At 31.9% G+C, this 117799-nt stretch overlaps 10 protein-coding genes across 20 annotated transcripts; 3 read left to right on the forward strand and 7 right to left on the reverse strand.

Annotated features, from left to right (window-relative positions):
* The first annotated feature begins 5500 nt into the window (after nucleotides 1–5500).
* Nucleotides 5501–12091, forward strand: LOC103498813 (nitrate regulatory gene2 protein). Its single transcript, XM_008461560.3, has 4 exons — nucleotides 5501–6990; nucleotides 7297–7481; nucleotides 8885–9108; nucleotides 10954–12091. The coding sequence occupies exons 1-4, from the start codon at nucleotides 5742–5744 to the stop codon at nucleotides 11735–11737; spliced, it is 2442 nt and encodes an 813-aa protein (XP_008459782.2). The 5' UTR covers nucleotides 5501–5741; the 3' UTR covers nucleotides 11738–12091.
* A 1711-nt stretch (nucleotides 12092–13802) lies between these two features.
* On the forward strand, nucleotides 13803–23841 carry LOC103498814 (probable helicase CHR10). 5 transcript variants are annotated; one of them, XM_051092019.1, is made up of 17 exons: nucleotides 13874–14233; nucleotides 15177–15403; nucleotides 16104–16182; nucleotides 16295–16452; nucleotides 16551–16679; nucleotides 18126–18306; nucleotides 18690–18825; nucleotides 18896–19013; nucleotides 19347–19436; nucleotides 20029–20136; nucleotides 20258–20455; nucleotides 21167–21292; nucleotides 21367–22037; nucleotides 22387–22529; nucleotides 23170–23328; nucleotides 23512–23626; nucleotides 23699–23841. In XM_051092019.1, the coding sequence occupies exons 2-17, from the start codon at nucleotides 15401–15403 to the stop codon at nucleotides 23721–23723; spliced, it is 2439 nt and encodes an 812-aa protein (XP_050947976.1). In that variant the 5' UTR covers nucleotides 13874–14233; nucleotides 15177–15400; the 3' UTR covers nucleotides 23724–23841. The 5 variants fall into 5 exon arrangements, with proteins under 5 accessions (XP_050947973.1, XP_050947976.1, XP_050947975.1 ...); XM_051092018.1 differs by having other exon boundaries at nucleotides 15177–15355; nucleotides 16085–16182; XM_051092017.1 differs by having other exon boundaries at nucleotides 14084–14233; nucleotides 15177–15337.
* A 465-nt stretch (nucleotides 23842–24306) lies between these two features.
* LOC103498815 (autophagy-related protein 3) lies at nucleotides 24307–30883 on the reverse strand. Of its 3 annotated transcripts, none has more exons than XM_008461567.2 (10): nucleotides 30495–30883; nucleotides 29609–29679; nucleotides 29318–29434; nucleotides 29083–29249; nucleotides 28616–28701; nucleotides 27497–27548; nucleotides 26762–26827; nucleotides 25737–25864; nucleotides 25264–25381; nucleotides 24307–24663 (listed from the first exon to the last, which is right to left on the reverse strand). In XM_008461567.2, the coding sequence occupies exons 1-9, from the start codon at nucleotides 30653–30655 to the stop codon at nucleotides 25282–25284; spliced, it is 948 nt and encodes a 315-aa protein (XP_008459789.1). In that variant the 5' UTR covers nucleotides 30656–30883; the 3' UTR covers nucleotides 24307–24663; nucleotides 25264–25281. The 3 variants fall into 3 exon arrangements, with proteins under 3 accessions (XP_008459789.1, XP_050947978.1, XP_008459790.1); XM_051092021.1 differs by having other exon boundaries at nucleotides 29083–29246; nucleotides 30495–30834; XM_008461568.3 differs by having other exon boundaries at nucleotides 24307–24736; nucleotides 30495–30832.
* Nucleotides 30884–40346: 9463 nt separating this feature from the next.
* Nucleotides 40347–41390, reverse strand: LOC103499073 (ethylene-responsive transcription factor ERF039-like). Its single transcript, XM_008461966.3, has one exon. It carries the CDS (start codon nucleotides 41114–41116, stop codon nucleotides 40508–40510), a length of 609 nt encoding a protein of 202 aa, XP_008460188.1. The 5' UTR covers nucleotides 41117–41390; the 3' UTR covers nucleotides 40347–40507.
* Nucleotides 41391–48180: 6790 nt separating this feature from the next.
* LOC103498816 (transcription factor DUO1-like) lies at nucleotides 48181–50167 on the forward strand. The gene is made up of 3 exons (XM_008461570.3): nucleotides 48181–48590; nucleotides 49007–49247; nucleotides 49566–50167. The coding sequence occupies exons 1-3, from the start codon at nucleotides 48391–48393 to the stop codon at nucleotides 50043–50045; spliced, it is 921 nt and encodes a 306-aa protein (XP_008459792.2). The 5' UTR covers nucleotides 48181–48390; the 3' UTR covers nucleotides 50046–50167.
* Nucleotides 50168–51255: 1088 nt separating this feature from the next.
* Nucleotides 51256–58086, reverse strand: LOC103498817 (uncharacterized). Of its 2 annotated transcripts, XM_008461571.3 has the most exons (10): nucleotides 57811–58086; nucleotides 57297–57477; nucleotides 55689–55798; nucleotides 53689–53757; nucleotides 53431–53546; nucleotides 53271–53325; nucleotides 52976–53096; nucleotides 52503–52550; nucleotides 52183–52277; nucleotides 51256–51835 (listed from the first exon to the last, which is right to left on the reverse strand). In XM_008461571.3, exons 2-10 carry the CDS (start codon nucleotides 57382–57384, stop codon nucleotides 51734–51736), a joined length of 804 nt encoding a protein of 267 aa, XP_008459793.2. In that variant the 5' UTR covers nucleotides 57385–57477; nucleotides 57811–58086; the 3' UTR covers nucleotides 51256–51733. The 2 variants fall into 2 exon arrangements, with proteins under 2 accessions (XP_008459793.2, XP_008459794.2); XM_008461572.3 differs by lacking the exons at nucleotides 57297–57477; nucleotides 57811–58086 and adding an exon at nucleotides 56994–57206.
* A 9570-nt stretch (nucleotides 58087–67656) lies between these two features.
* LOC103498819 (uncharacterized) lies at nucleotides 67657–74934 on the reverse strand. 2 transcript variants are annotated; one of them, XM_008461573.3, is made up of 15 exons: nucleotides 74237–74932; nucleotides 74065–74117; nucleotides 72505–73437; nucleotides 72285–72345; nucleotides 72132–72194; nucleotides 71259–71322; nucleotides 71068–71161; nucleotides 70771–70854; nucleotides 70591–70680; nucleotides 70445–70472; nucleotides 69774–70229; nucleotides 69639–69700; nucleotides 69393–69502; nucleotides 69218–69305; nucleotides 67657–68160 (listed from the first exon to the last, which is right to left on the reverse strand). In XM_008461573.3, the coding sequence occupies exons 1-15, from the start codon at nucleotides 74673–74675 to the stop codon at nucleotides 67855–67857; spliced, it is 2931 nt and encodes a 976-aa protein (XP_008459795.2). In that variant the 5' UTR covers nucleotides 74676–74932; the 3' UTR covers nucleotides 67657–67854. The 2 variants fall into 2 exon arrangements, with proteins under 2 accessions (XP_008459795.2, XP_008459796.2); XM_008461574.3 differs by having other exon boundaries at nucleotides 67681–68160; nucleotides 69774–70220; nucleotides 74237–74934.
* Nucleotides 74935–76444: 1510 nt separating this feature from the next.
* On the reverse strand, nucleotides 76445–80345 carry LOC103498822 (RGG repeats nuclear RNA binding protein A-like). The gene is made up of 7 exons (XM_008461578.3): nucleotides 79860–80345; nucleotides 78194–78491; nucleotides 78039–78104; nucleotides 77740–77866; nucleotides 77341–77496; nucleotides 77156–77212; nucleotides 76445–76891 (listed from the first exon to the last, which is right to left on the reverse strand). The coding sequence occupies exons 1-7, from the start codon at nucleotides 80062–80064 to the stop codon at nucleotides 76706–76708; spliced, it is 1095 nt and encodes a 364-aa protein (XP_008459800.1). The 5' UTR covers nucleotides 80065–80345; the 3' UTR covers nucleotides 76445–76705.
* A 1065-nt stretch (nucleotides 80346–81410) lies between these two features.
* Nucleotides 81411–85933, reverse strand: LOC103498821 (RGG repeats nuclear RNA binding protein A-like). The gene is made up of 7 exons (XM_008461577.3): nucleotides 85496–85933; nucleotides 84475–84766; nucleotides 84312–84377; nucleotides 83853–83985; nucleotides 83420–83575; nucleotides 83246–83302; nucleotides 81411–81825 (listed from the first exon to the last, which is right to left on the reverse strand). The coding sequence occupies exons 1-7, from the start codon at nucleotides 85695–85697 to the stop codon at nucleotides 81646–81648; spliced, it is 1086 nt and encodes a 361-aa protein (XP_008459799.2). The 5' UTR covers nucleotides 85698–85933; the 3' UTR covers nucleotides 81411–81645.
* A 1166-nt stretch (nucleotides 85934–87099) lies between these two features.
* LOC103498820 (glycine--tRNA ligase, chloroplastic/mitochondrial 2) lies at nucleotides 87100–114411 on the reverse strand. Of its 3 annotated transcripts, XM_008461575.3 has the most exons (36): nucleotides 114091–114411; nucleotides 112966–113016; nucleotides 112768–112835; nucleotides 111054–111135; nucleotides 110071–110134; nucleotides 109685–109740; nucleotides 107616–107693; nucleotides 107233–107307; nucleotides 106322–106392; nucleotides 105412–105528; nucleotides 105193–105294; nucleotides 104150–104276; nucleotides 102722–102805; nucleotides 102063–102149; nucleotides 100010–100111; nucleotides 98855–98918; nucleotides 97889–97944; nucleotides 97313–97384; nucleotides 97119–97201; nucleotides 96512–96560; nucleotides 95370–95432; nucleotides 94904–94993; nucleotides 94747–94833; nucleotides 93723–93794; nucleotides 93578–93636; nucleotides 92835–92928; nucleotides 92191–92409; nucleotides 91406–91500; nucleotides 90637–90727; nucleotides 90459–90563; nucleotides 90204–90242; nucleotides 89467–89556; nucleotides 88895–88996; nucleotides 88391–88472; nucleotides 88196–88281; nucleotides 87100–87466 (listed from the first exon to the last, which is right to left on the reverse strand). In XM_008461575.3, the coding sequence occupies exons 1-36, from the start codon at nucleotides 114334–114336 to the stop codon at nucleotides 87368–87370; spliced, it is 3207 nt and encodes a 1068-aa protein (XP_008459797.2). In that variant the 5' UTR covers nucleotides 114337–114411; the 3' UTR covers nucleotides 87100–87367. The 3 variants fall into 3 exon arrangements, with proteins under 3 accessions (XP_008459797.2, XP_050947979.1, XP_050947980.1); XM_051092022.1 differs by lacking the exon at nucleotides 112768–112835 and having other exon boundaries at nucleotides 114091–114189; XM_051092023.1 differs by lacking the exons at nucleotides 109685–109740; nucleotides 112768–112835 and having other exon boundaries at nucleotides 114091–114189.
* Nucleotides 114412–117799: the final 3388 nt, after the last annotated feature.

Genomic DNA, 117799 nt, shown 5'->3' on the forward strand with positions numbered 1-117799 from the left:
ATACATACATACATACATACATACATATATATATATTTATGTCACTCCATATTCTTGTAAATAAGTTTAAACTATAACGATGTTATTGGGGAAGATTTGGATAAGAATGTTTGAGTTAACTCACTAGCTTTGGGCTTGAATTAGACAAAAAGCAGAGCTTGAGATTGAAATATATAATGGACCCAAGGCTCAAATGAGTTTTGAACCAAATGAGCCATGAGTCGTGGCTCATGAGAGTTATTTCATGTCCTCGATAAGAGATTAGGTCAAGGGTGATCCACTTAACTCGAATGTCTCTAATTCACATACCTATAACTCATAACTAAAGATTGAGAAGAGAGATTTAATAATTGAGAGTCAATATTAAAAAAAAAACTTAAGTCAGCCTACCTATATTATAGGTTTATCAAAACTCTTACTACTACAAAAACTCTCTTTGTGACTTAATCATCGGAGACCTAATTTTGACAAATGTCACAATAACATCTAAAATCTTTCTTGCTTTGAAGGTCATGTTTATTCTAAATTACTTTAACAAGCATGTGAAGGTAAGATACGTTTTTGGTTTGAATTTTGACATCAACAAATATGATAGGTAAGACTCAACAACTATATTATGAACGTTTTTTTTTAAGAAACCCTAGACATGAAGACTAATTATTTATATATATATATATAAATAGTCAAAGAAGAAATAGAGGGAAAAGAGAAAAAGTTAGTTAAAATAGGTTTGAATTTTTGATATATGTGCAATAGAATCAAACATTTTTAGAGACATAGAAAGAGAGGATTTTGAAATGTTGCTTTAATATATATTCTTCATTATTTTTCCCTCCCAATCTTTTATATATATATATATATATACACATATATGCTTTGCAGCTTTGCTTTTACCATTTTTTTTTTCTCAACCAAAAGGTTCCACTTATTGGAAGAATATCCTCTCTCTCTATAAATCATTTTTTGCTTTTGATTTTGGTTTTTAGGGTTTTTTTTTTTATTTCCAAAAGAAAAAGGAAAAAAAAAGATTCATAAATACATAAGAGAAAGAGAAGTTGGATCCAATCCAAACCCCACTTCTATGTGTTTTATAAAAGAAAAATAAAAAGTGGTTCCTAAAACGACGGCGTTTTGTTGTTGAACTACTTGATTCCAGTTCAAAAATAACATTAATCAATAAAAAAAGGTGTGGAAAATGATGTTGGGTTATTTCTTTCTTTCTTTTTACAATCAAATAATGATTTTGATTTCATAGAATGATTTAATTTGTGACAAAAAATAATTATCTTTTTTGGTTATTCAAATTAAATTCTCGAATGATAAATTTCCAAATCATATCGTATATTTTTAGTTTTTGAATTTTGAGAAATGAGTTTAAAAATGTATTAGTTTTACGTCTTTTGTTTTATGAATAATTGATTAATTAGATAATCGAATCAAATTGCATCTACGTTATAATGTAAATTGGTCCAAGGTTTGCTTAGACGATGACATAAATTAATATAACTAAATAATTACATAAGAAACTTACATGATGATCATTTGAGCTAATCCATGTTGTGACAATTGAACCCTAACTAACATTGGTACAATATTAAATTTAGTATGAAGAATTAAATCTTATATTAGTATATAAATTTTAAAATTTGTTACATATATTTTGATTTTTGGACCATCCATTTTGATAACAAATGTGAATATTATAAAAGTTATAACCATTTTCTTTTTTTAATAATCTTTTATACTCATAATTATTTTCTAACAAATTGATAAAGTGACTTGTATGTATGTGTGTGTGTGTGTATATATATATATATATATATATATAATTATTTTCTAACAAATTGATAAAGTGACTTGTATGTATATATATATATTCAAATGTGAACCCTTGCAATAATAATGGAAAGAAATTAAAAGCACTGGACAAGAGTTTGAAAATGACAAAAATATTTATGAAATATTGGGGACGAAATTCAAATATACATACATAAATATATATATGAATGTATGTATATATTAAATACAACTTTCAAATTAATTAAACAAATGTTTTTTAGGGACAAACAATTCTCAATCTAATCATAACTCAACAAGTAAAAATTAAATATATTTTTAGAAATTTTAGTCTAAGAGATGGACGTTCAAATCATATTGTTTTGTTATTCAACAAAGAGTATATAATAACAATAATAATTAGTACTAAGAAAATTTTCATAGATATAACAAACCGATAAAATATTTACGGCTCGTGTAACAAAATCCATGAAGTTAATCACTTCAATTTTATCACTTCCTCTGCGATTTAATTTTTTTTATCGTCTTTTTTCTTTAAGCTGTTATTCAGTTCTATCAAATATAAAAAACTATTTTTTTTAAACTGTTATTGAGTTGTTTGAGATCGTGTAAAATTGTATAGTTTTCTCTCAAACTAACTTAGAAAACAAAAAAAAATTATAATAATATATTTGTAACATAGTGAACATTGTTACAAAAGCATGCAAAAGTTATTAATTAAAAAGAAAAAAAGAAAAGAAGCACAAGAGGTTGAATTGGACACCAAGAAAAGCAACTTTAAATTTTATAGCCTTAAAAGTTACAAAAAGTGCTAAAATTATGTAAACTAGAAATTTATTTAATTTTTAAAATGATGAGAGAAACTATTTATTATAAATAAGAGAAATTAAATTATCTTTTGAAAACATTTTTAAATAATATTTGTTTGAGGATTAACTAAAAACATTTTTTTTTAATTTCGTCCATTAATAAAAAAAAAGTAAAAAATAAAATTATCTATTAGTTGAATTTAACAACTTTATAACTTAAAAGAAACTATAAAATAAGGTTAAAACGTTATACTTTGAAAGTTGTAAATTTTAATCATTGTATTTATTTTAATTCTACTATTTTCAATAAACCTTAAATTTAGTATAATATTAATTTATTATTTTTCAAAAAAATAATGTTATCGATAGCATTTTTAGTATATTTTAAATTCTTATTTACATATTTTGTTTTCTTACGTAGAGGTTATTATTAAATATTTAATCAATTTTAGAAAAAAAGGGTTAATATTGAGATACTAAATTTAACATTTTCTTACGACTATACAATTAAAATTAAACAATTAAAAATATAAAAACTAAAACTAAATAAACTTAGGAAACCAAATTTATATTTTAAAAATAAATAAACCAATTTCCTTATGATAAAATAGTTCAATATTAAATATGGGATGTAAATTAAACATCAATAAAACTCAAATATTCTTAAAAAAAAAAAAACAAAACTCAAATGATTTCCAATATATATATATAGAGAGAGAATGGTTTTTCTTTCCCTCTTTAAGGAGAGAGAGAGAGAAAGAGAGATTGGAGATTGAAGATTCCCTTTCCAAATATTATCAAAAAAACAAAAAAAGAATCACAAAAATAAAAACAAAAAATCTTTTTTCTTTTTATTTTTTTAAATGAAGAAGAATAAAACTAAAAAGAAATATTCCATAAGCAAGCTCAAAAAAGGAGAAAGAAAGAAAAAAAAAAGGGCAACAAGGTCACAACCAACAAGGGTCATTTTAATAGTTAAAGGCCCCTAAAAATAATCAAAAAGGCCATGGGCCCCATTTAACTTGCTAACACATCTCTTATCCCATCTTCCATACCTTCTATACTACTTGAGGTTGTATTTATCTTTACATGATTCATTGATTATCTAATCATAATTTGTTACGGGTCAAATTTCTTTTATTTTTATAAAAACGAATCAGTTTGATATTTTCCTATTTGTAATTGAGGAGAAAACACCATCGATGTAATATAGGATGTTTAATTTTAATTGTCGAAAATGGAAAACTTGACAGACTATTTATAAAATATAACAAAATTTCATATTCTATTAATGGATACTGATATGCTTCTATCAGTCATATTGATAGACAGTGATCTATAAGTACTATCTATCATTGATAGAATCCAAAATTTTAGTATGCTTGATAATATAATAAATCACAATGACATTATTATGGTTAATTTGACTTTTGTGTATTGGTAGATTACAATGGCCTAAGAGGAGAACTTTTTTAACTTTCTTCTTTGCCTTTTGACTTACTCCTTAAGTACTCCATGATCAACAATGCAAGGGTATTGAGTCTCTATTGCATCCATTAAGCTTTACGTCTAGGACTACTTGTTGATTGGGTTGGCTACACAAAAGTGCTTTTTTTCTTTTTTTTTTCCTTTTTCCAAATTACTTTCATTTAAATACTTTTGGTAAAAATCGTTTAAAGTAAAAACGCTCGTGTGTTTTCTTACAATTTTCTTTCAAGTATTTTTATATATTGATGTCAAATTAATATAAACGATGATGGTAAAGTAGTAATTTGAAAACTGAAGCTAAGTTTTTCTTTTGCAATATGCGGATTGATCGAGTTAATTGGCTATGAGATTTAGTTATGAGGGGTTTGCTTGTTTGAGGTAATTGACATAGAATTGGTTCCTAGAGTTGGATGTTGGAGGGGTGTTGGAGTTCACTACTAGAGTTGATCGGTGGCGATAGTCATTGGTGGTGGTGGTCGTTGGAAGCTTCATGGGAGTAGGTTGTTGGCGCGTGGTGGAAGAGAGGTGGAGAACTTGTGGGGGTGTTATGTTTAATTTTATGCATTGTTTAGGAGAGTTAATAACCATAAAACACCAAAATTTATTTTTTTTAAAAGTTGATTTGGAGTGTTTCTCTCAAACCAAAATATACATACATATATTTAAATCTTTTTTTAAGTGGTTATTAAATACTATAATTATTTTTATCAAAATTAAAGATTTTAAAAAGTTAAACCAGACACCCTTGTGATGTTTTTTAAAATTTTCTCTTCATCTTTAATCCTTACAATCCACGAACTAAATGGTGCTACTCCAATCGATATAACCCTTGCAACAATTATTACCTCTATAATAGAATTTAAAGGCAACTACTAGACCGATTTTCTTTCCAATCCCAAAGCCAATGATCGTGCCATTGGTTCGATATTCTTACCTCAACAGTAGCTTCTTCACGACTATTGTTAAATGATCTTCGTGAGCTCATTCCATATTACTTTATAATCTTTCAACTTCAATCATTGCAATGAAATCTAAAATCCTAAATTTTGTCAATTGAATCATTATTTTTTAAATAATAGCAAAATACTTAATATCCTAAATATCCCTCAATGCACGACGTTCATTAAATTCTATCATTAGACAATGTTTAGTTAAATTAGAGGTATACATACAAAAAATTAAAGTACTTTAAGTTTTTTACGATAATATATAGAAGTAGTAATCCAATATTAGATCTCGAAATAGATAGTATAAGTCTATAGTAGTTGAATTATGTTTATGTCGACCAACAATTCATATTTGTCGAAAAATAATAACTATGAGATAAAATTTTAGGTAGTTTAGAAATTTAAAAGGGGAAATATATATTAAGTAAGATATTCCCCCGCAAGTTGCAAAACAAAATGGTCCAAATTTGATGATCTCTTTTTAAGAGGAAAAAAAGAAAGGAAAGAAAAAAGGGAGAGACCCAAAATGGCCGCTGGAACAGCGAAAGAATCGCTTACAAAATTAGTCCCATAGATATATTCATTCACTTCCCACTCCCCACTCTCCACTCTCCAACAAAGCAACACTCAACTCTGAACTCTCCTCCCCCACCGCCCTCCGCCCACCACCACCCTCCGCCGTCGGCCCGTTGAGTCGACAATGGGCTGTACAGCTTCAAAGCTCGACCAAGAAGACACTGTACGGCGCTGCAAGGAGCGCCGCCGTCTCATGAAAGAGGCCGTCTATTCTCGCCATCATTTGGCCGCCGCACATGCCGACTACTGTCGTTCTCTTCGCCTCACCGGCTCCGCTCTCTGTGCCTTCGCCGCCGGCGAACCCCTCTCTGTCTCCGACCAAACCCCCGCCGTCTTCCTTCACAACGCCCAAAACCCTCCCCAGTCACATACGCCACCACCACCGCCTCTGAGGCGAGGAGTTTCCGGTACGAATTCTGTTCGGCCTAGTGTTCCGTCGCCGTCGCCTTCTCTCCATCCTCCTCCGGCGCCGCCGTCGTTTTCTACTTCTCCGTCGCGTACTATAGCGAGTTCCAAGCTTCCGCATATTCTGTCTGCGTCCAGTATTTCGTCTTCCGTTTCGCACCGGCAACATCGCCGCCGTAAACAGATGCCGAAGCTCCCTCATATTCTCTCGGAATCGGATCCTTCTTCTTCTCCGAGGAGTGAGAAATCTAGCTTTTCTGCTTCTTTTCCAACTGCTTATCCTAATTCCACTTACTCCAGTACTCCTTCTCAAGCTTCCTCTGTCTGGAACTGGGAGAGTTTTTATCCTCCATCACCTCCTTCATCCGAATTCTTCCAGAGTCGGTCTCAAACTCAGATACAACCGAAGCTTCATCCAAACAACGATTATCATGATTACGATGACGAAACTGAGCAATCGGAGTATACCTTCTTCCACAGGAAATCAGAGAGCAAAAAAGACGATGGTCATCAATTCCAGCAACAGAAGCACCATCTCGACGACACGGAGACAGAGAGAGAAGAAGTTCAATGCAGCGATTGGGGAGATCACTACAGCACCACGAGCTCATCAGACATTGATGAAATTGACGGTACAGATGCCGATTTGAGATCAGAGGCTGACACTCGCTCAAATTTCGAATCCTCGATCCGAACAGAGTCGGTAGCGCCCGAACCAGTGACTCCTCCTCCACCTGCCAAATACGCAACGCAGATGGAGAAGTTCGACGACGCAGGTTCCTCCGCAGGAAGCTTCCGAACCGGTGAGATCTCCGACCTCAGAATGGTTGTGAGGCATAAAGATTTGAAGGAAATTGTTGATGCTCTCAAAGAAAACTTCGAGAAGGCGGCTGTTGCAGGAGATTCAGTTTCGAAGATGCTAGAGATTGGTAAAGCAGAATTGGATAAAAGCTTTCGACATCTAAAAAGTAAGTTCAAAGTTATCTTCATTTTCCATCTCTTAACTGCTTAGAAATTTCGGTTTCAACGATCAAAATACTGAAATTCTGAATCAAATTCTTATAGTCCAAAGACTTCTCATAGATCAATTCAGCGATTTCAGATCATATTAACGAAAATTATCATATGAATTGGAAACTCTCCCAAATTTTCTCTCAATTTCTCAGGAACCAAACAAGAAACCTAATTTCTTTATTTTCAACTGAAATTCTTAATTCTTAACTGATCTTCTCTTCCATCATTCCAAATTGAAATTTGATTGGTTCAATTTGCAGAGACGGTATACCATTCGAGCAGCGTGTTGAGCACCTTGAGCTCGACCTGGACCTCCAAGCCGCCATTGTCGGTCAAGTACCGGCTCGACACCGGTTCGCTCGACCAACCTGGCGGTTCGAAAAGCCTCTGTTCGACATTGGACCGGCTTTTGGCTTGGGAGAAGAAACTCTACCAAGAAGTGAAGGTAAAAAAGAAAAAAAAGAAAAAAGAAAAAGGAAAAAAGCGATAGAGAGACCTTTTCTTAATTTCTAACTTTCCTTTTTCTTTTTATTATTAATTATTATTTAATGTGGAAAGAAGTATTTTATTTTGTCAAAAAGGTGTTTTTAGAAATATGACTCAGCAATGTCTCTGCTACATGTTAGCGTGAGTCCACAGCAGAGATTGCAAATTGACGTAAATGCCACTGGGTTTTTACTTTTTATGACGATAATACCCTCCTTGGCGACGCAATTTGACTATAGGGGTGTGGTATTTTCGTGATTTGAGACGTCGTCTTGTCTGAATAACAAACATCTTTCGGTGAAATTATTTTAATGACCATATTACCCTTTAATATTTGTCTTATTGACAAATGGGTCGGCCTAATTCACTGTTTTTAAGCTTTATCCTTCTTGGCGGCTGGCTGAGTGAAATAAATTATCGATATCGACACGTTGTTATAGACAACAGTTTTTTTTACTTTAATATATTTGTTTTGTGATTATACGTGCGGGTTTGAATATTTAGAAGTTGTTATAGGCTTATAGCTAACCATTTTTTTAGAAGCTTTCTTTAAACTATTGTATTTCGTAGTCATTTGTAATTGTCTTACGCCAAGTTACCAACTGCACTTTGTTAACTAAAATGAGTTTGTTTGTGAAGTTTTTTAGAAGCTTTCTTTAAACTATACTTTATTATTTCAGTCATTTGTAATTTGTGTCTTACGCCAAGTTAGCCAACTGCACTTTATTAAATAAAATGAGTTTGTTTGTGAAGTAATCTAAAAAAAGTTACATTTTATTATCACATGGCAAACTTTCTTCTATTTTTATTTTGCTCCGTTCTTATTTGTATGTCGACTCTTGTAATGTAAGGAATTTCTAACTGTTTAAAAATACTTTTGTTGCCCTTGAAAGCACTTTTCAAAACATTTAGAAAGTCTTCCAAAACAGGCCTTTAAGTACTAATCAGAGTGTAGATTGTTATTTTCCGTTATAACATATGTTTGGGTTGAATTTGTAATGGGTGCGTTGATGTTCTTGTATTTAATTCATTGTGGAAGGTATGGTATAATATGTTAATGTTTCCATAACTTCAAAAATTCCGAACACAAAGATAGAATGGAAGAATAAGTGTGTGCTTTTTTTTTTGGTGACTATGAATGTGCCTCCTAGACTATTCATTATCTCTAAATCTCTCTCTCTCTTTCTCTCTCAAAGTGTGATAGAAAATGATAGATGTCATTACTTTTTATTCATTCAAAGCCCCCCTTGTATATTACAGGCCTCTTATCCTTGCTTGGTTTCACATTTTGGTTATGTATAGAAACTATATAAGTGTTCGGTGTTTTTGTTGGTTAACGTGTTCTATAAAAATTCTTTTCAGGCTAGAGAAGGTGTGAAGATTGAACATGAAAAGAAATTGTCATCGTTGCAGAGTCAGGAATACAAGGGGGAGGATGAAAGCAAGCTAGATAAGACGAAAGCTGCTATAACTAGACTGCAGTCACTAATTATTGTCACATCCCAAGCTGTCAATACAACTTCTACTGCCATAGTTGGACTAAGAAATTCGGATCTCATTCCTCAGCTTGTTGAACTTTGCCATGGGTAATTACACTCTCTTTAGCTTGTTTTTGTGAAAATTGTTTTTGGTGCAAAATTATGTGATGAAAACCGTGAAGCAGTAATATTGGCAAGATTTTGCAATTCACACATCCCTCCATTCTCTGAATTTCCAATTTGATGGCATCAGCCACATTCGAGACTAGGATAAACTATGTCTTTTGGAAAATAGGCTAGTCTTACAATGATGAAGCTTCAATAGGGTAGTTTCACTCCATCGATGAAATTATTTCTTATAATTTTGAAAAAAAGAAAAAAAGGACGTTTACTAGCTTACTAGTTCTATTAGCTTGAATTTTTCATTAGAAGAAACCTTTTCCTTGCATATGCCAAGGATTGTCACTCGTGTATCCTTGCACTATTTTGCATGTGTTGATTGTGTCATAATAATTGTTTACTTGATGTTAACCTAATAATGTGTGAGAGTACCGTAAAAGGGATATATTGAAAATATTAGTAGGATTATAGCGAAGGAATTTTAGTAATTAGCTCAGTGGAACTTGGTTATAATTTTATAAATAGTGGGAGATGAGGTTCCTGGGTAGGTCATATTTTGGGATTATCCATTATGGGTACTTTGTGGGAGAGAGATAATCCTCTTGAAAGAATATTGTTCTATTGTGATTTCTTTTTAATATTGCAATTTGTTTGTATCAATAATTGCGTGTGTGTTTGGGATCCTAACATAATATCAGTGGCCCCTATCCCGGTACTGGCCTACTGTATAGATATTATCATATTTCATTTGAGCTATTGACGTCATTGACAGTGTGATATGTTTCAAGCTGTGCAATGGGATCAACTGTTCCAAGAATCGAATGTTTTTTTTTATTTTGTGGTGATCTCTGTCTAACAATGTCAAGGAATGGCAATGCTTGCTTGTCTAGTGACTGAATTTTGTCATTTGGCTCTATGGAAATAAAGGAAAATAGCCAATTTATAGTAAAGCCTCTAGCCTAAGCGTACATTATATGCAGCGACTGGAGTAATCCCGGAATGTCAAGTCTCGGTTTTGCATTGTGAGTTGTTTCTCTGGAGTTGAGTCCTAATATGGCCCCAAATCTCTGATGGATACTCATCTGAAGAGAGCGTTTATTAGATGTCAACTCTTATCATCTGAATGGTGCGATATTTCCATACTACAGTGTCCATGAAGTGATTGATTGATTGGTGGCTTCCTTTTCTTCACAGTTCAAAGATAACAAAGAATAATGTTAGTGTTGCATTGTGTAGCCACCTCAAAATGGACTTTGATTTTGGCTATAGATACAAACTACCTCATGGTAAGGGAATCTGTTACAATTTTGAAACCTAGAAATATGCACTGAATGTTTGTGTGTTTGTGTGTGAGGTATTGAGGATTGAAGAACATTTGTCTTCATTTATTATCCTTATTATGAAATTGAGAAATAAAGATAAACAGAAAAGTATAAGAATTGACACGGAGTGATTCACTAATAGAGTGTTAGCTCCGTTCGTAAAGATAGAGAGAAAACAATTTTTATTTGAGAGAATTATTCAAAATATAGAATAGAGGTGCCTCTGGGGTTAAAGAGTATATACAAGGCACTTCTCTAAAGTCAAAGGTCAGCCTCATGTTCTTCGAAGCTCCAAATAACAAATTTTAGACATTCCAACCCTCATTCTAATATTTGACGAGATATACAACTTTCTATTATTTATTATTATACTTTTCACTTGAAATCCAAGGACTGTATTTGATTTTCTGCAAAAACATGAATCCTGCCATTCGATGCCGTCAAGTATCTGTGTGGGCTGTTTTAACAAGACACTATAATTGTACTTAATCTTCTTATTTATATGATGCAGGCTAATGTACATGTGGAGATCAATGCACCAATACCATGACATCCAGAATAACATTGTGCAACAGGTTCGAGGTCTTGTTAACCAAACAAGTCACGGTGACTCAACTTCTGAATTGCACCGTCAGGCAACCCGTGATCTCGAATCCATGGTCACAGCTTGGCACTCCAGTTTTTGTCGCTTGATTAAGTTCCATCGTGACTTTATCCGATCCCTCCACGGTTGGCTTAAACTCTCCTATATTCCAGTCAACAACGACGGCTTACCTGACAACAAGGAACCTGCTGAGATATTTCTTGATCAGTGGAAGCTTGCTCTGGATCGTGTCCCTGACACGGTTGCTTCCGTGGCGATCAAAAGTTTCATCAATGTTGTTAATGTGATATCTGCAAAACAAACTGAAGAGATTAAGATTAAAAAACGAACCGAATCAGCATCAAAGGAGTTTGAGAAAAAATCTGCATCAATCATGAACTTAGAGAAAAAGTTTTACAACTCTTACTCCATGGTTGGCATAGGACTTCCAGACACTGGACCGGCCGACAATGGCCATATATTAGATGCTCGGGATCCTCTAGCCGAGAAAAAAATCGAGCTCGTCGCTTGCCAAAGACGAGTCGAAGAGGAGAAGATAAAGCATTCCAAAGCAGTAGAAGTTACAAGAGCAATGACACTTAACAATCTTCAAACTGGATTGCCTGGGGTTTTCCAGGCCTTGACTAGCTTCTCGGCCTTGTTCACGGAGGCGCTCGAGTCGGTTTGTACTCACTCTTATTCTATCAAATAGACACTATGTTCCCCCCCATGTGGTCTTTCCTTTTTTCTTTTTTGGTTGCAGAAAGAATGGAGTTGGGTTGGGACAAGGCTGGAGGAATTTTCTTTAGATGAGGGGAGGAGGATATTATCCTTATTGGTAAGTAATTATAGTAATACATTTTGGGGAATTTTATTAATCTGTAAATATTTGGAATTTTTGCACTCTGATCCTTTTAAATTTTTTATTTTCTTTTTCCTTTTCCCCATTGTTTGTTGGGGGTTAAACAAAAAATATTTGCCTGTATAGGAAATTGCTTGGATTGTTGTATCAAATTCACATTTTCAGCCATATTAATAAATACAAAGCATCTTGCTTTTCTTACCATTCTCCATTCTCCTCCTCTCCTCTTAAGAAGCTACTATTTTAATAATTTTGCTTCTATTTATTATGCTATGCCAGACTTTGGACATACCATTTAGGTTTATAATAATATAATACTTATAGGTTAACTTTTTTTCTGGTAAGAATATACTTATTGGTTAATGTTTAAATATAATTATGGTACTTTCAATGGTGTGAATTCACTTTATTTTAGGTATTCTCAACTAAAAAATTGACATTAAATTAACAATAAATCGATCTTAAAGATTTAAAGTAGAAACTAAACAGAAAAATGTCTAAACGAATCTTTAATCTAATTGTCTCGTCTCTGCATGTATGGTTTCCTGCATGTTGAATTAAAGAGTTGTTTTTTTAAGTAATTCTAAACTATAGTAAATAAATTAAGAAGTCAATTTTTCTAAGGTGAAATTATTAATTTAGTTGATACATTTTGAGGTCTCGTGAGACCCAAAATTAAAAAAGTAACATTTATATCACAACTTTTAACCTACTAATCACACCAATGAAAGCTCAATAAGAGATTGGTTAATCCTCAAATCTTAAAAATATATGTATTTTGTCCTTGAGTTTTGAAAACTCGGAGATTAACTTTCTAAAGGTTTTAAAAAGTGTTTACAAACACTTACAAATCAATTTAAACGTATTCGATAACGGTAAAATACATCTGTTCTTCAAAATTTGTAAAATTCACATGAAACATGGGTGGGTGGGGTCTTAAGAGACTCTTAAGACAAGAAGCAGGGAAATAGGATCACAAGACAGAAAAGAAAAACATTTATGCTTAAAAAAAATGAAACAAGAGACAATGAAGCAGATACTGTTTTCTCACTGTTCAATGTTCATTAAATTAATAACAATCTTTTTTAGTTATAAATAATAAAACCTGAAACTCAGCATAGGGTTCTTTCCTTATATTTATATATATATATATATATTTGGAATATGTTTGGAAACATTTGTTTAAAACGTTTTTAGTTAGTTACTAAAACTTATTAGAAAAAAGGAGAAATAGTAAAAAGAAAAATAAAAAACTTCTAGCTTAGAGATGAAATAAATTAAGCCATGGTTATGAGCATTTTTTAACATTCAATTGTATTATTAATTATGTGAAATAAATTGTTTACGAGTTATAATTATTTCTACGTTCTTTCGTTTCAAATATTTTTTTTCTAAACATTTACGTAATCGATATGATTTTTTTTATGGAGACTGAGATCGAAGTTTCAATTTCTCATTCTTAAACTTTTTTAAATTATTAATTTGTTTTTTTTCCTTTACTCTAAAATTGGTTCAAATTTTGTCGAAATTATTTTGGATAGTTCAATTTTAACTAAATATTTTTTAAGAAATGGCAAATTTAGTGGTTACATAATTACAATAATTATTCTATAAAAAATGCATATTTAGGTATGTTTTAAAAATCATATTTAAATATGTTTTCAAAATCTATTAAGAAAAATGCTATGGATTAACATTTATTTAAAATTTTAAAAATCAAACATGAAAATTAATTTTATAAATTAAAATTGTATAATAAAAACAACGTTATATTATATTAGTAAAAGAGAAATTTAAAAAAAAAAAAATAAAATATTTGACAAAATAATTACCCAATTGATATAATAAATTTTGTCTTTCCGTTGTTTTCCGTAAAGCTTAAATCGTTTGTTAACTCTTTTCTTTCTCTAAAAAAAAAATCCTTACTAAAATGAATCCAAAATCAGAAAAAACGACTTTTTGCGAAGAAATATTTTTACAACTTTGGCGCGCAACGTGTTGGATGAAATTTGATCTCCGTACACACTGACACACACGTGTCCATCTCTATTCCTTCCTCGATCGCCACCTTTGATCGGAGAAAACTCCGGGTGCCGTCATACGGCGGTTAAATTCACAGTCCATTCTTCATCGGCACGTTTCCTTTTAGTGAGGACTTGAGGGAGATGAATTACGAGAGAAGGCTAAAAGCGGCGGCGAAGCTCATACTTCTCCACGATTCTGGCTCCGACAACTCATCGGTATCCTCTTCAGATTTCGGAGTTACGGCGACTCTGAAACCCTACCAAATCGATGGAGTTCAATGGCTAATTCGGCGATATCATCTTGGGGTCAACGTCATTCTCGGTTACACTTCCATCTCATTTTTAGGATTTATTGTTGTTAAATGAGCTGATGATCCCCGATTTTCTTATCGTATAATTTGAACTAGTTTCTTCTATACTCTTTTATTATCTCTTCATTTTGTACTAGTCGCGGAAGGTTGACCAAATTTTTGTTTAGAAGTCGTTGATTTGAGTAGACTCTACTGTGAGTTCACTAGCCAACTAACAATCTCAGAATTTTGAATGTGCTTCTTTAGTCTGTAATTCACTATTTCTCCCATTTGCATTAATTTTATAACCACTGAAAATTTACTCTTTATTCGTTACTGAATCTTGAATGTAACTAAAAATAAAATTTACGAAAGCCCTATTGTGGTTTCTGCGTTCTAGAAATTTACTCTTTTGTGTTTCTTCGACTCAAATGTGCTCTGTTTAAGGCTTTAGACGCTAAAGTTTCTGCACACTTTACGCTTAATCCACGCTTTTCTATCTGTTTGTAATTATACTATCTGATTCTTGCAACTTTGCGACACAAATAACCTGTTTGAATTTGGAGTCTTTTTGGCTCATTGAATTTTGCCCTTATTTTAAGTATTGGTGCCCAGTAAAGGTTAACCATATCATATAAACTATGTATGGATAATTTTGTTGACAGGTTCTTTTCTTTGCTAATGCTTGCATCTTCCCACTTTTCGGATTCAAACTGTTTTGGGTCGTGCTGACTTTTTAGGAAGTACTTAACTTTCCAAGTCAATATAGAGTGGGTTAACTTGTTAAAGGAAACTGCATTTTGCACGAACCCGAGATTTTGAGTGATTTTTTTGGACGTATTCTATATTTTTCCAACACTCTCATACGTTATTCCCTTCCCTTTTCATGGTTGACCTCGCACTCATCTATATGCAGTTTATGAATTATTTCTTGGTTGGAAACTGGATTTTAATAGTGAATTTTTCCCCCTCCAGGTGATGAGGTATGGCTTCTTTACCATCATGACGTTGGAGTGCAGTTGCATTAAACTCAAAGTACTTTATGCTTAAAAATAATCCTTAAAGTTTAGGATTGTGTTTGGGGACTTTTGATGCGCATTGTTGATTCACGGCTAGCAAACTTTTTTTTTTTGGTGGTGAGGAATGCACAAACTATATCCTTAAAGTGAAGTGAGGCGATGTTTTAAAATGGGAAAATTATGGTAATTAGATGATATACCGTACTATAACATTATATGAAATTTATGATGTTGCATAAATACACTCCTTGGTGACAACAAGACAATCTGAGAGGATATTTGAATCTTCCTCAATTATGTGATTAAGCATTGATTTATACTTATCATCAATTTTATATTTTGGTACCCATTCGTGGGAAGAAAAATTAGAAAGGTTGAGCAAAAGGAGGGCTCGTTAAATGCGTGCACCGAACTTTGTTGGCAACCCAGACAGAACTCTCTTTCACTGTTTGTCACGTTTCCTCTCATTTCTCTCCCTCTTGACTGCGACAATGCTAAAGGATGATGGTTAGCAGTAGTAGTGCAGAAAATTTATTTTTATTCTTTTCTAGTACTCTAGTCTTTTGGTCTTGTGGTGTTGAGTTGAAACTAGAGTTGAAGAGAGTTCACATTTTTACATTTAACTACTTTAGTAGCAAGTACATTGGCTGGAATGGTCTCTAGTTGAGCTTCTTCAATGTCCTTCTGAGGTTAGGTTAGTTGAGTCTTAGTTAGCTCAGATTAATCGGTCTTAACTCTGTTTTTCTTCTTAAATCATACTCTCTTTTATCATTTTGGTTAATCTGTTAAAATTTTAAAACAAAATAGTTAATTTTTCTTTTAAGTCTTATTCATATTGTTCTTTCCTATTTCTATTCTATATACCTCTATGAATTATGAACAGATGGGGTTGGGCAAAACCTTGCAAGCCATTTCTTTTCTTAGTTATTTGAAGGTCCATCAGATATCACCTACACCATTTTGTGAGTTGAATACATTTTTCTATTATTGTATTATTGATTTTAAAAACTGTGGATCAGTTTCTCTTGCACAAGTTTGGATTGATATGTTTTTTGGTTTTCATGTTTTTCATAGTGGTATTATGCCCTCTCAGCGTGACAGATGGTTGGGTATCAGAAATTGTCAAATTTGCTCCATGCTTAAAAGTTCTTCAATATGTTGGAGATAAAGAAACCAGAAGAAATGCACGCAGGCGTATGTTTGAGCATGCAACTGAGCAACCAGTATCTGATGTGAGTTTAATGACATTGTATGTGTTATCTCCACGTTGAGAAGTTTTTGTTTTTTGAAGAGGTTCTGTTTTTGATGTGTAAATTGGAAATTTTGACAGGTGCTGTTTCCTTTCGACATTTTGTTGACAACATATGACATAGCATTGATGGACCAGGATTTCCTTTCTCAGATACCTTGGCAATATGCTGTCATTGATGAAGCACAGAGACTTAAAAACCCTTCAAGTGTATGTCAAGGCATCATATGCTACCTCTTTTACTCGTGAACATATACTATTCCTAATTTGCAAAAGGTTTTATGTTAAAGAACCAAGGAGAAGTCATTGTGAAGGGAACTCATTTTGAAAAAGTAGGCTGGTATCCCTCGATTGCTTCTCTATTCATTAATTGTACTGTGAGCAACGGGCATAAAACTTACTCTTGGAAGACAAGTGGCTAGGGGACTGCCCTCTCTATGTGGCGTTCTCTTATCTTTATCAGTTTGCTAGGTCTCTTTGGTGTAGATTCTTCGAGGCATTTTCTGTTAGTTTGCAAGGCCAAGGATTCTTAGTTTCACATTGGAGTTTCTTACCCATTCCCCCTTCCAGTAACAGGGCCGACTCTAGTTTGGTGTTCTTTGTGTGGCTATGTTAGATCTTTGGGGGAAGGAACGATAAAATTTTCAGAGGTATTGAAAAACCATTGGGGAAGTTTTTCTATGAGTAAAAAGCCATTGGTGGAGTTGTGGTTCCTTTCTAGATTTCACGTGCCTTTATGTTTCTGTGTGGAATTTTTTTGTAGTCACCCTCTAGATCTTATTTTGCTTGATTGGAGCCCGTTCCTAAGACTATTTGGGCTATTTATGTTATTTATTTTTTTTGCTTTTTGTGTAATCCTATGTATTGAACTGTTTCATTTTTTTCCTCAAGGAAAGCTTGCCCATGCAATGTAAAATCTAGGCCCAAAAGAATATCTGGGGACAAGAAAAGTAGCTACATAGTAAATCATACTGTATATCAAAAGAACAAATAAAATCACCAATTTCTAGAACTCCAATTCTTAAGGAATGGAAAGATATAATGGAGCTAATTCTCCTATAATTCAGACCTAGAAGGAAGTGTTGAAGAAAATTAGTCCAGCACTCTCCAAATATTCTTGCCCTTCTGTTTAAAAGGTGTTCATTTTTTGCTCAAATTTCCAATTGTGTAGTTATGTAAATTTCAAACTCGTGAAGTGAAACTTGTTCTTTGTATAATTTTACATTTTATTCAATATGTTTCCCATGTGTATGTTAGAACTCAAGGACACAGACATACAAACTAGAGAACAGATCTTGTTCAAGTAAGGTCGTGTTTCCCATGTGTACGTTGAGTTAATGAAACACCGTCAAGGGTTTTTTTCTCTAACTTCTCACTTATGTAAGATTGTAAACCAAACTTAAATATTAATTCCTTCAATTCATATGATGTTAGTTGATCTGCTTACAAATGGCTACTGAATTGGGTTCTACTATGCATGAAATGTGATCTTGCCATGGTAATCTGTCTAACATTTTTTTCATTTCGAGTAGACAAGTTCAACAATCTTTTGAGTAGGTAATTTCCGGGTGTTTAAAATTACTTGCTGATTGGAAATAAAGTGTTTCCTCTTTTGCAGTTCCAATTGCATAAGTGTATAATGTTATGTGGAAACAGGTTCTGTACAATGTACTTCTAGAGCGTTTTCTTATCCCAAGGCGGTTATTGATGACTGGAACTCCTATTCAGAACAATCTCAGCGAACTTTGGGCTTTATTGCATTTTTGCATGCCTTCAGTCTTTGGTACACTTGATCAATTTATTTCTACGTTCAAGGACTCTGGAGATCTTACTTTAGGTGATCTATCTTACCTTCTGTTGGAACTCTTTTCTTTTTTCTTTTTTCTTTTTGCCTCTTCTTGCAAGCCCTCTGATAATTATATAAGTATGACAAAAGTATAAATGAATATTTTAGAACTTTTCTTGGTATTTTTTTTCTATTTGTGCACTGATTGACAAGAATTTGGAACTTAAGAATGACAAACACTTACCTAAGTTTACATATCTAGTTTCCTGTTGCTTGAAGTATTGGAAATTCTAATTCTAACTGAGGCCTCTTATATTTGTTTGAGCTTTATTTGTAATATGTCCAAGATTTCAATTTGGATCACAAAGTTGTAGGAGGTAAAAGGAAACAACGCTCTTTATCAATTCCTTAGTGTTTTGTATTGTTACTTACAGGTCATGGAAAAATAAATGGACATGAACATTTTAAGAGTTTAAAGTATGTACTATCAGTCTTCCTTCTAAGAAGAACAAAAGCCAAGCTTAGTGAATCTGGAGTTCTGTTGCTACCACCTCTTACTGAGACAACGGTGTAAGCTGTCCTAACCACTTCTATCAATACTCATATAACTAGTTTAATGTCTGATTATTTTTCCACACAGGATGGTACCTTTGGTTAACCTTCAAAGGAAGGTCTACATGTCATTATTGAGGAAGGAGCTGCCTAAACTACTTGCCGTTTCGGCTGGATCCTCAAACCAGCAATCTTTGCAGAATATTGTATGTCATTTTTCTTGAACTTCCATGCTTCACTTTGGGTCTATATTAGTTATTGTAGGTGAATAGCTGTTTTTGGTGACTGATTTCTTGCCCCATTTTTAGGCGTTTTCAGTTGATCAAATTATCTAAGGCAACAAGTTTTACATGACTGACCTACTTTACATTTAACAAACCACCTTTTAATTTGCTATTTATTTACAAATTTTTTCATAGTTTTTGATTTGCATTTTCTAATCTGTGGGAATACTTTTACCAACGACATTGGCAGACTCTATTGCTGGGACCGTCTGCTACTGCATATATTGGTTGAATATTTTAGCTCTTGCTTGGCAGGTGATTCAACTTCGAAAAGCTTGTAGCCATCCTTATCTGTTTCCTGGTATTGAGCCCGAACCTTATGAGGAAGGAGAGCACCTGGTTCAGGTATCCTGACCTTTCTTTTGTTAGTATGTGTTTTCTCTGTCGCTTCTTGGTGTACCTGCTCTTCCATTCCAAATAGCTTGGCCTCTGAATGATCGAATTGGAGATGCTTTTTAAAACCCCCTTTGATTGGGGTTCTCCCCCTTAATGTTTTGTCATTCTATCAAGAAGATTGTCTTCTATAAAAATAAATAAATAAATGTTTTTTTAATGTCATCTCAGCATTATTCATATTATAAAAGTAAAAAAATGTTTGGTAGGCTTTTCGCTCTTGTAGCTAAGTGTAGTGACAATAAGACAAGTATGAAAGTTTAGAACTAAAGGTGTAAGTTACCATTTTATTTTATAATCTCATCAATGTGAGTGATTGATCTTGATAAAGTTTTAGTTGCCAATTTCTGCATACCGTTTGTACTTTGGAATTTATTATATCTACAAATGCAAAAGGAAATGGGTGTATTCTTATTGTCAAAATACATTTACCTGATTGTGAAGGAAGCAGTCTTTGAGCTGTATATCTCTTACGATCCAAATATTTGATAATTTCCATCTTTGGTTCCTGCCTTTTCTGACTTTCCGATTGCTTCTGGTTCAGGCTAGTGGCAAGCTTGTGGTTCTCGATCAACTACTTCAAAAACTGCATGAATCTCGACACCGTGTCCTCTTATTTGCTCAAATGACTCATACGCTTGATATATTACAGGTTTGAGGTTCCTCTGAACATCTTCACATACTAATGTACATTTTTATTTAGCAAAAGAAGAAAGTAAGAAAATATCTCATGCTTAAAGTTAAACCATCTATCATTGTTTCTGACATGTTAGGACTTCCTGGAGTTGCGGAGCTTTTCCTATGAGCGTCTTGACGGATCAATTCGAGCTGAGGAGCGTTTTGCTGCTATCAGGAGCTTCAGCTCGAACAATGCTGGGGGAAGTTCTCAAAATACCTGTAATGATGCTTTTGTTTTTTTGATCTCCACAAGAGCCGGGGGAGTTGGTTTGAATCTAGTGTCGGCTGATACTGTGAGCTTCAACTTTGTATTTGTTTTATATGAACTTAGAAGTAGTAATTTTTATGAAGTCAAATTTCTATAATAAGCAGAAATTCTGGTTTAAGTAAGTTACTCAGTGCTAGTCCATATGAAATGAGCAAGTTTTTTAAAATTTCTAGGCCCCATTTGATAACCATGTGGTCTTTTGTGTTTGGTTTTCCTTTCTTTAAAATTATGCTAAACTTCTTTGCCATACTTTTCATTTTCCTAACTGACACTTGAATTCTAGTCATATCGAAAAGAATACCATGTTTTTAGAAGCTAGGCCCTCTAACCATTTTGATTTTGTTTTTCAAAATTAAGCCTACTTCCACTTAAAACTTTATTACTTTGTTTTCTACATTCTACCAATGGTTTAAAAAACCAAGCCAAAATTTGAAAACTTAAAAGAGTAGCTTTCAAAATGTTTTTTCAAAATTTTCAAAATTTAAACTGTGATTAGTTTATTGGCACTTGGCAGTATTCTACCTTAAATTTTCAAATAATACAGCACTTGTTAGGTAAATTAGAAGCCTCACATTTTATAATGACGATATCATCCAACCATGCACTTCTACAATTCTTATTACCTGAATTTGTTTTATCATCAATGTGCATCATGTAATAGGTCATCTTCGATGAACACAAGATTTGTTGTCTATAACTCAAGTTTGTTTATTCATTAATGTTCATCGTGTTGCAGGTTATATTCTATGAACAAGATTGGAATCCACAGGTGGACAAGCAAGCTTTACAAAGGGCACATCGAATTGGTCAAATAAATCATGTGTTGTCTATAAACCTAGTTACATCCCAAACTGTCGAAGAAGTAAGATTTGCCACTTACTGTATAAAACAAGCTGAGGTCACCTTTGCATTTGTGAATTTAGTTTCTTTATGCAGGTTATTATGCGAAGGGCAGAAAGGAAGTTGCAACTTAGCCAAAAGGTTGTAGGTGAAGATTATATTGATCAGGATGCAGAAGATATTGTAGTGAATGAAACTAGTGACTTGCGATCTATCATATTTGGGTTACATGTTTTTGATCAGGGCCAAGTAGACAATGAAAAATCAGGAGAGTTTGAGGTGTCAAATGTCAGTGCCATGGCTGAAAAAGTCATTGCTCTGCGCCATAAAAAACTATCAAACAAGGATGATACAAGATTTTTTATTAATCCAACGACTTTTTCAAATGGTTGTGATATTTCTATCTACGAAGGTACTACCTCTCTCAATTTTGACCCAGGCCTTGATGAGGTGTCATATCGCTCTTGGATAGAGAAGTTCAAGGAAGCAACTCCTTCTGGTGCTAACCAAATCATGGAGTTGGAAGACCGGAAAACTTTATCTAGAGATAAGAGTCTAAAACTTCAGGCGGCAAAGAAGAAAGCAGAGGAAAAGAAGCTATCTAAATGGGAAGCCCTTGGATACCATTCATTATCTGTTGAAGATCCAATCCTACCTAATGACGGTGATCTAATTTCAGATGCTGGCTCTGTTTACTTTGTCTATGGAGATTGCACACATCCATCAGCGACAGTGAATTGTATATCTGAGCCTACCATCATATTCAGGTTTGATATTTATGCCTTTGTAGCGAAGGCAAAATTATTTGTGATGCCCCTTATCCTTGTTTCCTTTGTCACGTACAAGGTGATCTTGTTGCCTTTTTGCTTTCTTATCTTGTATTGTCCGTAAAGTGAAATTTTCCAAACTAGCTGTTACTTGCAATGTCTTAGCAGATGTACATCAGTTAGAATCTCACTACTTCCATCGTTGCCCAAGTGCTAAGCTATTTTTTAATCATTACTTTATTTATTAACTGATTTGTTATTATTATTATTATTGTTATTGCTTTGATTTTGTGGGGAGGCAAGAAGGGGGAATGATCTCATATGTTCCACTCGATGTACCTATTTACAGTTGTGTTGATGATTCCGGAAGCTGGGGGCATGGTGGAATGTTTGACGCGCTAGCAAAACTTTCTGAAAGCGTCCCTTCTGCATATGAACGAGCTTCTGAATTTGGGGATCTACACCTTGGTGATCTTCATCTCATAAAACTTGGTTAGTGTTTCCTTTTGCTCTCTCAGTACTAAGATTTGTGATGAATAAAGAAACCGTACGGGGTATTTATTTACTGAAACTAAGCTTTTCTTAAAAGGAATTATGTCTAGGGAGCAATCCTGTGTTTACAAGTAAAATAATTATACTCTGAAAGTTATATCCACATTAGTTGAATACATTGGGAATGTTGGTAGTGGCATTATATTAAAACTTGGTTAGTGTTTCCTCAGGGCATGTGGATGGTTTTTTTTTTTGGATCATAGTATCAGAGTAATCCAGTGTTTGGCTAGTGAGCGTCCCTTTTCAGTCGGTGATTTAGTAGTTTTCAGGGATCAGTTCATGGAGCATGGGTTGTGGGAGAGAAAATAGCCTTCTAAAGAGTCTATCTTGATATTGATTGTTTTCTTGATTTAGAGTATAAACTGAGCGGGAATTATGTCCTGGATTATGCGTATTGTGGACTTGATGCAAGTGACGTAGGAGCTTTTCAATTACCGTTCATGTTTTCACATTTTTACATTGAGAAGCTCGTAGAAGGAAGCTCAACCGAATATAACTTTAAATAGGGTGGAAGGAAGGACTATACTCCAAAAATTGTCCTCTTATTCCCGTTTGTTTCCCTTCTTATGGCTTAATGCAGATGATAACAAACAACAGAGTGATAATGCTCCTCAATGGGTTGCTTTGGCTGTTGTACAATCTTATAATCCAAGGCGAAAAGTCCCAAGAAGCAAGATTTCTCTTCCAGATTTGGAGAACTGCATATCAAAGGCATCATCCTCAGCAGCACAACATTCTGGTATTCATCGCTACAAAGTGTGGCTCTTATTCGATTCCTTGCCACTGATAATGTAGCTTTCAAGCTTTACTCTCATGTTTTCTTCTGTTTTGTTCATTTCATCTGATGGAAATGAAAAACCTGTCAACTATTGTTTTTCTGTTGTCGTACTATTGAAGTGGTTATTCATTTCTTTTCTAAAAGCTTCAATCCACATGCCACGGATTGGTTACCAAGACGGATCAGATCGCTCCGAGTGGTACACCGTGGAACGTCTACTCCGAAAATATGCTTCCATCTACAACGTTAAAGTCTATGTGTATGTTTTCTCTTTGCTTCGCTTTTCACACAACGTAGTTGTTAGTGCTGATGTAATTTGAATTTCTTGCAGGTACTACTACCGAAGGACATCTTAGGATTGGCCATTCTCGGCAACTGTTATGTACATGATTTTGCCGAGTATCTAACAAAAGGTTTTCTAGATTTGAATGTATTAAAACTATCTTTTCTTATATTATGAACTAACCTTTCCCATTTGGTGTATGAAATGTTTTGGATGTGTGGTTTGGACCAAAGAAAAAAAAATTATTTAGGGTTTTTCGAAAATAAGGAAAATAGATAAATTATTTAACTTCATAGACAAAAATGAATATAAATTTGTTTATACTAGATTTTTCTATAAAGTGTTCGGACAAACCTTTAAAATTTATTTATTTATAATTAATTAATTTCAAATGTATTAAGGAATTTAGTTTTACACTTCTACACTTCTAGAATCTCATCAAATTGTGTCCTCTCCATTTAAGAATATTTTACAATGGTATGTTTTTAAATCCTATCCTGTAATAGTATAATAGAACATTTTAAAATATAACGGTATGTTTTTTAAATCCTAGAGAATGATGCATAACGAATGCAAAAGCATTAACAAACACAAGAGTGTTCTGAAAAAAGAAACTAAATTTGAAGGTTGAGATTTAATTTGCAAACTAGCCAAAATAGAAATCGAGATTGTTGATATTGCAATAATTGTATTCAATCAATTTTTTTCAAATAAAATGAAAATGAGTTTTTGCTGCAATAGTTCAATAGCAAACAAATTCCCATTAAACTGTAAGTTGTTAAGAGCAGCAACTTTCTGCTCCATGTTATGTTACAGAGAACCACAAATGACCTTTATGCCCAAACTAAGATCGACAGAAAGCAATGGCAAGATTAGACTTCCAAAACACAAAATATGCCCAAATGAGGGGTAACATTTAGACCCCATGTTGTGTATATACAAAGAGCGAGGGGTCGGCCTGTACTTGCATTAACATCAGATGTGAAATGTCCCGCACGTATGTATAACTGGATCTGTATCGCTCAAACATATTCAAACAGTCAGGCTGGATTCGAGCAACGAACAACAAAAGCAATAAACAAATGCCTGCCCATTACAAGGTGCACTATATCTGAGTCATGTATCAATGAATCTTATACCAAGTGTTCCTACTGGCAGCAATGCTACGAATGATTAAATAAAGAGAGAATTGACACTTCATGATCTCGGTTTTAAGAGCTTTTCAAAACGACTAAAGTTCACCTAAGCTGAAGAAAAATTTTGAAGTGCATGTATGACTGATTGGAAAGTACATGAATTTTCTAAAGAAATAGACTTCTTTCAACATGTGAAAGCAGCTGGAAGATCAACAAAATTACAGTTACAACTAGTTTCAGAATGACGATGAAGATGAAAATATTATTTAAAAGGTACCGAGTGAAGTCTAAGAAGAACGTGGAAGGCAACTACTATTACTGAAAAAAGAGACCTAAATAATTTGTAAAGAATCTGTCAATTCGAGCAATATCTCCAATAAACAAATGCTAAAAAGTAATAATAAGCAGCAATTTTGATATAGACAAGCGCGAATTTAAGATGCTGGAAGCTGGAAAGGAACTAAGAGCTGTTCTCACAGTGCTTATCAATCCCAGTTATTGACTGCTAGGGCCGCCAAGATCAAAGTCCATAGTATAATCATATTCGATAGTCGGAATAACAGATGCAACAAATTTTAAGAACAAGAAAAGATACCTACAAAAAATACAAGGAGAAATATTAACAAGTAGAGAAGATTGAGATACTTAGGAACAAGCATATATATAATTTGATCGTTATGAGGAAATTGAAAATCTTTGTAGAAAGAACCAATCATTAGTTCCCAACCATGGGCTGAATGGAGTCCTATATATAATTCAGTTAATAAAAGAATAGAAAAAGCTTTTATTGTGTCGCTTGAGTTATATAGGAACTCTTGAACCCAAAAGTTAAGAATAACAAGTTCTCCATCACCAAGAATAGAATAACCACTTAGAATAACGAAACAGATTATATTTGTCGAGAACTGCAACGGAGATCTGTTGTTTTAAATAGAGACTGAAATAATTACTTGTGAACTTCAGGTTCTACGCCTCGGGACATTAACACATCAATGATCTTTTTCATCACAGCCCCATGTCTGCAGGGATGAACAGACGCATGCTTTCCAGGTAGATGGGGATGGTCCTCAATGGTCACCTGTATCCCAAAGTTGAATTTAGAATATAATTGGAAAATCATGTTCCACATGACACTGGGAAGGACAAATTTATAGACAATGAAACAAATGTACGGGTCCTCCAGACTCCCCCATACTAGTTCAGCATACAAAACCAAAAACAGATTCTTGTTGGTAATCTTGGTTTTGGTAGGAATGTTTAATTTAAAAAATAAGTCATTTTCTACTCGAAATAGCTTTCAAAGTGTATTTTAAACAATTTTTATCAAAAAGTTTAAATAAAAATGAGTTTCTCCAAAAATATTTTTTTCTTAACCTAATCCAAATAGGTCTCCTTATCTATGTGTAAAATTATGTATTGTCGCATCCACAAGAATCAAAGTCCATAATCCATAATATCTGAGAACTTGAACTTAAAACAACTATTTAGTTGATGGACATAACCAAACCCAATCACATGTTTGGTTCCAGGTTGTGCATTTGGGTGTCAATATTCTTTCAAACTGTCGCTCCACCTGAGAAGTTTAATAAAAATATTATGTTTTCATTGCTGAGCCTTCATTTCCGGATATGATATTAGTTACTGTCATTGTAAATCTGGTTCTTTAGCTGCGGAATAAAGGAGGCAAAGGCAAAGGTTACTAGCTAACTAAGAAGTTTTTACTTCTTTCTTTCTTTCATCTTTGTGTGTCTGTTGTGTTCAAGATCTCAGATTTTATAAAGTCTCGAAGTTGGATGTAGGAGCTAATTTTTGATTATTAATATTCTTTTTCCTCTTTTCTTTGAGTAGTGTGGCATAGCAAAAGGTACAAGAAGAAGTCAATCGTAAGCATGCAGATCAACTGACAATAATATAGAACAAATAATTGAGCCTCATATAGATGGCAGAACTACATTATTACATATTCACAACTTACTGTTTTTCGAGCATGATCTTGACTAACATCTTCAAGAACAAGTTCTGGCTGTAAGAGCATCCTTGACTGTCATAGTTCACAATGATTTAAATATGTATGTGCTAAAAGATATTGGGTAAGAAAGCGTTAAAAGAACTTGCAAAACATCAGATCACAAATTGCTGTCCATGTAAAAAAATTGTATTCTATTGTGGAAAAAAAATAGAACTTATATCACAATAGAAAGCAGTGTTGGTGTCAGTGTGAGCATGCAGAGTTAGTGCAGTGTAGTAGATCAACACGTCAATAAATTTTTCTCCAAAGTACAGAAAATACTGTAGCTTTCAGAAAAGATAATTTATGAAAAGACATTATTAAGCAGTAATCATGCATAAACCATAGAACTATCGAAGGATAACTAATCAAGAAATAAGAAGAAATTTCACTGAGCAATATGCATTTAAACTAGAAAGACATAAATATATAACAGATAAATACAAAAAAAAAAAAAGTGATGATGAGCAACTGCCACTCGTTGAATCCACTTTATATTCTACACCAATTACCATTCACCTATGAAGAACTAAAAAATCAATTTCACTCCATTGCATTAGATCTTCTTCAAAGTTATAATATCACACAATTTTACCTATACAACCCATTAACATGATGTGTAGGTGAAAATTAAATTGCTATAGTTAATATTTTGTCATCAGTTAATCACATTTCAATACATATACACATACACATACAAACCTCATCATATCCCGTAAGCCAAACACGTGGTGTCTGATAATATTTATCATACCTGATATTCGAAAAGAGTAGCATCATTGTCAAAGTTATAGTCAACTATCTGCTTTTGAAATCCGGAAAAGCATAATTATAAAACATAAACAAACCTCCTTATTTTAGGTCAAACGTGACATGATACAATTTCTTCACAAAGATACATGGTGTATCATAGAATTAACTATTGCAAATATATTTTTGGCATATTCTTTTTCTGTGGCTACTCCCTTGTTTAATAGAGTTGATCCATGTACATATACCATTGATAAAAACTTAATGACCTACAATAATCAACAGGAAAATGTCTACCTAAAACTTCTTTAATAACAATATTTCCCAGCGTCCTTGATATCAAGTAGGTTTTAAATGAGATTCACCAAAAGGACTTAAGAGTCGGGAACACTGGTTGAAGCGAAGATCACTACCACTACCAGTATGCCTAATTTTGAAGATTTAATACACGACCACAAAGTTTAAAACCACAAACATTTACCTACACGCCTAAACCCTTAAAAGTTGTAACAAATGACCTGTTATAAGATAACCACAAAATTGACAAGGAAGAACACAAAACAATGGAATAGGCTGCACATAAATCCACAATTCCTCATCCTTAAGAGTTCAGATGGAGTGATGATAATTTTCTACTCAAGAAAAATGGCAAGGGCTTGATTCCCTAAGTAATGCACCACTGCTCAAAATAATGAACCTAATAATAATTACCAAAAGTTCTTAATGATAACTATCTTTTATCCAGAAAAACTACGAAAAATAACTAGAAAGTAACCTGCATTTGGGCTATCTGATGCAAATATTTTTCGACTTTACCCCTAAATCCAGTCTTTGCAGTACTTGGAGATTTGGAGTAGAAAAAAGTGGAGGATTTCATAGATGGGAAAATTTGTATGGGAGATCTCGAATTGCATTACAAGTGATATTTATCCAATTGCATCTAGTTTTTGTTTAGCTAAATGGAAGGATTCTTTCCTCTAACTCATGAATTTCGATCTCAACGCATTGCATACGATTCTTTATAAGAACAAAGTAAACAGCAAAATTGAACAACGAAAGAAATCTCCTTACGTGATGCTGACATCATAAGTTCGTGTTCGTAGGATATTATCGTCATCAGGTTCGTGGGCAATTTGATAGGTCAATGGCAGAGTGGCCTACAATGAAAGAGTAAATGTGAACATGAATCTCTCATCAAAATAGAACTGCGCAGGATGTGAGAATAAATATTTTTCTAATTCCAAATGGTTATTAGTGTATTTGATTAAAAAAAAAATGAGGAACCAAGAGCTTTCTTTATGGGAACCAATAAAGTTTTTCAAGATGAGATACCACAGAAAATATCCAGATTATTCTCCACATTCTATGCCTAGCAAATTAGGAGAGCACGGATTAAAGCTCAAACTTGCAACACATAGATCTAGCTGGAACTCTTGTTAATTATGGGGCGGAGGAGGGTGGGTAGTGATTATACAGGCCCTTTTGTAAAACTGAGTACTGTTAAGCCACATTTTGCTCATAAAATTTAATTTACATACTGCATCAGTTCCAACAACATTGTCAGTTTCTTCGATATCATCCAGGTCAGGAACATCGTCTTCATCTTCACCACCAAAATAGTTTGGAATTGACTTAACAACCTTGGTCCTGCTGATTTCAAGAGCTTCTAAGGAAGGCAAGTTTTCCTCTTCATCACTTTTTTCTTCTGCATGAAAGAGCACATGTTATTTACAAAATGTAAATCCCTAGCTTCAAACTCATAGATAAACGCACCCTTTGGTTTCCCATGGGTCGCCAGCCAGCCATCACCATCTTCATTATCAAGAAGAACTTCACCACCTGCAGCTTCATACTCCTCTTCTATAGAGGCAGCCCGGCGCAGGCAAGGAACTGGAAAGAAAGTGAACTATCACCTTAATTTTTATAATGGCTCAACAAAGTTGAAGTTTGAAGATTATTATGCAAAAAATTCTGAAAGGGAATCGAGACATTTTATTAAGGCAATGAAATGAGACTAATGCTTAGAGATACAAAACAATGAAGTTAAGGGTTGTGCTGTTATACCATTTCTGGTAATCAAGAATTGCTTATCTGGGGGCAGATATGATTTCCTCTTGTTCAGATCACCTGACTCCCTAAAATCATGAACAAGGAAAAGATATTTTAACACATAATAGATAAATTTAAAACACTTCCAGAACTTGAGGAGTTAAATGAATAGAGGAGGTGAGAACATAAAAAGTATAACTGAACAAGTGAGCCACCAATAACGTCATTTTTCATGGGATTGTGGAAAGACCCACATTGTCCTTTGCCTGAAAAGAAATAGGATGGAAAGTAGTAATATATTGGATAACCAACATATGGGTTATGACTTACGACTGTCTGTCCAACCACGAAGAACCTAAAACTAAGTTGGCAAACACAAGCTATGATTTCTACTCTAATTTCGTTCCACTAAATTTTATTCTTCGAAAACAAATAACCAACTTGCTTCTCAAAGAAGGCTATAAACATAGTTTCAGAAGAATAAGAAAAACCAATGGGATATCACTATTCAACCACTCTTCATTTAAGTTTATGAAGAACTCCTACCTCAAATGGCATTAAGAATTTTTCCAAACCACTCCAAAGCTCTACCATCCACTAAAAGGAAGTTAACTATATTCCTTCAACAAAGTCTACATTGAAATTTGAAAGGCTTACAGTTCGACACAGACCAACTGACCATAATGTCCTTTAAACAACCATAAACAACCTCCATCCACTATCATGAAAACAGAATTAACAAAAATGACATGATTCAGGAAAGAAAATTGATATACTGAATATTATAATAAAGACAATCGTTCAATTCAGCAGTTCAATAATACAAAATTAGAATATCGAAGAATTATAACGAATAAAGAAAATTAGACGATGGAAATTGAGAGAATTAAGAAGAAAATACCAAGACCAGGTGGGACACTTGGAGACAAGATTATCACCGGCGATGATGAACTCAGAAACACTGAGAACGCCTTTCTCTTTGAAAGCGGAGACGGTTCGAGGTCCGGTGATCCTCTCAACAGTTCCTTTGAAGGCCTCGTGAAGCTTCTGGGATAAAACCATGATCTCAAATCTGGGTTGAATTGGACAAGTCCAGATGGAAAAAATTGAGAAATTGGAAATTGGAAATTGGAAGAGAAGATTGAAATCCCCCGGCAGAAGCTTGACTCTGATCGACCACCGAAATTGGGCTATGGGGGAGATGACCCAAATTTGGGCTTCAACGGAGAAACGTAAGGTTTCTTTTCTCTAAACAGAATGTTTTAATGTTACCTATAGTATCTAACGGACCGTTTGGTGTGCATGCTGAGTGGTACTAAATTTGGAGTTATTTTAGTCTTTGAGTCATCATAAACTTTGTGCTATCATAGTCTTTCTTAGGGTTTACATAACATAATTTTACCTTCAATATATATATATATATATAGAACAATTTTAAAAACGGAAAAACTATAGGCCATGAAAAATACAAAATTTTATTTGGTACACGATCATTCATATTTGCAATTGTTTGGTTCAGATTTGATAGTTTAGATTTGACTCACGATCGTTCATATTTGACTCTAATCATTTTAATTTGGTTACATAGATTTAGTTACAGATGGTTTAGATTTATTTTGTTTGTAGTTTAGATTGTCTAAACGATTTGTTTTTATTCTTTTACTATACGATTTGTCTATACATGTTATTTTTTTAGGGTTCAATCTAAATTTTTTTGTACACTATTGTTTAGATTTGACTAATTTTTTTTAGTCTATACATTTGACTACCCAAATCTAAACAAAGTTTTCGGAGCTTTATATTCAATACATGATCTTGAACAACGAAATAAAAATTTGAAACCATATTAGATCTTGAATAAAAAAAACAAAAAGAATGAAAGATGGAACAGGCGAAGACAGGAAGAAAGAAAGAAAAAGAAAAGAAGAAAGATGATAAACATCCGAGAAAGGAAAGAAAGACGAAAGGACAGATGTGAAATATTTAAATAATGGTTGACTTTTGTTAGACGAGCCCGTAAATATATTTATGAAAATTTTCTTTATTCAACTTGGGGTTTTTTAGTTTAAAAAAAATTTACATCTTCATTTTGCCTTTTTTTTTTCTTTTTTTATTAACCTTTGTTTATTATATTATAAAACTTGTTTGTTAGTTACTAAAAAGTTTTATTTAAATTATAATCCATTTGTATAAAAGAACTACAAGTTTTTCAAAGCTGAGAGTTAAGATATACACTATACTATATTTGTGTCTCTATCATATTTATATAATATATTTGTGTCTCTATATCATATTGTTAAACCCTTATTGTTTCAATGTTAATATCTCAATTTAATTTCTTTCTAATTTTCTCTTTATGTATTGTAATTTGTTGGGATATATATACACACAATTCCAACATAAAATGAAATCAAAGAGAAAGATGGGAGACCGAAATAATATTATCCACAAACCCTAAACCCTAATAATATCATTCACAAAGAGATGTGAGAGGACAAATTAAAGATGAAGTGAAGTTATGGGAGAGGGCAAGCTGTGAATGAATAATAATGATTTCACAAAGCTTAGCTTTTTGCATAATAACTTCCATAAATGATTTAACAAAATGTGTGGGAGAGGAAAAGAAAGACCTTAGCTTTTTGTCCATTAGAGAAGGTTAGAGGTTGACCAATAGCAATCCCTAGATGTACTAGCAATCCCTAGATGTACTAGCAATCGAAGGTTGATAGCAGCAATCCTCGTAAGTGGTAGCTAGAGTTGGCCAATAACGATTGTTAGAAGTTGTGAAAGTCGATAGAAGTTTACCATTCAAATTAGGAAGAGATTGATCATTAAATACTCAAAAGTTGGTTTTGAGTGTATTCTAAACCAACTAATTTTCTAAACTCATTTGTTTCAAAATCGTAGTTGTCATTATTTATTTTCAAAATCACTTATTTTTTTAAATTAGTCATTTGAAATGACATGCATTCTCAACATCGGTTAGAATTAAACAATAATTTTTAGTACTAATTTTTTATATGCTTTTCGGAGAAAACCCATAATTATATTTTAAGTGATTTTGGGCTAATTTTAAATAAGAACCAATTATCTAAATTTATTTAAAAATTTATTAGAAAACTAATTAACTTTAGGGTTTAAATTAATGGTCATTATTTGTTTTGGTGTTATTTTAACATATACAATCTAAATCTAAAGTTTAGGACCATAAATTAATGTTTGATTTAAGTATTAAATTATAAAGTTTAAAGCAAAAAACAAATAAATTAAAGTTAACAAAACTATATTTCACTAATTTTGCAAATACTTTTTGCCAGCACATTTAATTAATTAATTAAACAGAAACACACACACACACAAGGGTTGATTTGTCATATGACCAATTGCCAGAAAGCCAAAGAAAGCATTTCAATATGCATTATTGTGCCCTATGTTTTAATTATTGAGATTATGATTTTAAATTTTCATGTAATTATATGTATAATATATAGTTCAATAATAACATAGATCTTAAAAACTAAGCTATAAACAGTAAGATTTGGCACTAAGATATCTTAGACCAAATTGTTCTTATTAATTAACTAATCAAATGTATAATAATAGTAATTTTAAATAATTAGTGCACAAATCTGATCTGACAGTATCAACAAGTATCACAAGCTCTATAATTATATATGTTTGTGAGACAATCTTAATTTTTAATGAAGTTTCAAATTGTCAGTTCTTTAAAAAATTTGTCAATCATTACAATACATTGTATAAATTATGTTCTATATTACAAAAATTTGGCTATTGTTCAGAAAATAGTTTCAAAAATATTTACGAAAATTGTAAAATTTTACTTAGATTACAATATATAGTCTCAAACAATAGTTACTAAAATGAAAGATGTCTATATGGATCCGTTATCGATATAAATTAGTAAAATTTTACTACACTTGAAAATAAATTGGTTTATTTTGTTATATTTGGAAACGTACCTATTAACCCATCTTAAATAATTTATATACGGAAAGATTTATTTATGAGACATTTATTGAACTATAGGATCTAAAGTCTAACTTTTAGAACTATAAGGACCAACTCGTAACTTATTTTTCCAAATCATAGGATGAAGTTTATAATTTAAACTATAAATTATATACTTTATTGTTTATAGAGGAAACTATATAAAAATGACACAGAAAGAAAAGGAATATACATAAAGAAAACAATAATTGACATGGTGATGGAGTTTCTCTCGAAAAATTGAAAGTTGATCTTTATAATCTTCACAAATGTATTAGGAAAAGGAAAAAAAATTATATACACATACTAAATTAAAGTATCTCATTATTTGAGATACTAAAGTGCTCTATGTCAATACCCTTCTTTTGATTTCTTTATTTTCTTTTAAATAGTTAATAAATTTTAGGTTTGTATATATATATATATATATATATATATATTTGGCTCTCCCCATTTTAAATTAAAAATTAAATCCTATATTTTATAGAAAGTAAATCATGATTTAATGTTTTTTATAATCTTTGATAAGGGCAAGTACATGTCATGTCACACTATATGATTCTTCTTGAGTTAATCAAATAATTAATAATAGATGAAAAAAATCATTAACATTGTACTTATTCCAGTTAGGTGATTTTAACTTTAGTTTTTTTTTGTTTAATTAAAATACTTAAATAAGAAGTGCAATTTAATACTTTAAACCTCAATTAGCATCTTGATTCTTGAGTTTAATTTGTTTATAGGATAAATGTTGGTTATCAATTAATCTTTTTAAATTAAAGTGAATCGGCACCTTTTATATATGAAATTATGACAAATAATTAAGAGACATTTTTCAAAAAAAATTGTTTTAAATGATGCTAGAAATACTTACAAAAGTATATAAAATTTTCATTATTTATCATCAATATTTTTAAAATTGAGAAAAGGAAAGGAAAAAAAAATTGAAGAGAATATTATTCAATAAAGAAACTAAAAAGTAGGGAAAAAGCCTAAAATTGAGTGAAAATGAAATATAAACAAAATGCCCAAGAAATGTAAAATAAAAATAAAAACAAAAACTATAGAATTATTTGGCCTATGAGTTAGAGACTTGCAATCAATCAAATATGTCATCCCACAAAAACAATATTGAATGAACATATTATCTTTCATTTCTGTTAAAACATTGTATCAACTCAATGAAAACAAAAATAAATATGTCTTGGGCTTAGACCTATGGCTAATTTGCTTTTTAGTCACAATAATTGATTAATTTTATCAACCTACACCACTTTTTGATTATTTTTTAACATTGTTCATGCATGAAGTCATACACACGTATACAAATTACCTTTCTCTAGATTCGAGTTTAACGAACTATTAGATTAGAATTGGTGTGCTAAAAGAAAACCCTAACGAGAGAGTCTAAATTGATAGTCGCTAAATCATGAAAGTTCTAGAGATTTAATTGATCAAATCGGTTATTATCTAAACAAAACATAATAAAGAGTATAAATTGATATATATATATATATATATATACTTACAAAATTATTAAATTTAAATTATATAATTAAAATTTTAGTTAGATGGTTTAAATTAATACAACTCTGAGTTGATATACATGACCTGAATAAAACTATTTTGAAAATTGTCAAAATATGAAGAATTCGTACGAGAATGTTTTTTTCCTTTTGGAAGAAATGGTCTAGGTGAATATTTATAAGTGTCAAACGTAACTAAAAAAGTTAATGGGTAGGGACTCAAATTGATGTTAATGTAACATTATATTATGCATGAACAAACACACATATATAAACTATTGAATCACATGTGCATATGTAATATATTTATATATGTATATATAATGCATAGATTGTCGAAGGAATGCTGGATTTGATTTGTATGGAGGAAAGTGGACAAAAGATATTTGAGAGAGCAATATAAATATATCTACACACACCATAAATGCTAGTTGACACATACTCTTGAATTATAAGTCCAAGAAATTATGTATAGTAATAATGAGATGATCAATATATAATGGCTGAGGTCACTTACCACTAATTTATTTTGTGGAAATAAAAAAAAGTTTGTTTTGTGATCTGTAAATTGATTGGGTTACATTTTAATATATATTGAAAATAATTGTCATTGTATGATCTTTGATAATTTCTAAATACTATAAGAAAATCAAGCACATCCTCATGGCAATAATTAACAAAATTATTACTTATTATGTACTTCCACCTATGCTAATAAGGATTAATTCGAACATCTATGCTTCGATTCATTGGTAACCTCGTTTAGCTAGTAACGGGTGATGATCTTGACATTTCTTTGCAACTCGAGAATGTCATCCTTAGGGTTTCTATGAAGTAAAAACTAATTACGTAGATCTTTGTAACATGTGATTCGTTTTTTTCATTCTCACGTATTTTTTAGGGAAACATTTTAGGCCACCTAATACATGATTGTTCTAAATTAAGCGTGTGTATAACTTTGAAGTTCCTTGATGGAGATCAGTATGCACACTTTGTTGGTATAAATAATAAATTTCAATTTTTTAAAGTCTATCGTATATTTTATGTTCTTATAATGATTCCTCTTATATTTAGATATGAATAACAGTTCATTTACATCTTTCATTTCAATTCGGGGAGGTTACAAATACCTTTTAAATTTCTTGATTTCTTTTTCTCCTCTCCTGAAGAACATTTTCAAATGTGAGGCAACGTTTTATTGTGCGTAGAGATCACTCTCATTTGGCCAAAGTATATATGTATTATATTAAAACCCACTTGCCAATAGCTTCTTTTCTTCTACTCTATTTTGTCACATTTTATTTCTCTACAATTTTTCTTTTTCTTAAGAAAAATATATATATGATGGTAACCTTTACTTTACTCCTTTAATTAATTTAATTTTTTAAAAATATTTTTTCTCCAAAATTGGAACCACATCTTTTAAAAATTCACAGCAAACAATTAGAGGATAGAGATCTTAACTATCTTAGTAAGTGGGGGACAAAAGATAAAGTTGGGGTTACAAAAGAAAAACAATATTCCACAATACCTTTCTTCCCCCTTTGTATATATTAATTAAATATTAATCAATAGTGAATTCCTAAAACATTTTTACCATCTTTTTTTTTTTTTAATTTAGACTAAACCTATCATTATTTGATGAACCTTTTTAACTATTTTCAAATTTGTTCCAAATAATCTTTTGAAAATTCAATTTGATAAAAAAAAAATGTAAGCATTCAAGTGACCTAAACAAAACAACATATATTAACATTTTATGATTTTTATAAAACTCCAATATTGTATGATAGACTTATTATAGTAAAGATTTGATGGAAGAAATAAATTTGTGTATAAAAGAAGAAATTAATTAAAATTTTAAAAGGTGACTTGATTAATATATGAAGACTTCTAATGAAAGAAAAGGAAGGAAGAATGGATTGGAAAGATTTGGTCAAGGAATTATTATTATTATATATATATATATATGATAATTAATATGGTGTATTATTTAATGAGCATTTGTTCTTGGGGAATCTTTTTGGGAAAAAGAAAAGAAAAGGAAAAAAGAAAGGAAAAGAAAAGAAAGTAGAGAGAAAATAAAGAAAAAGTAAAAAGAATATCTTCATATGAATTGAAATAAAGAAAGTATAAGGTTAATGTAATAATAATGTGTAATGGTTTGGCTTTATAGAGTCAATTTCTCTTCAAAGTTTCTCCAAAATGCAAGGCATCTCCACACAAACCTATGTCACACATTCTAATGTGGATTTCTCTTTCAAAATTAAATCTCTACAAATATATTTTCCATCCATCTAAATTAAGTTGGTTTTAATAATATATATCATATGCCTAGTTTACACCATTTAGCTATGAAATTTCAAAAAAATATTAGTTTATCCACCTTCTACATAAAATTTATTTATAGGCGAGTCATGTTGTTTCATATTGCCTCGTGACAAATATTCTATATACGACGTTAAAGTTTAAGTTTTTACTGCTTTTTTATTTTTCAAATGGGTCTTTATTAGCGATTAAAATATCCATCGATATGTTCCTCTATTTTCGGTACATCTGAAAATGATATGACATTAAAATTCTAATCCTCTATTGTTATCTTGTTTTAGATGGGAAGCAAAGCCTCTTGTTTCAAAGATGAGGATGGGTTATTCACATTTTATTTGATGGTCAAAGGCAAATTGAAAGCTAAACAGTGGTAATTCTAAGGATTTCCGAGGAGAAAAATAGAGAGATGTCTCCTACGTTACTCATAGTACGTGGAAGTATCGACGTAATTTCTTCATTTAAATAATAAAACACGAATTAAATTAGTATACTATTATTATTATTTTTTCATAATTCAAAATAATATTTACATAAAAAAAATTTATTTAAATGACTTACCCTTATATAATAAAATATCATAATCTACAAAATTAATTTACTTTATTTGATTAAAAAGATGATGGTAATTATTATCTTTTTGTAATAAACATGTGAAGAGTATGGTAAATTAAAAAGTTATATATACATTTATCATAGAATCACACACACACATATGTATAGGACTAACTCTCTCTTTATTTTAGACATGCACAACCACTATAAAAAAGTTGTTTTTTTTTTCCTCTTTTCAATTTAATGTAAGACAAACTAATTAAGAGATTAATTACTAAATTGTCCCCTTATGTCATCCTTAAATAATATTGCATTGGAGCCAAATATAGGATTAAAAACTTTATATGAATATATGTTGGAGAAAGAAACAACATATATAGTTTAGATATCAAATTTGGAAATGTAATTGAATACTGCATGCATACAAATATATATAATAAGAATAAATGAAGTAGGTATATACATAGCAGCGCCACGAAAGATCAATTTCCTCTTAAATTCAAATTCCAAATCTTATCATATTTATCATAGACTATATTCTAACAGTAGTAGATTGACATGCTCGTGTAATATTAATTCATAAATGATAATCCTTAAATAGATATTAATCCATGATACATTTTCTTACCAAATCAAATATGCGCACAAGGTATATTTTATTAGTGATGTGTGTGATCAATTATACGTACGTGTTGTTTTCATGTCAATAGAAGCACATCGGATCTACAAATGTGTAGACTTATGATTTTAAGTTGGGGGCAATATAGTAACTTTATAGAGCTAATTTTGCTAATTTACAAGTAGGTTTAATTTTTTTTGTAAAATTAAATTTGCTAGATCTGCCATATTTTTATATTAGGGGAAATGGGTATAATAATAATCCAATGTCACTTTTGTCTACAACTTTAAGCATCATGATTATGTAACATTTAGAAAACTATCGTCATTAATGATTGGAGAGCCATTGAGCCACTCTTTTTTTTTTTTTTTTTTTCTCTAGGTGTTTAGTTAATAATCAATATCAAGTTTACTATCTTTTAATTATATATATAGTTTAAATTTGGTGCAAATAAACTTTTACACTTTCGTATATGTATCAATTTAAACCCTCAACTTTTATAAATATATTCGAATAAAATATAATGGATGGTTTAAATTGATAAATTTATATAAGTATAGGATCTAAACTAATGTATTTATAAAAGTTTAGAGTCTAAATTGATACAATTACAAGTTCGGGGTGTAAATTGATACAACTTTGAAAGTTTAAGATACATGCAATTATTAGTTTAGAGTTTAAATTGAAACAAAATCTAAAGTTTAGGGATATAAATTGAAAATTTTCTTTAAATTTTTAATTAACTCGATCACAAATTGTTTTAAATAAAAAACTACTAAAATATTTTCAATTATAAGAAAATTTCACGTAGTGTTAGTGACAAAGTGTTGACGACTAATATAATCTATTAGTGATAGGCAATATAAATGTTTATTAGAATCTATCATTAATATTTGATAAACAATGACAATTTGTTTTGTTTATATATTGAAAACAACTTTTTATCTCTTCGATTTTTTTTATTTTCTTTATGTTAATTTTATTTTTCAATAAATCTCGATAATTTGTTGGAATGAGGGCTTGAAAGGTTGAAGAAATCGTAATTATTTTACTTATTCATTTACCAACTTAATTAAACTACACTATGCCCAAAAGATATTATTAATCTAAGCATAATTTAATTAACATAAACTATGAACTATGACTTAAGAGCTACATATCATATCATGTTGAATAGAAAAAAATGCGCCATTGGTTTGTAATTAATTAGTTTCCACAAGCTTTTTACAAACACACAAAGATAATAATCCTCTCTCACCACTTTGACCAAAATTAATAATGACCATCACCTTTGCATAAATCTAATCTAAACCAATCATAATAATAATAAAAACATCAAAGTGAAAGATTTTGTAAAAGAAAACAAAAAAAATCTAATTTTATAAGGGGTTAAAACCGTACCCTATAGTTTATCTAGTAGCCTTCAATTCCCATTCTATTTTAATCCATGCATTCACTTTAATCTTAATATTAGTTTATACATTAGAAAATAAAACAAGTTTTCAAAAAGCAAAATTTGTAGAAGAAAGTAATTATATAAATGGATTTAATTTTGACCAACTTTTTTAAAAGTAAAAATCAACCCATAAACTAAACACATTATAAGAAGAGTAATTTAAAATCTTTAATTGAAACTTAATCCCATAGACTAAAATATTACAAATGTAAAAAAATATATATTAAAAGAAAATAACTTACCAAAAGAAGAAGAAAAAGTATATATAAATAAATAAACATATATATATATAAGTTGTCCAAGCAAACAAGCAAACTCAACCATCCTTCTTCCCTCTTTCTTTTTTTTTTTTTTCTTTTTTTCTCTTTTGGTAATAGAGAATATTACAAAAAGCTGAATTTAATTAATTCAAAAAGAAAAAAAACTCAAACAGGAAAAATAGTATGAGAAAAATCAGAGTGCCATTGAAAATGGTTGTCCTCATGATCATCTACAAGAAATTGCCACGACGTGGACGACGAGGACGACGAACATGACGAAGAATAATTCTCATCAAGACCCAACAAGAACCCATTGCTAACTATTAGATCCGGCAAATCAAACCATGTACTTTCTTCTTCTTCTCCACGACACGATGTGGCCGTTTCGGGTTCGTGTTTGAGCGCAGCAGCTTGTGCGGCGGCGGCTTGAATATCTTTGGCGGAGAGGGAGGCGGGGCGAGGGAGTTGGTGTTTGAGTTGAGGGAAGTTGAGGAAAGCGCGGTGGCCTTTGATGGCGAGTGCAGCTACGTCATGAGCACGCGCCGCCATCTCAGCGGTTGGATAAGTACCAAGCCATATTCTTGATTTCTTTCTTGGTTCTCGGATTTCCGACACCCATTTCCCCCATGTTCTTAGCCTTACTCCTCTGAATTTAGGGGTCGATATTTCTTGATCCGATTCGCTTTCCGTGGCTGAACTCGTGCTACTCCTTTGCCTTTTCCGGCTGGTGGTGGCGGAGGAACTGGTGGTGGAATGGTGGGAGTTTGTCGTCATTTCTTTGTGTTTGTTGTTTAGGAAGAGAAGAGACAGTGTGTTTTGTTGTTGTGTAGGCCTTTTATGCTTTTATTTTTTATCATTATTTTTCCTTTTTTTTTTTTTTTAATTTTGATTTAATTAGGTAAAAATATGACGTGGAATATTTTAATTTGATGTATTTCTATGGTGGGGTATATATGATATAAGAGGTAGATTACAGTTCAGCAAGGTAGCTAGGGTTATTTGTATCCCATGTGGTACTACTTGTCATAATATAATCAAGAATATTTCGGTGCAATCCCGAGTTGGCATTTATTTCTGTGCAACTTATTTAAGTATTTAATTAAAAGTTCACACGTGATAAATCTTTTTTTCAAAAAAGAAAATTGATTCTTTTTGTTCTTTGTAAATGGAAGATATATATAAATGTAGAGATGAGTATAGTCTAGACTGCACTAAAATATTAGTTCGGTATATAATACATACGATCTAATTTAATTATATTATTTAGACATAACTAATTTCCTTTTATTGTTTAGAAATGATATATGAGAAGTGTGGTTTAAAAAAAGTAGATGTTAAAGTGAAAATGTCATTATTTTCAATCAATTTATATTAAAATGATATTTGTTCAAAAAATTATAAAAATTTAAAGCTAAGAAAACATTTGAATAAAAAAAATAAACATTAGTTTTAGGCTTTTTAAACCAATTACATTATTTATATCATATTCGTACTAATCACACCTTATTTTGTTTCCTTTTAAATAATTTTATTTTCTTTTTAAAAACAAAATTAGAAACAACTTGGGACGATTGGGACGAAGAGTTATAACTATAAAGAGAGAGGTGAGTTATATATAATCTTAGATTATTATAGTTAGATTCACAATAATTTGTGTTTAGGGTGTAGATTATTTTAATTTGGGTTATAATAGGATGTATTTATGGTGTAAATTATTTTAGTTTAAGATAAAAATAGTAAATATCGTTGAAAAAAAATTGATGAATGTAAAATAGTAAAAATTATAATAAATAAGAATTTTAAAATAACGTTGACTCTATAGCAAGAAGTAATTATTATATTCTTGGATAAGACTTGTCCCTAACATCACTTAATTTCTTAGGAGACGCAAGTTAAAGAGGAAAGTAAAATGTAAAAAGAATTTTTTTTTTCTAGCTATGGAAATTAAAGAAAATAGGGAGTAGAACATTTAAATTTTTGGAGTCTTGTCAATAAGCTAGGGAATTCTTTTTAAAAATAATTTGAGAAAGTGTATGTTTTATAGTAAAGAATGTTTTCCCTAACCATTAATTAATTTATGTATATTAAATTGTAGTTATATTAATAATTGATAATTTACAAATTGTTTTAATTGTAACATTCCACCAAATTCCTTTACTATTATGTATGTATGTATGTATGTATGTATGTATGTATATTACAATTTTCTCCTCCTCAAAAAAGAGAAAATAAAGCTACAATCTTCTAAGAACGTAAGCCATATTAGTTTTGTTGCATTGTTAAAAAGTCTACTAGAAAATAATAATTAATGAAATGGTTTATCCACGTGGAACCAATGGATGCTATTTATTAATATTATTGTTCTAATTTTGACTACGATGCTATTTAAATTATACTCATCTTGACAATAATCACATTTGTAAAACTCGAATTCGATAGAAATACGTGAATGAATCGAAAAATCACATCCAAATGAGAGAAAATTTTGAGCATATATACAAAACTAAAATTCAAAACAACAACACACATACTTTTTCTTTTAGTGACTCAATCATAGAACTCCAATGTTGCATTAATGTTTAACTTAGAGTAGTTCCATGTTAAACAACGACCTTGCTGTGATTTTATTTCTTTGTAAAAAACATGCGAGTGAGGCAAATAAAGCATATCAAAAACTTGTATTGGTTTGTGGAGGTCAAATAGTCTTTTTAGGATTAAACGGCCTCTAGATTTCCAATCTCTAGCCTGACCATACCAGAATGTAATAATATTTGAAACTTCACACCAACTAAATAAAGAAGAAAAAAGGGGCAACATGACTGCTTCTTTGAAATAATAACCTTTTTTTTTTCTTTACTAACAATAATTTTGGATTAATTACTTAAAAATAGAGGATGGTGTGTTTCCCTTTATATAGTGTTAGTATAAAAGTATAAAAAACTAGCCAATAGGAGAAGGCTACTAAGGTCTTTTTAAAATTTCATTTTTCTATATTATGATAAATGAATTAAATTAAGATCATGAAGAAATGCATATATATATATATATATATATATAATATAAATAAAACCATATGGAATCATATAAAAAATAAGAGAGAGTATCCAAAGCTTTGTTGATATGTCTTCTTCCACTTGACTATTTATGTCCCAACCTGTCTCTGCCACATCTCTGTCCTTCATGTTTTTCTTTTTTCTTCTCTTTTAATTTTTTTTAAATCCTTAATTACTATCAAAATCATTTCTAAATAAATATAAATGGTAACCAATTTATTTAAAATATATAACTTCACACCATAAGATTTTAAAATATTATTTTACTTCTTCAACTTTTAAATCGAGTTGGTTCGAATACATGTGTTACTACAAATATTTGAAAAGATTATTGAAATGATATAGTAAAATCCAAAATAATTAATTTAAAAAATAAATTAGGAATAGAATGAAAATAACCTAAAAGTTTGGAGATTAAAATGTAATATAATATTAGTTTTACATTTTTAATTAAAACAATATATATTTCACCATATTTTTGTTTAACCATTTATTTTATTTCATTTCATTTTTATTTAACCATATTGATATAAATTTAATTACTCATCACATATTTAACACATTTTAATGTTAAATTTTTCACACTATATCATAAGTTGGACGTAATCATGTAATCATATAAAGAGAAAAAAACTAAAATTATTTATCCTTTTTTAGGAAAAATCATTAACACGTCGACATTTTGTCATTATTTTCCTCAAATATTTTTCAATAACGAATCTAACCTCAAAAGAAAGAAAAAATTGAGATAAAAAGAAAGAAAGAAAGAATGGAAACATAATTGAAAGAGGAAGACGTGACAGAGGCGAATCCGGCGGGGAACAAGTTTTGGCTAAGCCCAACCTCCCCAATTATTATTGTGTATTTTTTTGAAGAAGACAACTTCAAACAACCAAGCACACTAAACTACTTTTCATTAACCCTACATTACAATTCCATATTTCAATTTTATATATATATATATATATATATATATATATATATTTCTTTTATGGGTGTAACACTCTATAATTATAAAATTATTTCATAAATAATGTGTCAATAATTGATCACTGCTATTTAAGTAATGAATTTTTAAATATAAAAAATAAAAAGGGTTTCCACATATGTTTTATTTTGTGAATAAAATCTACAAGTAATTATTAAATTATCTTTTTGAGTACTAATAATTAAATTGATGTGATGAAAAAGTTATTTGGCTTATTTGATTTATAACATATGTTTTATTAGTTATTATTAGGTTGTGTAAATAAACTTTAATGAATTGTAACAATATATAAATCTATATAAATTTAGATTTTTTTTTAAAAAAATCATGAATCCAAATTTTATAGGAAATAAAAATGAAAAAAAAACAAAATAAACTATGTGTAATTATTATATATGGAAGGTAGACAAAGTAAATAAAAATCAACTAAATTTTAAAAGGTTGTTTAATTTTGAGGAACGTAAACTATCAAACAATGAACTCAAAAAAGTTGATGGAGAATTTGAACTCCTAAGATCGATAATATAAGAGGTTAATAAGATATAAATTTTATGTTTTTTTGGTCGTACGGAGACCACAAATTCTTTGAGCCAAAATTCATATGACTTCATACCTCCAAACTCTTCGACTATACCAACTTCTTTGTGCACTTAAATTATTCAAGTAATGTGTTTTAGTATCGTTAAGATAAATTTTTATTTAATTATAGTTTGATCCTTGTGTAGTAAAGTAAACAAATCTCTAGATCTTTTAATTTATTAGTGACAATATTATTCATAATAATATAGTTATAATTAGGTTTTCTGGATATGTAGTCTGACGTGTAGCTAGGTTAACCACTTATCAAATGTCTTTTTTGTTTTGGTTTATTCTTTTAGGAGGCGTTTGACACTCAATGAACCGAAGTTATGAGACACTAAATGGACTATATAGATAAAGTTAATTAAAGAAAAATATCAATAAAAATTGAAGCTATATATAGTTGAAAATATTAGGAAAAGAGAAACAAACCGATCAAATGGATATAAAAACCATATAAATGGTTGATCAACTCTCCCTTTTTATTTTGTGATTTTCCAATGTCTTGGGTTGTAGTGTTTCTTTCACATGTGATGTGGTTAAGGTACATAACATTCATGTTACTTTGTCTATATTAATAAGGTTCTTTTAATTAGTCCTTTACAAATTGTTACAAAGTAAGTCCATGTGATATATTATTATGATCAGTAAAGAGGAGCATTGTTTTTGAACAAGAATATATATATATAGTCATTGCTACTTGTTAAACTTTAATATATAATTAATCAAACTTTAATTTAGAAAATCTTTTCATGAGAGTTAAAAGGTAAGGAAGAAATCGTCACTTTTGGTTACATTTTAGATATATTTGCTAGTTCGATTCGAGCGGAGGATGTTTGAAAGAGAAAGGTAGTTGAATAGTCATTTGACGACTAGCTAATATGTATGTGTTTTTGTTAGTCATTTAATTTTTAATTCTTCACTTTCGATGAGAAGGAGAAGAGTGAGGTTTAAAGCACGTATTTAATCCCGATTATTTCAAGTGAGTAATTAGTGATAAATAAAATGTGTATGTGTTAAATTGATTCATATAAACTGCTAAAAAAAGATGATTAAGTTCAGGTAGAGAACTTTTAAGTAAACATTAAAATGGAAATAGTTATGTATTATTGCCTATAATACCATAGGGCACTGTATAGGTCACTATCCAATGCATTTCACTATTTTTTAGTATTCAATTTTTTAATCCTTTCAACGCCTCCGATGCTTTTTTTTTTAAAGGTATTGTAATTAAATTAAAACATAGGATGAGAGGACCGAACTATAGTACAAATACCAATTGAGCTATACGCTCATGTCCAAAACTGCAATATTGCAAGATATATTATTATGATATTTTCATTATTTACTCTTTTAATTAGTCAATCTATCGTTCTATAAACTATAAAATGGAATAGATGATAGTTAATTGATTGATTTCATTTTTTTTTCTATATTAATTGTTCTATCTTTTGAAATTCACTTGAATTTGATACGAAACTGAATATGAATTTTACAAAATTAATTAATTTGAAATAGACACTTGATTCTTTGAATTTGAACATATTAGAAGGTGGAGAGAGAAAAAAGGGTGAAAGATGAAATTCTTCGATAAATATGCAAAGTTCAATAATTAATACTTATTAAAGTCGACAAAGTAGAATTATTTAATACCCAGTTGTGATGTAGGTGGATCAAATAGTAAACTCAACCGAATTGATTGTCACCATTCCAAATATTATTTTTCCAACTAATACAATATTGGGCAGGGAAAAGAGACACAAGAGTAGAAAATATCTTGAAAATCTACCAAAAAAACATAAACTTTGGTAGATATTTGTCCAAGACATACTGATATTGCTGATAAACTTTATCTGTGATAGATTAATATTTGCAATATGATCTATCAATGATATGATTCTATCAATAATTAGTGACAAACTTCTATCATTGATATATTTCGATAGATTTTGCTATATTTATAATTTTTTTAAAACGTTCTTATATGTATGTTAATATTCTAAATCTAATTACTATATTTGCAACTATTTTGTATCTACCACGATTTTGCCATGTTCGTTTCTTAAATGTTGCAGAAATTCGTTTTCAAAATCTCAATATGTAAAAACTAGGGTAAATTAGGAAATATGTTTCCTGACCTCTTCTTCTTTATAATTTTAAATTTATGTACTTTAATTCTATGAAATAAGTGAATTAAAGTTGGGATTCAACGTATGGATTTAGTATCATGAACGTTTGAATTGTATTAATTTAAACTACAAACTAATGATTGTATCTATTTAAATTCTAAATTTTTTTTTTAAGTATCAATTTGACCCTTCAATTTTTGTTTGACTAATATCAAGTGAAACTTCTATTTTGAGTCGATTAAAGTACTTTATACGTAAGTTATTTACTACAATTACCTTTGAAAATCACTCATGCATTAATTCTCAAATTTGTATAAATTTTTCCAAATCCCTATTTTAGAAAATGGACAATTAGAACTAAAATGCATGGTCAATTCTTAAATAAAATTGAATTTTCCAACCAAAACGTAATGAAGGGTTTAAATTGTGATATACTTACAAAAGCTGAAAGTTTAAGAATTGATACAATTACTAGTTCATGTTTAAATTGATACATCCCTTAAAGCTTGTAGTTATAAATTTGCTCTCCAATGTACGTATCTTGACATGTTGTGCCAAAAGATTCACCGCTGAGTTGAGTTTTAAAGTTAAAAGTCAATATATGTTAGAATTAGAACGTTAGTGTTTAGAATGCAAAACATGTAAGACAAACTTTCTGGATAAATGTACAAAAGAGAGAGAAAAAAAAGTAAATAGAGTTTCTCAATAAATATACAAAGTTTAATAATAAACGCCTTTGAAAAAAAGTGAGAAGTGAATGAGCAAACACCCTCTAAATGTGTGAGAATAAAATTGATCCACGAATGAAATAGTTATTACAAATTGGTTTTTCGTTTTTAAAATTTGACCGAGATTCAACTATTTTACCCAACAAAAATAAATATTACGCTCTATAAAAAATCTATTAAAAGATAAAATTCATTACCTTTGATTTTTTTAACGAAGTGATAAATATTTTATCAATTTTTTATTTTTGATAATTTCTTGAAAATAACGTAATGTGAGAAAAAAAAACAAAAATGTTAAAAGTTTAGATTGAAAATAAGAATTAAATAAAAAAAATTAACAAAAAGGAAAAAAGGAAGGAAAGGAAAAATGAAGAGAACGTGGGGAGGAAAATGCTTCGAGGAGGGAAGTGGGGAATAACCGTCTCAACCGCCACATCGTTTCAAACAAAATAAAATTTTAAAAAGAAAAATGAATCCAAAATCATCTTCTTGAAGCATAAATCCGCAAGAACAAAAGATTTGAATATGGATTTCAAGAAACTCAGTGTTCTGTGAAGGGAAACCAACAATAATGGAAGACAGAAGATCACAATCACATGAAGTTTTAAGGAAAGGACCATGGAAACTCGAAGAAGATGAAGTACTTTTGAACCATGTTAACCGTTTCGGCCCCAGAGACTGGAGCTCCATTCGATCCAAAGGCCTTCTTCAGCGGACTGGCAAGTCCTGCCGTCTTCGTTGGGTTAATAAACTCAGACCCAACTTGAAAAAGTAACTCATTTTTACTTAACCGCCGTTAATTGCCTTCATTTAGATTTTCTTGATGAATTCGGACGTGTTTTGACGTGGGTTTTTTTCGTGTTTAGTTTTTGTTGTTTGTTCTTCTGCTTGCAAACTGTTTGAGAAAATGACTGATAGAGTGATTTTAGATTATGATTCCTGCGCTATGGATTTTTCTTCCTTGAGATTCCGATTCATTGCCTTAGAATAAGAATTTATTTGTTTTTTTTTTTTCTGTGTTCCCCTAAATCCGGCAAGTGGGTTGTTTTTGTTTCGCCAACTGTTTGCGAAAATGTCTAGATTTCTTGACCATGCTGCTGCTATTCATGGTTTTTTTTTTTTTTTTCAATTTCTTGGAATATGTGTTTATCTGTTGGGTTTTCTTGTGCTTCCTCATTTCCGGCAAGTGGGTGCAAATTCACAGCAGAGGAGGAAAAAATGGTGATAGAATTGCAAGCGCAGTTTGGGAACAAATGGGCGAAGATAGCGACTTACTTGCCGGGCCGGACCGATAATGATGTAAAGAATTTTTGGAGTAGTAGGCAAAAGAGATTGGCTAGGCTTCTGCAGACATCACCTGCTCCATCCAAATTGCAAAGAAGTGCTAAAAAGGAAACGCCAGTCGATTTTGATATTCCCACCATGGAGGTATTTTCTTTGCTAATATCTAGTGATATCTTAGATCTTAGATTCCTTGCAGTTTTGTAGTTTTTTAGTTTTCTAAGAGTTTTAGAACTTTTAGTTTCGACTAAGATGCAAAAGTTATCCAAATTAGGATGTGTAATGGTCATTTCGAAGACGATATACAGGCACTTTATGGTGACTAATGTTGTTGGTTTGATATTTTATCAGTTTGATGACGAGATTTTATGATCAATGGGGCATTATGACGCTTCTTTTTGTTGAAGTTTCTATAGATTTTGATGTATAGTTCAATTTCCATAACTTTCTTTTCGAACTTTCAAGGCACCAAAGCTGAGCTCTGCATCAGAGGGAGAGTCATCCTCAAGGCCAATGTTGTGTTTGTCGTCTTGCCGTGCCGATTATGTTGAACCTGTTAATATGTTCTGCTCGTTGCCAGATTCGTACTGGCCCAAATTACTCGGTTTTGGCCAAGACTTTCTTCAACCTGAATTCAACTCGTTTCAGACCTCAATCAAATTCGAACAACAAAGCAATTTCCACACTCAGTCACTAAGTTCAACATTTTCATCTCAAGGACTCCATGATCCCAACTTTGATGTTTTTCTTGAAACATTGGATGTTTCTCAATTAACTAACGAAGTTCAATTTCCATCTGGGCTGCAATTCTACGAACCGATAGGATGTTGCTCAAGTCATGATGATGTAAGGGAGAACGTCGACAACCCGGAAAGCTTCTTCAGTGAGTTTCCTGCTGACATATTTGAACATATAGAGCCGCCTCCGAGCTCACCGGAAAACTGATACTTTGCCTCTTTCATTTTGTAAAATTGTTTGGACTTTGATTTTGCATCTGTATCTGTGAAATTGATGTGTAATGTTTTGCCTACTCAATTGGTATACTACACAATATGTTTGTTTTCTCATTTGAACTTAGAAGGGTGAAAAAGTATTCAGATTTTAGCTGTTTCTTCGGGTTGCAACAGAATTTAAGCCCTTAAATCTAACCATTAATACTCTCAACTTTGAAATTTGTACAAATTTAAACCTAAGTAATTATCGAATCAATTTAAACCTTAAACTTGAAGTTGTATCAATTTAAATATGCCTCTTTAAATTTTGTTTTAATATTATTTTAGACCCATTTTGTTTTTTATTTTTATTTTTTAAAATTAAACTTATAAATACAATTTTCAACTTCAACGTTCTTCCTCCATTGTTATATACTTTCTAATGATGGTTCTGAAAACTAAACCAAATTTTTAATTTTCAAAACTAAAAGAAAAGTAGTTTATAAAAAGCTGGTTTTTGTTATTGAAATTTGACAAATAATACCACCATATTTTACTTAGAAAGGATGGTTAAAATTAGGGAGAAGTAGTCTTAATTTAAAGAACAATTTAAAGAACAAAAAACAAAATGAGAGGTCTTAATTTTCCAATTAAGTTTATAAATTGTCATAAGTAAATCGATTTAAAATCTTTATTAACATTATTTGAAAATTCTCGACCTTCTAAAATTTTGATTAAACAAAACTAAGAAGCTATAGTTTGAATAAATAAATCTTAATTAAGAGTCTAGATTGATTCATGAAATATTAATTAAAAAAACTTTAAAAATTTGAAGTATAATCGAACAGAATCTCAGAAGCCTATTGGTCAAGAAATTGGAGTTTTGAATAATCTATGAGACTTTTTTAAAGATTTAAGATTAGACAAAACTGAAAGTACAACAAGACATGTGATATGAGGATCAAAGTCCAATTTTAGGATGACTTTTAACAATGAAATCAATGTCTTTTCATCCTTCCCTAATTAAGGTAGAACCAACGTGCAAAAATAAACTTTTCATCTTTATATTAACCGCTCAAGCGTAGTATAGAGATATAGAACGAACATGATAAAACTCTATCGAAAGTTCTTGAAATTCGATTGGTGCAAAGTAATCGAAGAATGGTACATTTTTCTCATGCATTAAATCTCATATCTCATAGTTTAGATCAAAAACCAAAACAAAACAAACAAAAAAATCATTATCATGTTTCACATTCACAAGTCATGAGAGGAAGTCTTGTATGCAGAGCAAGAAATTAAAAGCTCATCCATCAAACTTAATTGCAAACAAGTCTCAACCTCAAATTCCAAGAAGAAGAAAAAAGTGGAAGAGAAAAAGAAAAAAGGAAACCCACAATAAAGAAGAAGAAGAAGAAGAAGAAGAAGAAGAAAGTGGAAGGAATAAAGGAAAGGGCTTTCTCTTTGAAGAATTGAAGTGGGGAATGGATGATGGATATTATACTACTTATAGCCATAGGAGCAAAAGAGAAAGCCACTTGGAAATTGAAAATGTGGAAGATCAGAATAATCATGTACAAAAAAAGAAAAACACTAACTAGTTAAAAGCTATGGAAGGGCGGGCGATGATTGCCGTAACTTTGCTTTCTCTTTCTCACGAGCTGTTTCCATTAGAAAATGAGAGGTTTGATCGTAAACGAATTATCGATTGAGAAGGCCATATGAGGGCAGTTCTTCTAGTCTTGAAATGTCCTCAATTAGAAGCTCTTTTTCCAGCTGTCGTCGTGTTGCTTTCATTACCGTCTGTAAAGAGGCAACAAAAAACGAAACACGGGTCATTATATTGTCGACTTCAAACTCGTATTTAATGACTTAACGATTTAAGGTATGCTCAATTTTAAACATCTAATTCATGCTTATCCGGGCGAATCCTTGCGATGGATGTGAATTCACTCCTAAGGAAGGTTATAAGGATCAATAATTTCCAACAATTGTGTTGAGTAGCAGCAGAAGTTGAATGTTTTAAGTCTTAACCTAAAGTTTGAGGGGATATTGATAGAATGCAATACATAAAAAACAGAAAACGAGTGAATGTATCGAGCAGTATTAAGACGATAAATTTGACGATTTCAAGGTTCAAGATGACATACATTAAAGTCCATATATGATGCATGCATGGCTAGCCATTCATGATCCATTAGTTTGAATGTGATACAATAGAGTAGGTCGAATGCCAAATCGTTTTCTGTCAGGAAAAAGGAAATACCGGGATTAGTAAATTTAAGAAAGAGATTCGCATGTATCAATCATCCATATATCATAAAATCATCTAATAAGAAGATTTTGCATAATCAATAACTACACATATTATATTGTGATAAAGAAATTACGAGCAGAAAATAATTTCAATTGGTATATATGGCTTTCCAAATGCTATTCGTACAAATTCAACAAATTAGTTCCACATTACCTGCAAGAAACTTCAAGAAAGTTGCTCCCACAAGAGTCCGTGGCTTGACTGGAAATATCATTTCATCCCATTAGTGAATAAAAGTTGTCACATTTCCGTAAGCTAGAATAATATCAACCCTAGATTTAGACATAAGAAAACGCTAATTTCTAAAATCATGACTTAGAGTACAGTTAGATCCTCGAATCACAACGAATCATCCAAGAAGTGATTTTTAGAGTGGAATAAGGGCAAGTAAATTTGGAAAATCTAAATACAAAACAATTGTCAACCACGTCAGTAATATCATGTAATACTATTAAGTCATGCATTTGTCTCCCCCACACCCAAAAAATCACATGTGAAAGCATACAAACAAGGAATTAAATTTGGTACATTCTAAAGTGCAACAAAATTAGGCAGTTGTTGAACTAAATATGGGAATTGTGCATTAAATTTCAGTTGAATAATATTGATTCATAGAGACAGTAAACCTGCTTCAAGATCAAGCATTTGAATAAGCATGAATGTGATGTTCACCCCAGCTACGGCAAATGGGTATTCCCATAGAGACCGATCTCCTTCCTGCTTTCGAAGGAGATCCTGGAATGACTTCTGTAATGAATATCCAGAAACTTTAGGGTTAAAAGACAATCACTGGAAGCATGTATGTATTTTCCAAGCTAAAAGTTCCTGATCAGTATGTTCAACTTTTTTTTTACTTTTTCCAAAAGGAAAATAAATCAAGACTCCAGGGGGTTAAAAGCAAGGTGAGAAAAAGTTGCATACCGGGAAATTTTTGGCAAAGAACAACAAGTTCTCCAATGAAATAAAACCACCACCCCTAGAGTAAAGCACAAGAAATAAGAATAATGCAGGAATAACTTCAATACGGCAATATAAGAGCAATTCATGTTAAGTATGAAGCAACAACGTCAATCTTAATTACCTAAAATCTGTTGATGGATCCTTTCCTTGCCAGCCCATTTCCTTCCACTGTTCAGATATCAAACCACGAAGTTCTTCCTCTGGGAAGGCCACGTTCCATAGAGTCCTTAGAGCCTCCTATCAAGAGTTCAAATCTCTTAAGTCATATAAAGGAGAAAAACTAAACAAAAATAGTCTCAGGTTCTCAACTTCACCAGACCCAGAATCTCAAAATTTTACATCATATAGAAGGACAAAAACGTTGTGCAAGAAAACAAACCTGGTGCTCAGTGATTGAACTATCATAAGCAATATCTATGCGGTTCTGCAGTCTCTGCAAGCATTCCTCCTATTAAAAGAACCAAAATGAGCTGTTATAATGAGATGTTAATTCGAGCATAAAACAGTTTTTTAATTTAATTTTTTAAATAAAAAAAAGTTTCTCCAACCAATGGTGCTTTGGAGACTTGCAGCTAGGAGTGCTAAATAGGAGAAATTCTTTGATGAGTTCACCACATAGTGACTGATAGTTTCTCGACGTTGATTTATGAGAGAGAAGCACTTTGATTTAAATCTAGTGGTTCTAGGGGTATGCAACATCGTGACTTGAATAATTTGTCACTAAATAGCGGTGTTCCAATTAACCAATAAAACTGAAAACTCAATCCAAACCGTTGGGTTGGGATGGGTTGGTTCAAATTTTGGGGTAGTTCCGTATCAATTCACGAATGAGAAAACCAAGGGTCGGTTCAATCCATACTATTTTGCAATTAAAAGTTCATCAGTTACCCAATCCTACAACTTAGCCTATCTCTTCAATACTAGCATTTCATTGTGATTTTACTTTTCCTTGTTTCAGTTGAAGCCAACCTTTAGGCCTCATGCTCATCTCCAAAACTCCACTCTCCCAACCAAATCCCTCTCACTATTTAAGCCACTCGTCATTTGCCACTTCCAGTATCCATATCTCCCTCTCACCGAGTCACCATCCAAATTTTCCCTAATATCTATAAGAAATAGTGGAATGCAAGCTCAACAAAGAATAAAAAATGAGGGCATTGAAATTAATTAGTTAATCACAAATCTCTTCTATTTAAGAAAAATGAAACCATAGAAAACTTCACTATAGGCATACACATGGTGGACAAGATGTTTAATGTGGCAAAAACCAATATTAGCAATAAGCAAAGCCTAAGATTGAAGTCAAAGATTGAACTTTGAAATCGAGGCATCATTCAATGCCCTTTTTCTGTTAAGATTCTAACATTGATAACTTAATGAATAGAGAAGAAGCCAATTCAAAAGAACTCCACGAAGGTAACTAGAACTTGTTTCCTATTTTTGTTTCCCTATGCACACACGTGACAAAAAGAGTAGATAAAATTAGGCCAAGTGCAACACGTGATCATCATCATGCACATTCCAGTGCCGGTAATAAATCTACTTTTATACAAGAAAACTCCCTGCATGTTTCTTTTGTGGAAAGATTGAACAAGTTCAGTACAAATGCACTAAAATGTGATAAATATACACAAAATTGAAAGAAAAATGGTTGGAATGAAAAATCAGAAAAAGAATACCACAAAACCAAACAATGAAAGATTCCTACAAGTTCAATCAAGCCCCAAAATGAAAACAAGTGTGATATGGGAGAAACTACTCAATGACCATAATGTTCAAGAGTAAGAAAAAAAGCATTGGAAAAGAAAGAAGAAACAACCTAATGGTCAGGGGTAAGAAAGCCAACCAACCTCATCATTCCATATCTAAAGTTAAACTAAAACTTCAAATTCCATTCAAATACGCATATGCCCACATGCTCTAAAGAATATAATCAGACCTCCATCCCCATCTTTGAAGACAAAGAAAGAATGGCCCATTAGCGTGTACCTTATACACAGTTTTTTCAGACACTGAGACCCTCTTGTTACTTCACAAACTACTCACAAATGAATATGCAGCAGCACAAAGAACAAGCACATAAAAAAACTTCATTTGAATTCTTAACAAAGGATGACAAATATGACCATATGTTTTAATTTTTTTCTAAAACAAGGATACCCAAGAAAAGGATTTCTTTTTGTTTCCTTTCAACAGCATATGTTGCTAGACAGCTCCTTTCAGAGTTCATCTAAGGGGTATGAGCTTTGAAAAAGTAAACAGCAGAATAAGCCACTACCTCTCAGGCCTCCAAACACTTCAAATCAATATAATAGTTAAAATAAGGCTCCTTTCCATTCAGCAAAACGGAAGTTAACAGTCACCAATTCATAGAGTTACCTGTGCAGGGGTTAGATCAAATGATGGGCGTGCATCACTTTCTCTTCTCTGTGCACAAACACAAGAAAGACCCCGGCCAAGCCATGCAGCTGATCCTGCCACAACCTCAGCTGAAATAACACAAAAGCACATCAGCAATGAAAACTGAAGTTTTCGGTCAATCAATTTCGATGTCCCCTAATCCTGTAGATGGCTATTTTAGTGTATATGGTAAGAATGCAACATATGCAAGAGTTCATGTATACGCTATTAAACTTAATTCCTAGCAAGTTGCTATTCAACTTATTCATGGTTTACCGAGTTTGAATATATTGTAAAAATATTTAGATGTCCCATGAAAAGTCATAATTCATGAGGGCCATCCAGTACAAGTTTCTGGCAACTGCCTATAGGGGTCCTAAAATCACAGAGATTATAGATAAGGATAAGGAAATATCACTAGTACAGCAAAGCAAAATTGCAAATGGAAACAAAAGAAAGTGAAGAATATTGTTCTATTAAAACTAGATGAAGCAGAATCATGGAAGAAGCTGTTAATACAAGAAAGAACACGAGTTTGTGAAACAAGTTACAGATAAATAACACACATTAAATGCATTACAAAGGAGATTCGATCCTCACACTTCATATTCCTTACTCATGATTTGAACATTATAATTACTTTACTTGGGAATAACCTCTCTTTAGATCACTGATCATTCAAGTAAAAAAACAGGGGTAAATGTTGAGTAAAAACGGGGAGAGGTCTTAACTCACTCCAAACCACTAATTGTAATTGCATAATACTTCTCCCAGCAGCAAATTTTTTTTTTTTAAAAAAAGGTAATAATTAATGGCACAGTAAAAAAAAATTAGAATGAATAGTATATTTGCTAAATTGCAAACTAATCATTAGAATAGGCAGTAGAGATGACGCTATCCACGAAGGAAAAATACACACACCACAAAAGGTGTTTGTGTTATGTCAAGCAACTAAGGCAAGCTTGAGTCCTGCCATCACGTTCATCCAACAATCAACGGTACATAAGGAGAGAATAATAATATAATCAGACTGAAACGTGGTTAATTAACGAGTTTCATGATTTCTGCCGGAAAGATCTATAACTTCCACAAACTTCAATGGACAACGTACAATTTAATAAATTTTAAAATATATAAAAAGAAAATAAAATCCGTAACCAACGTAAATATCAGAATCACAAACTTCCGGTACTTGATCACAAATTCAACATAAACGATGAAGGAAAAGTTGAGAAGGAGCTAAAAATAAAAATAAAAATAGAAAATCCCACTGTGTAGACACACCAAAACAGATTTGAATCTCAGCAAGCATGAAGGCAGTAAGAGCCTCAGCATAAGCAGAGCTTAGCGCACATTACTCAACTTCAAGTCACAGATCTAAACTTCTAAACCAAAAAGTAAACCATAAATCAAGAATTAAGATGAAGAAACGGAAACAAAAGAGCGAGAGAGCGAGAGAGAGAGAGATAGAGAAAACTTTTCAGCGAAGGAAAAGCAAGGACGAAAATTCTAATTTTAATCTAAAGTAAATGTAGTGAGAGAGAGAGAGAGAGAGAGAAGCGGACGGAAATTAAAGATAATATTCACCTGAAGTTGAATGGCAAGTATTTCCTCGCTCCAGACCTTGAGAAATCCTCCTCACAGCAACAAACGATCCACCACCTCTATCGTCCATCTCCCTTCTCCTCTCCTCTCCTCTCCTCTCCTCACCGTTCTCTACGTTAATCCGCCATAATCCCTCACCAGCAGCAAGTTCCCACTCCTTATCCTGAAAATCATCCACCACAATCCATAAACACAAAAAGCGATAAGAATTCCAGCATTAGACAAAGCTAAATCCAAAATCAGCAAACACTTGAAAGCAGAGATGAAATGCAGAACAAAAGAAACAACAAAAAGGAATCCGAAAATAGTAAATCAACAGAACACAATTAAGGCAATCAGAAACAACAAACGATAGAATCAAAGCAAGTAAAACGGCGGCGAGAATGGAAGAAAGATGATATTATCAAAGTGAAGAAAGAAAAACGACAAAGAGAGAGAGAGAGAGAGAGAGAGATGAATCAAGAAGAATGAAAGTAGATGGAATTTTGATTGAAACCTGGAAAAACAGCTAGGGTTGGAGCAAGATCTGAGAGTGAGAGTCCATGGAAGTTGTTTGCTATGTGAGAATGTGTATGGATTTGCAATCGTAATGTATTGTCTTCTTCTTCTTCTTCTTCTTCTTCTTCTTCTTCTTCTTCTTCTTCTTTTGGAAAAAGCGTTTTTGTTTTGGTGGAACTGAAAGACTAAGGAAGCGTTTTTGTTTTTGTTTTTTGGTTTTTTGGTTTTTGGTTTTTGGGTTTTGGGGAAGAATATTATTTTAAAATGGGAAGGAACTCTCCAAGATTATAGAAATGTAAAGGCAATTTCCCTTTTTGCTTGCTTTAATTATAAAATTAAAAAAGTTACTTTTTTTATTTTTTTATTTCTTAATTATATCATTAAATATAATTTTAAGTTTTTTTTAGATATAAATGTTGATTAACGGCTAAATTAAAAGTTTTGTGCCAAAAACTTTTAAGATTGTACATAATAATAATAATAATAATTAGTCTTAAACAAATTTAATAAGGAAAATATGTTTAAGTTTATACGTTACACCAAAGCTCGGAAGTATTTGGCTAACATAATTTATTAAGTTTAAACTATCGATTTCGAAGTAAGAGATATTATGTTGCTTTAGTTAGAACCTTTAATTTTGTCTATATCATTTGCTTACTGTATCAAATATTTAAATATTTCAATCCACACGCAACATATTAGCTATTCAGAAATTCAAAAACTTGTTATAAATTTTACAAGTCAAAGAAAGAAAAAAAAAAAAAAAGACAACCTTTAAAATGCAGGTCGTACTAACATATGTATTCTAATAGGATTGGTAACGAACTCTTACGGTTGGTTTGAAACTTTATTTTCGAATGGGTTTAGTATGTTATATAATAACTCGTTGCTCACCCATTGTTTGAGGCGGCTGTTAAGAAAATTAGGACCACTTTCAATGGTGATCAACTTCGGCATTCATCACTTTAGTTGCTAAGTCAAGGAAAACCACCTTCGACAACCACCGCATATGCGTACAACTGTGATGATATTTATATATATACATTTTTGTCGGGGTGAGAAGAAATTGTTTCTTCTCTTTGTAGTGCGATCTCAACTATCATTATATTTGTAAAGTTACTTGATGTTGGGATTTGAAACACTAACCATTAACTTTTTATACATCTTTTAATCAATTGTTAGTAATTAACCATTATATTATTTGTGGGTGAAAAGTATTAAACACTATGATCACCTATTTGATTTTTTCCTAAGCTTTTTTAGATATGATGGAAGAACTTAATATTAAAAACGTAGTGTGTGAGATCAAACTTAAACATGTGATACTTTGAGTCATAAATGAGTAGTGATAGTTGAAGACTCTAAATTCTTAGCTAGATTGAAAATGATATTGTTCCTTGTACCATTTCGCTTGCCGAGTAATATAATTATCTATGAACAATATTAGGAACAATATTCGTAGTTTAAAACAAAACAAATGACTTTAATTGTTGAACTAATAGTCGTCTTATTGGAAAATAGTTGTTTTCATTAATTGTTAGGAAAATGGTAGGAATAAATTTGAAGTTTGGAGTGCAAGGAAACACTAGAATTCAATGTGTTGTACTTGGATTTCTTTGAATTCACATTTTATACGACGTGTTTGTTTATTCGAGTACATCTTTACGATCAAATCTATTTTAAATAACTTTAACGTTTTGTCATAGTTTATAAAAATTGTTGCAATCAATATGTCGTTGATAATTAAATTCCTACTTATCTTATAATGCTTTTAATTAAAGTAGCTAATGTCTAATCAAAATTGGATTATTGAATGCTAAAATGTCAAACGAAAACTAATTAGATTAGCAAAGTTAAAAATGAAATGGGAAAAATTAACATTAAATTAAGAAGAAAATATTAGGTGTACTAAAGCAAATTAAAATTAAAAAAAAAAAAAAAAAACAATTAGATGCCCAATTCAAGTCTTGATATTTGAGTCACGTTTACATTATTTTAGATTTTTAAATCTTCAGTTGACTCAAAAATTTAAGTCGATGGATAAAGGTAAATTTAATATATTAATCTAATATTGATCGTAATTTTTATCTAACTGTAATAGATTTCAATTCAAAATGAGTGTTTAAAAGAAGTTGGAAAGAAACAAACACAACTTTAAAAATACAAAACTAAAAAGTGAACGTTAATTTTGATATATTTTTAGATGTTGGAGTCAAAGTATATATAGCTCAATCGATGACATGTTAAAACTTACGAGGGCTATGATTCAAATCTATTTACTTCAGTTATAATCACCTTACCTTTAGAACTAGGTAAATCATAGGTGATTTTTTTTGGTAATTTTAAGCTTAGAATCATTATTTAAGATATTTTCTTAGGAAAACTTTCATAAATGTAACAAAACACCAAATTATTTACAGCCCGTATAACAAAACCCATGAAATTAGCCATTTTTTAAATATTCCAAGTTTTTTCTTCCGTCTTTCTTCTTTTCATGGTTGTCATTCTTTCATCGTCTTCCTCCTCGCTACGATTCATCGTTTTTCTTCTTTTCTTCTTTTTCCCGCTACGATTTCATCTTTCTTCTTTTCTGATTATTTATTTACGCCGTTTAATATTTCCATCGTCTTTCTTCTTTTCTGATTCTTTTTTTACGTTGTTTAATTTTGGGTAAGATAGTGTACAAAAAAATAGCAATTAAAAGATAGTGTATAAAGAATCTTTGGAGTAGCCAAATGTAAACGATCGTGTAAAAAAAATAAATCAGACAAATCTAAACCATCGTGCACCAAAAGAATTAAAAAAAACCGTTTAGCCAAAACTAAACGATCGTGTAGCAAAAAAATTAAAAAAATCGTTTAGCCAAACCTAAACAATTATGTAACCAAATTTTGAAAAAAAAAATCGTTTAGATTTGGACAAATCTAAATGATCCTGGAATCAATTTTAAACGTAACCAAATTAAATGATCGTGTGCCAAACCATAGTTAAATCTAAACGATCGTGTAGCAAATATGTTACGTGGACGTTGTTGACATTATAGTTGACGGGACATTTTTTGTATTTTACACGATGGACCTTGGCTTTTTTCGTTTTCGAACTTGTTCTACGTTATAAATACTTTGTCTTTTTTATATTTTTTAAAAGATCCCTTTTTCTTAATCATTTTTAATCACTTTCTTAATTCATATATTTTATACAAAATTACTTTTATGACATCAATTTCTTTCTGAAATCAATCATTTGTTTTATTCTACTTAGACAATTTAATAGGTGATTTGAGTTATTTAATTACAAGTAATTTTGTGAAAATATGCCCCTAAGGCTATGTCTATGATTTTTTTTTTTCTAATATAATATATATAATATCATGCATGCTATAAAAGAAAAACTTTATGAATATTATTTATTTATTTATTTACTCTTATATTGTCATTATTTGTTCCTATATTTTGTCTTTATTTTTTTAAGATGGAAAGAGCATCTTTATTTTTTAATGATAAATTATTTAATTATTTCAATAACCTTTTTTCTTTTAAATGCCACTAATTTATTTTTGTTTTAATATAAATTTTCAATTATCTAATGATTGTTATAATTATTTTCATTTTTGTTCAATATTTAGTTAATATATTTTACAATCGTTGGTTGTAATTAATTTCAAATAAGAGAAAATAAATAATGTTAGCCAAAGTTAATTAAAAGATAAGTAGATCATGAAAGTGGCAAAATAGGCCTAAGCTACACTATTAGAATAAAATCAAACCTCCAAGAATACTTGGCTCGAACTCAATTTTAGTAAATGATAAAAGGATTATGCATGCTTGACCTAGTCAACTCGAGAATTGATTCAATATTCCGAAACTCTAATCTAGATATCTTAGGTCAAACTTTCCATATAATACATTATTATGATTCTAATGAAAGTACGTCAATTCTCGATCTCATATTTTAATCTTCTATACTATTTCACTCTTTAAAAGCATGGCAGTGTGCGAATACTACCACCCTGACCTGTATGTTTATTGTTTTATTATTCTTATAAATTAGGTTGTTTCTTTCTTTAAACAAATTCATTGCTATCATTAAACAAAAGTTCTTTTTTCTCTTGTTTGAATTTTTGTATCAACTCTTATAATAGTGTAACTTTTTTTCCTAAAAAGTATATTTTAATTCTAAATATACTTTACTCAAAGATTAATTTTCGATAAAATGTCAAAATTATATATCTACTTTTCATTTTTAAAATTTCAAATATATAAATATATATAAGATTATCGTTAATAAGCTTTTTAATGATTATATATTTGAAAGTCACTTTTTACATACATACATACATACATACATACATACATACATACATACATACATACATATATATATATATATATATATATATATATATATATATATATATAATTGTTTTATAAATGTAATTTATTACAGAAAATTCTAAATTTATATATCATGATTTATTACGAAAAGATCGTAATATTTTATTATGTTTGTAGATATATTGATAAGTTTTATAATTGAAAATAATTTTGAAAGACAATGGTATTTTTTAAAGAAAAAATCTAAGAACTTTTGCATCTTAGTTTCTACGATAAGCATATTTGTCAATAGCAATATATTAGTAAAAAAAAACTAAACTATATACGATAAACTCAATAGAATAATAAATAAAGAAAGAAAGTTGAAATTCAAACTAAGAGGTGCAATATAAAGAGTTGAGTTAAGGAAGAGTACACTACATTAGAGAGAATAATTGAAGGGATCAGAAATATAATGTGAAGACCAAAGTCATAGTAGCACATGGGATGTTGGTAAACAACAAGTTAACAAAAATGAATGTATTTGAGAGTTTCGTTTTTTTTTCATTTATTTAAAATATTGTAAATTAAAAAAGGGAAAGAAAAAGAAAATAAAAAAGAGAGACCTAACCAATATTATTATTATTTATTTAAATAAAACATTTTGAAAATATTTTTATAAATATAACCAAATATCATAGTTTATTTGTGATTGATCACATAAATCAAAATAAACTACTATGTGTGTTTATAGTAGTTCATCTCTCAGTCTATCACAATTTATATATATATATATATATATATATATATATATATATATATATATAATAACATCGAATTATAAAACGTTTCATTCAAAAAATTATGAATCAACTTGTGATTATATAAATAGAAGATGATATTTTAATATATTTGAAAATAAAACTAATAATAACAAATAATTTTGTATAGTTTGGTCCTTTAGAGCAAATAAAAGGTCCTTTCTCTCTTGAAAAAATGAATGGTCACACTCAACACACACCCAATTAGACATTCCCAATAAAGTTGTTTTCTTGTTCTTTGCTTGCCTTCCAATATATATATATATATATATATATATATATATATATATATATATATATATATATATATATATATATTATATATTTATATATATATTTGAATTTCCTTATAATATAAACTTTATAGTTATAAAGTTACACACTTGCATGTGCTTCTGCCCTCACCCATAATTTTCCCTCTTACAAAGTTATATTATATGGTCCCTATTCTCAATTACACATTTTATTTTGTCACACAAAGTGATGTAAATTTGAATGAGTGGCTTTCATTTCTTTTAACTATTTAATGCATCATCAATTAACTTTAACTTAAATATATATTATATGGTTTATAGTACATCGTTTTTAATACAATATTTAATAAGCTAATTTGCACCATGTAACTTAGAGTTGGGTAATAAGATTGATCATGCGTCGTTCTACGGTCTTAGACAAAGTTATATATAAACTCAATAGTTTTAAATTAGGTTTTTTTTTCGTTGAAAATTGAATGAACGACTAGTCGTTTTGATCAATTGATTTCATTATTTTTCAAATAACATTGACGTATATATGAATCATTTATCAATCGTCTTTTATGTAATCTACTAAACTAGATCATACAAAGTGATTGAAAAAAATACTGTACTTCTTTTTCTCTTCCTGACATGGAGACCTCTTGATCCTTAACGTTTAGTATGTCAAGTGAAATATGCTAGGTTTGTAGTTCAATTAAATATACATATTTCCCTTTTTTTTTTTTTTGTCGATTTCATAACATATCAGAACCAAATCTCCAATCTAACCCTAGAACGAGAGTGGTAAAAGTTAAAAAATAAAACTTAAAAAAGTCTTTTTTTCTTTGGTCGGTGGGTCTACAACGTCTTCAAGTAATATGGAGTAATAAAAATATATAATGTCATGGGAATGATGGTTGTTCGAACCATAAATATTAAAAGTGCTTTTTTTTTCCTTTCTTAAAGATTTTTCTTGAAAAGCAATCAATATGATCGATGATGGGATATTGAAAGTGCTTATATTCAATTATTAATCCGACAATGGTCTTGATTAACCAAAATCTAAAGAATTAATTAATAAGTCATTTGAAATTAATATTAAATCTCGTAATTAGTCCAATGGTTTGACACTAAACTTATTATATAAAGATAAAATCAATATATATATATATATATAAAATAATTATCCAATTCCTAAAAGCAATGCAAAAGTTTACGAGATCCAATGATCTTTAATATTTGTTATTAGAATCTTTTTTTGGTCTTTTTATTGTATAAAAGGATGGTGTCCCTTTTTAAATTATAGATGGAATTAATTGATTTAATATTTTAGTTTATTTGTTAGGGTCGAAAATCGAACATTTATACGATTTTTTTTTGGAAAAAAGGTTTTGTTAATCACCGTCGAACTAAATTTGTTTTGGTAACTTTTGTTTAGAATGGGACGAGAAGGACTTTTTTGTTTTCGTCTCCATCCCCTATTTATTTTTTAAGGATTTCTAGTAGAAAATCTACCGTTTGTTTTTTTAGTTTATTCGTTTTTAAAACATTTTTTTTTAAAATTTTATTTTTAACTAAATAAAATTTTCAGAGCTATATTTATTTAATTGATATTTCCATTACCAAAGGATTTTACTTCAAACAATAATGTCTCAAATGTGACGAAGATATATATAATTAAAATGTTCGATTAAAATTTGAATATTACAACAACATATAGTAATATCAATTTTATACCTAACTCATAGGTGTGGGGTGGAGGATATGATTCTCATTCTTGTTTAGCCGATAACGTTGAAAATTTTCTTCCACTCACTCCTTCATTATTTTCTCTGCTTAAGATTTTTTGCTCGCTTGGAGTAGGTTCCTGCCTATAAAATAAAACATCCCTAATTTTAAACAAAATCTATCTGTAACAAAATATATTATACATAAATATCTAACAAAAGTTTTTTTTTCTTTTAAGAACATAGAGTTCAAATAACAACAAAATAAAGTTCAAATATAAATGATCTTGCAAGAATTTTTTATAACATGCAATATATATACAACTCATATAAATCAAACCATATGAAATTGCTCTATGTTGTTATTATTATTTTAGGAATTTTTTTTTCAAAAATAGAAAAATTAAACAAATTGTTTACCCTTCATAGAATAAAACCACTAAAAAACAAAAAATTTATGATTGATTTTCTACGAACGATAAATATTTTTGTTAAATTTCCTATTTTTTACAATTTTCCTCTATTTTATTATTATTAAACACTTTTTGTGAAAAATATTATATATATATGTTTGTGAGAATTTTTTGAAAAGTACAATGTTATTTATATGTGTTTCCAATGTGATGGGAAGTTGAACTTTACAAAACACAACCATTAATCTTATCAAACTTAGATATATATATATATATATATATATTTTGCTCGTATCTCACCTTATGTACATTGTTAGAGAAATTACCGTGTACAAATATAAAATTACGTACACTAATATTGAAAAACGTTTAAACAATTTCAAACTCACTTTCCATTTGAAATTTGAGAAAAGAAAATCTACTTTAACAAAAGTTTCAAACATGTTTATAAAGATTGAAGAATAGATTTATTTCATTTATAATAATTCATGCTTAAAAGTAGATTTCGAATTAGGAGCATAAAGCATAGAGCTAGAGACTTAACGATTATATTATATGTGGGCTCAATGATTCAATAGGGCTTAGTACGATCATGTATAGCAATAGTATACCAACTTTTCCAATGCCACATGGTGGCCATGTGACTACTAATATTCTATGTATTACGTTGCTCTCGGCAACCAAACAATCCAATTCGTGTTTTTATTTTACTTTAATCAACCTGAACTTTCTCCTTTAAAGTGAGTATAATTCAACTAATATAGAAATATGTCAACGATCAAAAGATCTCTGATTCAATTTTCCCAACAAATATCAATTTATATTATGAACATTTTTTTACAATTGTGTGCATTAAAAGTTTAACTTAATAGTTGTATACGTTGTAAAATCTCAAACAGGATGGATATATCCAACCTCGAAATCATCAAAATCAGTTTGAAATTGATCCGAAGAAAGTAAGTAACAGCAAGTTACAACTTAATCAAACTACAAATTCAAAGAAATTTAGCTCTGTAGTAAAAGAAAGTTCAAATGCATTTTTCACTATATCTTCAATTTTATTTTACAAATGAATTAATCTAATTAATTCAAAGAGATAGATGTAATGTAATTTCAACTAAAGGGTTATAACTTTCTAATTACATGAATGTTTCCATATACACTCCACCAACTGATCTAAAGTCCAACAGAAATACACAATAAAAGGTTTTAAATTGAAATTACCCTTAAATCAATCATAAATTCGAGATTGAATATTTGTGAGGATCAAGTTGTTTATGATGTTTGTAATCTTTCATGAACAAGTGAAGCTTCCACTTGAAGTAGTTTTCATATATAGATGATTCATGTGCATTGATCAAAGTTTGAGTTGCACTCGATTTAAATTTTAATTTCCATATTTATTTATTCACTTAATCGCATGTGTCATTTATGTTTTTGTTTATAGAGTTTAGAAAAGTACAATACATAAATTCTCTAACATAGTGGTATCATATTATATTTTAAAACATTAATTCTCTCTAATAATATTTGTTCTCTATACTTGTGGACATAACTAATACATTATTACTGAACTAAGTATTGATCTTTATATTATTTACCTTTATTTACCTTGTTTAATTGTTGTTTTCGGAACTCAGTGTGTTTTGAATTATGGCGAGAGGAAAAGGAAAATGGAGAGTGGGTTGTTTGATTAGCAAAGCACAACAAAGAATGTGGGGGCAAAGATGTTGGGTGAGTGCATGGTGTAGAAGAAAAGAAAAAGGAAAGGTATTTGGCTTTTCATTTCTACCAAACATTCTTTTTCCAATTCCAATTCCAATCTCATTCACTCTCAAAATGTCATTTTATGATCACATTACTTTCTCCCCCTTTCCACTTTTTAACCTAATTGTGCTTCTTAATGCCATTTCCACCTGTCACACCACTCTTGTGTTTTTTGCTTTTTGAAAGGTTAGAAAGAAAATTAAAATAGTTTTGCTACCTCATTTGATCGAGAGGTTCCATACTCGGTTAATATCATTAATGGTGAGTTAATAAGTATCTGTTGTCATATGATCAATCACTTCGTTAAGATTATATTTAAAATGATTAAAACAAGTACTAAAAATATATTTTATAAGTGTCACTAAAAGTTTTTGAAAGTTTATTCGATATTTTGATTATGTAATAAATAGAAATCTATGTCAAATTTATTTAATACACTAATTACATAAGCTACATTTGAAAATAACCCTAATAATAATGTATACAATGAAATGAGTAATCACACCTATTTCTCTTTTACAAAAAAAAAAAAAAAAAAAAGGTATAACCATAGAATTAGACGCTACATGTAAAGAATATAGTTAAGGAGCTTTGCTATTTCTTTAACTAATTCAAAAGTATACATATACACATTGCTTTCGGCCAATTATATCTTTTGTTACATGTTAACATAATGACATGAACATACATTCAGTATCAATATCATCTAAAGACATGTACAGTGTCAAAGGGGCATTGAATATCGAAACCTTGAAAATTTTGTACTCATCTTGAAACCTCAAATGACTGTCCAAGAACCGTTTCGCGTTCTCCCAAGACATCGGCAGAGGTCGAGCTAGAACCTCGTCGAAGCATTTTCTGCTTCCGAAGTCTCTCGAAGCATGGGATGAAGAACTCATGCTTTAGAGCTTCATCGGCCGTAATCCTTTGCCTTGGATTAACTGTGAGGCACTTATCTACTAGATCGAATAGTGATCTCGGGATGAGCTTGACAAAATCCGGTCGCTTTGTGTGAGCCTTAACCCAACTTTGCAAATCCATAGGTGGGAAGGATTTTATGTTAAACAACTCCTGAAACGTTAAGAACATCTTCACCATGAAAATAAGCTCAGAGGCAGTATGTATTTATCAAAACTTTAATCTCATCAGCATACTTCTTAAGAAAATGAACGAGGTGAATATATGAAGAATCAGACTAATGGTAAACTAGACATGGCCATGTTTACGGGGGTTGTTAGACGCTATGAACTAGTAAATCAAGTCGTCGACCCACCAAAAGATCACGGGCTTCCTAAAGCAATCATGATTATTGGTCTGTATAATCAAATCATAGGAGGAGGCCGAACATTGGGGCAAGGTGGAAGGTACGGTTTTTAAGCATATTAACACAGTTACTAAAGACAAGGAAATGACAAATACCTTAATTTTTTTCTTTGAAAAAGGAAACAAAATTTCTCAGTGATAAAGTGAAAGAAGACAAATGCTCAAGAATCAAAATCCCAAAGTACAAAAGAAAACGATTACAACTGGTGGTGAGTACAAGCTAAAAAGATGAAAAGGTTGAATCTAAAATGGTGCCAAAAAACTTGGAGAGAGCACCATAAAGAAGCCAGACGAGCCGAACTAAAACAGGCAAATCAACAGAGTGAAAGACCAAAACAAAAAAATTGACGCGAAAGAGTCCACAGCAGCAGGCCAAAAATTTCTAAAGATGACACCAGGAGAAGAAATACACCAAAAGGAAGGAGCAGAGGAAGGCCTCATTAAGGTCACCAAAAGGGTTTGTGTTGAAAGGAAAAAACATGCAGACCTCAATGAGGTACATCGGGAGTCAAAACAAGTAACTGGGAGAGGTCTTGATGCTATCAACTACAAAAGGATCCAGGATTCACCTGGACTATAGACACGCCTTTTAATGATAATCACAGCAATTATCACTATGTTTCTTCATGTTTGAGTGTTTCACAATACAAAAACAATTGGGATAGTTTCAAATTTTGAAAAGCTAAAATTTAGATATATTTATTGGTAGCAAATTAATAATTAGAACTCTTTTCAAGGAAATTAATAAAACAGTGATTTCTTGCGTAAAGATTGAATAAAGGTTGGCAGATGTTAGAAGAGATACCCCTGGAAATGCAGATTCACGATCATGTAATTTGGCCACCTCCCATAAATCTTCACTGCCCCTCAGTTTAGCAATGTCTTTTATGTTCCTACCAGGATTTATACTAGTCAGAAATGTCACTGGACAGAAACAAAATGTGAAAGAAAAAAAGCTGTGGTTCAGATTTGGAATTTACTGTTCAGGGTCTCCAGTAAAAGGACTTCTTCCAACCATTAGATAGAGAAGAGTAACGCCAGCAGACCAGACATCGACCTGAGGACCTTGATGTAGGGATCTGAGTAGGACCTACACAATTGCATGGGTTGATGGTCAATGCCCAAACATAATAGTAATTTAAGGTGTGGGACATTGACCCAAAAAACACAAAACTACACGAGAAATCTCAAATTTCAAATTTGTTTCAAGGTAGCTGTAAGGTCACCTCTGGAGCTCGAAACCCCTTTGTCCCAGCACAAGAACCCTCTCTTTTACGTTTTGCATCTCCTGAAAGTAACTCTACTTTAGAAATCGACCATAGCAACCAAATACTTCAAAAGTAGAGCATTCATCTACAAACCTTTAGTTTTTAGTAACCTGAGACCAGTTAAAGAAATGCCAGTGCAATGGACCAGCATTGGACTTGGATGTATAATGTTATTGTCTTCCTTGCTTGGAGGAGCAGCTATCCTTTTTCTTCGTAGATCGGAGCTATTTTGGCTAGCATGGTCTGCATTTCGTAATGCATTTTGCACCAAACTTAGCAGTTCCTTTCTTCCTTGAGATGGAAGAGGCTCTCTCATATTTTCTGCGGAAAACGTCCTAGCACTTGTTACATCCTTTGCAGAGGTTACACCAGATCCATCTGCACCCTGGCTTCGTACTGCACTCCCACCACGCATATCTGGATATTGTTTCAAGGGTACATAAACTCTCCTTTTCAAGTTCTTTTCGTGTTCGCCAGGTTGCTTAGATTTTCCTGTTTCTCCCCTGCTGAGAGATACAGAACCTCTGACATTCTTCTTTTCTTTAACCGCTGAACCAGACACAAAATGAGAGACAGGAACATGATCTAAAAATGCATGATCACTTGAATTTGATTTACCCAAACATCAAAAAGAGATTTACTATCGATTCATGCTACTACTGTCAAAATACAATTTCTTTTTTCGTTTTTTTTTTTAATTTTGCATCCAAGTGGACTTTGAACATAAACTAAAAAATGACGTGGAGTGTCACAAAGAAGCTTACTTGCTATAGAGTACTTCTGCTGTAAATCCTGAAAAGAAAATAGTGGACAAAAAACATCACAGAATATTAGAATTTTAATTAATGCTCAGTCAATGGAGGTGAAAGTTGAATAGATGTAAAATAGCAAATGAAACACAAGGACCAACCATGGCAAGGTTAAAATCAATGAGGTAACCTTTGTTCTGTTTTCTAGAGAACAGGAAGTTACCAGGCTTTACGTCCCTGTGCATAACCCCCTAAGAGTGTCAAAGAGACACTGGTTAGACATATACAGTACTCAATAAAATTTTCCATTTCCTTCCCATTCACGCACAGCAATACCTCACCTGCTTATGCAGATATGCCAAAGCCCTAAACAAGCAGAAACCATACCACTGTAGCCGAACTATATCAATTTCTTTCTTCAGAACCTACATATTAACATAAGATAAAAACAACATTTTGAGTAAAACTTTAGTAAAAATTTTGAGTTTAGATCATACTTCTTCCAAAACTAAAATTAATCACGTGAACTACAAAGCAGTTTTTACGTGTACTTTCCATATTACTAAGTAGCCGAAATTCAAAATAGTAACGTCAGAAGTATTTCAAAATATATTAAATTTGAATTGCAGAGAAATTACCTCAGGTCTGTCATGTTCGACATGTTCCAGAATTAAGCACTCGCTGTTGCCACTACTAATGGACCCTTCATACTTGATTATGAAGTTCCTTCCCCTGCATGAAAAGAGATGTATCAATACCACATTGCAACTAGCAAAAGCTTACGTGAATCAAAGAGAAATGTCATAATATTTCCTCCTAATATACATACCCAAACCGCTCGAGCATTTTTAGCTCATTGTTTACATTGTGTTTGTGAGCATTGACATGGGGGCCTGAAAATGTAAGTATAAAACATTCGTCATATATTTTCCACTTTTCAGTAAAGAAAGTATTTTTTTTTCCTTAGCATTTTTTTTCCTTAGCATAAGAGTTGAATTAAAATTTATCAAATAAAAATCTAACTTGAGAATAAATATAGCATTAAGAATGTGACAATAATAGATTGAAAAAACACATGAAAAAACGGTCGCATGCCCCTGTGGAAGATTGCTATTCTTAGATGAAAACCATCCACTAAAAAACTACCAAATGTAAATTAATTCCGTCAATCTCAACATTTGTTCAATCCAGTAAAAACAATAGAGGATCCAACATCTTGACTTGCATGCTTGTAAGCAACTACACTATTTGACTCGTAACTACTAATGGGACAGCACCAAATTAGAGAGTAAAATGTTACAAAACTATTAGGGTTCAAAAGACCTCAATTCTGGTGCAAACAAAATATATGTACTCGTTTTAAGTTACATCCATGTAGTTGAAATTTTTTCAAGCTTCCAATGGACTTCTTGACAAGAGAGAAACAAAAGAACATTCAATAGGCAGAAAGTACCATAATTTTTTAGTTGATTTATTTTGTACACAAGTAACCACATGTTGCAAGTGAGTGTTTTCTAACTACTTTCTCGGTAACATTCGCGCTTGTTAGAGGTGATTTGTTAACCTCCATTACCCTTTAGTACATTTCATAATACTCATGAAATATCTGTTTCCTTTCCAAAAATATGTGTGTTTGTGCCCGCACAAATTAGACGATTCCAAAACTGATTAAAAGAGTAGCATAAAAGTAAACCAGGTTTACATTTGATAGCCATCCGTTTCCCATCTTTTTTTCTCCGAGCCCTGTAAACAGTTCCATAGCCACCTGAATAAGTTTGAACATCGTTAGTACCAATTGAAATGAGAGAAAATAGGAATCTGCTACTCAGATATATGAGCAAAGGAAGTTGCTTACCAGAACCTTCTTCTTCCTCGATAATGAAAGACTCAAACTGAGGAAATGATGTTTTCTCCAACTGTTTCAAAAGATCAATAATTAGGCTATTGTTTTGCCACTTCAAACCACATATACCCCATAGCACATTTAGTTCAAGCATCCATTATCACTCAAGAAACTCCAAAATTAAAATAGATAGCTTCAAAGGTTGCAAAAAAGGAGTGTAAGATAAACTAACCTTCATAGATGAATTGGTAGGGTCCAAAGGATTTTCCTTAATGTGCACACTCCCATTTGAATTCTTCTTGAACTTCTGCACCTTAGACATCAGTTTATGAGTATTGTTATGTCGGTTTTGCTGCTTGACAGGGAGAGAAACCTTCTTATTGACAGAAGACTCCCTGAGAATTTCCTCAGGAGATGGAGTACATTTTTGTGATCCATCTACTTCCCCCAAGGTCTTGACACATGGCTCCTCATTACATGGTTGTTCAGCTATGGAACAGGGAATCTGAGTTTCTTCCTTCCTGAATATATCACCCCCAACCATGCTTGATATACTTACTTCGTTTCTCAAGTCTAGGAAGTTTTTTTCTGCTTCACAAATTCCTGTGTGCTCTTCCAAATGAACAAGATGGTTTTCTGTTGTTTTAGTGTATTCCAAGCAATTCTGCATTTCACAAATCTTATTTTTCTCATCTTCTACCTTCCATTCCGAAATATTAGAAAGATGCCTAGTGCAAATCCCTTTGTTAACCTCAAGCGGTTGAACATAAGCTTGCATATTGTAGTTCTTGTCATAGAAAAGTGCGTTTGTGGAGCTACACGATGCACCTAGAGAAAGATCAAAGTTATATGACATTCCTCTGTCCGTGTGCACTAAATTAGGCATACTTGAGCCTTTTTGGACTTCGTGCATGTGATGATCATGTCCATTCTCACTTAAAGGCACAACATCATCTTTAATCATAGTTTTACTTGCTTGAGCAGCAACATCAGCTCTCATTTCTCGAGCATGACACATCAAAAATTTTGGAGAATCGGGACAATTAAGAGAGTAGGGCACTTCATCGACTTTTACATCCAAATGTCCCATTTCAAATTTTTCAAAAGGCAAATCAACTGTCAGCGAATTTAAACTGGCGAGAGTCACATAGTCAGCAGGTCGTACCTTTATGCAGAGAAACAAAAAAAAAAAAAATGTCAGCTGTGTTCTGAATTTAACAAACTAAAAGTTACAAACTGAAATCAAGCATGTCAAAGTTATTAAGTTGTAGAACATAAAGCAACAAAAAAATAAACTAAAGACCAGATTTAATGGAAAAATATGAGATTTCTTAAACTAGTGCATTACCATGTGACCATAGAAGAATGAAAATGGAAGAAATTCCAAGATAACAAGCTCAATATAAATAAAATTTACTTTTGTTTCAAACATCAAAGTCACCAATTCAATAAAAAAAAAAACGAGCGTTCATTATCAGAAGAAAAATAAGCAATAATGATGGGAAAGACCGTCATCAACCAGATTGAACTGTTTGAATTTGTGAATGAAACTACGACAAGTACAGAACATTCCGTCCATACCTAAAGAAACAAAGAAATAACGTGCGTAGCAAAGAAGAAATTTCTTAAATCAATCATAAAAAATGTTATTGTATCATAATTACAAAAGAGAGCATCTCGATCCGTCGGACAATAATACATATAAACAATAGGAGTCATCCAAATTCTCAGAGGGTACACATCAAAAACATAACTGGAAAAAAACATTGAAAGAGCGAAGTTGAAAAAGTACCTCGGCATAATTATGAGAAATCTTCCTTGTTATTGACATACAACTTCCATTCCCTACAACAGCCATTAATCATCTTAGTCGAACTATGAATAAAGTAAATAAGATAATAAATCAGTAAAACACTGCTGGAAATATCAAATAGAGAAAACAAAAACAAACGCTAAACTCATACCAATTCCAGAAGTTGAAGTCAAAATCTTTTTCCCATGAAAAGGTCCTCCAGAATCCAATACTGATCTTCTCCGTTTCCGCGAGTACGTTTTAACATCCCTACCGCAGAACCTATTCGATTCTATAACTCCAAAACCCCGTCTAGAAAAATCCCATCCACTAGTAGCCTTCGAAAAATACCGCCCCATAGCAGAAATCGCAACAATAGAGATGTACACAAGATCATCATCCCCCAAACAGATAGGAGAATCAGGAATTTCACACAGATACCGAACAATACAAGCCGTAGCATTGAACAATTCGCATCTCACAGCAAGTTCTTCAACAGAAGCAGGACGACCAATATCCAACAATATCGTGAACAAATACCAAGCTTTCTGCAGCTCAACAGTACTATGAAGACTATACTCACTCGGATTAAAACGAAAATAATCAGCCATTGTTTGCGAAGAATCAGATCAATCACACAACAAACCGAAGTTCACAAATCTCATATCTCTGAGTTGTTGACCGAAGCACATTCCTCAACCTCAGATCTGGAAGAAGATGAAGAAAAAAGAGATTGAGATTAGGGCTAGAGAGAATGGGAAGAGAGTGAAGTGAAGCGAAGCGATGGGAGCGGGAAATGCTGAATGTGAAGAAAATTTTGAGGGATTTGGGAGTTGGAAGGGAATTCCCGCGCTTTTCGTTTGGCTAATGGAATTTACCAAAACACCCTTCCATATAATAAAAAAATAGATTAAATACTAACACGTTTGGTTAAATTTACGTTTTTAGCCTTGAAATTTTACGCCTTTATTTATCTCTTGACTTTTTTTTTTAATTTTTCTTTCTGTTGTTGAAAGTTTTTTCTTTTATTTTGAAATATATGATTTTAATATTTGAGTTTTGAATTTGATTTTCTAGATTTCAAAATATGATATAATTTTGATTTTTTTACTAACCGATAACTTTTAATTAAAATTGAATAATTATGAAGTTATATATTATTGTGTATTAATTATATAAAATTAAAATGATTACGAAGTTACAATTTTAAAGTTTAGTTTACAAGTGATGAGAAAGAAAATGTAAAACTTAATTTATTACGACTCTAGTATATTAACTATATTAAATTAATTGATAATAATTAGTAAAAAATGGGAGGTTGAATATATTTTCAAATATTTTGATGTTTCTTAAGTAAAGAAAGTGAAAATATGATTTAAAGAAAGTATTTTAAATAATGAAAATCTTTTTAAAATATTTATGAGATAGACTCCTATCTACAGTATGTACACTTGGGCAAGACACCCCAACCCCGCCCCTATCCCATCCCCACGAGAAACACCGAGAAGGTTCCTGCGAAAAATATTCCCACGTGTATAAATATATAAATATATAAATATATATATATACACATATTCCTTTTTCTTTCTTAGACAAAACTGAGAAATGTATTCCCCGTCCGAAAAAAGAATAATCCTCACTTCCTATTACATGTTTATTAGGAGATTCTTTTCCTTGTTTGAGTGAGTTTCCACGGGAATGAGCATGATGGACTGAAAAGTCGAAATGAACGACTGAAATCGAACAAACCGATATCAAACGGTTGGAATAGTATAATCGACGGATGAGTTTCGATTATAAAAACTCAAAAACCGAATTGTCATTGATTGGTTTGAGGGATATGGTCGGTCGATCTGTTTGAACCGACCCATGTATTTTTTTTAAATAATACATATATATAATTACACTTAAAAAGAGAATAAAACAATATAATGCGATACTTAATTTTTAAAATAAGGAAAAATTTGATCCAATCATAAATCACAATCCAATAATATTTGTAAAAAAAATTCAAAGATCACGAAATTGAGTATATATATTTCACATCTCAAAAAGAATAAAAAGAACCAAAACTAATTGTCATCAATTCTGTTAAATACAACAGCTAAAACTGATTTTGCAACTTATGTGCCAACTTGTGGTTGGTTCGAGGGAAGTTTGGTCGGAAAACCGATCCCAACCGCCCACTGCTCACCCCTAATTCCCACGAGCATCCCTACTCCTATCATATACTTTATAATTAATCTGATTTATTTTATAATTATTGTGATTTATTTTGAAATATTTGAAATTTGCCCTAAACAATTTACGCAATTCAAGTTGAGGCTGAAAAACATTTGCAATGAACAAATTAAAATTTTGAAAATAGAGAATGATAGTATAAGCTAAAATGCCATATATATTTTGATCTGGCAAGGCAGTTGAAAAAAACACAAAATGAAAAAGTATGACAAAGGGAAAATACATGGCTTTAACAATTTACATTCAAACAAATTAAAACCTTTTAACCTTTTTTTTTTTTTTAATACATTAGGAAAGAAAAACTCTAGTTATTCTACTCAACTTCTTGCTATTCCCCCAGATCAGAGAGACAGCCCCCAAAACCATATACACAGTTTTGAGTGCAATTTATTCAGAATATTCATTTCGCACCTAAGGTTGGGAACTGCCCCGGATCCTCAATCGACGGGGCTGCAACATTGCTGCTCATCGAGCTGCTGACATAACCTCCTCCCCTTGAACCACGGCCCCGGCCTCTACCCCGACCACCAGGAGTGTAGTGTCTCTCTCCATCGGCTGGCTTCAAGAACTCATTGATACTCACGGACTACAAAAATAGAAGAAAGAAAGCAACAGAAAGATCAGTACTTTGTTGATCATTAAATTACTTAAGTATGAGCAGAATAGGAGTGTATTCACAGAAGCAACACAAGTAAATTAGACGAAGTATACACACTTCGGTTTCGTCATTCAATTGGTGACAAATTGAAGCAGTAAAAGGCATCACAATAGAACATTTTTCTTCGTTTGAGAACTAAATTTTAAAAACCAATGCAATGGACAGGAAATCATGTAATACACGAGGAAATACCTTCTTAGTTCTTTCCTCCTTATCTGCAATTTCTTTTCGCTTATCCTTGTCAGATCCCTACAAATGGTGAAATGAAGATTCAGCGGCCATGTCCAAGACCATACCAACATATCGAGGAGCCAAGGGTCATCCATCATAGCAATATCAATATATAATTGCTCCAAAGGAAGACTAAATAGATGTACCAATTTAATAAAGACGTCCTGGTTTTCCTTTTTGCTTGATAGCTGTTGCAAGGATGCAAATTCTTTAGGATCCACCTTCCTCTCTTCAGTTTTCAGTGCCAAAAGGGACTTCCTTTTCTCTTCCAGCAATTTTTCGTACTCCTCCAGAGTCATTTCCTGTATCAGGGGAAAAGAAAAGAGTATAAAGTAGATTCAAAATCATGTTGAACATAGAGCGAAGTTCATAATCCTAACCCACCAGTGTATTCTACTACGGTTATTAATGCCCATTGAATTTGTTTGATAAGCAAGCAAAACTACAAATTAATTCAGTCAACAAGAAAAACCAATGGCAAGTGAAATGGTAGGCTGCAGGTTTAACTTTAAGTGAAGTCTACCAAAAAACCTGACAACACAAACCTTGTCTTCTGGTTCTTTTTCCTCCGATTCTTTTGCAGTGTTCTCTGTGTTGACACCTGCAGTACCATCCTCGTGAACAGGCTTCTCATCACCTAACTTCTGAGATTCATTAGCTTCCTCAGCAACCCTGTATGCAAAACAAGCTAGCCTCTTAGCATACAAGAGTTCAAACATGCATACAACTTCCAGTAACATCTGCCTCCCAGCCTTCCCCAACCCAGCCAAACATTATAGGAGAAAAAAAGGAAAAGAACCAGGCCACACATACAGAAACATCGAAAACATTGGGATGTACTTACTCAGGAAATTCGTCAGTCGACCTTCCCCAGTTCCCACGCCCAGACCCTTCACGCTTGAATTCATTTCTAGGTATAAAACAGGCTGAAGATATCAAAACAGAGTAGAAGATACAGACGCATAGCGTAAACTGATGTTTTCTTGAAAAAAAACTCACCCACGACCAGTTCCACTGTGCCGTTCAAATACACCACGAGGGCGTTCACCATCATCAGTATCTCCATTATAAAAACCACCACGACGGCCACCACGACCACGAGGTCCACCATATCCACCACGTTTTTCTGTTGTCCTTCCAGTTTCTCCATCTTCAGGGTTACTACTAAATGAGTACTCATTATTGGCAGCCTCACGATTGAAGCCACCACTGCCACGCCCTCGTCCATATCCACGTCCACCTCCACCACGCCCACTACCACGACCTCCACGACCACCTTCGTTCTTTGCTTCCCTTACTACTCAAAGTAGGAAAAAAAAAATCCTTTCAGTTACCCAATGGATAATTGATAACAACTGGGCAGGAGTCAAGACACTCATAAGAACCCAATAGGATAAGGAAGACTCTGTTGATAAATAATAGCATAATATGGGCAATATGATACAAGGCAAAGATATGTTCAAGATGGAATAAAAGATTGACTGCAGACTACCAAGTCCTGTATTAAGAACCAGGAAAATTAAAAAATGCAGTACAGAGACAAACCAGTTCTTTACAACAGCCAACGATCTGGGTAGTATACTTGCAAATATCAGTTCACACGGTCATACAATTTGTTCCTCCAAAACATGACTTCTTTAGAAAAAAAATGGAATTTTCCACCAATAAATCATACGAAGAAATCAAATACATCAATTCCTCTTCAAGGTAAATATTGAAAACAAGGACCTTTCATCAAGAAAATAATACAATTGAACACATATCAAGAGCCAACCAAAATATTTCAATTCAACTTGTGAATAAATTATACCAATCGGATATCGTCAATATATATATAGCAATTGCATAGTTCCTTTACAAATCTTAGTGGTTTCTTGTCCTTCGAAAATATCTCAAGCCTTACAATTATTAGAGTGCAAAACCTCCATCATTGGTCTAAATTGTGAACCTTTTAAGTTTCTCCTCTTTGGTCTAATTTTGCTCAGTCGTGAGGTGAGTCAGCTTCCCTGTTCCCACCTTGGACTTTCCTTGGGGGAGTGGTAATCAAAATAAATAGTTTGCCTTCTTGGCACCTAACGAAAATTCAAAAACCACAGAGAAATGCCTCTCTTAAGGAGGAAAACTGACATCGATCCAATTTAGAATTCGAGTGTCACAACAACATTGCTGACCGACACTCAAATTTCTTCAAAAAAATTAAAAAAAAAATAAAATATTGATAATTCAATTTCATTTATGTTCCAAACATACCAACCATTGAATATAATCTGAATTATAAATAAATTTGGAATGCAAAGCCTTGGATTGTAGGAATACACAATAAACCTCAGCCGGTTATTAAATATTACAACCCTATCGCAAAAAGTAATTATATAGCTTACAACATTTTGACTGAATTTAAAATCACTCACTTCTACGTGTATGTATATATCTAACATCACCAAGAAAGACTTCGCACTCTCCCATAGGCGCAAACAATGTAACCATGCAAACAAGCAGACAAAAAACTTGAACAAAACAACAACCAAAATCACGAAATGCAAAACCAATCAACCTAGACAGGAAAGCAAAAGGAACAAAACGATACATCAAAATCGAACTCTGATATATACACAATCAATAACCTCCAATTAAAAGGAAAAAAAAAAAAAACAAAGAAACTAACCAGCCTGAGCAGGCGGAAGAGGCTTGGAAGGAAGATTGGCAGGTTTATTCAATTTAGCTGCCGCAGCCGCCTGTTGTTTAGCCTGAGGATGATCAGAACCTTTCTTAGGCGCCACCGCCGCCGCCGCCTGCTTGACAGCCATTAGCTGCGATGGGTCCTCAGCATCGTCATCACCCAACAAATCAAATGGATTTGTGGTCGCCATTTCCGAACTATATTAAAACCAATACCGGAAAAGCTGAAACGAAATTGCACTCCGTGAAAGGCGACCACGAAATCCTACCTTAACATCAAAAACTCCATGATGAATCTATGAAGAAGATCTGTAAAAAGAGAAAGGAAAAAAAAAGGGATGGAATCGTAAAGCGGGAGAAAACCGGGAGAAAACCCTAGCCGCAATGGCTGAGTGAGTGTAAGTGCAAACGAAGAGCCAACTCAATAGATAAACGCATTTAGTTCTTTTGCGTTGTTCGACCGTTTCTTTATATCCTCACTCGTGTGGTGTGGCAACATTATATTATAACTTAATATGTTCCATTATTTGTTTGTTTATGTTTTAAAATATTTTTTTTAATATATCATATTCGGTTTAGATGCACTTTGGTTAATATCACTTTTTTGTTTTCAAATATAACAAAATAAATCATAATATCACTTTCTATTTGTTATAAATACTGTATAGACTATTATCATTTATCAGTTAAATTTTTAGTAGTATTATCTTTTAGGAAAATTACCTTGTTTTTAGTGTATGTTTGTTTTTAAAAACATAAAATCAAGAATGGATATGAAACTAAACGGATTAGGTAGGGCTCTTAAAGAACGACTTAATAGATTAACATTGACATTGATCGAGAATGATACTTTGGAGAGAGTTGAATATAAAGAGTAATTACCTAATTTTGATATGTTACCATTTTTTTTTTAAAGAAAAAGAAAGAAGTCCTAAGTTACTTGGTAGGTTGGTTGGAATCTCTAACAAGAGAGACGACAAATTTCCATCCTTTTTGCTCATTCCCCACATGAATGATAACTTTATAAAGGCCTCCATTAATGTCAAGTTTAACAACTTCTACACAGTATCCTTTTGACTAGTGATCTTTTCAACCCATAAATTTTATGCATTTTGATGATATTTTTGGAAAACTTTGGTTTAAAGGCATCTACCTTCCTAAGCTTTGATGATGCATAAGTCATGATCAAGCTCAACAGAGGTCTTGACGTCAATAGTCGTTGACAAGAAGTGTATGTAAAGGAATCCATAACTTACATTTAGTATATAAAAACCAAGAAATGAATCAAACAAGAGGACTAATAGGATTTAGGTAAAATATAAAAATAAAAAATAAGTTGACTTTCCTAACCTTTAAAGTTTATTTAATTTAATAAATATTATTGTTTTTGATCTACTAAATCGACAAACTTAGTTTATTTTACATCCGATTAAGGTTCTTTTGGAAGGATAATTCATTCCCATACTTCACAAATAGGAAATAGCAAATCTCAGAACCATTAAGGGCAACAACAGAAAAACAAAATGGCAAATTCAGATGGGGAAAAAGGAAGTTCATAAATAAACAGTTTGATCTGGCAAACAGTCTTGAAACAACAGTTGAAAACACACAAAGAAAAATGGAGAAGGGAAAATACAAGGACTTTGACAATTTACACCTAAACAAATTAAACTTAAAAATCATTTTGATACAGGAGAGACTATATTATTCTAGTCAATTTCCTGCCCCAGATCAAAAACACAGTTTAGTAAGGGAAAATTTATTTGCGAAATTTACTTCGCACCTAAGGTTGGGAACTGCCCAGGGTCTTCAATGGATGGGGCTGCAATATTGCTCATCGAGCTGCCACTGTATCCTCCCCTTGAACCACGTCCACGACCCCTTCCTCGGCCACCAGGGGTGTAGTGACGCTCTCCTTCCGCGGGCCTCAAGAACTCATTAATACTCAAAGACTAACAAATGAAGAAGAAAAACATCAGTCCTTTAACCTTTTTACAGGATCTAGAAGGGCCAACACAATGTTGCATGGAAAGCAAAATAAAAACTCCTGTATGCTGATATGGGCCTAATTAGAAGTTAGAACCAAAGCTTTGTATAAAAATGTATTTGGAAGCAAATTCTATCATTTGGAATAAATAGTACTTTAACGCATTAAATTCATTCTTTAGATGTCTGCGGTAATTAAATTGAAAGATGATTTCATTGCAATCATTTATGAAGATGAAGAAAATTGGAAGATACAGGCCAAATAAAATTCAACAAAGCACAATTTATAATAACCTTATTTTCCTCTAATAATGGTTCTAAATATTGAGTAATATTATCATATTCAATTTCTTCCGGTCAACCTCAGCATAGGCTCACAAAGTAAGCCGTCATCTCTAACTTTAGAAACCTCAACCACATGATATAATATTCTTAAACAAAAAGTAATTCAATTAAATAGGTATGTTCGGAATAAACCCAATAAAGAGCATCCTATGTGCTGGCAGGACATCAACATTTTCAAAATATAAGGCTCAAGCATCAAGGAAAGAAGGTTTCTAAAGTTAGACTGGTTGGAACAGAAGAAGTGGCTTTTATTTATGTTGAACAAGAGGCACGTTCCTCCATGGTTACACTATTGAAACGTAGAAAGCATCTGCCTCATACACAATTGACTTTAGAGAAAATATTAAGTAGTACTAGTGTCAGGTTGGGGTCTGTTTAATGGGATGAGTGCCGAAAAGACAAAACATTTATTTGACACATAAAACAAACAACTTGCACATTATCTGAAGTAGAAAACTCAATAATTTATGCCTGAAAAGTAACAGGACATACTAAAAGACAACCATAATTTTGTTTTCCATTGTAGGTGGGAAAGGTGGCGGTAAGAGACGAGACAAAAACCTAAAAGGTCTGTTCTTTCTCTCGATTTTTTTATTTCCTTTTCCCCGTTTACTATTTCATTTTTTCTCTTTTTCTTTGTTCATTTAATTCATCAAAACAACTTTGGAAAAAAATATAGCTCGTAGGGTCTGGAGTCGCATTTTTTCTCATCTTCTTGGGGCAAGACAAAATTTCAGTCTTTCCAGTTTTGTTTCTCCATTATGAGAATGATCTTAGATGAATAATAACTCATGAAAACTAATGTATATTGATCGGAAATTGAGATTTTTCATTTTATCTTTTACTATGTGTTATATTATGCATTAATTTAATTTTTATGTTCATAATGAGATTTATGGCTAGAGACTTGCACTTGCCTCACTATGGAAAACAAAAGCTGGTGGCAGCCCTAAGACTTCTAAAATTTTGCCAGGCGTAGTGTAACAACCGAGTAAACAATTTAAAAGGCAGAAATATTTAAAGAAGATGAGATAATAATACCTTCTTAGTTCTCTCCTCTTTATCTGCAATTTCTTTTCGCTTATCCTTTTCAGATCCCTACAAGTGAGGTAACAAATGAGATGAAACTGCCAAGTCCTCATTTAATGTAACGCCCAGGGTCATCACATCCCAAAGGGCATAGATCAACAGCAAAAGAGTGCTGAGTAGGTGTACCAATTTAATAAATATGTCGTTGTTGTCCTTCTTGCTTGAAAGTTGTTGCATGGATGCAAATTCTTTAGGATCCACCTTCCTCTCCTCAGTTTTTAGAGCTAGAAGGGACTTTCTTTTATCCTCAAGCAACTTTTCATACTCCTCCAGAGTCATTTCCTACATTGGAAGGAAAAAAGAAGACGTTAGATTCAAAATCAAGTCAAACAGTACAATAAATTTTGCAAACCAAGCCCACCAGACTGATATATGCATTCAAAATTACACCTGTTACACGTATCAAATTTATGCTAGTAGAAGTGAAGTAATAAATCCCGTTCAACTTGACATGCAAGCAAAATTACAAGTTGCTTTTTCAGCCAGAAGAATATCAAAGACAAGTGAGATAGTAGGTCCCACATTTAAGGGAAGTTTACTAAAATCTGAAGATACTAACCTTGTCTTCTGGTTCGGTTTCCTCTGGTTCTTTAGCAGGGTTATCTGTGTTCGCCCCTGATGTATCATTCTCTTGAATAGGCTTCTCGTCACCCACATTCTTTTCAGTTTCATTAACGGTTTCCTCTGCTACCCTAAATATAAAACAGAAATTTTAGGTATAACTAGTTGTCAAGGAGAAAAAAATCTTATTAGCACACAAGTGATAATAACATGAGCATAAAAATGTAACCCCCTCCCTCAAAAGAAAAATGAGGTTAGCCAAGCTCCCTGTATATGTTGTGGTTGAAAGCATCTTCCACATATTGAGAAAGGCATTCCTGACTATAGAAATTAGTCTTTCAAGCCAACCTGGCAGCTTCTATGAGAAGGATTGAGAAGAAGGCTCATGTATGCACAATTGCACAGAGTACCTCGAAAAAGACATCCATGAAGATTGAAGGTATACACATGTACTTACTCAGCAAATTCGTCAGTTGACCTTCCCCAATTTCCACGACCAGACCCTTCTCGTTTAAATTCATTTCTAGGCATAAAATCAGGAATGAAGTGTCAAAATGGCGTAGAATATGCAGCAGGAGTGTGCACAACAAAATTTAAAAGAACAGACAGCAGACACTTACCCACGGCCAGTTCCACTGTGGCGTTCAAATGCTCTACGAGGGCGTTCCCCTTCAGCATTTTCTCCATCATTGAAACCACCCCGACGGCCACCACGACCACGAGGCCCACCATATCCACGTCTTTCAGTTGTCTTACCACCCACTCCATCTTCAGGTGCATTAATGTTCTCACTGTTGGCAGAGTCTCGATTAAACCCACCACCCTCGCGACCTCGCCCATAACCATATCCCCGTCCTCCACCTCGTCCACTGCCACGACCTCCACGACTGCCTTCATTCCTTGATTCTCTTACTACTCAAAGTAAGAAAAAGATTGTCTTAATCACTTAATGAATAATTCATTCCAGTGGACACTCAAAAAAGTTTGATGGTTAAACAATAGTAGGTCCGTAAATTATAATAGGATGAAAAAATGACAAAAAAAAGAAGACTGGTATGATAATGACGAATTGTTTGCACCGTCTAAAGTTCCCAAAAAAGACCCCAAATCGCTAAACAATCATAAGTTCAACTGCTATCAATAGATGATTATTAATAATCAACGTAAAGAAAAACAACATACCATAGTAAGAAAACAAAATTTTATTTAATCCTTGAAACGTTAAAATAAAATTCATTTATTCACAACTGCATTGCAGACATCAGATTTCAGCCAAAAGAAATGGTATTGATACTTTCAATTCGTTAATCCTCCAATCACAGTACCAAAACAAACAACTCATTGGGTATTATCAGAGTTACAAACAAAATTCAACTGCCATACACACAATAAAACGAAGCCAACTATTACATCCCACAAATCTTTTGAGGAAAAAAAAAGTAATTTTCAACACTCCAACCAAATTAAAAACAGTTACCAACTTGCGTAGAATCAAATCATAAAAACAAACAGCTAAAACCGAAACAATAACCATTATCTGAAAAATGTAAAATCAATCGACCAAAGCTATATAATTTTTTTTTTAAAAAAAAACATCAATATTCAAAATGAAACCAAAAATTCAGAAATGAATAATCTTACCAGCCTGAGCAGGTGGCAGAGGTTTGGAAGGAAGACTAGCAGGCTTATTCTGTTGAGCCCCAGAAGGCAGGGGTTTGGTCTGAGCAGGGCCTTTCTTAGACAGCGGGGCCGTCGCCACCGCCGCCACCTTAGCCGCAATTAGCTGAGATGGGTCCTCAGCATCATCATCCCCCAACAAATCAAAAGGATTAAGGGTCGCCATTTGGAAACAATCTCGAAACCAAAAACCCAAAAAAGAGCTAACAAAAAAGGAGATCAACAAAACCTATCTAAACAAGAGCTCCATGAAAATATGATAAAAGAAAGAATGAAGAGATTTGTAGAAATAAAATTAAAAGAAAAAAATATAAAAATGGAAGAGGAACAAAAGGGAAAAACCCTAGCCGCAATGGGAGTGACTGATGTGAGTAAGAGCAAAAGAAGTCGACTGACCTAAATTCTTCAATTTATTTATTTGCGTTTATTTTTATCAATAGTTTTAATACAACTCCTCCTCTCTCTCCTTCTCCAAATAAATCTTTGTACTTTTTTTTTTTTTTTCTATTTTGGGTTAATATTGTTATTTTCAATTATACATATATGTTGGGGTGAATATGGTTTGAAAACTAGGAGGTTTGGATTACGGATGTTACTTAAAAAAAAGTTATTTAATATATCATTTTCGTTTGTCTAGTTTGGAGTTTGGAGTTTGTTCGATACATTCAGCTGGGTTGGATCGAACTATAGAAAATTATGGGTTAACCCAAAATATATGGGTTCTAAAAAAAAATGACTTTCAACCCAACCCAACCCAAAAGATTCGAGTTGAGTTGGTAGGTTTTCTTTTTTATTATCCCTCCTTTATTTAGACAAAATTTTCATATTCGTTTTCCAATACGTATAGGTTTTAGGTATATAACTACCAGGCTACTCGTTTAAACTTTTTTTTTCTCCTATTTTCTAGCCGAACTCTTATCGTTTGAGTTGGGTAAGCCGATTTCAGTTCAGGTACACTTTTAAGTGTCCAAAACATTTAGTCTTTTCTCTGCTATTAGTTTATTGTAAATCATTTTATTACTTTGTATTAACATTTTCTAAATAAATTTTAAAAATATATTTCCATTCTATGTTATGTTTCTTTAAATACATGCTAGTGTCATCAAATTTATTATTTATTAAAAGTATAAGGACTAATCTTCTAAATGTACGTTACCAGCAGATCTATAAGAATGATTCAATCATCTTTAGATGTGTCAAGAATAAGAACTATACAAAAAAAACAACTATTAAATACTATAAACTAATAATTTCAAATTTATATTTTAAACACTTGTATCGACTCTTTTTAGTATATGATCAATCAAATTGGTTGTTAGAGATGAACAACAAAATTATTTGTCCAACGACGTATGGGAATCGTTGAAAACATTAGAGAAATAGAGATTAAGTCGTAAAAAATAACCTAACTCATCTGTAAAAGTTTTTGCAAAAATAATAATGAACATTATTGGATTAGAGGAAAAATGAATGTTACATAAATTTGAAACAAAAATAATGAATTGAAACAACAATTCTTTGCAACATTGTTTTAGCCAAACATAACTACACCTTCCCAAGAGTGCAACTTATATGTAAAGGTCTCCAAATTTTATTGGATTATAGGAATAATGAATGTTACAAAACTTTATTGTCCTCAACATGATAAATGAAGCCAAGCCTATAATAATAATAATGTTAGAGCCACAAAAGCCTCAACATTATACAAAACCATAATCTAGAAAAATGATAAATAACTTGTTACAATGTCGTACAGCCTTCACTCAACATCTAGTTACTCCTCCAAATGATTCACTTTCCTTGGGCCTATTTTTGTTAGTTGCATTATAATGTCAATTAAAATCCTGATAGAAGTGATAGATCTACTATGCCACTTGGAAGATCAGCAATTCTTTTAAGAAGAGCGAGCCGATTTTTACGGATTTTTTCATCTTCCTGCAACGAACGAAGGAGAAAGAATTATGGACGATAATCGAAGATAGCAATTAGAGAAAACAAGGAAACATGATACTTTTTCGGACATTATTGGTTATGCGTTTATATGCTTCCAATGAACAGATTTACACATTATTTGACTACTTCTCAGACTAGAACTGATATCTAACAATGTATAAACATTTGAAGATTTCAGAATTTGAGTGTACATAGATACACACACACACACACACCAAGACATGGGATTAAAGGAACCAAAAAATGTAATAAAAATATTTTAGTTCTGAAATAGTGACAGAAGATTGCTGAGATTTGATGTTTTTCTTAATTAAATTTCACTTTGTTGTTTTCTAAGTTACTTAAATTAATTGTTAGGTTTACTTTTTAGTTAATGTTTTAACTTGATGTTAGGTCTAAGATTTCAACTTTTTGTTCCTGAGTTTTCTTTTAGTTTTAAGAGTTTCTATGTTTAATGTTGTTTTGAATTGTAAGTCCGTGGTCGTTCACTTCTATACCTATTTTGTACATCACATTTTGAGTACCATATTTTTTATTGTTATCACCATCATTTTCTACTTCGATAAGAAGTTTATTGATCCATTGGATGAGAGATTTATTGCTTCTGCAACATTATTTTTTCTATCGATTTCATTTTCTCAACAAAACTGAAAATACGAATACAAATACAAGTTGCAACTATAAGCTTGATTAGAGGCAAGGGCAACGTACCACCATTACAAAGACATGCTCAAAGAAATCTTCAAGTGGTTGAATGAGCTTTGAAGATATTTCAAAGAATTCATCAACCTCAATGCCTGGATCAAATGAGAAATAAAATCAATTTAACCACTACCTCAAACCATAGTTGTGCATAAAGAAAGATGTAGAATTGGCAAGAAATTGCAACTAATGAAGAGAATATACCAGGGTGAACTTCATTTTTAATTGACAAAAACGTATTCCATAAAGCTCTTTCTTCATTCGATTCGAAGGCAGCCTCATCAATCTTAAGAGAGAATAGCAAGTAAGAAGAGAAGTATTTGAGAAAATATAATCATTTTAAAGCAGTTATAAAAAGAGCAGAAGGAAGAAACTTGGGAGGAAGGAAAATCTCAGTTATAATCAAAAGAAAGAGAAACTAAAAATATGTTTTGTAGAAACATGAGCTACGTTAAATAATAAGTATAATAATGTTTATAAAAAACCAAAAACAGAAGGGGAAAAAAAAAAGCTTTAAAAAGTACTCCAAATGTGGCTAAAGACCTTGACGTAGTTTTAAAAAGTATTTCAAATCCGACAAAGGCACAAAATAACGTTCATTCTAAGTTCAACATATGAACCAGCCACCCAGGTTGATAAATCAGGACAAACTTAAAACTTTCAAACATAATGATTTTCCTCATCAACAAAAAATTGTAATTGGGTTACCTCAATTGCATTATCAACATCCTTCCCAGAAATGATTCTTGTTGGACGAGCATATGCCTCTATAATCTTTGGGAAGAGATCGCCTTTTGACATAGCATTCATCTAAAATCATACCATAAGAGAACAATATTTAAACAAGAAAAAATATTTATGAAGAAACAGAGAAGATTATTGAGACTATCACAGTAACCATCGAGCATTAAACAATTGTTAAATCAAATTTTCTGCTTAAAAGTGATAAAAAAGAAGGAAAAAAAAAAAAACTGTGAAAGACACTCTAGATTATGTGTCTCGCAAATGCCAAATTTTTTTGAGAAGTGTAGCTGATAGCCATGTTAACTAAATTAAAGTTGTTTATGCTCCATAAGATCCTTCAATATTGAATCGGAATCCTATCATTCAAAGAAACGGATTGTTTGTTTATATTTTGATTTGACCCTATAATTGTGTAATTAAATAAGGTAGAAAGATCAGACAACGGAATCCTTTGAGAAGGCTATTACAAGTGTAATAAAAATTCATAAAAACAATTTGCAGTATAATACCAAAGAATACAAGAACGAATATTATACTTTATGAGCAGTCTTTGCTGCCAGACAAGGAAAATTTGAACGCTCTGCAAGAACTGAACGAACTATTTCTGGATTCAAACCCTTATCAACCTGCAAACAATATCATAAAAGAAACAAGTTATTGCTTACCAGTATATGAAAATGTTCAATTAACGTGTCATCAAACTGGTAATTAGATTTAAAAGAATACAAAAGGGGATTCACAACATGCTTAACTTGTAACTAACATATAACTCGCAATAAATTAGGCTATTTAACCTGAACTTGAAATTATCACTTCCTAGAGCAAGAGCATCATTTAAGTTCAGTCAGGCGACTTGAGCAGAAAATGAAAGGAGAAATAGAATAACCAAAAGTGGGCATTTAACCCTAAGCGTAGTATCACTTGAAATAGAAACCCTAATGTCATCAAGAAACCTACTTCAATACCATTTAGTATAACAAAAAGTGAGTGAGGTTCAAAGGAAACCCTCTTGTTCCGTTTGGGAGCTCTAAAATGAATAATGTACAGTTAAAATAACAGAAAAGAAAAATGACTAATGGACGCATGCAACTAACATCATTAGATGTTGAAAGAAAAAAGAACTAAATTGAGGTCCAAAAAGACTATTGAACTGAAACCAGTATCATCAAGTATCAGTACATGAATTTTACTCTATTGACAACGATAAGTAGAGCAGGAAATCGAATTGTCTACTCATAGTCTCGAGATTCTTTCATTTGAAGATCATACATACCAGAAATTGTTCAAGCCTTCGTGTAACAAATAGATTCACCTGAGAAGGAAAAGATTTAGCAATATGATAAAGAATCATGACGCATATATAATTACAGTAAGACTAGTCATGTTTGATCTAAGCGTTTATATTATTCGTACTGCACAAACTGTAAAACTTCTACATATAGGAAAACCAGCACCAATAGGAGTATGTTAAAAGAAATTAACGTACTTTGATACAATTTTCACAGACTAAAATGTAAAACTCTCTTACATTATCAATGACGTCGGTATCAACTTTAACGGGTTGGTTATCAGCTGCAAGTCTGAGTGCTCGCCCTAGATCAAGATTTTTATCCTTCTCCACCAATATTTGGACCTACAAAGAGCGTTACCAAATAACTTAGCCCACTGCAATTGTTGGCTCTTATGAGTATTTTAAAATTACTTACAAGGCCATAAGACATTCTCCGCAAGCCAAATGGATCACTTGTAGAACTAGGCTGGCAGCCAACAGCAAATAAGCCAACAAGGCTATCTAATCTGCAGAGCTTATATAAATAGAGAACCTTCAGGTAGACCATTCTAGCAGAATAAACAATTATACGTTGTATCTCTTTTAACAAGTAATGGAACTTTCTATTGATATCATAAAAAGAGACCAATGCTCAAAGGATTTAAACTTCAAATGGAACTGAGAAATATTAAAAGAACATACATAAAAATAAATTAAAAGACAAAATAAAAGAGAAACAATAAAAGCTTTCCGATTAAAACTTGCCTTGGGAAAGGCCCAAATAAGATTAAAAAGAGAAGTTAATAATTTCAAAATTCAATAAAAAGCCTCCCCAATTCATTTAGTAAGTTAATAATTTACAAATTCAAGTAAACTATTAACTAAATTTAAAATATTGTTTCATTAAACTCTGTTGATCTAAAGATACCTCATATGAAACTGAATAATAGATAATTATGAATAGATGATCTTTTTAAAGGAAATAATAAAGTGTAAATTGAGTATTTAAAATTTCAAAGAAAAGTGGGAAAAAAAAACTAAACCCTAATTTCTATTTAATGTTGTAAATCGTTTATCATGCATAAATTTGATATGTAATCATCTACAGACATACACATATAAGATAAGTTCACAGACATTCAATGCAATAAATTACGAAGATACTAAAAAGTGAAATTTAGATGGACTTTGAGCTCTAGTTTGACCTGTCAGCAACAGCCAAAACTATCCCAACATCACTCTTTGGAAGGATATCTCCAGAAAACCTGGGAAGTGTGATCTCAAACAAGGCGTCTGCTATCTGGAAAAATCACAAAAAGAGTGAACCCAAGTCAAAATCATAATTGGAATAGAAAAAATATTTATAGCGTATTTGACAGAGTTATACTAGAAAATATCATTCTCAAAGATATAGTGGTTAATTGTTAAACTTACTAGATAATTTGGTATGCCGCTAGAGTACTTATGTATGTAAAAAACCGTATCATGATGAATAGCAAGATAATGGAAATTTTAAAAAATTAGAGCCTTCATAAGAGATTGTGTAGAGTTTTAATTTAGGAGTATTTTTCAGTTTAAAAAAGTAATGGCTTCTAGGTGCCCCAATCTTAAAAAATTTGATAGCCCTTTGTGAGAGATTGGGTAGAGAAATATCTAAGATTATTCCTCAGCTTCTCCTTAATCTTTTTATTTGAAAAAACAATAGCTTCAGGGTGCCTCACTTCAACACTATTTTTGGCAACCATGTCTAGGTATGCTTTTAATAACACTGGACAGCTAACTGTTGCAATCTGTCGGCTACCCCTATCTGCACTTTTTTTTTTTGAACAAGTCACAACTTTCCATTGAAGCTTCCCTATCTGCATTGTGCAGCAAGCAGTAGCTATCTCCTCCCACCAACTTCGATTGTCTATGTATAAACTCTTAACTATAGAAAGAACCTGCAGTATCTGACAATTTATGGGGAGATAAAATGAATAACACCAAGTACCTGCTCTGAAAAACCTTCACGCAAAGCATAATGTCGTGCCATTATTCCTGCAAGTGAAGTAAATTCTGTGACAACAGCAGTAGCAAGATCTGACATGGCAAGGGAAGCAGCTTCCAGTGTAATTTGAAGCAAATCTTGACTAATTCCCATTGCGAGGCTCAGATTCACAACCATAGCTTCCATACGTGTCATCTTGTCAAGCATTGATCCTAGCTTTTCCTGTTTGAAAAAACTTGGGCTATCAAAAGTAGCACAAGCATAAAGCTAAAAACAATCTTGAACAATTTTGTAATGGAATTTTTGGTAAGTGACCCAAAAGTGTCAACAATTATTACTAATGACAGATTCGGATGAGATTCTCAGTTTCATATCAACAGTTTCCCCACATAAAAACACCAATGACACCAATCATACATTTTTTTTAAACGGAGACAAGCTTCTTTATCGATAAAATCTCAAAATACAAGAGAATTATACAATGAGAATAATCGAGAAGCATAGAGAGAGAGAAGTAGATAGGATCACGAGGTGCACCCGGACATCTCAACTAGGTTAACACCCCATAGCAACATCATCATATCCCAAAGAAAAACCAAAGACCATATAAGACACCAATCATACATGATACTAAGTTAAGAACTCACATGAAACAGAATACCACTCAGTTGATTTCTAAACTGAGAAAACCTTTTACTCGTATCTGTCTCATAGAAGAACTTGGCATCTTCATAGCGAGCTCTGAAAAAGTAATAGATGATCATAAGTAGTAGATGATGTATAAGGGGAAAAAATGTGTTCTAGAGAACATTTTTTTATGAACACAGAAGAGAAGTAAAGGAGCCTTCGATGACAATATTTAATTTTAAGAAACATGACAATATTTAATTTTAAGAAACAATTTTTAATTGAAATAAATTCACTTTTCATCTTTAACACAATTTGTTAAATTACAGTTTGTCAGAGTATTACATCTTCTATATATGTTAAAATCAATTCAACCATAGAAACTTTAACTCCGTGAACTAGTTTCTCCAGTCATATATTGGCATATAAAATGCATAACTAATAAAAATTGTGTGGCAAAATTTGTGCTAAGTTTTAAGTAATTAGCACATTTATATAAACTTCATTCATAGTGGATAAAAATAGCTTCAGACATTTCAAAAAATTATTCTATTGTTTTTCAGTCAATAACCAAAATTAACCTTCAACTAGTAAAATGAGAGAAGAAAGAGTTTATCCTTGCCTACTTTTTGAAAATTAAAAAATTTCATGAAATTACTGATTGCATTATCATCTGATGCATTTACTGATTATTTATCAGTGATAGTTTATGTACATCTCATTACAACTTGAAGTAATCAGGACTTTATGCATAAAAAATTACCGAAGGACTGCTTCATTTCCTTTCCTTACAACTTTGTCATCAATTTCCCCATTTGCTACCTAAGAGAAAGATCCAAACCAAAAATGAATTAACAAGATCCAAACCAAAAATAATGAGATCTATGCAATGACAAAGTGACTCTCACAGCAATGAAGTATGGCATCAGCTTTCCATCAGCATTTCTAATCGAAAAATATTTCTGATGCTTCTGCATAACCTGATAGACAACTTAAAAAAATGAAACATAACGGCTAAACCAGCATAAACTGATAATAATAGCAGACATGAAAGAGAAGGATAGTAAAGAGAGATAACTAAATTTATTGTGAAAAAAGTTACCAATATAGAATAAATTTCCATGACCAAGAATTGCTTTATGTAGAGAAACAATAAATTAACAAAAAATAGTATAAATTTCTGATACCAAAAGAAAAAGGAGTGCTAGATGATATATTATAATCTTAAATCACTTATTGACTCAAAAGTTTAAGTTGATCAATGAAGGTAACTTTAATATCATATCTTCTAACATTACTTCTCACTTGGAGGCTTGAAGTATATGGAAGACCCAACAAGTGGAAATCAATATTAAATGAAGAGGAAATAAGAATAACATCGTATGGGTTTGAACACATGACCTCTTGAACCACCTGCTTTGATACCATTTTAAATCAAGGATTGACCCAAATGCTTAAGTTGATGGGTGAAGGTAAATTAATATTATATGATTTAAAAAGGGGAATCTATGAGAAACAAGCCATATATTTTGGAAGGAAAATTACATAGCTACACAGGTCAATTTCTAAAAAAATAGGACATAGATTCACTTGGTTTTTCATGAAGTATATTTTGCTTTTATGTTAAATTTATATATTTTTATCTATAAAGAAGTATCAATCTATCAATATAGACACGTATTTTAAGTGAACCAGAACATCAATCCTGAGGAGAATACTCTTCACTCTCTCACTATATTAAAACTAAAATCATACATTTGCGGTTTTGCCTGGTTGAAAATTGTACCACACCCCTCCTTATTTTAACCATTAAAATTCAAGTGCTTACGAATATTTTATCCCATTAGAATTTCTATCCTATCAAATTTGTATAATTCATAACCACTATAAAGATTGTCGATCAAATTATACCGTCTATTACAAAAATCTTACCATTGTTAGAAGATCATCTGGAAGCTCCAAGAAGGAATCGTTGAACTTTCCAAGTATTGAAACAGGTGTCTCAACAAGATTTACGACCTAAGACATTATTTTACTCGTTAATGACATTGTTAGAAGCATGAAATCAAGAACTTCACAATTACACTACCTCATCAAGCAAGTCCTCATGAATAACAGTTTTCCCTTTGATGCTTTGTGCCAATATGGAAGACTGATCCAAGATTTTTCTTTTCCGGTCCTGAGAAAGCAAATACTTATGTTTCCCATTTGAAAACATTAGTCTCATCCATCATATCAATGTAGAGACTTGTTTCCATTTAAAAGTAATAATAATAATAATACTAAAGCAAGTAGTCATTTAACTCCTAAAAAAACACACATAAAATGAACTAATGAAGGATAAGATTTAAGTCCCGAAATAGGAGAACATTTAAAACACATTTAATACTTGCAGTGCTGCTTAAACAACAATGTGTGGACAAAAACTTTAAATGACTACAAAATTATATTTATCATTTGCATCATGTAACTTCGTATTTCTGGTGAAAGAGTAAACTAGCTAACTGTAACTAACGAATGCTTTCGCAGCCATACAATAGAATTCTTAATCCCACCTCAACTTCAAGATCAATTTTAGCATCCTTCATTGCCACCATAAACGATTCTGCACTGTCTACCTGTGACATGATCCAAAGCCACAATCAAATACTACAAAAACAAGAAAACTCAACCCAAAAGTAGCCAATAAGTTAGGGTAAATTTAATTGTGTCAATACTTCAGAATTCTCACTCGCTTGTGGGATTGAAAATGTATAAAAGACCCAACAAGTGAAAATAAATATTAATTGAAAAGAAAATGCATTAGAGTTTAAAATATAAGACTTACTCTAATGCTACTAAATTCAAAAGCTTAAGTTGATGGGTTATGGTAAATTTAATTATAAGTAAGCAACATACTAAAACATTGATTGAATAGTTAATGGAAGGTGCAAATAGCCCATGAAACCTGGCATTTTCTTTTTTTTGTTCCACTTATCGAAGAGCAAATGAAAGGGACCTATCCCATGAAAAGCTGGTCTGTTGATCAAATAACATTTGGTAATTAGACATCAAGTAAGATATATACCATCCCAATTAAGAAAACGAACCCAAGCCTTTGAATTAAGATTTTTATTAAACTAGTGGGTTCTTTTTCAAATACTGACAAGATTTCCATTAAGAAGAATGAGAAGAATTACATCCAAAACTGGGGAAAAAAAACTCTTGAAAATCATAGTGACAATAACGAATCCAAACCTTTAAATTAAGAGGCTTCTGGATTATTTTTTTTAAATAATAACAAAAGCTCTCAACTCTCATTAAGAAGAACCAAAAGAATTACATCAAAAAGTGGGCAAAGATTAACCCCTTCGAAAATTGAAGTTGCGCAAAGGAATCCAAGCCTTAGGATTAAGATGCTTATGAAATTATAAGGTAGAAATTCCAATAAAATTAATTACAGAACAAAGAATTACTCAGTTGAGGCTTGGAATTTGTACACTAAAGAAATATACTCACTCACGGAGTGTTCTTAAGATGGGTTTTTAATAGATTAATCATTATTTTGTTACTATTTAATAATTATCGAGATCAGGCTTTATGCCATTTGGGCTCAGAGTTGACTGGATTTAGGATAATTCAAAGTCTTGTTCCTTTTACAGATGGAATATCTATGGGGAATAACAAATTGTTGAGTTTTTACAATAAAACTACTTACCTCAACAATAGCCGTCGAAGTGTTACGGAGACCATAGGATATGTTCCCACTAGACAAAAAAATTGTGATGTCAGTGTCTAGGCATATTGATAAGAAAATACGTAAAATAAATAACAAATAGGTAGACGTAACCTCACAACAAATGTACGTGGAAGCCACTAATTAAATGTTGGAATTAAAAGTATAACAATTAGGAGAATTTTTACGTAATTCCTTGGTCCCAGTAAGTTCTTAATTGACAGTGCACATTTCTAATTTTAAAAAATATATATGGGATTAAGAGGATTTCCCCAAAACTTTATCATTCTTACCATTTTGTCAAGATATAAACCAGAGTTCAAGATAAAAACGAATTGATATCAGTAGCTACATGTTGAGCTTTATGAATAAGAAATTAATATATGAGCCCACATGTGAAGAAAGAACCTCGGCTTAACCTACGAGCTAGAACTAGTGGCCATTTAATAATCACCGTATATTTGTCCAACTCCACCTAGCTACATAAATCTATGGCCATATACTTGGAAAACAATTTTCTCATGCGCAAGTCCACATTTCACAAGTAGATATCAAAGATGCTGGGACGCAGGAAGAAATCAAATATCACCTTAAAACACCAGCATATGAAAATGGAACAATTACATCTCCATGGAGGGCCAAAATCCAACGAATAGGCCTACTAAACACGACCTGCAGATCAACAGAAAAGGGCAGTGACGTAGCAGCAAAAAGAAAACAGAGAATGGAACCAAAATGCAAGTCCCACCATTAGGTCAACTGAAATATGCTTTCTGTCAATACCTGAGAATTCCACCTCATTGACTTTGGAAAGGATATTTTAGCTATAATGCCAGGTAAATTTTCGGAAAAAATCTAGAACAAAATAAAAGATACATTAGAGTAAAATTTGATTAGCCTATAAACACAACAACAGTTCTAATATATTGCAAGTAATATTCAACATCACGTACCAAAGGATCAATACCATCAGGATCAATTACAATGGGAATTTTATAAAACCGAGGACTACAATGACAAACCATAACTTACTCATACTCACATTAACTATTAATATAATTTAAACATTTTAAATTCACTGAAAAATGAATCATCTTAAATTTTGGTTACAAAATTATTGATACTTCCCATAAAAGCAGTTCTAAATGATAAACAATTCGCATAAAATACTGAGGGTAACATGTCATATGAACACTTATTTTCCATTTCGACATCATTGTATTTTGAGCATTAGACTCTTTTCATTATGCTAATGAAAGGTCTTGTTCAAATATCAATGAAAAGTTCTTATTGAAAAAAAGGCAGATAGGTGTTAAATATAAAAAAGAAAGGGTGGAAAGAGAAAAAGGACATTAGAACCTCTAAAGCATGCCGAGAAGACTCCATTACACTAGCATATAGATATTCTGTCTTTCCTGAAACATGAAGAAAGACTCTCAGGAACCATTATAACATCAAGAACTTGAGACGAAAGAATATGTACTTTGCAGTATACTTTCAGCCTTTAGTGAAGAATGCATTCTTTTGTGGAGACATGAGGAAGCTACATATCCATGACCAAATCTTTTTTAAATCCGTAAGTGTTCAGATCAGCTTACACACGTCTGACCCTACAACATTTGGATGTCAAGGAAACTCGCAAGAAATTAATTTCTACATAGGACATGGACCCATTACCTCTTAGTCATTTACTTAAATTGTTTTCCTTTTTACCACTAGATCAACCCATGATGGTTATCCTTTGACCAGATTTAAGGAGAATAGGAAAAGGCAAGGTTTGTTGCTTAACATTTTCTTCATGGTTTGGAGTAGTCACTCAAGGTTCAGTTTGTTAAAATAAGGGGCATAAAGAACAACCTACAGCACAGATCCCATCCCGTTCAAGTACAATCACACCACAAAATTCTGTTTGAAATCATTATATGAGCTATTACCTGAGAGCTTTGTATAAACAAATCAAACTTGATGATCAACTAACAAAATGTATGAGTTGATAGAAGCTATTTGTATGTTTTTATAAATATGAAGTGTACTTCACTCTACATAGAAAACCTTTTATCCTCAAGCCCTGATCTCTCGGAAAAAAATAAAAATAAAATCTTATTTGCTTGTGAATATTGAATGAGTTAGAGCAGTTTTTTTCTATCAAATACATGTCCAGGTTGAACTAAACACGCAATTAAAAAAAACTGGGGGATGTAATAAACAAACCATCTGACTACAAAAGATATTTTTGTTTTTATCTACTTCAAAAGCAAAGTAACTTTTGAGTTTTGAACTTTAAATGAAACTGTGTAGTTTTAATACCAATCTTTGGAGACTTACCATCGATCTTGCTGTACAACGATTCACGTGAGATAGAGTATCTGCGGCAAAAGCCTTCAACAGCCTATCACAAAATACATATTCTCATAAGCTACATGAGTGAAAATAAGATATTTCAACAAGAAATGGAACAAATATCATTTTGATGTAGGCTTGTATCATCCAATAAATAACTTTTTAAGAAATCAAAACTTGAAACTATGGACTTGGATTCACCCACTAACATAAGGGGAATGATAAGTAAAAGAGAAAAATACGTTTTTGGTCCTTAGGTTTTAGGTTTAGTTTCTATTTGATCCCTATGTTTCAAAATCTAACACTTTTGTCCCTAAAATCAATAATGCTCAATTTTAAACTTTTAGTCCTCAAGGAAACAGAACTGTTGGGGACTTAACGGAAGGTTGACTAGGATGATGACTAGATTAGTTGTAAACAAAAATATATTGACGATGTGGCTATTTCAATATTGGTAGGGCAAAGATCGTTTTTTTTTTTAAATAAATAAAAGACAACCAAGATTCAAATATGGTTTGACGATGTGTTTCACAAGCATGAAATCAAGCTACCAGAAAGTTTAGTAGCTTGAGTCTTTAAACAACCAGTAACCCGCAGCTCGAATAATTTGACCGTTGCAGTTGAGCTCCCTATAAAAGCTCCTCCTCCCTCCAAAATTAAATAACATTCAGAGGTACTTATTCAAAGAATTCTATCTTCATCTTGGTTTTACACCATTGATCTTCAGTTTCTCGATTTGGGAGGGAATGGTTTAGTGGGGGAGATTCCGAATTCTGTTGCAAATCCCACTTCATTATAGTTTTTAACTTTGGCATCTAATAAATTGAGTGGGGAAATTCCTGAAAAATTGTTAACATCAAGACGAACCAGTTCTCGCAGGAAAATCTGAAATAGTAGAGTTACAAGTATGTTTGATGTAAAATGCATTTTATTTTTCCTCCAGAAAGCATCAATAGTATCTGTAACTTACTCTACAATACTACTCAAGTTTCTTTTTTTTTTTTTTTTAACAAGAAACAAGCAACTTCATTGAGATAATGATATGAGACTAAAGCTACTCAAGTAATTAAGTGTCGCCATGAAAATAAATGGATAATCTTGAGTTCCAAAATATCCAAATGATGATGAGAAGTCCTTCACCTTTGTAGGATTTCCTTGGTCATCAAAAGCTTTTGAAACAGGGGGTCCTCTGACCTCGAACTCTTTCTCTACTTGTTTAGAACACAGACTCTCAACTGTGACCTAGAAAGGTTGAAAATTTTATTACGAACATTTAAAATTTGAAAATAATAAAATACTATGAATTTGGGAGCAATAAGTATGTCTCATCAAGCATATACATATTATGTTCCAACAATACAACGAAAGCAGTAACATACAATCAATTTCTTACATTTACAGAATACTTACAAATTTACAATGATGGGGAGAAAAAAAAAGGCTTGGAGATATTACAACGGCAAACCAAACCCAGTTCAAAGCTTCCACCCTTTAAAGTGTTTTCATTTGGAACTTAACTACATTAAAATAATTAAGATGGCATATTAAACTAATATAAAATTTAACAATTGATTAAACAAAACTAAATATTTCATAAACTTAAGATTTACAAATCTGTAACTCAATTCTAGGCTTTGTAAACCAGCTCTCCAAAGATAGACTTTCTAATCCAAGCTTCCTAAACCTACACCCCAAACACAGTTCTCTTAAATCCAAACTACCTAAACCCAACTTAATCTCCCAATCTAAACATTCTCAGGCTTAACATTTCAAACTTGTGCACCAAATTGTCCTAAACTAACAAAGGACTAATACGCTCTGAACACGCTAAAAATTCAATTTTCTAATTTTGGACATGGCTTGAACACAACTTGGAAAATATTTAACCAAAAATTATGGGGGAAAAAGTAGACATCTTATAAACTAAATCCTTATATATTATTAATCATAAAGTATAAGGCTAACATCTTCTTCCTCCAGTCCAGCCAACTAAATCTTTCTATATCCTTTAAGATTTCAATAAATGACTTCACTTTGTACTTTTTTGTGTGAAGCATATTTTATTTTTAAGTTACACAACACGTTTTGTTTATTGAGAAGTATTGATATATGATATATGGATGTGTTTTATAATTTTTTTTTTTAAATTGTCCCCAATATATCTATGCCGTACTTTTATCAGAAATCAGCATGTCAATGAGACTACTTCATGTTGTGTTTGTGTTTCTTAGCTCAATATATACTATAACAGACATAATGTATATTGAAAGTTGAGAATGAAGATATTGGTTTTTTTTTCTTTTCTAGAGAAGCAACGGTCCAGGTTCTAGGGGACTACTTCCTAACATAAAGGATAAACATGAGCTCCACAATACAAAAAATTATGGGAAACAACAATTAAATAATTTGGAGTGCTGCCTCCCAATTGGCAATGAGTGCATCTATCCCATAAAAAGTGTGACGTCTTTTGTTTATTTATTTTTCTAACGTGGGGTCTCAACATGTCCCCTCAAGATGGGTGCCTCTTTGGGTTCACCATTCATTTGGATTGGATTTCATTCTTTTTTTTCCAGAAATCCTTTTGGGCTTGATGATCTTTGATACGATTTAGATAAGATGGGTTCCATCTAAAAATCAATTGGCAATGAGATAAGTAGCTCATTTATCTAATTAAAGAGTGTGAGGTCCTCTAATTTTTCTGATGTGGAATCCTCGAGATAACTTCCTAAAGGGAGAATTGATCGACAAAAATAACAATCACTGAAAGAAAAAACCAACTAAAAGCTCACTAAAATGGAAAACTAACAAACCACAAAACAAAAACTAAAAAACCTAACCAAAAGCGCCAAGAAAACCCCACGTCACCCCACAAACAGAAGAAATTAACTAAATGCTGTTTAAAGAGAATTCCAATCCTTCCTCATCTCATGGTAGGTTAGAGTAAATTCAAATCGAGGACAAAGGAAAAGAGAAGGTATATAATTAAGCATTTTGGATCGTTTTTAATAAGGAAATTAGATTAAGAGACCTCTTCTCATTTTTGGGCACATAAAGAAGATGTGGGCCACCATCGTTTTAACCCAACCAAATAAATTTACAAAAGCAATCTACAAGGTAACCACTTCACAATTATCACAAAAGATCAACAAAGCATTTTCTACATGCAAACAAAGGGATGAAGTTATTGCTATACCACTAGCCGGCGAGGTGTGCCAAAAGCTTGCACTTTGCCATGGCTTAACCTATGCTTTTCAAGCAACTGCAACATATATGTTTTGAGCTGCAATAAAAACTCATACATGATCAACATCAACAAGCAGAGAAATAAAATAATGCTTGTTAACAGCAACATTATAGTAACTCTTTGTATAACTCTCTTGTACATTGAGTTCTTATTATTAATAAAGAAGTTTGTCTCTGTTTCAAAAAAAATATATATTATAGTAATGATAGTCATTTCCCTGACCACGACAATAAGAGGAAGAATACTTTCTGGAGAACTAATATGTTACAGAAGGAAAAGGAAATTGCCAGAACACACGTCAAGCACAGCGACTTTAATTACTCTTGTAGTAAATTTTTCCTTTCCATTTCTAACTTTCTAACAGCCCTTTTCAAATGATCCTAATAATAGAAGTAGAACCATGCCACACTCAATTTGTAAATAAAGATTAATATAGTAATTTATAAATTGAGTGTGGCATGGTTCTTTTCATTTGCTACCTATAGGAAGGTTTTGTGTAATCTTCAGCGAATACACTAGTTCTGTAATCTGCTAGGATCCTTTTCTATCTCTTGCCTCGTATCATTTAATGTTTCAAAAAGAAAGACAAATAATAAATAATTCCATACTTGTTGGCTTGCATCCACAACATCTTTAGGTGGTATTTCTTCGGTTCCAATTTCAAAAACAAACAACCTCACATCTTCATGCACCTGTCACAAATAAGAGATGATATCTTGATAAAAGTAAAATGTACAGGTAATAATAACTTGTATTTTAGAAATTGTAAAATAAATAATCAAAACACGATGCATGATTTGAGCAGCTTAATTGGATAACAGGCCAAATTGAAATGGATAACTCTGGAGCACCAGTTTCCTCTTCTTCCCAAAAGCTTATATGAACTTTTCTCCAACTCCTTTTCAAAAATCCATAGAACTTTACCTTCCGAGGATTGAGTTTTTAACTTCCCTTTAAGAGATCATTGCCCAAACCCCATAAAGCTTCTCTCGACATTTGACTTGCTTCTTTCATTCTGTTTCTTATTTGGTGAACAATGGAAAAGATATGTTATTTTTTGGGAGCCGAACTGGATGGATGATTCTGCTGTCTTAAATATTTTCATCTTTGTCTGCATTCTATACTTGCTCCCATTACAGTTGGGTTCACTCTTTTACCTTGGATGGGCCATTTTACCTTTTCAAGAAATTTGTATGATAGGGAAGTCATTAGCCTTTGTCTTTAAAAACCCTTCTTGGCATTCTCTACTTTCTCTGGAGAAAGGACCTAGTGTCTAGATCCACTAGCCACCAAGCATCGGTGCCTTTCTTTCTAATGTTTACTTAAAAAAAAAGAGAAAGAAAGAAAAGAAAACAAGACTTCTCATTGGTAATTCCTTTTTCTTAATGTCTTGGCTAGCTCATGCATGTCTCAACCATTCTCCTAAGACAGTGACCTATCTAATTATGGTAAAATTTAGTTTCACAAATCAAAGTTCTTACAAAGGTTCACATCTTTGCCCGTGGCGCAGTTCATTGGACAAAGAAAAAGTATAAAATTTTGATGTCATTTTTCTACTACTTTTTCAAAATCTTTTGGTGAATCTAACTATTTTTAATCTTATAAGTTCAGGCGTCACACTGTTGGTTGCAATACATAGGACTTATTATCCGCTAATTTTTTGTTCATATTTTTTCACTTTAGTAAATTTTAATATCTTTTAATACTTAAGCTACAGCTTAAGAAAAAAGGTAAATGACAGAAATACATAGACTTAGATCCTGAAAGGTAAGATAGAAATTTAATTTCACCCCAAGACATCAGTTAGATTTTTTTTTAATAAAATACAAACTTATAATTAATAAAATGAAAAGATATGGCAATGTTCAAATGAAAGATGCCACTTAAACAACAAATACAACAATTAAAAGGCTTTTTCAATATCAAACAGATCTAATCCTACCATGCACGAAAAAACCTCACACATATGTTGTCTGTAGTGGTATTATTAGCAATAGTGATAACGAACTAAATCATTAACATATATATATATTAACCTTTTTGACTGCTGCATCCAGAAGTTCTTTAGGACATACAAGATCAACAGGATCAGAAACAACACCAAGTGGATGACCTAGGGATTCTCGGGTTTTCAGCCACAGTTGCGCACACTGCCGAGCTAAACTGATGGAATGAAATTAATTTCAGCACATAAAGAAGTCTAAACTAATTACTTGGTTAATGAATATTGCAACTGTACAATGAAAAGTACGAGAAACATGAAACTGAAAAGAAGAATTTCAAGTAATCATCTTTTCAAAATCAAAACTAAAGAAATACCAAGAAGCTGAAAGAAACGCAGACAGTGAGGCAATCTACTCACTATCAAAGAGGAACGCCCTAATTTAAGAGTTTTACCATGTTTGGGAACAAAGAGATAACAATATTGAAAAAGTAAACATAAATATATAGAAGCATGAAGTATTCAAAATAGATCAGAATGATAAATGGGCTAATAAAACTGATATGATGTTGGAGCCAGCTTTCAGGAGAAATACCATTCATTTATGAAAAGGAAACGGAAAAATTGTTCAAGGATGAAAGGGGGGCTTGTGTCCCCTAGGTTACTTTAGCTTTGCCTTTGGTAATATGTATTCCTTACATTCCAACAATATAGCAAATCGTGGATGTTTTAACTAAGGGACCTCCAAAGTTACTATTCGATAAATTAATTAACAAGCTGACATAGGATGATATCTTCAAACCAACTTGAGAAGGAGTGTTGGTTTTTTTTTTTTTTTTGTGGTAATTAATAATATATATTATTTATTGTATTTTTTTAAGGAAACAAAATTGTCATGAGCGTTTCTTCTAGAGATCTACTTTTCTCAACAAAAATATGACAAAAATAATAATTTCTCAATTTTCAGTAGCCCTTCCCTCTAAATTTTCCATAACGTGTCAGCATCAAAATAAAATTAACCAATAAGAACAAATGCCGGGAAAAAGAAAAAGAAAAATCTTCATCATAAGTTGCATTAAGTCTATATCTTAAGAAGAAAGAAAATGAAGACAGAAAAATTAAAGCTATTGCTCTAACCTTCGCATTCGACCAAAATAACGAGCACGCTCGGTTACTCCAATGAAGCCTCTTGAGTCCAATATGTTGAAAGCATGAGATGCCTTCAAAACCTGATCATACCTATTATGTTGCATGCCATTTGCTAGTCAAAAAATAATTATACAGGTAATAATATTTTAAAAGAAACTTTTCAAAAAAGAATTGAGCATCCATATACAATTAATGGAAGAAACATACGCAGGGATTGCTAATCCTAAAGCAAGCAACGAATGAGCTTCTTCCTCAAAGATGTCGAAATGTTTCTGAACTTGGTGAACGTTGGCATGTTCTAAATAATATGCACTCATTTCCTTCCTGAAATAGAGGGAAAGACATACAATAACAATCACTGAACCTCTTACCCCTAATACTCATCACTAAACCTTAAAGTTTAAGTTAGGGTCGCATTAAATTTACTATTTTATTAATCCTATGCGAAAAAGGAATAGATAAACTAGAATAAAGAAACCTTGATCGCGTGTGAATAAAGATCAAAGTCACTCCCACAAATCAAAATTATTTTTATTTAGCTACTTTTTTTGTTTGAAACGGAAATGGATCTCTTTATTAATAGATAAAAAGAGATATGAGCTCTACAAGAGGGTTATACAAGAGAAATAGGGATCAGTAGTCGACCCAGACATCTCAACTAGGTTGATACCGTCTTAGCGACCACACCATATCTAGAAGAAAAAAGCAAAAATGGAAAATATTTATTCACCTACTTGTGCTTTCATTTCTGTTAATCCAAACTCCAAATAGTTGGCTATCAAGAATTATATGATGATTTTTTTAATAAGAAACAAACATTTCATTGATAAAATGAAATAAGGGAAAACCCCAAGCAACTTAAGGTGATTACAAAAAGAGAGCAAATTGGCAACTAAAGACCAATAAGCTAAAGAATTATATGATGATAAATCCAAGTAAATCATTCAAAGAGACAAAATTTTTAAGAAAATAATAAGATGAAAAATAAAAGAAAGGGACAAGTATCAAAATTAAACAAAATGCCTCTAGTTCTATGGAGAATTTTTCACATACATACATATATATATAAAATAAGATAATAAAGAAATAAATAAACTCAAATAAGAGATTCATTTACTCGTTCTCCAAGAACAGCTCCCCGTAAGTGATTCCATCAGCATACTGAATTTTCTTAAAATGATTAACACCCTGCACAGGTTACATTGAGGAAAACTCAATGAAGTTGGAGAAACAGCGCAAAACTAGAATATCACATGAAAATATGAATCTATGCCGAAAAAATAAAAATAAAAATTACAGCGTTGTCCAAAGCCACTTCTTGACTGTATTTTCAAAAATCTTTCAACCTTTCATTCTTCCAAACATAACTCCTCCAAAAGTATCTCCTTAATATCATGAGGAAGAAAAATATCTCATTTTCACAATCACTTCTTCAAACAAATACAATTTCATTTCTTGCCAAAAATATACATATTAGGGGAAAAGAAAAAAGAAGGAAGACAGCCACTTTTTAAGAAAATGCCCATTGCCCAAGCCAAGGATGGGTGTTAAGAAACTTGACCCCAGGGTCCACAAGCCAACTAGCAGGCCAACAATGAAAAAACTAATTGTTCAAAGAATAAAGATTCAAAAAAACAATAATACAGAGTCGAGCAACAACAGTGAAAAACAAAATCTTTTCGTGTAGAATTCAGAAGTGTTAGGCCTTATCAACGACAAAGAATAAAGAATCAAGACACACTATAAAAGGCGGGAGGCTTTTGAAAGTTTAGAAATGAGAATATGCTGATAATAGGAGAATGTAAAAGGGAAAATTTTAAATTGCATACTGTTCATCTTCTTTTCCACTAAAATGTAAAAACTAAGCAATTTCAATTTGTTCTTTTATTTCAAACAGCTTTCTTCAAATAAAACTTCAAATTCCCACTCACACAAGAATAATGATAATTAAACTCTTGTATACCCATAGTTATCATGTTTTATTAAACTCAAAATATTTTTACAAGGCCAGCAAAGACACCATATCACCTGCAGTAACATGAGAATACGTTCAAGACCATAAGTGATTTCAACAGATACAGGCAATAGTTGTTGACTTCCAGCCTGAAAATAGAGAGAGATCAATAAAGCAGGTAAGATATATAACTGAATCTATGCAACGAATTTCAAATCTTAAAAACAGTAAATTTCCCTCAAACAGGAAGAAACAATATCCAATCATATGATAGCCACTTCCAACAAAGGAAAAATAGTTTTCAACATATGAAGTGAATTTTGCTACACTAGTTTCTTCCACATTTGCATTGCGTATCATGCTCACACATAGCTGCATTTGTGGAATTCACCTAAACTGTTAAACAACACTGAATATACTTATCACTTATCAGAAACAAATGACCAGGTAGTTATACCTGCTGAAAGTAAGTGAATTGTGTAATCTCCATCCCATCCATCCAGATTTCCCATCCCAATCCCCAAGCACCAAGTACCTGAAAGAGCAGTCCAGATCAAAAAAATGAATTTAATAAGTGTGAAGTACCCAGTCAAAATATATGTATTTATTTATTAAAAGAATTTTTCTTAGTTTCTCAACTCCCTCAACTTTCAAGGAATGACTCTTGACATCACCATTTTATCAACATTGTTGCAACACACATTTAAAATAAAAAAACAAGATGAATCAAACACAAATGGAAAACCCAGTTTGGAGTTGTCAAGATACTTTTGTTGAGGAGACTCCAGAGGTTTACTTTGCAGAAGATTTTGATACTTTATTTGAGAAGGGTGAAAATGTTCAAGTAAAACTGTCACCCATAATTCCTGCTAAGTTCTCTGCTTTGATTGAAAAATGTGGTTTTCAGATGAAATCAATTCCTCCTTATTTAGGAAATTGGTAAAAGTAGAACATTTTTTGTTTTCGTCTTCAAAAGTAGCACATTTTTTAAAACTCGTAAAACTGTTTTTCTTAATCAATCTTGGACGAGATCAACCACCAAGATTTCCCTAAAATATTAAGATTTTCCAACTTATCAATTGTTTTGGGTTCCCCCAGTGTATCTCGGTAGACAATTAGACCGAGATTCTACCATGTTTCAAATCTTTCCAAATCTTTTTTTTTATCTTTTCAAAAAAATTATTCAAACCTTCTCAAATATTCCACCAAATCTTAACTAATTTTTTCTACTTTTGACAATTTCCCCAACTATTTCTCGTAAATTACCATTTTTCCTTTTCCTAATTCCCTCGCTTTATTCTCACAATTGAATTTGCAATAAAGAATGAAACCCAGAAGAAGAATATTGTTTTCAAGTGTAATCAATTCAATCTTATCATAACTTGGAACGCTGAGAATTTGGGAAAGAGGAAAAGAAGAAAGAAGTATGAGAAACAATACCGTTGATGAGAGGTGAAAGAATTGATTGGGCAGAAGCAAGAAAGAAAAGGAGTGATGGCGTTTGTTGTGGCTGAGTAATGTGAAAGAAGATTTTGGGTTGAAGAAGAGAAGAATTAGAAAAAGGAAAAATGGTAATTTACCAGGGAAATTGGCAATAGTAGCAAAAATTAGTTAAGGTTTGGTGGAAGATTTGTGAAGGCTTGAATAACTTTTTTGAAAAGAAAAGAAAATTAAATAAGATTTGGGAAGATTTGAAAAATGGTAAAATCTCGGCCTAATTGTCTACCGAGATGCACCAGGAAAACCCAAAACAATCGATAAGTTAAAAAATTTTAATATTTTAGGAAAATCTCAGCGGTCGATCTCGCCCGAAATTGACAAAAAAACAGTTTTACAAATTTTAAATAACTGTGTTACTTTTGAAAATGAAAACAAAAAATGTGCTACTTTTGTCAATTTCCCTCCTTATTCTCCTTCAGTTAAAGCATAGCTCGGTGGTTTTGTCAAGGAATTCTACTACTTTTGTAGACTTCTCATGTTTATGCGCCTAAGCATTCCTGCTACTTATGAAGTTACAGTTTTCTCCTAATAGTTGTAAATTTGGAAGCGACAATTTAGAAGTTGGTTTGGTTTGTAATTGGACCCCTCGCACTTTCGGCCTTATTGGACTTCTCACCTCATTTGCTCACTGGAATTTTGTTGACTTTGACTTTATAGATTTTGTGCTTTCTAGTTTTGGTTTCATTGATGGAGTTTGTGTTTTAAGTTTTAACTTTTAAGTATTTGTCCGTTTCGAAAAGACTTTTAAGTGTTTGCCTTTTATTCTCTCGCCTCTTTGTATCTCATTAGTATTCTTCTCCTTTTGTTTTTTTCCTCTCGAAGGTATTGTATCTTTGAGCATTAGTCTATCTTCATTTTATCAATAAAAAGTTGTGTTTCCTTCTCAAAAAATTGTCAAAGCTGTGTAGATTTGAAACTTCTTAGTGATGTACAACAATAAAAGGAAGAAAATGATAGTATAACACATCCCTAGAAAAGAAAAAAAAGAAAAGGAAGAAAATGATGGGACAATATATGACAGATTACCGGACTCTCCCAATTGTCCTCTACAAAACGTATATCATGTGCAGCAACATCAATTCCTATGAATCATATAGAAGAGGCATATGGCATCAGCTGGCCGTATATTTCATTAATAACCCCCAAGAAGGTGAAGTTTTTTACTTAGCGTGAGTCAAAACAGCTAAACTAACTTGGGTTATCGACAAACTTTTCATGCATTAAACAGCTTCTTGTTTATGAGAATCATTTATAACATAAGAAAGCGTCTAGATGTGTAGAATCTTAAAAATATATGCACAAATACTTTCAACTTTGCAACAGCTGGATGAAAGGGTCTTGTGAATTTCCATTATACATGAGCAAATATGTTAATCAATTGAAATTCATCATAGTGGATCATTGTGTCCTACCTAAAGCAGAGAGACTTTGGATGAAAAGGTCTTGCGAATTTCCAGGATCAGGCTTCAAAATCACCTGTGATCACATATAACATAAAAGAAAAATAAATGAAAAGAGGGAAACCAAAGAAAAAAAGAAACAGTGAAATAGGCACATATAAGAACCCTTAATTTAAAAGGGACAAAAATAAACTGTTGTATATATGTATGTATGTATGTATGTATGTATGTATGTATGTATGTATGTATGTATGTATGTTTATTTAAGAAACCATGCTTTGTTGAGAGAAATGAGCAAATGCACCTGAAAAAAAGAGACAAACATAACAAAAAAGGGAGTTCAATCCTAACCATAAATGAACTTCAATCTAAAAGGACAAGGCCAATGTCATAATTACAAAAAGATCAAGTGACTGATGAGTGTCTCCAATAAGGAGGCTTTTTAAACTTAAACCTAGCTGCCTCTCAAACTTCCTCACCCAACGAACACAAAATTTTTTGTTGGATTGGTGCAAAAGTTTGAGCAACCTCCATGAACACCAAGCACAAATGCTTGAGCAAATAAATCTCCATGCAACCAAGAGCACTTAAGCAACCATGAATGCTCGGCCAAACAAACCTCCGGTAACACAATGCAAAAGGGCAAGCATATCTCCAGTGAACATGAAGGCAAAACGTGAGACTTTGGTAGAAGATGAAGACCTCTAATTATGGTCAAGACAACGACAGAAGCTTATGGCAAAAAGAAGACACTAGCACGAAAAGTCAGGTATTTAGGTGCCCAAGGTTTCTAGGGTTTACCAGTGCAACTTAGGTTTCCTAATATAGAAAAGAGGACTTATTACGCTACATATAAGAAAAGAATAATGACAGTAAAGACCACATAGTGACAACTAATGTTTATACATAAATAGTAGAAATTCTTACGGGAATTAATAGAGAGCTTGATAAATCATTCAACAATTCCAAAGTTCGATCATAAACTCAAATGTTACCTGAAATTGAGTGTGGCGTTGGAGTCTATTTGGATTTTCCCCATAGCGACTATCATCTGGCCGTATACTTGGCTCCACATATCTTCCATAAAAAAATTCCACAGTGACAATTAAAATTTTCTATTTCCAAAAGCAGCAAGAGCTTTTAGGTTCTCACAAATGTGACTGCTCAGTGATCACAAGCATAGACCATTTTTTCATTTTGATCAAGTGTCGAACTTAAAACGAAAAGAAAATGAAAAATACGAGGGGAATAAAAAAAACCAACCCCAACCAGAAGAAGCCAAACCTATAAGAAAATGACTTCTCTTTCTTTTAACCATCATGGTTTGGCTTAGCAGTAAAAAGGGAGACATAGTCTCAATAACTAACTAAGAGGTCATGGGTTCAATCCATGATGGCCACCTACGTAGGAATTAATTTCCTACGAGTTTCTTGACACCCAAATGTTGTAGGGTCAAGCGGGTTGTCCCGTGAGATTAGTCGAAGTGCCCGTAAGCTGGCCCAAACACTCACAGATATCAAAAAAGAGATATGGATCTTAACAAGGGCCCTCACATATGCCTTGGTTTCTCCAACCCTCTATACTTTGTTAGTCCTCCCCAACCAAATACCCTATAACACAGCATAAATCCCCATGATCCACATAAACCAACCCTTCTCGTGAAAAGAAAAGCTAGTGAAAACGGTACTCTTTAGCCATCAAACACTTCTTTTGATCTAGTCCCCAGAAGCCAAACTCCGCAAAGAAATTGTCACACATCAAACTAGCAAAAGTGCAACTCCCAAAAAAGCGGTCAAAGTCCTCAGTTGGGCCTCTAGAGAAGATGATGCAACAATATGAACCCATCAAACTAGACAAAATCCTCGGAAACTATCATGTTAGTTCTTCCATTGAGAAGTTGTCGGGTAAGAAACTTCACCTTCTTGTAAATTTGTACTTTTCACATGGAGAGAAACTTAACAATCGGAGGCAAAGGGATTCACCAAAGATAAACCATCCAAAATATTCGTACCAAATGAAGATACCCTCTCTGAGGATGAGAAACCCCCTCAACCATAGTGAGAAGGCTCATAAGGTTTATTGTTTTCCTATTGGTTAACAGATTACAAAACCAAAGATTGAGAAAATGCTATTCTCTGACGGAGAGAGATCAAAAACCACAAAATGATTTCACCTAGAAGAAATTGATACAAGTGAGGAAACATGGATCAAATAGGTCTATCTCCCAACCACTTATCTTCTCAAAAGTAGAGATCCGTACCATCACCCACGACACACTGAATAAACAACAACAAGAGAGAGAAGAGATAGGGAGAGGAAAGTCACTAAGCACAAAATATAGCTCTCCAAGGATGAGAAACTTTTTCATAGATCAAAGTCAACACGCGACAACTTAGTTTAGTTTAGGAGGATTTGCACTTTCTTTTGATGCACTTGTTTCTTGTCTCTAAAAAGTATCTTGAAACATTCAGAAACTGAGTCTAGAGAAACATACCCACACACCCCCCACCCTGAAAACACCACCCTTAGGCAGGGGCCATATTCTTAAAATGATCAAGACTCCTTTTACAACCTAACTTCATAACAAAAAAATGATAAAAGAAACAAACGATCCATGAATTTCTAATTATGCAATGAAGGAGACACCCAAAATGAGACGATACATAATGGAGCATTCTCTCCTGCAGATACACGTCAAAGAATACTTACGCAACATTCCAAGGTTCTGGACCAAGAACTCTTAAGAATGTCAAGGGATTCATGGTTCCTGCACCAACCTGAAGAGAAACTATTTAAAATAATGCAATATTACACCTCAAACCCTTATATCAAAAAAACTTCTGATCATAACAAAAAAAGAGAAAAAAAAACCTTAAGATAACATCGTTATGTCAACACCGAACTTACCTCTGTGTTACTGCATTGCATCACAGCACATCCAATAGAGGCCCAGTATTCCTGTGATATTATTGAAATAATCATCAAAAGAACTGTTCCATGTGATGATGATATTAAGAATAACCTTCAGATTAACCGTATTATCACCAAACGATGATAATTGAATCAGTACTATCATATGATATCATCACTGAACAAGTAAATAGACAAATTTGATCACAAAATGAATGTAATAGAGGTCCAATTCAAGGTGACCACATATCTAGGAATTAATTTCTTATAAATTTCCTTAACACCCAAATGTTGTAGGATTGGGTAAGTTATCCCGTGAAATTGGTCGACGTGTGTATAAGCTGACCCGGACACTCACGAATATAGAAAAAAAAAATGCAATAGACAAAGAAGAAAAATAGGCTACATTTAAAAAGTAAGAGAAGAAACGGACACTGTGAAGTCAAAGACTCCAACTACAACAATTTTGTGGCTTAACTAACCAATGACCCATAACCCATATATTCAACATATGATTATAAAATTTGCCCAAGGCAAATTAAAAGCCATTGATCATTTATTTGGAGCTTTGAGGACCTTATGAATGAATATAAGTTTTACTCCTTGTAAATATAGAATTCTAATTGTCAACGTAATAACTGGCAATATGATCTATCACTAATTGACTCTGAAAGTTGAATCTAAACTCTTGCTACATTCGTAAGTTCTGCATTGTGTTGCGATCAACAAATACTTTAGGCTGAATTATTATGTTTGCAACCGTCACTTTTTTCTTTTTGATAAAGTGTTCTCAAAATGAATTATAAGTTTAAATGCGATGCCCCATATTCAAACTTCAACCCCAATTCACAATCCACACCATCACACACATCTACAAAAACAACTAGATTACAAGCCAAATTTCCACTACCAAACATTGAGACAGTCCAATCAATAGGTACAAGCCTACACTTACCTTAAAAATAAACAAAACTCCTTATAGAACGTAATAACAACATGAGTCATACATTCATTACCCAAAAAGATACCCTTCATTCTTTAGCAGAAAAGTAAGAGAGAGAGAGAGAGAGAGAGAGAGAGAGAGAGAGAGAGAAATGAGCATCTGGGCATGAGGAAAATGACCTGGAGACGCTGAATTGCTTGCTGAAAAGTAAGAACCGAAGACTTGGAGCCATAAGTCTTGGAATCAGTGGAGGAATGGTGCAGAGTGGTGGAAGGAGTAATGGCAGAGGCATAAGTTTTGTTGAATTGACGGCGATAAGGGGATTTACAGAAGGTAGAAGAGAGCGGCTTCGGAGAGCGAATGGAAAGGAGATAAGTATGGTGTTTGAGGAAGGAGGAAAACAGGGGAAGAGCAAGAATGGCCATTGATATGGCTCAAGCTCTTGATTTTTTGTGTCTTCAAAGAGAAAAGCCTTAGCCGGTTTGGGAATTTAAGCGGGTTTTCTCCGCACAGAAATAATATAAAATAAAATCACTCGAAGGGTTTAATATTATTAGGTTTTATTTTAGGTAAATGTCTTGGAAATAATATATATTTGGAATTGACTCCTAAAATTTAAATTATAATGTGATATATTTTAGGTCAAATGTTATTATTTTTTTATGGATAATTGCAATAAATATCAATTTTAAAAATAATAATTTAGTATACAGCAATATTTCATAAAAATTGCAAATGTAATAAACTCTTATGTATCACTACCAAACTAATATTTTTAATATAATTTATCAGTGATGTACTCTTATTGATATACTTTGACATATTTTGCTACATTTGTAATATTTTTAAAAATGTTTGTTTTTGTTATATCTTAACTGTGAATTCTTTTATTTATCAAAATAATTTTTATATTTTTATTATAATTTTAATTAGAAAAATAAAAGTATTATATGATAAAATGAGTGTTATTTATTGAAGAACAACTATATAGAAAATTACAAATAGATTATATTAAATTCATAAAAAGATGAAATCTAAGAAATAAACTTATTTTATAATTTTTCTAAGAATATTTATCTATTTTATGAAAATTAAAAATTTTGATTGATAGCATGTTAAAAGAAAAAGACTAGAAGTAAGATAAAAGAAAGAAACACAATACAATTATATGTGTACATATTGTGTCCATATTGAATCTAATAATTAAAAGAGTTATGTTAGATAGTGTATTATTGTCGTGGAGAGAAACCTGAGAAAGCAAAGATGCAGTTGAGGTGGCAGTCTTTTTAATCTAACATCGACTTTTCAATCCAATATGACAACTATAGATTTGATGTGGCTCGTAAATATTTGGTAACACGATATACCAGATTGAGAGTTTGTTCAACCCAATACGGTAACTCTAGACTTGACGTGGCTCGTAAACATTTGGTGACGCAATACCCGTCTTACTCAACCCGATTCGATTTAGTAACCATGATTTTGAATTGCCGCATGCTACGTAAAATGGTAAAGTGGAGTTGAATTGAAAAGAGTGGTATGCGGCTTCAACGAACCGACCGTAACTGAGGATTTCAGTTCAAAGATGGTGGTCTAGTGGATCTAGCAAACCATCCCAATTATGAATGCCTTGATACTCGGTTCATTTACGACCCACATTATTGTTCTTTCGTCAGGGTGTTATTGCGGTGGCAGATGAAAGAGTGCATTGCCTTCACACGGCCGCGATTTTCCGTTTCAAGGCGGAGCATGGCGGAGAGCGTTGATAGAAGGGAGGAGATCCGCGCACGTGCATGGAAGAATAGAGATTGAGGTTCTCATTTGCTAAAAGGAAGAAGGGAAGTATATTGATAGTGAGGGAACTAAGAGTGAACAAGGAAAATGATTTAACTCCAAATTTGTTGCTGATTTTTCAAATATTCTTTATTAATTATTACCATTTTTACTATAAAGTTTTGAAAATATAATCACATAGTGTATTTTATTGCATAAAAATGATTACTGTATTATTTAACCAATTTTAATAATATATATATTTTTTCAAAGGATACAAATTAAGATTTATTAAAAATATATAAATAAAAATCAAAGCAAACATGTGAAAGAACGCAAACTAAATTTTTTTTATAGATAAAAGAAAAGGAAGGAACAAAACTAAGATCCAATAGCTTCCTTATTATCGACTCGAACAATTTGGTTTAGCCAATTAGAAAAGGATCAATTAGGTCCAAAAATCAACAGAATCAAAATTGAGACCATGAACCACCAAATAGTGGGTAGACCGATTGCAAGATCTACAAACAAAATTAAGATCTAAATTTTTAATTACGAGCAATAAATCGTGGATCTCAATATAAATAACTCTATATCATAAAAGAACAAAATTTTAATGAATTTTTTTTCACCGCCATTTTACAGTATCAGAATCAACCCATACTTAATTTTTTTTTTTTTTTATCAACATGATGTAAATTTGTACTATCAATTCCAAACTTTGAAATTAAAAAAAAAATTAGAAAAATGTGGTGGAATAGTAATTTGTTTGGAGTTGACTTGGACATCGTATGTGACATATTCCTTTCCCTGATTCCGCTATAGACAGCTGTGGTAGAGACCAATGATCACATCACATCAACATATTTTCTTCTCTTGATTGAAGTTAGCTTACATCTCTTATGATCAAATAATCAAATATATACTCTCATTCAATGTTTTGTTTCTATTCCCCATTATATTACTTCCCATCACACACACTTTTCTCTCTCTCCTTTTCAACTCAAATATGAATTCAATACCTAGTTGACCTGCACTAGGTATTATATTGTAATGGGTGTGTTGCAAGTTGACTCTTTATATAACTCTCTGGATGTTAATTATTTGGTGCTTATGCTCTAATAACGGCTAGAGATGGACATGTTGAGGTAGTCTCGAGCAACAAAGGCTATTAGCTCAATCCGATGATTACCCTCTTTCTATTTTTTAAGGAGTTTCAATTATATGGTATGTTTAGGTCATTGTTCATGGACTCCCATAACTTTTATACATATGTAAACACAAGCTTTGAGGGTCTTCTTAGACTCGATTTATCTTAATTGGGCATTGATATATAGGTCGACTAATACTAACTAGTCAAGGTAGCTTTTTAGATGAGTTAAATTCGAACTTCAAGAATTAAAAATAAGTTTCACACTTTGAAACTTATTATATTAATTTTGAAGTTTTCAAAAAAAAATTAAAAGTTAATTTCGAAAACTAAACATGTGAGGTCTATTATATTGATCCGTATATCCATTATTTAAAACTATGTTTGTCAAGTAACCAATTAAATTCAACATTTAAATATACTCTAAACTTTTAAGTATAAGTCTCATTTCTACATTATTCTAATCTTATCTTACTTGACACTATTCATGTATACATCATTCGTTTAGTATTATAATTCAAGCTAAAAAAATTTAATCTAAACATGATTTTTGGATTATATTATTACAGGGTGTTCAAGCATCTCTAAGATTTCAAACCAAAATGTTATTGATTCTCGTCTAAAAGTTGTATTATGTTATTGGCCAAAGTCATAATCAATAGGGTGATTGAAAGATCTTTTACATAGGCTCAAGCTCTCTAGTTCGAGTAAAACGATGTCGTTAGATTTCTTTCTTTTTATTTCTAAATATATTCTTATAATTAATTAATTCAATATAAAAATCTCGACTGCATTAATTTATGCCACAACAAATGACATCTTTCTACTTTAGTGTCATTGTGGTCCTTTGTCATCGAGATATTAATCTTGAGATATATCTCTTGTTGTGTATGTTTCCAGTTACATGTGACTAGCTAGGAAGAGCTTGTATTTACTCTAATTCATGTTAAAAAATAACGATAATA

The sequence above is a fragment of the Cucumis melo genome, chromosome 11 (assembly GCF_025177605.1).
Source record: "Cucumis melo cultivar AY chromosome 11, USDA_Cmelo_AY_1.0, whole genome shotgun sequence".
NCBI lineage: Eukaryota > Viridiplantae > Streptophyta > Magnoliopsida > Cucurbitales > Cucurbitaceae > Cucumis > Cucumis melo.

Bases quoted from the DNA above. Each gene is read 5' to 3' on its own strand.
- LOC103498814 (XM_051092016.1), top strand. From the start codon at position 14,053: ATGAATTACGAGAGAAGGCTAAAAGCGGCGGCGAAGCTCATACTTCTC. The intron at 14,240-16,101 runs CTTCCATCTCAT...TGAATTATGAAC, and splicing joins CAACGTCATTCTCGGTTACA to AGATGGGGTTGGGCAAAACC. The intron at 23,627-23,698 runs GTATGTTTTCTC...AATTTCTTGCAG, and splicing joins TACAACGTTAAAGTCTATGT to GTACTACTACCGAAGGACAT.
- LOC103498820 (XM_008461575.3), bottom strand. From the start codon at position 114,336: ATGGCCATTCTTGCTCTTCCCCTGTTTTCCTCCTTCCTCAAACACCAT. The intron at 111,136-112,767 runs GTAAGTATTCTT...TTTTTATGGAAG, and splicing joins CCAGAACCTTGGAATGTTGC to ATATGTGGAGCCAAGTATAC. The intron at 93,637-93,722 runs GTGAGAGTCACT...TCTTTCTCTTAG, and splicing joins TGATGCCATACTTCATTGCT to GTAGCAAATGGGGAAATTGA.
- LOC103498819 (XM_008461573.3), bottom strand. From the start codon at position 74,675: ATGGCTGATTATTTTCGTTTTAATCCGAGTGAGTATAGTCTTCATAGT. The intron at 71,323-72,131 runs GTAAACCTGGTT...TTACATTTTCAG, and splicing joins GAAACGGATGGCTATCAAAT to GCCCCCATGTCAATGCTCAC. The intron at 71,162-71,258 runs GTATGTATATTA...CTTTTCATGCAG, and splicing joins AAAATGCTCGAGCGGTTTGG to GGGAAGGAACTTCATAATCA.
- LOC103498821 (XM_008461577.3), bottom strand. From the start codon at position 85,697: ATGGCGACCCTTAATCCTTTTGATTTGTTGGGGGATGATGATGCTGAG. The intron at 83,986-84,311 runs GTAAGTACATGT...TTTTATATTTAG, and splicing joins TCAACTGACGAATTTGCTGA to GGTAGCAGAGGAAACCGTTA. The intron at 83,576-83,852 runs GTTAGTATCTTC...CTTCCAATGTAG, and splicing joins AAACCGAACCAGAAGACAAG to GAAATGACTCTGGAGGAGTA.
- LOC103498813 (XM_008461560.3), top strand. From the start codon at position 5,742: ATGGGCTGTACAGCTTCAAAGCTCGACCAAGAAGACACTGTACGGCGC. The intron at 6,991-7,296 runs GTAAGTTCAAAG...TTCAATTTGCAG, and splicing joins AAGCTTTCGACATCTAAAAA to AGACGGTATACCATTCGAGC. The intron at 9,109-10,953 runs GTAATTACACTC...TATATGATGCAG, and splicing joins CTTGTTGAACTTTGCCATGG to GCTAATGTACATGTGGAGAT.
- LOC103498815 (XM_008461567.2), bottom strand. From the start codon at position 30,655: ATGGTTTTATCCCAGAAGCTTCACGAGGCCTTCAAAGGAACTGTTGAG. The intron at 29,680-30,494 runs GTATTTTCTTCT...TCATGATTTTAG, and splicing joins AAGTGTCCCACCTGGTCTTG to GGAGTCAGGTGATCTGAACA. The intron at 29,435-29,608 runs GTATAACAGCAC...CTTTCTTTCCAG, and splicing joins ATTCTTGATTACCAGAAATG to TTCCTTGCCTGCGCCGGGCT.
- LOC103498822 (XM_008461578.3), bottom strand. From the start codon at position 80,064: ATGGCGACCACAAATCCATTTGATTTGTTGGGTGATGACGATGCTGAG. The intron at 78,492-79,859 runs GTTAGTTTCTTT...TACTTTGAGTAG, and splicing joins TCTTCCGCCTGCTCAGGCTG to TAAGGGAAGCAAAGAACGAA. The intron at 78,105-78,193 runs GTGAGTTTTTTT...TTTTATACCTAG, and splicing joins CACAGTGGAACTGGTCGTGG to AAATGAATTCAAGCGTGAAG.
- LOC103498816 (XM_008461570.3), top strand. From the start codon at position 48,391: ATGGAAGACAGAAGATCACAATCACATGAAGTTTTAAGGAAAGGACCA. The intron at 48,591-49,006 runs GTAACTCATTTT...ATTTCCGGCAAG, and splicing joins CTCAGACCCAACTTGAAAAA to TGGGTGCAAATTCACAGCAG. The intron at 49,248-49,565 runs GTATTTTCTTTG...CGAACTTTCAAG, and splicing joins TTGATATTCCCACCATGGAG to GCACCAAAGCTGAGCTCTGC.
- LOC103499073 (XM_008461966.3), bottom strand. From the start codon at position 41,116: ATGACGACAAACTCCCACCATTCCACCACCAGTTCCTCCGCCACCACC.
- LOC103498817 (XM_008461571.3), bottom strand. From the start codon at position 57,384: ATGGACGATAGAGGTGGTGGATCGTTTGTTGCTGTGAGGAGGATTTCT. The intron at 55,799-57,296 runs GTGAATATTATC...GTGTTATTTCAG, and splicing joins TACTTGCCATTCAACTTCAG to CTGAGGTTGTGGCAGGATCA. The intron at 53,547-53,688 runs GTTTGTTTTCTT...AACTCTTGATAG, and splicing joins GTTCAATCACTGAGCACCAG to GAGGCTCTAAGGACTCTATG.